Raw genomic sequence first — 144179 nt, forward strand, 5'->3', positions numbered from 1 at the left:
ATTTGCTGTTGGGCTTTGAGTTTTGGGGGGCTGCTTTTTAACTGGGATTGCTGTAAGTAATAGAACCTCTCACTGACTTTGCTGGAGAAGTTGTCACAGTAATGTGTCTATCTATCACGCTCTTTCTTAAACTTGTTGAACTAAAGCCGTTACTGGGTGATGGGATGCTGGCAGGTGCAGTTACTGCCCTGCAGGGCTGTCGTTCCAGACATCTCTTTGCCACCTCTGCCTTGGTTACATTCTGCTCATATTGCCAGTTTATTTTTTTCATAACTGTAAGTGCAAGAAACTTATGACTTTATTAAATGAAAGCTGAGATTTAAAAGCATGCTATTATACTACATAAGTGCATACTGGCTTTTTCCAATCCCCATGTACAGTCTAAAAGCACTTCATACTTATAATGTAAACCACACCTCCAACATCTGTTTTAGATGCCTTCAAACAGCTAGCTGTATTCTAATAATGTGTTACTAGGAAGCATCTTTTAATCATTAATAAAATTTTCATAAATGCATCCTGATATGATAAAACTTAGTTTCAGTGGTCCTGCTTCAAAATATTGAAGTATGTTACACAGTGTGGGGAAACCTTTGGATCAGCACTGCTATGTCCTCAGTGCTATTATGGAGCATCGCACACCAGAGATGGCTCTTACAGGGCCCCACTTGTTCAGAACTGTCTGAAAAATCCCTCACACAGCTTCACGTTTCAGTGAAGTTAAATGTGGAAAGGGCTGTCATTCCAACCAGCACACCAGAAACTGAAATGTGAGCTGTTAGAGAGGAAAACAGGGAGCTTTGCAAGGGTCTAGTTCAAGATTTAATCTGTCATTTAGAACTAACCCTGGGTTCAGGGTTGATCCATATTTTATCCCAGTGATGTTGGGGCATCAATATAAGTTAATTAAGGGCAGACAGCTGAATCAATAACTGCCTCCAGTTAGTTTTTCACTTGGTGCCTTCTCAGAAGTTCTGGAATTGCACATGAAGCTGATCCTTAACCACTGCAGTTTGTAGCCTGACATATTAAACTGGTGCTAGTTTGGGGTTACCTTGATAAAGGAGCTGTAAACCCCTGGAGCTGTTTTATGTGGAGCTAAGCTGTCTCACAGGCTTTGAGAGAGGCAGGACCAATAGCTGGGGTCAGCAAGCACTTTAGCCTGTGTGTTTAATGACTCAGTAACAGAATGTGCTTATTCCTGCACCTAGGAACTTGAGTTTTCTAACACAAGCTTTCTTTTCTTTTTTCTTTTCTTTTCTTTTCTTTTCTTTTCTTTTCTTTTCTTTTCTTTTCTTTTCTTTTCTTTTCTTTTCTTTTCTTTTCTTTTCTTTTCTTTTCTTTTCTTTTCTTTTCTTTTCTTTTCTTTTCTTTTCTTTTCTTTTCTTTTCTTTTCTTTTCTTTTCTTTTCTTCTTTCTCTGAAATGAGTCTGACAGAAAAAGATTTGTACTCTACTGAGGCAAGCACACAAATCACTAGAAATGGGGGTATAAAGAAGATACAGATTTGGTATTCTGAGAGTCCTTGGCCAGGTGCCTGAGTGAAAACCTGTGCTTTTTTTGAATATGTTATGTCATGTCCTTTTAAAAACAGACTGAAACCCTGTTTTGAAAGCTTCATCCCTCTGGTTCAGTAGTCTCTCTGACTGCTTTACCATTCTGCAAGTAGCTCAGCTGGACTTAGCTCCTAAAACCTGAATTACCAGGCTGTCTTTGCACAGGGGTATATAGGGGCTCATTTGTCTAGGATTTGTGTAAAGTACCTGAGAAATAGATTTCACACTTATGACTAATCTATAGAAAATGAGGAAACAAGTTGACCTTCTTGTACACAGTAAATGGGCAGGAGAGAAAGAGAAAAGTCAAAAGATGTTGCTGAGATGATGTAAATTCCCACTGCTACTGTGAGGAAGCAGGAAATGGAGCCACATAGGAGGCCTAGAGCCTCATTGAAGTAGTACCTCGTGCATGTATGGTCTTGAAACCAGCATTACAATGTAATTTACAGTTGTAATTTTTCTTTTACTAGCATAGTTATAGTAATATAATACAGCCCAGAGAGTGAACGCAGTTATGTATGTATAGAAGTAATATTTCCTGGGACAAGTTATTCCTCTTTCCATAACAGAATGTGCTATACAAATATAAATAGCCCCATAGCTTTATAAAGCTGAGCCAGACTAGGATGAGATTGCATTTTTTTAATTTACACCCGTATGGTAGAAATTCTCCATACAGATGAAATCGTAGTCTCTCTTGAAATGCTTAGTTCTCTTCAAAGCAGTCTTGAAGTACTCTCTTTGATAGGAAACATCTTGCAAAAGACGCAGATGCTGTACTACACAAGCACCTGAGGTTTTGGCTCCTGTCTCCCCAGCTCATTCTGTTCACTTTCAGACAACTAAACCATTCAGAGCTTAAGCATCCTTTGGTAAAAGGTTTATTTCAGTTTCTCCACAGAGGTTCTTCAAGGTAAAAAGTCTATTCCCCTCAGAGACAGTTATACCTTTATATGCTTCAGCAAACTGGCTCAGAAAAACTCTTCATACAGCTGTTTTTTCCTCTCCATTCTCAGCCATCACTAGGTCTGTGGAAAGAACATGCAATTGGGCAAGAATATGAGAAGTTGGTGTGAGATGAGGACTGGATGCTGGGCTAGGGTCCTGAAAAAGGTCTGGCTACAGCAGCCGTTTCCTGTTGTGTGAAGTAAGATTCTATGTATGGGTATCATGGTCCTTTACTTATGTCCTGAGGCAGTAGAACTACAATTAAAACACTACTCATAAAACATAACTTTAAAGAAAATTCATGCTACAAGATGTTGAAAAATGAAGTGCTCACATATTGCTGGTAGACTGGCTTTATTTTACTGAGATCTACAGTCCCCTCCGTGCTTCACAGCTAATTGTGTTGTGGCATGTTTGCAAAATTGATGGGCTGTATCTGTTGAAATCATAGCAAAATTTCTGTTTGTTTTTTTCAGCATTTCAGGTGCAAAAAATTCAGCTCAGCATAGGATTTGGGGAGTGGGTAAGAAGCTTGTATGGTGGCAATTATTTGCCCCTTCTACTCAGAGTGTGAAGGGAAACTGAAAACTGATCAGGGATGTTGCCAGGCTAAGGAATTTCAAGTGGGGCAATCCAAAGAGCCAGTATAGACAACAAAAATAGATAACACAAAAATCAGTGAAAGGTTTATCACCTCCCATGGCAGTTTATGTTTGTCTCAGTGGTAAATGGGATCCACTGGTTGATTTTCATTTGTTTCAATTTAATGTAACAAATATTTCAAATTCTGCTAGTCATGGATTGTGTCGTGCTTGGAAAATTACCGTATACTTGGTTCCTTTGGCCTTGCAAACTCTTTCTTAAGGATTTGATCTCCATCCAACCAGGAATGAGGCAGGATTATGGTTGACATCCCAAACCCAAAGTTATTTTCAGGAGATCTGTACAGACACACTGTGCAATTAGAAAAGGGAAGAGATAACCTTATGGTATGTGAAGTTTTGTGAAACTTACTAATGATATTTTGGACTTTTGCAATCAGTTCAAGTTTTTTCCTGTCACACTAATTTGCTGTTTTGAAAGGAAATGTTCTGGCTACAAGTGATCTGCTCTTTCTGTTAGAATTAAATGAGGTTTCAGGCTTATTGCAAAGCCAGGACGCCCACTAATGACCTGCACTGAATGACAAGAAGTGTTCAGATGAGGACATTCATGTCTATTTTAGCCATGTGATGCTGCTATCATCATGCCTTACTTTGGCACTGTGACACTGCTAAGGGGATCAATATATAGGCTTCTCGATGTGGTATTTTCTAGTTCCAAAGCTAGCTCTTCCTACTTACAGGTCTGCTGCTTTTCACTTTCCTATGCTGCAAATAAAAGCTTCAAAAAATTAAGACACTTGAGATGTAAATAATGTGTGTGTACTGAAAAGATGAATCAGGGCAGCATTTTGAGCTTCCTGAATGAGTGCATTTTGTATCTCTTATTTAGGGTCTTTGTCACACAACATCTCACAGCTGGGTCTTTGCAAGCAGAGAGGAGAGTAAACAACTTGCAAGAGGCAGCAGAAAGACTTGTCTTCTATCTGCTGTTCATATTTAAGGTAAATATCATTATCTTGTCAATGTGACCAAACTATCTCACCTGCACTCCTTTCATTCTCTTGTAATGCTGTGAATATAGTTGATAGGTTGTAAAGCTGAGAAAATACTAATTATCAAAGTCAGAACAGGTTCAGAATCCAGAAGAGATTCACCAAATATAAGAAGTAATGTTATCAAGGCCGTTGCACTCTCTTCATGGTTACCTATCCCATGCTACTCTTCACTGATAACAGTTGCTTTCTTACAGTGTTCAGATATCAACAAGGGATGGCAGTTGCCAAATCCTTTTTATTTCATGCCTTTAGATGCAAAAATAAGTAGGTGCTGAGTGTTTTGATAGCTGTCATTGCCTATTTCTTTAGGCAAAAAGGACCCCAAAGAAATGGCTGATTGTTTAGAGATGAATGTTTTGATGGCTATGTAAAATGTGCAAAGAGAGCAAATAGTAATCCCCCTCAAAACAGAGACTTTTTACAGAGTGACTGATTCTGTGTCATCTCTAATGATAAGGGACTTCAGGAGAAAAATCTAAAGCCAAGAAACTGCAAAGTTTCTGTGCAGTCTGGATGAAAATAGAGTTGAATGGGGTCTTTTAAAAGGCTACTCCTGGGGACTTGGCAAACATTCCATGTTGGGAATTACTGGCAGCAGCTCAGCGTGTTTAGCCCTTTGGGATGTGTGTGAGAATGTGTTTCTCTTTCTCTTTTGCAAACACAAATTACCTGTTGTGTTAATTTTTCTCCTGTAATGTGCCTTTTTTCCTCCCTGGAAATGATCTGAAAACATCCTGAGAATTTATTTTCTCCCTTTAAATATTTTATTTTTGATCATCACAGTTTCCCTAAAATGAGGTTTTCCAGCTTCACATTAGCATGAACTTAATAGGTTCTGCTCATCTTTATGTGTGTCACACAAAACAATTTAGACAAAGCCTTGGTTTAGCTCTCCAGACAGCCTGAATTAGACATTCACAGGTTCATAGCAGGTTACCAACAGAGCTGCTTTGCACACTGCCAGTAGGGCCAGTCAGAGTGAGGATTATGTTTTGGCTTGTGTAGATGTTTGTAGGATTTTCCTATACCGGATGAAAAATCAAACCTTCTCAGGAGTGTGCTCATGTCTCTCTTTGGTGTCTGCTTCACTTGAAGGCTCTGCTCAAGGGCTGAAGCCAACTGCTTTGACAATCCAGGAACTCGAGCTCCCACCTCATGTGGGGCCATATGACTTTTGAGGTCCCTAAATCCTATACCACAGCCCTTCTACAGAGGTGCTCTCAGAGGCAGTCCCTGTGCTGCTGCTCCCACCCAGCCAGTGTGGCTGCCCATTGACAAGGAGATGCTTCAGCTGGGGGCTGCCAGCCTGGCTCAAGGCAAGAAGCCAAACCACAGCTCTGCAGTTCAAGGCTGTCACAGGATCTGTAAACAGCTGACCCTGCTTTACTGTGTCTTAGAAGCAGCACGACCCCATGCACAGGCATAATCAACTCATGCACCAGGCCCTGGGGTTGGAAAACATGTGATGTAGTCCAAATAAAACACCATTCTTTAAAATGGAAGTTTTTAGCTGCTTGGTCAGGAAGGAAAAATAATACCTAAATGCTTGGTAGAGGTCTGTTTGTCTCTGCAGGCACACTGGAGCAGTGAGGAGTAAGAAGTGATCCTGTCTTGCTGGAGGGTGGGGAAGGGGCTGTTAGGGGCAAACATATATTGCAACAAGCCCTACACTGTATAGCATGCATTTCCCTGCCCCCATGATGGGATGGAAGTGCAAATCACCCATCACCAGCTGGGAGATGCTCACACAGGGATGTCTAGAGCAGAAAAGAAAACATAACCTATTTCAGTGCAATTTTCACTAACAACCCAACTTGCCAATTGAGAAACAACGCTAGCCTTCGGGCATGTTGCTCTCTTGTGAAAGGTCAGTGGTATAACATGCCCTCCCATCAGCTCTCCTACCCTTAAGGCTGTGTGTTGATGATACACAGGTGAGTTACATGCTGTTACTGTATTAGACGTTGCTTCAAATGCTGTCCCCAGAATTTTCCCGGTTGCAACACTGGAATCTGTGAGGGCTTTTTAGAACTCTCGGACCCTTTTCCCTACTGAATTCTAGCTTTGGCAGAAGAACCATGGAAGGTAGCAGAGCATCTGCCTTCCCTCATAGCTGCTACCTGTAAGGATTTGAAACACTCCTGCACGTAATGGGTGAGAGTTGTAGCCAGACTAGCATGGCCTCCAGTGCAGAGCACCAAAACGTACAGTCACCTATCTTTTCTGATATGCTCTATAGTTTGTTTGCTGTTAGCACTCAAGCTATCTAGTATAATTACAGCTTGTCATTGTCTATAAACTGTATTCACTGCACTGTGTACAGTGCAGACAGACCCTGGCTGAGATCCTGGCAATATTTAATGAGCAGGATTAATCCGTTTCAGAAACTGCAGGTCTTTCCAGCTCCTGCTCTACATGTGTGAGAGAACCCCAGAGGTTGTAAATGAAAAGCTGAAAGAGTCAGTAAGAAGGTGGCTGAAGTTAAATCTGAGAGAGTGAATTTATCTGCATTTTAGAGAGACTTCAGAAGTAGGGATTATGGGTCTGGACATAGCACCCTTCAGAACTGGAGGAATTCATGTTGCAACATTCTAATAGCTAAAAGTAGCTATCGGTCATGAAAAGGGGGATATAAATCCCCAAATCTCCCCAATTTCTTTTCCTCCTGAAAAATGAGATTCCTCTGGTACAGTTAGGGGATTTGCTTGTATGTTGCACCTCTCTGTGTAGTGCTTGGGCTATGTGTGAACCTCATGTCACACTCTTGGATCACTGTCCATACCTTCCATGTGTTTCCAGCCAGAGCAGCATCTTCTTCCTGTGCCACAACCACAAGCCAGGTGCAGCCAGAGAACCTGGGGCATGGGTTTATAGTGTGGGATTAAGCAGTTGGGGAATTGCAAGTGGCAGGGCCACATGCAGTGACAAAATACACAGTGTTCTGGTAAGGTCTTTTAGGAGGACAGAGAGCCACAAAGTGGTTGGTAAACAAGACATTGGTAAACAAGACATTTTTAAACAAGATTTGTAAGGGAAGGAGGGAGAGATTTGTGTGATCCCCTGTACCCAGCTACAAAGGCAGCTGATGTTTACATTCATGCAAAGCCTGAAACCCGTCCCAGCTCATGATGTTACATATTGTGCATGTATGTCTGTTGCGTGATGTTACACACCAGGGGGGAAGAGAGTTCAAAGGCTGCATTCAGACTTGAAGTTTTTTGGGACTCAAATTTGATTCCTGGCAACTAGACTAGCAGGAATAAACAGGCTATTTATTCAAATATTTTCAAATAATGCTTTCAAATGGAAAATATTCTGGCATTCGCCAAGTAATTTAGACACTGTAAACATAAACTTCAGAGAATTTGTCTTTATTTCATTATTCATTCTGTCATGTGTGTTCTTCCTGCAGTTTATTCTCATTTCCAGCAGATGTCTTAAGTGCCCTAGTAATGATTAGGAGAACTTTGATTTTATATTGTTTATCCACCAAAGTAAAAGGGAAAAGACAAGGCTCTCTGTTTGCTTAATACTCAGGGTAAATTGTCATGCACCCCCAGTTTCTATACTGGGCATGATGTGGTGCGGTATGGAATACCTCTTTGGTCAGTTTAGGTCAGGTGTCCTGTCTCTGCTTCCTCCTGGCTTCCCCTCCTCCCTGGCAGAGCATGAGGCTGTAAAGTCCTTGACTGGGGTAAACATTACTTAGCAACAATTAAAAACATCCCTGTTATCAGCGCTGTTTCCAGGCTGACAGTCAAAAACACAGCGCTGCACCAGCTACTAAGAAGGAGAAAAATGACTGCTACTGCTGAACCCAGGACAGTAAATCCACTCTACTGTACGGTCTTACACCAGTGTTACCCAGTAGAGGATCAGGTTCAGTCTGATTATACATTTTCTAGATGATGCATTATTGTAGGAAGAACAGTTGCAGATGGACATCCACCAGGTCAAATATTTTTGTACAATTGAGGTTTCAAAAAAAAATGGGAGATTATTTTTGTCCTGGCTTTGTCAATTTTGTGTCCTAAAATAATGCTATGGGCTCTGCCTGGATTAAATCAGCTTCATATAACATGTTTTCACAAGTTACATGGGCATTTGACTGATTAGATTGTCTGATTAATCTTTAAGATCTTTAAATCTCAGAAGTACATGTGTTTGATACCACCTTATTGCAGTCAGAGAATGAACAGGTTAGATTTGCCTGGCTTTGACGTTCACTGCCCATGTTCATGTTTGGTGCCTCTGCAGTCACAGGACAAATCTTGTTTGCAGCTGTCATACCCATTCCTGTAGTGCCAAGTTCCACACTGATGTGGAGGCTGGTTGCTAATGTGGACCTGCCAAGTCTTAGGCTTTACTTTGCTCCTTGCCCTGTAGTGCAGTGCTGGCAAGCTCAGGCTGTTTGCAGGCCTGTGCCATGGTTTCTGCCCTCTCACAACTGCTGAGCAGTCAAACAATGGAGAGAGCTCCTTTTTTTACGGCTTTATCAAGCCCTGTGTTCTCCCTTCCTCAACTGACTTGCATGTTTCTGAAGGCTCTCAGCCCACAGAAATGGGGAAGGGGAAGTTCTTGTGAGTTAAATCCTTGCCTAAAGCCAACACACTTTTGCCTGCAGAAGGCAAGCAGTCTTTGCTCTTTCTTTGATAACTAATGGCAAAACAGTCTGGGACCATCTCCCCATGCAGAGGAAAATTGATACCGGGTCACAAAAGCTGGACATACACAAGTGAGCCAGTAATACTTGTGCAGCAGTGGATCTGAGGTCAGCCTGCTGAGGTGGCATGACTGCTTCCCGATATGCGCTGTCAGGTTTGCACAGTGCCTCATGCTGTTAGAGAGACTTAACAGCATGGGTCTCCATTAGTTTGAGGAATTAGATGCTGCACACTGATTCTTGAGATAGCTGCTCTCCAGGTTGCAAGCAATGAATAGGCAGTCCCTTTGCAAGAGATCTGATATGACCAGGAAACAAAGCAGCTGTTTTAAAGAAAAGGTAGCAAATTCATCTGTCAGTGCAGAGCCTGTAAGGCAAGTGCTTGTTTTGCAGATCCAAGGTTATACAATCTGTCACTCAGTGCAGGAGTTTGGCTGGCCTTTGCATGCTTCCAGTGGCAGAGTCCCCTGCAGCATCAGAAGCAGCACAGCTGCAAATGCAGAGGAGTAGCTCTATGCTCTGTGCAAGGATTTCCCATTTTGTACTTCGTTTACTTGCTCCGGTAGCTCCGTAAAACCAGCATAACCCAATACTGAACCCTCAAGAAAGATAATTGGGTTTGGCAATGTATATAGTGCATCTTAACACTGAGAATTGAGTAAAGATGAAAAAAATAAGAATCCTGTGTGTTTTTCCCCACCAAATAAGCTACTGTGTGGATATAAATATTACCGCCTGAATTTTTAATACTGCAGCTAAGATTAGTTTCATTTAGAGGACCAATCAGTTTCATGTTATCCCTATCAAAGCCAGTGGTAAACATCCTGTGAGATTCCAGTCTGAGTTTTACCATCTTAATGGGAATAAGGAAGGAAGCTTGCAACAATTATCCTTTTATTATCCTGTTTTTCTTGATGATTAGCAAACAGAACACCATATAATATCTTCAGACATCTCTGACATGTTGAACAAAATGCAGATCAAAAATCTCATATGAATCATATTATGTATGCTTTATTAAATTAACCTACAATGCCAGGGAATGTGCTGCAAGAAAGTCAATACTGAAATGAGACTAACATGTAATACATGAACAGTGAGAATCGGTTACAGCAAGCATCTCACAGCACAGCCGATTGTGTCTCATATGCTTAGGTGTGCGGTTGCAGACATATCAGTCAAGTGAGACATTAAGAATAACTCCCTCTGCAAATCCTGTCACATGCCTGTTCTGAGTCCCTGAGTACTGCCTCTCTCTCGTGACACACTGCATGCACACACCACTGATGTACAGGTCCAACAACACTTGGCAATCAGACATTATTACGGCCTTTATTTTTACAGCCTAGTGCAAACCCTTTCCCATCTGATCCTCAGATGGAGCAATCCTACTTCCATCCATGAGGTGAGGATGAGCCAGAACATCTGGATCTGCAGTCTCATTTGAATCCTGGCACTGCTTGCTGGAAAAGGCTGGGTTTGGGGATCCAGGTTGCTCTTTTTCCTGTGATGCCCTATTTCCTGGGTTCAGCAGTAGCAGTCATTTTTCCCCTTCTTAGTAGCTGGTGTAGTGCTGTGTTTTGACTTTCAGCCTGGGAACAGCACTGAGGCAATTACTCAGATATGCATGGAGAGGGTAATCAAGAAAATGTAGAAAATGCTTATAATGGCCAAATACAATGTTGGTTCAGGCTCTGAGCTACCCCATCTGATGAGAAAGCAAGGAAAACTCCAGACTATTGTCTCTCAACTGCATGTATTTCTATGGGGCTTTGCTGACAGGGTCTCTGCTGAGGGCATTCAGCATAAGGTTCTGTGCATCTCGTTTGCTTTGGAGCAGATATGATTTGAGAGACAGAACTTCCAGCTCAGCTGCTAAGTTTAATCAGGATTCCTTCAGTAAGTGGAGAATTAAATGCTAGGGAACTGTTAGTCCTTAAACCAATTGGCAGTATTATGGCAAGTCACTCAATTTCATTTTTCCTGTCTGCAATAAAAATGGTCCAAGAACTCAAAGGGATGTGTTTATGCAACCAGTGAGATATTCTGCAAGTCACAGGAGACTTGGGGTTGTTGTTTGTTTGTTTTTTCTGGTTTTTTTTTGTTGCTCTTGTTGTTTTGTTTGTTGTTTTTTTTTTTACTATGGGAAAATAATCCTAATCTAAAATGCAGACACTAGAAGGGAAAAAACAGTAGCAGAGAAAGAGAGAAATTATCTGCCAAGGCTAACCAATTTAGAGAAGAAAAACACTTCACTTGTCATCATCTTTCTTCTGTGTTGGCAACAAAAGAAATGTTTCCTCCTAGAAGCCTTGGGAAAGCATCACTTACCTGACACATCCCCCAGGCCACATGATTCCTGTATCACACACAGCTAACTTCAGCCACCGGCCTTTACAAGTATTGTTTGGATGTTAGCTTATCACCTGGCCAGCCCAAGGGCTAGCTGTTCCAGGGAAAGTACAACAATCCTTATAAATAATGCATCTAACGTCTTTGCTGTCTCACTCTGTTCTTTTAGGTCAGCTAAGGTGCTGCATCATTTACTGCTGCACTATATAGTGAAACACATCTCCCCATGTGGGAAATGCATTTACAAAGATTACCCAGCAGAAGAGCACAAAATGATTTGTAGAGGAACCTGTGGCTTATCAGGAAAATGACGTTTGGCAGGGACACAGCTAATGTCTGGCAGAACGCAGCACGTTTCCAGTTCTGGCACATGGAGAGGCAGAGCTGCTTCCAGCAGGGCTGCAGGTAGCAGGAGGCTGATTGATGACAGCCAGGGCTTGGACCCAGGACCAGCAGAGAGCCCCTGTGCCTGGTGGGCATAGCAGCTTGCAGGAGCTGTGGGTATGGATGGCACAAATACGTCACAGCTGCAGCTGTAAGAGCAAACCTGCCCCCAGAGATGCACTCAACTCCTATTCCCCAGCCCCTCAGCAGAACAGGTTTTCCTTCGCTGTTTTTCCTAGGTCTTTTGTACTAATTGCAGTACTTCAGCACGGTCACTAAGCAAGAAAAGCTTTTCCGGACAGATCAAATCCCTCATAGTCTCAGAAGGAAAAACAAGCAGGCCCTCACCCCTGCAGCACACCCTCAGTCACAGACCTCATCCACCCAAACCACCACCCTCTTCCCCTTTGTGTAGCTGGCAGCTGCTGTTCCTAAACTTTGAATTTTGCCTATAAAAGTACACAAACACAATCTTTTTAATTCTTTGTGTTAATTTATTTTTAAAAAGTGCAAGTTATATTAATGATTTTGTATGGAACTGGCCTTAAGTGTCATATAGCTAGGCTCGTGCCCTGGTTTCGGCTGGGATGGAGTTCGTTTTCCTCCTAGTAGCTGGTGCAGTGCTGTGTTTTGGATTTAGCTTAAGAATGATGCTGATAACACACCAAAGTTTTACTTGTTGCTAAGTAATGCTTACCCTGATCAAGGACTTTTCAGTCTCTCATGCCTCGTCAGTGAGGAGGGGCACAAGAAGTCAGGAGGGAGCACAGCTGACCCAAACTAGCCAAAGGGGTATGCTATACCACAGCATGTCATGTCCTGTATAGAAACTGGGGGAAGTTGGCTGGGGCAGGGGTGGGGGGGATGATTACTGCTTGGGATTGGGTATTGATCAGTGAGTGTTGAGTAGTTGTACTGTGCATCACTTAGGTGATCTCTTTCCTATAATAATAAAAGGAGTTTGTTTCCTACAATAATATAGGAAAGGTATCTCTTTCCAATAATAATAATAGTAATAATAATAGTAATAATTATTATATTTTATTTTTATTTCAATTATTTAAGTTTTCTTATCTCAGGGTTTTTGCCTTTTTTTTCTGAGTCTCCTCCCCATCCCCCTGGAGAGGGGAATGAGCGAGTGGCTGTGTGGTACCTAGCTGCCAGCTGGGCTCAAGCTATGACAGGCTGTCACACAGGAGTGCAACAGACTGAGCAGCGAATAAACCCCAAACCACCCCACACCTTCCCCTTCAAGCGTAGAAATAAATCGACAGATAACATGCTGCAAATTCTACTCAGTTGTTACCCTTGGACAGAGATATGAATCATTTCTTTTCATACATTCATCCTCCAGCTCCTCATCATCTGTGCTGTTCTCACACCAGTTTCTAGTTCCTGCACAGCATACTGGTGGTGCAGCGCCCGACATGGCATTGTTACAAACAGCAAAGACTAAGGCAATGTATAGAAAACCATGCCATTTGCTGCTAGAGTATGTGACAGACATAGGCCAGATAAACATGAAAGGAATGGCTTAGTTAGGATCAATCGAGCATAATCAATCAGCTCAACAGCTCAGTCTGAGGCGATAAAGCTACATTTGCATTTATACTCTAACCTGTTCTCTCCAAGGAGAACATCAGGTTGTTTGCCTAGATGTTACAAATTACTTGGAAAAAAGGTACTTTGATTCAGGCAGCAATTATAGTGTGCTGATTGCTCTGGTTCTTTCTGCAGTGAAACAAAACACTAGCTCACACTAAGGGACTTGGGTGCTGCCAGGGGGATAAACTCCTGCATGGTTCTCTAGGAGATGGAGGTTTGAAGCATATTGTGTGCTGGCAATCATGGACATACTAGAAGAATCTTTCCTGACAAAAAACAGCTAAGATTAATCACTAAGCTCATAGAAAGTGAGAGGGGAAGCACTAAATGGAGGATGAGATGAGACTCGGGTTTACTTTCAATCCTAGGATGATTTTGTATTTTATCTGGTCAGATGACACAGAAAGGCATCCTTCAGCATCACTGCTTGCCCGGTAGCAGCCTCTGTGTGTGAGATGGTATGACAGTAGAGTGTAAATGGCCCAGTGGGAAAGCTGATAAAAAGCAAAGCTTTACTTGTAATCACAGAGAGTTTGCAAAAGGCTATGGCTATTTCCTTTCAGCCTTATCCTGACCTTGTGATTAGCAATGCACTGATCATTATTTAAGACTTGAAAACAAAGGGCAGAAATTTATTCTTCTCCTCTTCACAATCAGCCTAGTGTTCATATGAGCTTTTAGATTATAGAGCAGATGCTGTGACTACTGAAGTGACATTTTCCAGGGACATTGCAGGCTTTAGAACAAGTCCTGCTTAACTAGAATGAACCAAAACAAATATTTCCTCTTTGTTTAGATATTAAACTAAAGTGCCTTGAATAATTTCTTCCTTCGTGCAGGGAGACCTCTAAAGCCATGTACTCAAATACAGGCTTGAGATGAACTGTAAGGTTTGGTAGCTGTAAGCAGTTCTTTGACAGAAAAGGGGCAAGCCTCCTTGCATCCTTGAGCTAAGATCAAGGCCTAGGGAAAGTGGGATTTTATTCAGTCATGTCCTCCTGCTTTCTATTATTAGCTAATTTGATGGTGGCTGTTTTGGATGCTATTTTAAGATTATTCCCTTAAAGTGTCTTCATTTCTGCAAGGAACTGCCTCTCTGAGGGTAACTTGTGAGTCAACTCATCTCCCAGTACAATCTGAGTGCTCTAATTCTGGAAAACAGTTTCTATCTGTAAAAAGTGCACCTCTCTGAACACTTCATGAATGGTGCTTATACAATGTTTTCAATTTCTTAGACTGTAACATCCACCATTTTTTATCATTTTATATCGATAATGTTCTGCAAAGTAGCACACTTAGCCATTTTATTAACCTTGCTGTACTCTGTAACAAAAACAACTAAAAATGTGTATATTCCTCAATGACAAAAATGGAAAATAAGACCTCAAATTTTCCTCTCAACCAATTCCAAGTGAGCTCCCTAATGTGACCATAATATTAGAATAAAACACGTAAGACAAGGGTAATGCTATGCTCCATATTTTATTTATATTTTTATGTAAACATAATTTGCTTTGTAGGCACAATATAACAGAAGCTCTAAAGCAACAAATACAATTAAACAGTGTTTCAGTTCACTTCAATCAGGCTTAAGTTAAAGAAAAGCTTTCACAGTTCCTTTAAGGCAAATTGAGAAATAATTTGTTTCACTTCAAGAAATGATCCAATTGTCTCACGAGTTGTTGAAAAACACTGTCAGTAGTAAGCACAAACCTTCATTTGCTGTCTCAGTAACAAGTCTCAGCATCATCATTTTGGATAGTGTGCCCTCTATCACTTCAGATGCGATACTACTGTTTGTGGTATTCTAAAAGGTACTTAGGACTTGTGGGCCAAATTCTGCTAGCACAAATCCTACTTCTAGAACAGACACCTGGAAAATTTCCATTCATTTCAGTAGTAACCTTCACATATGCCATGTTTATACCAGTAAAAGACAGAGTAGAGTTTAGGTTGATGATGGTAGTGCTTATCTGTGTTGCACTTGGGTAGATCCAGAAGTATTCCTTTGTACTCACTGCAATTAACTGACATTCTACTGATCAGAAAATGGCCCTATCATTGGTATGGAACAGCATGAAGAGTATTCTTGCCTTGCTAACAAAACCAGAAAGAACTAGCAAAAATGATTTCACCTGACTGTTGTCTCTATGGTGTCTGTGGCCATGTCCAAGATCACCCATCTTAATTTCTCTCAAAGGGTAATGTAAGTGTAGAGCCAACTATAACACAGTTTACAACAGAAGAATGGATTTGCTATTCTGCTTGCCCTACTAATTTAAGGCCTTGAGAATGCCACTTTACTGCCAGCTCTAAGGTCACCAGCAATATTGCTCACTTTGGCGTCAAATCAAAATTTCTAGTTATGTTAAGGTTTGTTGCAGGACATAATTACACTAGCTGCAAAACAAAACTGGCCATGTTTCCTACCATTGTTATCTTATGAGTCGTGAAAACTTAATGGTCTTTCTTAAAAGCCCAACTGTCAAGCCCAACACATGGAAACTCTCACCGAATATGCATTTTTTTCTGTGAATGAAAGTCCTGTTTGGGCCTGATATTGCACTGGAAGTGCAAGCAAGTTCAAGTTGAAAAGAAATCAATTATAGTGAAGTTCTGTATCAACATCTAGAGAAAACTAAAGTTCTGGTTCAGTTAATGTTTCAAAAGCTCTTTTGGCATTTTTCTCCACAGTTATTTCTTCTCAATATTTCTGAGTTTAACCCAAGGGAAAATCCTTCTGGACGAACATTCTGCACAATTATCTGGTATTAGAACAGCAACTTTATGAGTACAGTGTAAGGAGATGGACATTAATACTCGAGAAGATGAAACAAACAGAAAAAACAAGACCCTTCTTTAAATCACACCTAAAAGTCATCCAGACCCACAGGTCTTATCACTTTAAGAAAAGCCTCAGGAGCCCTCCTGCTCCACTTTTCTGTATTAGTTTTTAACTTCTATCACTACAGGACACTTCTAGATTTAGGTGAACAACTAACCGTGCCTGGGAAAATACTTTCTTTTGAAAGAAGAAGAAAACAAATAATTCAAAGAAAGATACATGGCATTAAATAAGATCTCTGACATTCCTGTTTCTACCGTAGGTGACTGCAGTCATTTTAGAATTGCTTTAACAAAACAATTGAGGACCTAAGTAGCTGCTGCTTTGATAGGTGAAAGACATGGAAAAAAGATTCACTTTTGTCATGATATATAGTTTCCACTAGTGGGAGGTAGATAAGACTAGCTGGTCTTTGAATACTTGCTTGCAAATAATTACAAACATAACTTACATATGGAGCAGAGCTTCTGATGGAATTACTTATCTAGATAAGGTTATCCCTGTGCATAATTTCTGATGGGATTAAGGCCTAAAACTCATTTTTAACAGCTCCTAATTCTGTAGGAGCTCAGCTCCAGCTTGATAGTTAATCAACACATTAGCAATTTCAGAGCAGTTCTTTCCCCATACTGATGAGTAATCCTTACCAGTATGATTTAAAAATGAGATTTAAAATTGGTTTGTATTTTGGGCACAGAAGAGTCAGTGTGCCCTTGGCAAAAGATGTTGATCTGTCAATAACAATACCAATCGCTACAAGCAATTAAAGTTCTGGGTCTAAAAATAGTGGCTCGCTGTCCTTTTTCTTTGCCTGTAACGTACGGGGTGATGGCTCAGATCAACAGGAAAGCATGACAAGTTGGCACTCAGAATGAAGTATTTAATTACTAGTGCTGATGACTAACGTGATTATGCAATATGAATTAAAGTCTCTCAATTAATGGTTTCTTGCCCAATTTCAGATTCCACAATTCTAAATGAGATATTTTTGAAAATGAAGATAGGATTGCTTAAGACATGATAAAGCATGACTGAGGAAAATGAAACCTCTTCTTTGCAACTTTCATCTGTGGTTCATAAAAGGAAAACTATTTTAACACTGAAAATCCTCAAACATAAAATCCTCCCTCCAGTTACTATAATCTCCCAGACAGCAAGTGGGTAATTTCTTTTTGTTACTTTTTCCAACTTGCGGAAAAAAAGCCAAAACTTCCCAAATAACCTTACACAAAACATTGGAATTTGCATGAGAAGGATGCCCATCTAAAATTACACAGTAAGTTAATAAGACTTTTAAACCAGAACAGAAAAATCCATGGGACTCCTACAGGGAAATTGGTATTACACAGGAATGTCATAATACTGCACTGGATGAGAATGGCACTTGAGTTCAAAACAACAATGATCAACAGCTCATAGCTCAGCTGACTGCAGACAAATACAACACACACTGTACTACAGCATTTGTTCACTGATGCACAGAATAATTTCCCAGACTTGTTCCCTTCTACTTCCCCAATCTGTCTGCTTCCACCACCTCTGGCTGTTACTGGATGAATGGCATGCGCTCTTTGTTCTCATTATCCCCTTCATGGTCTTCTTCTTCTTCTCCAGCCTCACTTGTCTCTGTGCTGTCATTGGCCATCTGTAGGATGAAAGATGACAGACATCTGAGCACTTTTCACACTGGTTCATTCATTCTCATTTCAGTTTGATTCATTTGAAAGAGTGACTTTAAAAATGAAAGAAGCTATGGCTGCAACATGAAAATAAACATTCTGCTTGTGTAAAACTTTTGTTGGCCACTACACCACTTCCAGCTAAAATTGTAAGCTATTCCCCCACTGCTCACAGCTGAATTTATGTAACAGAAAGCTGCTCTGCAGGACAATTGCACAAGTAGATCTGCGCACTTGTACTTATATTGAGGGTCTGGCATAGGAAATACAACTGTGTAGGAAGTTCACAGAATGTGTCAGACCTCTGGTTTCAATGCCTGCATCCGCTCTTTCAGCAACACTGCTCCAGCTAATGGATGGGATCTAGCCCCACATGAAGGCACAGTGCCATGAAAACCCAGAGCAGTGGATCTGTAGATGCTGGCTCAATATACCCATGGCAGTGCAAATTTTGGATCGTATGGGAGTAGGTAGAAACTGCATGTCTGTGGTTTTATTGAAGATGCCTATACAGGTACTAAGCAGTTGCAGAAACTTGTAGTTCAGGACAGTATTTAAGGAGTGCGTTGTGTTTTTTCACATGTGATGAATATTTATTATAAGCTGTGTAAAGGTGCAAAACTCTCCTGTACTTCATGCTGTCTCTGGAGGCACAACCAGAGTGTAAACTGGACAGGTGGTAATGTTTAACAGCATAGATTAGTATGACTGAATTCTCTTATACACCAACATTACCTGTTTTAGGACACAATAAGATTCCTGTATTAGCTTATAACTGTTTCAAAACCAACTAAGCAAATGTCCCATTTACTTTTTAAAGAGAAATGCAGTGACATTGTATGTTTCCTGTTTGGTTACTAGTCTCTGCTGGAAATAAACACAACCTGATTTTAATGGAGAAAAGCAATGGTCTGAAGTTACCCACATTTTTGAATCAACACACTTGCATGAAAGTGCATCAAATTTGTTCTCACCTTTTAACCAACGGCTATTGTGAATATACAGTATCAAGAGAACAGGTGGAATAAATGTGTTAATGTTGCGTTACGGATTCTTGTTTACAGTTTCCGGATACAATTCAGCTGCAAAATAATGCCCAGTTTCCGCATGTGAGGTCCCAGAAGCTTTCTTTTCCCTTGCAATGATTTTGTACGATTTCTGGGGGCAGTTTCAGAGGAAGCACAACTAAAAGCTTAACTGTAATTCCAGGTTCTTTTCTGTTCCTTTGAAACAGAAGCTATCCCGAGTCTGAAAGCAAACTTCAGACATCAGTATTGATCTGAAGTCAGATTTTCATTATCTCCTTTACTGTTCTTCCCTACATCATCAGTGAACGTGTAGGCATGAGTCTGACTTCCTTTTACTACTGCTCTCTAATGTTTCAGTGCCATGTCAAGTGCTCCAAATGCAGTGGATCAGAGCTCCAGCACAACTATCTTCCTTCAGACCATTTCTAGAAGGGAGTATTTATATACTGTGCTTCTTCATATATTATAAAAAATTACAAGACATTTCTACCAAAACTATACTCTGAGTTATGTGAGGGAATCAGCACTTCTGCGTTTGTATACTGCAGTAATACTGACTGTGTCTTTTTTCTGTTCAATTCACTTATCAATACAGGAATTTTGCACTACGTGAAATGTCTATTTGTTTCCTATCACAGGGACAGAAATAGATGTAGCGGTTTCATCCTGATCTAACACTTGACATGTTTCACAGAGGCAGATAGCCATTCAGTACAGAAAAGTGACTTATGGGACTCTAGGAATGACAGTTGCATTTCACTTTGTGTTAAGTACATAAATTATTAATATTGGTTGTATTTAGGTGCTGTGGATTTAGAAGAAAACAGTATACAACCAAAATCATATGGGACATGTCTCCAAAAGTCCCCACCATGTTTTAACCTCTGTGACTGTACACCATGTACATAGTGCTTTGCTCTCACCAGAGGAGTGGGTGTTTTCTCCACATCCAGAATTAGTTTCCCTATGTTTCCTCGGTCATGGATTCTCTGCATGGCTTCCTTCACCTGAAAGACAGATAAGCTATTGATAATTTTCAGGTACAGACTAAGAGAATCCTGAACTCCTTCCTTCCAAAACCAGCAATATTTAAGGCATGTTATGTGCAAGGTCATTCAAACAGCTGCTTGAAACAAAATTAATAGTTACACATTTTTCAGACAATTTGTAAGGCCTGATTTTTGCATTGTATCTGTCAAAATGGGATATGAGTCTTGACGACAGTTTCTGAATAGCATGATACATATATAATGTTAATGGAGTACAAAAGTAATGATTAGCTGAGGTGAAGAGAGAAATACAGGCTCAGGGAGTTAATCCTTAGAGGTTGCTCATTAGATTTTCTCCTTGCACAGTATTTATCCACAAACACTACTTTCACTGAAAGTATGAAATGTTTCTCTAATTGACCTTTGATAATTTCCCATTCATTACTTTTTCATTCCTATAGAGGGAATGTCATACCCAGGCAGTGGCTGTGATTAATGCAATGCAATGGTGCATTTCTTTCCTTCTTTTTTCCACCTTTTTGTTTCATTTTAAATAAGTAGTGTCCTACAGATACCGCTAAGACTAGACATTTAACAGCTGGCTGCAATTAGCACATGCAAGAAAGGAACAAAAACTTCTTACTAGTGCAGTGGAGAGGAGTTTATTTTGATGTATGACATTTCAAAACTCATGAGAGCTCAGTGTTGATGAATTGAAATAGTGTGTGCATTGCAATGAACGTTCAGGGCGCAGCATGCAGACCAGCATTAAATCACTGAAAACTGGAAGATGTCAAGACTTCCCTCACTTTCATGGTGGGAAACTTCAGGAACTGAAAAAGTACTGTCTCAGATCACTAATTTTTGCTGGCATAACAGGGTTTGTTGAGACAAGAAACAGTTTTATGTTAACAGGATCTACCATCTGTGACATAGTTCTATTGAATATTTTAAGAATAATGGTACAGAAGTTTGAAACTATATGCTGACTTGGGAACAAGTGGGTCCCACAATATATTTAAAAGCCTGAATTGGGGTCCAGACACCTAAGACAATTACTGAATGTCTAACACAGAAGGAGGTATGAGATTTTTAAAGATACTAAGTAAACACAGATTTCAACTTCCAATTAAATTTAATGGATGCTGTGCACAAAATGTCTTTACCATCTGTTAGCCTTATTTTGAAAGCCGACTGCAGTGAACTCAGTATTACAACCTTAATTTTGCAAAGTGGTTCCTTCAATTAGTAAACACCAGACTTGACTTAAAAAAACGTTAGAACAGAAGAGAAAATGGATTGGAAACCACAGTGACTACCTAAGTTAGGGCATTACTGCAAATTAACCTCAGAAAACACAGTCTGACACTGGATAGAATGTTGACCTCTAATTTATGAATTTCCCTTACAGTATAAACAATACCTAGCTATTCTGTAAGACTTGTTCTGCACAATGCACAATATTCTTTTAAGAATATCCAAAAAAGACCCTGAAGAAGCAGCAGCTCTATTACTTTTTATTACTCTTATTAGCCAAAATCAAGGTTTTAGGAGTCTAGAGCACAGCATAAATAACCAACCTGTATGTGGCATAATTGGAGAAATCAGCGAACACACTTGCCTGTCCACTGAAAGTTATTACCAGAACTTCATGTGGAAAGCAGCGGATACAACTTTCATTTTAATTTGCATCATATCACATTAAGCAACGCGAATTTGAGAAAATGTGCTTTCCCTGCATTTTACATGCACAGTATCAAATGTAAGACTCTGGAGAAAGGTTCAGGAGGTGTTTCCAGGACACTTGTAAGTAGCTTGTAAATGCAAACAGCAGGCAGAGGCAAAGGGAACAATAAAACTTGCAACAATAATAGTGGCTATGGAATCCAGAAGGAGCTATTAAAATATATTAAAATTCTGAAAAAAGGTTTGAAGAGCTGATATAACATCTTGTCACAGTTTAAGCCCAGCTGGTAACTCAGAACAACGCAGCTGCTCGCTCACTTCCCCAACCCCTTCCTTCTCCCCCTCCCAGAGGATGGGGAGGAGAATGGAAAGAATGTAACTCCCACAGGCTGAGGTAAGAACAGTCCAGTAACTAAGGTATAACACAAATCACTGCTGCTACCACCAATAATAATAATGATAAGGGAAATAACAAGGGGAGAGAATAAAACCGCTCACCACCGACTGACTGATACTCAGCGAAACTCGAGCAGTGATCTAGGCCTTCCGGGTAACTGCCCCCAGTTTCTATACTGGGCATGACGTGCATGGAATACCTCTTTGGTTAGTTTGGGTCAGGTGTCCTGTCTCTGCTTCCTCCCAGCTTCCCCACCTCCCTGGCAGAGCATGAGACTCAGAAAGTCCTTGGTCAGACTAAACATTACTGAGCAACAACTAAAAACACTGGTGTTATCAGCACTGTTCCCAGGCTGACAGTCAAAACCACAGCACTGAACCAGCTACTAAGAAGGAGAAAAATGACTGCTGCTGCTGAACCCAGGACAGTATCCACCCCCCTTTTTCCATACCATTCATGTCATGCTCAGATCACACATTTTTCAATATGCCATCACTCTCATCTCATATATATATATGTACATCCACACACTCACAAAGAGAGATATCATTCCTTAGTGCATGGACTAATCCCTATAAAGCTGCTGAGTTCATTCGGTCCATGATATCAGGCTCCATCTCTTGTAACAGTCTTTCAGAGCAGGAGAGGCTGTGTGCAGTGTTGGATTGGTGCCTGCCGCTGACCCCACGGAATTTGTCAGGTCACTGCTGAGCTTGTCTGGTTTCGTCATTCTCTGTTGGGATGATAGTCAGAGGGAAGTCAGGGCCAGGCGCTGGTGGCCTGATGACATCTACCTGCTGGGCTATAAAAGTGCTACACAGCAGGCAACAGCATATAATTGAGTTCATTGGCTGTTTTCCCCCAAAATCAAATCCCCTTGAAGTACACATCGGACTTCCCCATCTTCCCACATTACCCAAGTATATCCAGGTCCCTGAGCAAAAGCAATCCCACGAGTGGGTTTGCCTTTACCTGAAGCAGGAATAACCCAGACTGTCTTCCCCAGCAAATTCTTTATGTGCACCACAGGAACTTTGTCCCCCTCTACAGTATGTAAAAGTTCTGACTGGGCTGGGCCGGCCCTGTTGGCAGATCCTCTGGTGTTGACCAACCAGGTGGCCTTTGGTAAGTGTGTATCCCGATGTCTGAAAGTCCCGTCACCCATTGCTCTCAGTGTAGATTTTCCCAGAGGCTGGTGCATGGTAGGGGATGTGATATACCCACTCAATGCCATGCTCCTTGGCCCAAGCGTCTATAAGGTTGCTCTGGAAATGAGTCCCATTGTCTGACTCAGTTCTCTCTAGGGTGCCGCATCACCACAAGATTTGTTTCTGAAGGCCCAGGATAGTGTTCCGGGCAGTGGCGTGGGGCACCGCGTACGTTTCCAGCCATCTGGTGGTCAAAATCATTCTTCTTCTGGGTCACATGATAGAGAGGGCTTACAACTGAACTGTAATTTGGGATGTGCATTCTCCAGAACCCCACAGCACCCAAGAAAGCTTGTGTTTCTTTCTTATTGGTTGGTGGAGACATTGCTGTTATCTTGTTGATCACATCCGTGGAGATCTGGCAACATTCATCTTGCCATTTCGTTCCCCAAAATTGAATCTCCTGTGCAGGTCCCTTGACCTTACTCCGTTTTATGGCAAAACCGGCTTTCAGCAGGACTTGGATTATTTTCCTCCCTTTCTCAAAGACTTCTTCCGCTGTATCACCCCACACCATAATGTCATTAATGTATTGCAGGTGTTCTGGAGCTTGCCCCTGTTCTAGTGCAGTCCCCTACCATGGCAGATGGGAGGGCTGTGTTTCCACCCTGGGGCAGTGGATTCCAAGTGTACTGGACGCCCCTCCAAGTAAAAGCAAACTGTGGCCTGCACTCTGCTGCCAAAGGAATTGAGAAAAATGCATTGGCAATATCAGTCGTGGCATACCACTTGGCTGCCTTTGACTCTAGTTCATACTGAAGTTCTAGCATGTCCGGTACGGCAGCACTCAATGGTGGTGTGACTTCATTCAGGCCACGATAGTCTACTGTTAGTCTCCATTCTCCATTAGACTTTCACACTGGCCATATGGGGCTATTAAAGGGCGAGCGGGTCCTGCTGATGACTCCTTGGATCTCCAGTCTACGGATCAGCTGATGGATGGGAATCAGGGAGTCTTGGTTGGTGCGATATTGCCACCGGTGCACTGTTGTGGTCGCAATTGGCACTTGTTGTTCTTCAACTTTCAGCAACCCCACAGCAGAGGGATCTTCTGAGAGACCAGGCAAGGTGGACAGCTGCTCAATTTCCTCAGTCTCCAAAGCAGCAATACCAAAAGCCCACCAGTACCCTTTTGGGTCTTTGAAGTACCCTCTCTTGAGGTAGTCTATGCCAAGAATGCATGGAGCCTCTGGACCAGTCACAATAGGGTGCTTTTGCCATTCCCTCCCAGTCAGGCTGATTTCAGCCTCCAGCACAGTCAACTCTTGGGATCCTCCTGTCACTCCAGAAATATAGACGGGTTCCACACCTTGACAGCTTGATGGCATCAGGGTACACTGTGCACCGGTATCTGCTAGAGCCTTATACTTCTGTGGGACTGATATGTCAGGCCATCTTATTCACACAGCCCAGTATATTCAGTTGTCCCCTACCTCCATCTGGCTGGAGGCAGGGCCCCTCTAATAGTCACCACAATATTGGTCACTTACATCTTGTAGACAGGGATTAGCCTTCTTTTATCACAGGAGCTGGAGTAAAATCAGCTCTTCCACTCCATCTGGGAACCTGCTCAGCAGAGACTGAAGCCACAGCTTTCATGGAATGATCAGACTTGACCTTTGTTCTCCAATTCATGCACCTGTTCCTCCAGAGCTGAGGCAGGTTTTCCATCCCATTTCATCATGTGTTCTCCATGATCCCACAGGTAAAACCACAGGGTGGCCCGTGGCATATACCTCGTATATCTTCTCTGTCGAGCAGTAGGATGCCTTTTGTTAATAGCTGAGATGTGTGTTGCTACACATGAGAAGCTGGACAGATTGGATAGATCATCTCTCAATTGTCTGAACTCCTGAGAAAGTTTTCCACAGCTGAAATGATGAAAGGGGTGAGACTGTCTGTGAACTCTTGGAGTTTATGAATCATTTCATCCACTGTTGGTGGTGCTATGTCATTACAGGTTATTGCTGCCAATGAGCGGGCATACGATAATGGTGCACTCCGTGTAAATATCCACCACATGGGTCGTGTGCATTTGACTTCATCTGGATCTATGGGTGCATTTCCAGCATCTGGCCTGCAATAGATCATCTCTACAATGGCTGATTCCCCCAGAGACTGGATGCCTTTTTCTAGAGTAGTCCACTTGGCCGAACAACTCATAACATTGTCCTTGTATGGAAACCTTTCTTTCACAGCTGCCAAGAGCCATCTCCAAAGGCTGAGGGACCATTTCTCTTTTGCAATTGCTTTGTCAATTCCCCCTTCGCTAGCAAGTGATCCCAGCTGCTTGGCTTCCCTACCTTCTAGATTGTGACCGTAAGCTGCTTGGCCGAGCATCGAAGCAACCAGGTGATGATGTGCTCCCCTGGTTGACAGGTAAAATCTTTTCACATATTAGCTTGGTTGAGGCCCGGGGTCAAGAATTCACCTCTTCTTCTTCTTCTTCTTCTTCCTCTGATTCATATAATAATAACTCCTGATCAGATGCTGTCCCGTATAGTAAGCGCATCCTTCTTCACTGCACAAGTTGCTTTTTGTGCCTCTTTTTGCTTTTCTCCTTGCGTACAGGAGCAACCGACAAGTGGCACAAATTGGTCCTTTGGTTTAGCTGCAGTGATTATCACTGTGGTTGGAGTGCCTGCAGCATCTGTTGTCAGGGTTGGTGCAGCTGCTGCGCTTGGGGGTTGAGTAGCACCAGCAGCTGCGCTGTCTGTTGCGATCAGAGTTTGAGTAGCTGCTGTACTTGTCCCTGGGGTTGGTGTAGTTGGTGTACTTGAAGTAGCTGTGCTGTCTGTTGCTCAGATCCAGAGACATTTTTTTCCTTTTGAAGGTGCTGGATAGTGTTGAACAGGGCTCTGTAAGCATAGGACAAGCCCCAGCACATTGCCATGATTTGCCCCTCTCTGGTAAGACCAGAATGACAACAAACCTCATTTAAGTGTCTTACTAATTTTTCTGAATTTTGCACTTGCTTAGTGGTGAAGTTCCAAAGCACTGGAGGGGCCCACTGGCCTAGATACTTGCCTATACTATCCCACACACGCTGCCACTCATGACTGTCCAGCCTCGGGGAAAATCTCTTGGTCCTCCTATATCATCGTCTAACCCTAGACAAGACCCAAACCCAACTCTGCTTAACTTTCGAGATCAAATAAAATGGGCATTGCTAAAACACACTCTGTGTGTGCTACAACATGGTGATCCCCATCACAATCAACAGGCAGCTCTCAAGGGTACCCAAAGGTCATTCAAAACCCTCAGAACTCTCAAATGATGCTGTAAATAGTCTGGTGGGGGAGCTAGGAACGTAAGGGAATGTCTTCGTCATAGGTTGACCACCTGAGGAGAAAACAAAAGATCATAGAATCATGAAATAGTTAGGGTTGGAAAGGACCTTAAGATGATCTACTTCCATTCTAGTGAGAGGGACACCTCTCACTAAACCATGTCATCAAAGGCTCTATCCAATCGAACCTTGAACACCGCCAGGGATGGAGCATTCAAAACCTCCCTGGGCAACCCATTCCAGTGCCTCACCACCCTTACAGGAAAGAATTTCTTCCAATCTAAACTTCCCCTGTATAAGTTTGAACCCGTTACCCCTTGTCCTACCACTACAGTCTCTAATGAAGAGTCCCTCTCCAGCATCCTTATAAGCCCCCTTCAGATACTGGAAGGCTGCTATGACACCTCCATGCAGCCTTCTCTTCTCCACGCTGAACAGATCCAACTTTCTCAGCCTGTCTTCACATGGGATGTGCTCCAGTCCCCTGATCATCCTCGTGGCCTCCTCTGGACTTGTTCCAACAGTTCCATGTCCTTTTTATGTTGAGGACACCAGAACTGCACACAATACTCCAGGTGAGGGCTCACAAGAGCAGAGTAGAGGGGCAGGATCACCTCCTTCGACCTGCTGGTCAGGCTCCTTTGGATGCAGCCCAGGATACGGTTGCTTTCTGGGCTGTGAGCGCACACTGAAGCTGGCTCATGTTCATTTTCTCATCAACCAACACCCCCAAGTCCTTCTCCGCAGGGCTGCTCTGAATCTCTTCCCTGCCCAACCTGTAGCTGGGCCTGGGATTGCTCTGACCCAGGTGTAGGACCTCGCACCTGGCATGGTTAAACTTCATGAGGTTGGCATCAGCCCACCTCACAAGCATGTCAAGGTCCCTCTGGATGGCATTCCTTCCCTCCAGCCTATCAACCGAACCACACAGCTCGGTGTCATCGGCAAACTTGCTGAGGGCGCACTCAATCCCACTGTCCATGTCACGGACAAAGATGTTGAACAAGACCGGTCCCAACCCCGATCCCTGAGGGACACCACTCGTTACTGATCTCCAGCTGGACATTGAGCCATTGACCACAACTCTTTGTGTGTGGCCATCCAGCCAGTTCTTTATCCACCGAGTGGTCCATCCATCAAATTGATGTCTCTCCAATTCAGAGACAAGGATGTCATGTGGTATGGTGTTGAACGCTTTGCACAAGTCCAGGTAGATGACATCAACTGCTCTACCCCTGTCCATCAGTTCTGTAGCCCCATCATAGAAGGCCACCAAATGGGTCAGGCAGGATTTCCCCTTAGTGAAGCCATGCTGGCTGTCACCAAGCACCTTGTTGTTTTTCATGTGCCTTTGCATGCCTTCCAGGAGAATCTGCTCCAAGATTTTGCCAGGCACAGAGGTGAGACTGACTGGTCTGTAATTCCCCGGGTCATCCATTTTCCTCTTCTTGAAAATGGGGGTTATATTTCCCTTTTTCCAGTCGTTGGGATCTTCACCTGACTGCCATGATTTTTCAAATTTGATGGCCAGCGGCTTAGCAACTTCATTCGCCAGCTCCTTCAGGACCCGTGGATGGATTTCATCAGGTCCCATGGACTTGTGCACATTCAGGTTCTTAAGACAGTCTTGAACCAGATCCTCTCCTACAGTGGGCGCAAGGTCTTCATTCTCACAGTCCCTGCGTCTGCCTTCCAAGACTTGGGTGGTGTGGTCAGAGCCTTTGCCAGTGAAAACTGAGGCAAAGAAGTCATTAAGAACCTCAGCCTTCTCCAAGTCCAGGGTAGCCAGTTCTCCTGATAGCTTCCGGAGAGGGCCCACGTTGTCCATAGTCTGTCTTTTAAAAGATGTGTAAGTGCTAAACACTTCTATTAGATACCTTCCAAAGTACAGAGGTGATGACCACACTGGGAACGCAAGCCAGTTTCATGATCAATGAGTCTATTGTATTACACATCACTACCAGGAAGTACAGTGAAACAAGAACCTTAGCCCAAGGCAACTAGCCAATAAACACTATCACAGCAAATACCAACTGTAAGTGAGGTACAACATCCTGAAACTCTGAGGTCAAGAGCAACAACTTTGAGAGCCAATAAATCAGCATTGTGACAAGTGACTATTAATCTGAAACAATGAATGCTTATCACAAATATGATTAGACACACTCTGGTCATATCTGTCATTATCTCAACCCTTTGTGCCCCATGTTGGGCACCACAAACAACTGTCGTGGTTTAAGCCCAGCCAGTAACTCAGAACCACACAGTCGCTTGCTCACTCCCCTAAACCCTTTCCTTCTCCCCCTCCCAGAGGGATGGAGAGAACGGAAAGAATGTAACTCCCACAGGCTGAGATAAAAACAGTCCAGTAACTAAGGTATAACACAAAATCACTGCTGCTACCACCAATAATAATAATGATAAGGGAAATAATAAGGGAAGAGAATACAACCGCTCACCACCTGCCGATTGATATGGAGCCTGACCCCAGCAGTGACCTAGCCCTTCCGGGTAACTGCCCCCAGTTTATATACGGGGCATGATGTGCTGTGGTATGGAATACCTCTTTGGCTAGTTTGGGTCAGGTGTCCTGTCTCTGCTTCCTCCCAGCTTCCCCCACTCCCTGGCAAAGCATGAGACTCAGAAAGTCCTTGGTCAGAGTAAACATTACTGAGCAACAACTAAAAACATCAGTGTTATCAGCGCTGTTCCCAGGCTGACAGTCAAAACCACAGCACTGCACCAGCTACTAAGAAGGAGAAAAATGACTGCTACTGCTAAACCCAGGACACATCTGTATATTTTAGTGTTATTTGCCAGTTAGTCAAATTCTGTACTAGTGCAATGCCATTCTGAGTTAAGAGACCATTTCATAAATGAGTAATTTTTATGTTTATGGCTGCTAACAGTCCACTTATTCAACCAAGACTGCAACTACTTGTTTCCCAAGGCGCCTGAATATTAAAACCATTTCCTCTTATGCTATAGAGAGCAGAGAGCACTAAAAACCTTCTTTGCTATGCAAGTATGGTTAAGGTTTAAGTTGTCCTATGCAGACTACATAAAATTATTTCCTTTTCATGCAAACATTTAAGTGCTGCATATATTCTGCTCTCAGTGAGCGTTGTATGGAGCTTCTGCTGAGTCTCTGCCCAAGCGTTTGCACGTTATGAATGAAGACAGTGAATCACTGTGCAGTTGGTTAAAATCAGAACCAGGCTTAACTGGTAGTACAGTGAGATTTGAGGCTTCTCAGAATCGGTTGAAGTTTGATTCAAAATAAATATCCCTTCCAGTAGCAAGGATCAAAAGGGTTTCCCTCCTATTACAGAATAGTACTTTTCCCCAATTATTCTATATTGGTTGCTTTTTTGCATTTCTCAGCTCAAATCCAAGAAAATGGACCCAATGTACTTTTGTTTATATGAACGAGTTAACTGAACTTCATATTCTGGAGTATCATCAGCAGAAAGCTCTTGCACTGTAAATAGTGCGAAGTATGTTTACTAATACAGTTTCCACTGGAATAAAGGACAAAAAAATTTGTTGGCTTTTGCTTGCTTTCAGTATAGCTCAGCCCTTAGAGGGCTTCTGTCTAAATTAACACTGAACTACAGATTTTAGCTTGAGAGGCACAGAATTGGCACAATTACGTATCACAGAGCCCTGTAGTGGATTCAGATTTTTATACGTCAGTGGACAATTGGAAAATTCTTCCACTTTCCGTGTTATTTATGCAAGGAAAGTTGGCAGACCAGTTACGGAAAAACAAGACCAACCCAGAAAGCTGTACAGCCATGCACTGCCTCATGAATCCATCATAGGTACTTCTAGGCAGCAGTGGAGGAAAACAATCGATAGCAAAGGAGAAAGAAAAGGAATCCCAAGTTTGCCCTTTCCCTCAAGCCCACTTACATTAATTCGTATTTTAGTGTGACATACTGCTTTTAATCGTACTCTAGAGCAGAATCATCTATCTGCTCAGCCTAGTGGAAAATGGTAACAAACACAGGCAAAGGACCTTTCTAATTCAGTTTGAAAGAATCTGTGTTTGCTCTAGGGAATATGCTTTTATAACTGAAGATTTTGAACAAGTGTATTTCTCCCATCCCTTTCAGCTCTGCAAACTGTACAGTCAAGGATATTTTATCACATATCCTCATTCAAATGTTTTTCAGCAACAATAGTGAATCTGGAAATTAAGATGGCCTATGCAATAATGAGGTCATCTGTAAAACAAAACCATATGATCTTAGAAAGAAAGAAGCAATGAACCTCTAGGTCCTTTACAAGTCATGTTTACCCTGTCAGAAATAGTCAAATACTTATTTTTCATCATAATTCCCCAAGTACTGAGCCTTCAATGAGCTCTTTCCTCACACCACTCTGCTGGACCCAGGCAGAGAGGCAAGGAACATAAAATATATACAGCTCATTTGGGAATGAATAGAACCATCACACTGTGTTAGTATTATGAGCAAAATTTAGCAGCTTTAGCATTACTAGGAAAATTTTAGTCTATTAACACACATTTGAACTTTTAGAAAGTTGTTATGCTACCAATGCTACCAACAGAATTCTTTGCAGAAGCCTTGATACAAACACAGGATTAAAAAAAAAATCACAAAGCTGGCCTGTTGCAAAAAGACCTATCTAAGTGTATTTTCCTAAGGGGATGTTACAGTTGGGATTTTGGAGCTTCCCTTGGATCCAAGCCATTTCTGTCCATCTGTATTGTGCATCACGCTGGGAAGAGCAACAATTAGTGTCAACAGACCTTGGAAGGACAGCAAGGGCAGAAATGCCTCCATGTTACCAGTCACAGAATGTTCTAAAAGAGGTTTCACAACAGCTGTGTTCTCTGAACGTATAAATTTTGATAGCTGTACTGAATCTTCTCCAACACTGCCATAGTGTCTCTCTTGAGGCACTCCTCAAAAGTATCAGGAAGTTTGGCTATTTTACCCTCTTTTAAGATTCATTAAGCAAGTGCAAGCTTGTATAAAAGAAAAAAGAGAGAAGCAAAAATTATTTTATTTTCTTACTAGTATTTCTACAATAGTAAAGAACCAATAATAGCAAAGTACTATTATTAATGTACTAATACTGCAACTAAGGAATTACATTATATTATATTAAATTACTTAATAAATTTAACAAAGTGCTCTGTCAGCACTCCTGACTAATTTGCAATATATTTCTAGATGAGAAAACTATGTAAAAAGGCACAAAATTAAGCATGCTATTACCTTTAACCACTCAGACTGGGAAAAATATTTTCATACTGAAATTAAAAATTGCAGCCACAACACATTATTTTTACTCAAATGGTTTCTGCAAATCTAAAATCATGAAAGCCAGCTATATTCCAAATACAGCAAGTAACATATGCTATCAGATTATACCATTATATTTGAATTATCTGTAGCTAGTTTATGATTACATTGGTTTTCCACAGCTTTTGATGGAAGTGTGTAAAACCAGTCCATTTTAAATTGACTAAAAGACTTTGGTTTTTTTTTCCCCTGAAATGCACCTTGTACGCCTGCCTTAGTACTAGAGTTTTTCCTATGTTCTTGGATTTTTCTTGTTTGTTTTTAGCCCTGTGTTTTCCCCAGGTGAAATGAGTAACTGGGACAGATTTGTTGTCTGGCTTTTCATCTGAAGTCATTCATTTCAGGTCCCCACCTCTAGTGTCTTGCTAGCACTGGCACGGATCCTTCAATTTGCTGTAGCCTGCAACTGAAGTGAGACAAAGGAGGAGAACAGTGCCTTAAAGAAGATACCTTATGATTTAACCTTGGATCGCCATTACAGAACAAGATGAGCTCCTAAACAGGAACAAGGGAAGCCTCTGAACGGAGATGTTTTCCTGGACATAAGTCTGACCCTTTATAAATAATGTATGCCTGAAACAATTACACTCCAACTTTGTATTGCTATAGTCAAGCCTCCAACTGTTTCCTCATTTTACTTCAAACTAATTTGTTGGCTGTTCTGCATTTGAAACTAAGAGCCAAGAGTAATCTCTACTGAGGCATTCATAAATGCTTGCTGACATTCAGTTGTCTCTGGAAGTTCATTCTGTTGTTAGAATATAGCAAAAGTAGTCTACTGCTTTATAAATACAGTAAAATTCAAATGCAAAATTATCTGTTGCACCATTCCACAGTGTGAAAGATAAATGCAGCCTGCCTAAGAAATGGATGCTATTTTCAAGCCTTTGGATATTATTTTAAACATAATGATCCATTTCTGTACTTGGCTCTTACAAGGAGCCCACCTCAGGAGGAAAATAAAGAGACTGTGCAGCTGGAACACTAAACTGCTTGCTAAGCCAATATAACACATTAGGGGCTTTAGGCCCATGTTAGTAATATGAATGTTTAGTAGAGAGAAACAATGAAGGCAACATGCCATGGAAAAACATCCTAGTAGAAATGTCAAAACCTAATGCTTTCATCATCAGACATGAAGCTGTTCAGCTCAGTATTTTATCTTTTGTTTCATCTTTCAGCTCAGAATTTTATCTTTTTAGTAAAATCTTACATTTATTTCAGAAAAAAAAAGACACTGGTGCACTAGAAGAGTAGCTGTTAATTTCATGAGGTTGAATGCAGTTTATTGCACAAAGTGTCATCTACAGAGTAGAGTTCCATTTTTGTAGATGACTTCTTTATTCCCCACTGTCAGCTAAGACAGGTTTATTGGACAGTGGCTGAGGACTTGTACTTTCTTTTCTTGGGTCCCTCTGGTGATAATGAGGTTTATCTTAATTTCCCTGAGGTATACGAAAAGTTTTGTCTTTACAATAAAGGTATCTCATTCATCTGTCTGGTGAATTAGTCTGTAGTATGAGAGGCTGAAGAATCTTATGACAAGTTACAAATTTAATCCAAGCCAGTAGCAAAATTAGTTCAATTATATCAGTGTAATATGTCAAACTCACCCATTGTTCTAATGATGTATCATCATGTGCTGTCAAAAAGGTGATCAGTACCCAAATAAAGCAGACGTTCCTCACCTCCAGATGGTCACAGTGGAACAGAGCATCAATTTACTTTTTGATCTACAACTGTAATTCCCCCCCCATTAGTTCTACACTTTTAAGTTCAATATTACTGTTTATTTTCACACATCATCTCAAAGAATCCCCTTTTGTCCCATTTACACACAGAAAATATCCAAGACTGCCAACATGTCAAGACTGTTCCCCTCTAGTCATGAAATGATCCCCTCATCCATCATAATCTGCACTGTAAAGATCACCCCAAAGTCTTCCTTTTACAGCTATGTCCCTCCTAGCATGTGCTAGAACTTAAAGTTAGAAGCCTTGGTTCACAAATAGGTTGGAAATGAAAAAAAGAGTAAATCAGATTATCTCATGGGATCTAACAGCATCATCTTTTGCTTGTGCTGTGCAAAACAGCTCCAAAATCTATGTCATAGTGCTATTGTGAGGTTCAGTAGAGGCTGGAAAGGAAAGCACACAGTATGACAGCTACTCTTTGAGGAGAATCTGAAATATTCTGTGTATATGAACAAATGTCACTCTCTGTTCTACTGCTGTAACTTCCCTGACATCACTAAGTTGCATGTGAATGACAGGTACTGGGAGAGGATAAAAATCTCAGTTGATAAAGGAATAATGGTAGTGTTCAACAGGCTTCAATTACTTGAACATATGTTCTGTAATGGAATATTATTCTTCAAACATGGTTTTCAGGCAGGTCAGCACTTTGAGTACTCCTCCAGTCTTGGCAGAGCATGAATTTTCCATTAGGAGGACTCAGTATTTTACTTCTGAAAGCTGAGAGAGCTTCCTCCTATTACCCCGGCACTAGTCCTCTATGCTCAGCTATAGTAAGAACTTCAGCTTCTGCATTACTTCCATGCAGGCTCTCTCTAACATAAGAGCTATCTGTAAAAGAATTCCTTACCAGTAATTAATTCTTCTCTTTCTCACTGTCGTGTGTCTGAGAAGCCTGCAACTGCATCATGTCTGCAAAATCACATGGACAGGATCTCCATGGTGATAGTGTCATGCGGTATGTGAACATCAGCTGGCAAGTCAAGGTTACTTTGGCAACCCAAGTGCCACAGGTAATGATCCAGATCTTGTTCAGGTTTGTGAAAGAATACTCTGATTGAAAAACTTGACCATTTCTCATTGTAGGGCTGGTTCTGTTCTGTTGCTGTTCATACCAGACACTATTTCAGTGAGCCCAAAGCCATCCCTATTAGGATTACAAACACTAATATAAATCATATTTAAGCATCATTTTTATGCCATAATGAAGAAAAAGATGCATACTGCAGTCTATTCTAGCTGACATACTGCATAAGCAATGCTTTAATACTAAAGCTGTCATTAGTAATAAAAGGCAACATGATTTTCACTATCAGACTCACTGCTGTGGTCTATTACAAAGCTATGTAATAGGACTTGTGAGCTGCATTGTAATTCTCAGACCACGAGAAGAGTTTTCTTTCATGTCATTGGCATATACAGCCAAGAAACTGAACACAGAACCCCATACAAAGGAAAATCACGTAGTGTGTCTTCTGGATTATGTCTGTTTAGCTTTGGTCCGTGGAAGGGAGGAAACTCAAGAAACCAAGGATAACAGTTTCTTAACTTGCTGGCAGTTCTAGGGGAAGTTGTCTGGGGAACTATTCTGTGCAGATTTTGCCAGGGCTTTAGGGCATGAGAAGTACAGAGTATGTAGCAGGCCTGGCTATGATCAGAAGCATAAGGGGTCATGGAGTCCCCTTGCTGGGAAGCTAACATGTCAGGTCATCCTGCTCGTACCCATCTGAAATCAAAACCAATTTAATTTGAGTCACCTGTTAATGCTCTGTTATACAACTTTTGCACCAAGTGTTTTGCCTGCGTACCTGTAAATATAAAGTACTTTTAAATCCCTTTCATTCCTCCAGGGCTATTCACAGCTGCAAACATCAGCTCTGGCCTCTATTCCTTTTTGCTGCCTGTCAGTGAAGAGAGACCTTTTCTCTGGAATACCTTTTAGCCTCACTGTATGTTGCCATAGCAGCAAGACTAAAACCAGACCCTGGATAAGAAAAATGTCAAAGGAATAAAATCTGACGCCAAAAGCGAATTCTGACTCTGAGTCCCCCCTCGACTACTGAAGATATCTATTAAGTTATACATCTTCTAGATGGAGAGCTACAGCTGCAGCACTGTGCTGTTTTCACTCTTTCCTTATTCCTATAAGCTCCTGCTGACGTCAATGTGTACTTGTTTTGCCTCAATAAATTCAAAGAAAAAAAGAGATTTAAAGCCTTGTAATTACAAAATAACTGAGCCAAATCTTGGCAGCTTTTACTTGCGGAGTCAACATGGGTAAAGCAGAAAAAAGGCAGAACCAACATCAAATTAAATATTTAGGAGTACTAAACAGTAGTGCCTCGATTACCAGTTTGGTGGGAGCTTTCCTACGCAGTAAAAGAGAAGGGGCCTTCAAAACTGATCCATCAATACAGGGAATTTCAGCAAGTTAGGACAGCTCAGGGAGATTCAGTACTTTCACAGTTAAAGACTAGTGTTTTGGGTGCAAAGAAGTGCTATAGAAAGAACATCTCTATAAAGACTATGTGTATTATCTCAGAAAAAACTTCACAGAGTGAGAGGCAAAGCTATTTTTGATCTTCACTGGCACAGCACAGCTTTTTCCATTATCATTTGTTATTAACATAAGCTTAAAGAAAAAGGGGAATTTTCTTCTTCTGTATTAAAGCCACGAGTAGAAGAGGTCAGAACATTCATAGCACTTTTCTCCATTCTAAGCAATAATGCATCTTATAGTGAGTTGCAGCCCACTGTGCACACAGGGATATCCAAACACTCCAGAACCTTAGGGTATTTAAAAGTGTAGTGGTTCAGATCCCACCCTAGTAAGCCTGGTTTCATCCAGACCATCAGTCCTTAGACTGGGCAAAATTCCTTTGGCTGCAAAGGAGTTTTGGCAGTCACAGGCAAAAGAAACAGGCCCTCTGTATTTGGTTAGGATGCAGCAATCTCCTGCCTAAATTGAATTCATATATAATGTTCAGTTTGGTGTATTCCTGTATTCCATCATAATCTGTTGTTAACAATTTATGTCAGGAAATAAAGTTTATTACATTCAACACTATGCAATTAAAAAGAAAAAAGACATTTTATGTTGTTACTGACTATCGAGCTCCATGACATCAATTTTTTAAACTCTTGCCTCAGCAATGTTGCCTTGTGATCTCCTTGAAAAAAACATTTGGAGAAAAACTGCAATAACCCACAAGTATGTCTCATCTGTTCTCTTTCATATGAGCATGCTCTAAAAGTTTAGGGTCATTAAACTTTCCCCCTCTTACACCCCAGAACATAGAATCATAGAATAATTAGGGTTGGAAAGGACCTTTAGATCATCTAGTTCCAACCCCCCTGCCGTGGGCAGGGACACCTAAACCATATCACCCAAGGCCTCATCCAACCTAACCTTGAACACTGACAGGGATGGAGCATTCACAACCTCCCTGGGCAACCCATTCCAGTGCCTCACCACCCTAACAGGAAAGAATTTCCTCCTTATATCCAATCTAAACTTCCCCTGTTTAAGTTTTAACCCATTACCCCTTGTTCTGTCACTACACTCCCTAATGAAGAGTCCCTCTCCAGCATTCCTATAGGTCCCCTTCAGATACTGGAAGGCTGCTATGACACCTCCATGCAGCCTTCTCTTCTCCACGCTGAACAGATCCAACTTTCTCAGCCTGTCTTCACACGGGAGGTTCTCCAGTCCCCTGATCATCCTCGTGGCCTCCTCTGGACTTGTTCCAACAGTTCCATGTCCTTTTTATGTTGAGGACACCAGAACTGCACACAGTGCTCCAAGTGAGGTCTCACGAGAGCAGAGCAGAGGGGCAGGATCACCTCCTTCGACCTGCTGGTCACGCTCCTTTTGATGCAGCCCAGGATACGGTTGCTTTCTGGGCTGCGAGCGCACACTGAAGCCGGCTCATGTTCATTTTCTCATCAACCAACACCCCCAAGTCCTTCTCCGCAGGGCTGCTCTGAATCTCTTCTCTGCCCAACCTGTAGCTGGGCCTGGGATTGCTCTGACCCAGGTGTAGGACCTTGCACTTGTTGTGGTTAAACTTCATGAGGCTGGCATCAGCCCACCTCACAAGCGTGTCAAGGTCCCTCTGGATGGCATTCCTTCCCTCCAGGGTATCAACCGAACCACACAGCTTGGTGTCATCGGCAAACTTGCTGAGGGCGCACTCAATCCCATGTCCATGTCAGGGACAAAGATGTTGAACAAGACCGGTCCCAACACCGATCCCTGAGGGACACCACTCGTTACTGATCTCCAGCTGGACATTGAGCCATTGACCACAGCTCTTTGCGTGCGGCCATCCAGCCAGTTCTTTAACCACCGAGTGGTCCATCCATCAAATTGATGTCTCTCCAATTTAGAGACAAGGATGTCGTGTGGGACAGTGTCGAACGCTTTGCACAAGTCCAGGCAGATGACATCAACTGCTCTACCCTGTCCATCAGTTCTGTAGCCCCATCATAGAAGGCCACCAAATTGGGTCAGGCAGGATTTAATTATAAGCATAATTATAAGCATTTAATTATACTGCTTCGTATAGTGTTGTGTTGTTGCCTTTCAAATTACAATGCCTAGGCTGTAGAAGGTGAATGCTGCAGATCTCCTCTGCAGCAGCAGTCCTGTCTGGTTACTCCTCTGGAGAAATCTGGCAAACAGAGATCCCTCTTCACACACAAGTGAAAGATCAGACAGCCCTTCTGGAACTATGCTGTTTCACAGCCACACAAGACCTCAAATCTGAAATACTTCCAGGACCATGGCTTTTCATACAGACTGTCTAGACACTTGCAGGACACTACTTAAATACACAAGAATTTCTGCTTTGACACCATTTTCGGAATTGCCTCTGAACTAACTAGCCTCAAGGTGCTCCAAGTCAAGTCAATCCATGTCTTAGCTCCACCTATGGGCAAATGGCACAAACACTGTCACTTGGGGGGTCAGGGGGAACCCAGCAAACCATCTTGCAAAATGTTAGGGGATTGCTGAACCTGCATTTATCAAGAACCAATGCCAACTCTACCACATTTTGTACATGTGTGCAGTTACACCAGAATATAAATGGAATACCAAAGACTCTGCTCTTTTCTGCAGGGACTCTGCTTCATCTGTGCGACATTTGGGACTATAGGGTCCTGACTGCTGAGGTTCCAGGCAGAGCAGATTTGACATTAATAACAGTGTTGAACCTCTGCACTGATAGCACCTGTGGATATTACTTGTGGATTTAACACTGCTCCACTGTATAGCTGTGTGAAAAACATCTGGATTACATACTTTGGTTTCTTTGTCTTTATGACAACATGTAATACTTACATAGTTAAACTGCAGTATTTCTCACCAACACTTTTAAACCTAGACTTAAAGCATTGCAACCTGCATGACAGTGGTTTCCTTCCCCCTCACCTCCATCTCTAATCAGTAAGCCAATTATGTAAATTTTTGAAACTCATCAAGGTAAATCCCAAAGGTCTGTAAAGATCCGAATGAGAAAATATTTCTCGTTTGATTTCTGGTATATTTTGTTTTGTTTGTTTCAGAAAGTGGTCCCATGAGGATTGCAAATCTAATTATTCGTAAGTCATCATTGTGTTTTTAGATTATTCCAAAAGCTCTCTAAGTCAGAGTCTACCACTGGGTGCCACTCCATAACTTCATTAAAGCCATATTTAAACAAAACCAAAATCCACTGATATATTAAATTGTAATACAATTATAATGTTACAGAGGATTCATGCTTATCCTCAGTTTGACCTACATGAGTTTACATCAGTAGGATTGAAATCATTTATCTAGGTGAGAGGAAAGATATCTGAATTTATCTTGTTAGCCAGTTGACATTTTTACAATATATTTTGCAGTCTATTTGCTTTATTACTTAGTATTTCTCCTGGCACTGTTAAAAAATGTCTCATTCTAAGCCTATATTAAATATCTTAACTCCACATAAATATTGTACGAACGTGATTGCTATAAAAATTGGTTGAGTTTACAAGAAGTTTAATGCTCATATATGAATTCTCATTCATCTCAGCATTACACTGTATCGACTGAAATCAAATTGCTCTGTAATTGGTAGCAGGGAGCCAAAGCAGAAGTGTTCATGTGGTAGAATGTCACCACATGACAGTTTCTAATCTAATTCAATTAAACTTGCATGTGTAGATGTACCAAAAATAAAGGAAACCGCACATATACTAGCTACAATAATTCAGGAAAATAGGCAAGAACTTTAATAACACATTTTGCTAGTTCTATGTTAATGCAGACTTAACTAGAGGGACTCCTAGAACTATGCTGGATGTTTCTCTTAAATTGAAGGAAAAAATACAGCATTGTGTTATTCCTGCTAAATAATTCAAACCTTTTTCCTCAGGAAGGTTTAAGATCTTGAAGGTTTTTTACCCAGGACCTAACCACAGCATACAATAGAAAAGAACTTAGGTTATTCTCAAGGTTGTTGGTATTTGGTGGTGGTAAGGAATTCACTTTTACACAACCTTTATTCTACTAAACTGAACACATATTTGGAGCTGTCTGATGTGTGAGGCTTTATTTCTTAGAGATACTGTCCACATTTTCAGATGTGTGCATTTCAATACCACATTCAAAGCCTGAACTTTGAAATTCAAACTAGCACAGTCAGTAAAATCAAAATACTGAAAAATCAGTTGCTCACTTGAAAATCTTAAAATTTATGTTGCTTCCTTTTGGTATAGTTTTCTCTAAATCAGTGATCATAACAAAAAATTGCCCTACAAAATATCTTCATGTTCAATCATTCACAGCAGGCTAGTACATGTAAGAACCTTTTAGTGTTGACGATTTATCTGCTCTGCTGCCCTGGTGTTAATTTATATTATCTGCAATGAGTAATACTATTATTATTAAACTGCAATACTACCTAAAATTCCATTATCACATTAAATTTGGATTACATGATGCTAAGAGAGGTCTTTATGCCCAAGAGTAATTTTGCTTTTAAAACTCATCTGTGTTTAAAATGATTGGAAAGAATATATGAGCCATTTTCATTAGGTGAGAACATTTACCTTGATTGATGATTGTTATGCACTAAGACAAACTGTAATTTCGGATACAATCACTCCATTTTGTTCAGGGTAAAATTATATAAGCCCTTGCTTCCAACTAAAGTTCCCCACTATAGTTAGAACAGGAAAATTTAAACATAGTACATCAATGTTATAAAATGTCACAAAATCTTAAAGCTTTAAGACTTCAAAAATCACGTGACAGGGAATTCTGCATAATAATAATTAAAAAAAAAAAACAAATCAGAGCAGTCTAATAACTAGATGGCATTAGAACTGTATATAGTGTGTGCTGCTGCTACTACTGCTGAGTAAGTGCCCATGACCAACTTTCACAGCTTTTGGGGAACCTGCTTAAGGCTCCTGGTGAACCCCAAGGGTGGGCTGAAAGCACAACCTGGAAGACGCCTGTTTACACTGACTGGGATATTTATTCTCTTGCTCTCTAGGGCATAATGAATCAGTCTATTCATGATGAACCTCTAGGTGTGTAAGGATTCAAGCACTGGAATACACAGACTTATTAAGTTTAATATTAACTGTCTTTCCTAATTACAATAAATATCAGCAATGGATCACATGGTTAATATGTAGAAGATTATCTACATATTACATGCACAAAATTATCTTCTCAACAAATCTTGCAGGTAAGACAGTAATAAGTCCTTTTTTGGGGGATATCGGCAAAACTGGTTGAAATAGAACACAAAATGTGTGCCTTCTTTACAATAGAGAGAATCTAGTAACATAATCAGACTATCACTATGAAAATGAAAAGAAAAATTATGAAAACAACAACCCAGGAGATAAATTTTGTGCTACTGCTCATGAGATTTCAAAAATTGTATTAGTCTGCCAAAACTAGCCATCAACACAATTAGTTACTGAGACACAAACTCGGTTTTGCTGCCAGAACTAATAATTCACTTTTTCTTTGGCTACTGTTACACAGATACACTGATAAGCACATCCCAGGAGAAGAACTAGAATGTCCACTCTAAAAAGGCATTTCTAAAACCAAAAAGACCCAATTAATTTCATTTACCAGAGTTTTCTGTCAGATGTTACTTATCACTAACAACTAAACATGTTTCTAATACAGCTAAAAGCTTATGTCAACTTTATTTCTTTATAGACCAAGAACATAAAATCCCCAGAAGCAGAAAACTGTGATCTAGAATACAGAGCAGAAATGCTCAAGGCAAAACATCTACTGATATTTCTCACTTTTCAGTCTCTGAAAAAAGCATCTCATTCCCTTCTGCTCTATGAACCTCTCCGGTCACTGTCAGTCATGGAAGACAACCACAGGTACCAATGTTGCCAATGAAGCATCATTTAGACAAAATAGACTTACCACACTTAAATAGGGAGAGATATTTTCCTTATTCTCATCTCCCACTCTTTTTTGATTCTTTTCACTTACATGGCTTTCTAGGCATTCATTTATTAATGAACTCATAAATTATACCCAGCCAAAATAACTAGTCAGATTTTTTTGCAAATCAGAGACCAAAATGTCATCCCAAATCATTAGGGATCTCTTCCCAGTCTGAAAATAAGAAGGTTTCAAAGACAGGATGAAGCAATTATTTGCATTCTGTATTGTTCCACACATATAAGGATGACATATCAGCTCTCACAACATCACCAGGAAGACTTCATTAATTCTGTCTCAGGTATTTTTTAGATGTTTAGCACCTGGAAAAATAGGTCTTTTTAAATGGGAACTGAGACTAAAAGGTTTCTGAGAAAATGAAAATCCCTAGGAAGTGTTTTAACACAAACCTCAGAATTCTCCTTCATGATATCCTGGGAGAAAAGCTGAATTTGTCACATTTGCAGCCCCTGCCAGTTCAACTTGAACAATTGAAAGTTTTCTTTCCAAGCCAGTCAACTAATTAACAAAGAAGCGTGAGTGGAATTTTCTGACAGAGAGGAAAATCCTAGGCTCCATTAACAGGCTCTGTGACTTGAAGCACACGCACTAACAGCACGCGGGACAACAATCAAATAGCATCTAAACGTGTCTTTGAAAAACTTTACTTCTAATGTTTTTCCTTTAGTACCTGCTATGTATCTAGTTGTTTTCATTTATGGCATTCAATAATTACTTCTCTGAGTGACAGAAAACACTCACTGTTCCAAATCTTAAAAGAGCTCCTTGCCAGTCAGTGGTACTAACAACTCTGTGAAACAGGAGATAGAAGTAATCTTTCTGCTAGAATCCATTTAAAATTATTTCTGCTGCTTGATGTAGTGTATTGGCATATATTTAATCAACCTGCATGCAAGACTGGGAGAAGAAAAGGCAGATGTTTGATGGCATTAGCAGGTAGAAATAAAAAGGAACAGATTGACAAGTTTGGATCTAGAGTATAAAAGCATATATAAAAGTATCTTTTGTTCTCTAATACTTCATGAAGAATTTGTAAATTGTTTTTGAATGGGCAAATGACTCCCTGCAATCCTGTTTTCCTGACTCTCGAGAACAGCTTAAATTCTATGAGACAAACTGTGAAAATGAAGTGTAATGCAAATGTGTTGAGTCAAACATTCAAGATAAACATAGAACAAATATACTCCTGGAGTTATGCATACACATTGGTGTTTCTAAAGGTGTCCTTGAAGTCGAAAGTATATCCCTTCTGTTTTGGCAAAGCTTTCCCTAACTGGTTATTTTCTTGCATGGATACCGTATCACCATATCGGTTTAATATATAAGGAATGTGTGTCAATCCATTACTTTAAACCTAACTAATATATTTCAGTAAGCAGACTACTCCTGTAAAATACGGCTTCTTCACAGTCATTAATAACCAGCTCGTTCCATATAATAGCTTTGTTCTTATTTTTTCTAATAAGTGACAAACCAGTTTTTCCCATATCCAATCTCTTGTCCTTAATTTAATTAACTGGAAGCAGTGACTAGCTTATCTTTAATAGTGCACGTTTGAGTGGAATCTACCAATGCTTCCTGTATTATTTTTCTGCCTACTTTTCCCCTGCCCTCATCATCCGGAACCAAGCCTACATGTTATTTTCCTTTGGCCTGCAGTTACAGAAAGCTATTATCTCTGTGGCACGGAAGGGCAAACAGAAATGACAGTGTGTCCTGACCCAGAAACATGTATCATGACTCACCACTGCACTTTCAACTTCCAGTGTCTCATGTCTTCTAAAAAAGTATTTTCTGCCTGTGTATCTCCATAATTAATTAATTCTTAGCAGAGTGCTTACTAAGTAGATCAGAAAAGTGCTGTAGCTGCGGGCTGCATTTATGTTAATTGAGAGGTTAAGTTTCACACTAGTCAGCTTCTAACCTTTGTAACAGCAACATTTGAACAGAGAATCAATGTTCATCACATATATTGCCAAAATACTTTCCCATGTCTGATACTTGATTTGAAAACATTAAGATACCATTCCCCTAAAAAGAAACAGCTTATTGAAATTTGATAGAACACATACCATTCTGAGATTAGAGCTCCTAGTAAATGGACTGAGTCACAAAAGCTCACAGAGATGTTGAGATACAGCCCAGGGGCTTGGCTGTTAGAGGCCAGAACTCAAAATTAGAGGTTTTTAGGCTGAACCACCATCTTTTCACTAAGATGCTGTATGGCACTGAGCGAGTGAAGATATCCGCTGTCTCCTTTGTTATTCATCTATTAAATGACTGTTGTAGCATGAATATTCTCAGCATGCACAAAGGAACATTCTGAAGACTCTAGATGGCAAAACTGTTTAAGCACATACTCAACTGGCAGGCTAGACAAAACATGCTACATTTCAGAAGCTGTAAAGAAAATAAAAGAAAGCACAGAGCTGAAATAAATTACTTGTTTAATTAAATTCTATTTGTGTAGCTTGAATTTCATGCAGTGTCAATGAATAATATATAGCAATGGAAAATAATTGAGTTTTGCTCACATACTAAGCAGACTTCACAAATGAAGTCTGAGTTCCCTAAAAAAAGACAACTGGGTTACACCATCACTTGCTTATACAGGTAGGAAGGGTAGAATGAATTATGAAGTAATATGAAGTCATGTTAAGCAGCCTTAAATGGAGAAGAAATGTAAATGAAACTACATAGGCATTTGGTAGTAAATTAATTCATATAAGAGCAGGGAGGATCACATAATCAGGTATACACAAGTTTTAGAGAGAAAAAAATTGCAATACTTGATTAATCTTTTGTACTTTCAAGGTATGTTTTATTCCTCTAAGCACATAGCATTGAAATAATTTGGAGTTTTAATTCATATTTACTTCAGCTAAGCATCTTGGGAAAACACTACTGAAAAGTCTTTATTTAAAGTCTCCTAACTCATGCCTCAGTTTTCATCCATTTAGAACTTGAATTCATTATATCTAATGTGAGTGAAGTAGAATGGAAGTGGAATAGCTTCCCCCTTATTTTCCCCAAGTTTTGATAGATATTTTGGCCTTCAACTCTTATAATCTGACCGTGAATGCAGAAGCAAGCTACCCTGAGTTACATGGGTTTTGCTTCTCAGTCTGCTTTCTCTGTATCTCTGTTTTGAAACCTGTTACCTCAGTAAGCCATAGCTCTTTGCATTTTTATATGCTTTGATATCTGCATGAATCTTGTATTAAAGTTGTGTTAGGATTGTTTGTATGCAAAGAAACAAGAGTGAGGAACAGATAAAACATTTAAATTTACTTTGTATAAAGTAAGCACTGTAGTTCAAAGGCAACAGAATCTCACACACAGGAAGAGCAAAGAGTTCTAAGGCAGTATCACAGTTCAGTATGTATGCATAGCTAAGACCTGTGAATAAGGAAAGCAGTTTATGAACAACTGCAAATGAAGTACTGTCAGAGAAACATTCACAGCATCAAAACAAGCAAGCTCTGCACCATAGTGCTGTATGAGCAACCATAGCAAAGGAAACACCAATATGTCGTGGGAGCTTTCAGAGAATGAGTTGTATTTCTCTCTTTATACAATATAATGCTGTAAATTGTTTTATGCTAATGTGAATAAAGTAATTATCTTCTGTTTTTCAGGGTGGGTTATTACTTTGGTAATAAATGAACTTCCACTTTTACCATTTTACTCTAGATAATTCTGCATACCTTGAAGAACTACAGATGCTACAAAATGCTACAAAAGTCCTTGACTTCAAAAAATAGGTGTAGTTTGCTCAGCTGAAGAATCTGTTTTCATCAAGCAGCAAAGACAAAAACCTGCACGTCATTATTATATAATCAGCAAAAAAAAAAAAAAAACAACCCCAAAACACCCAGACAAGCATGAGATGGCATTTAGTATTCATAAGAAGGTACCAGCCTGATCTGATATTATTAGATTGCCCTCTTACTATGTTAAAAGTAACTAATGGGTCAATTTTCTGTGTGTCTCACTACAGTGATACATGAAAGGCCTTTTGCCCTAAAGCTAAAATCAGTGATGGGCATAAACAGCTTCTGAAGAAATTGAACCCCCTCTGCTTTAGGGGGTTCACTTATAATTCTGCTATCATGAGTTTGAGATTTCCCATCTCCCCTGTCCTGAATAATGTTCCTATCATTGATATCTAAAAGCATGCATTGAGATGGTAATTTATACGAGAGGATGCGTTTGATGGTTTATAGTACCTGCACCCTTTGCAGTCACAAAGCAGTGCTAAAATCAGGCACATTATGATGGCTTTGCTCTCCCCAAAGCATGGTACAAATTCTGTATGGAGGGTCTTCTTTTGTCCAGTTCTCATCACTGAACTTCTGTTTGATAAGGCTGTGATCTTATGTTTCTACCGTTTTCCTTCGTAACTGTTAACACTGAAAGCTAAGGCAGAGATCAGAAAGTTTGGGAGAACAGCAACATAGGAGAAAATGTTTCTTTTAAAGGACATTACTGTGTCAGCAGGTATTCTATAATGTTACTGTAATGTGATCAGTTGCGCTACACTCCTTTATACTAAGGTTCTTGGGTTTTCCTCAGCAATTTACTATGGAGAAAGGCTCTGGCTTCAAGCCAAGGAAACCTCATATACAAAAATTGTACTTACAACTACACCTGCAGCATCTCTCAAAATTATTCAGAAAAAAAAAAAGAAAAAAGAGTAACTGATAGTTAACAAACCAAATAAAGGTGCATGGCTCTTTCCAGTCAGAAATATTCTATGCACTGCCCATGACATACAATTGTTGAGTCCTCTGATACTCATATCAAGATCCACAGGGCTTGATTCATAAGTGCATTTAATGTCTTGATTCCAGTGATTTCAATCACAGCCGAGTGCCACCGTATATTCCTGGATCTGGGCTACATACAGTTGTTGCATTACTATTTCCTACGTAAGGAGTTACTAAAGACATTATTGCATTATCACCACAAAACAATGACATGGGGTGACATTCAGTGCCTGCTATAAGGTCTGATCTTTTAATGTTATGGGATTACCCTTTCACTTTTTAAGAGTTAAGCAGCAATTCTATTCCACAGGTTTCAGTATCTTCATCATTCTTACTGGCCCTAGGGCAGTACAGGTCTTTAATACCATCTACTATCTAACAGTGCACTCCTTTAAATCATTTGAGAGACAAGAATGCAACGAATCTCTTGGTACACAACACAGATCTGTAGTCAGGATGTTTTTTCCCTAATCTCACTGATCACACATACGGACCAACACAGCCCAAATCTGAAAACTTTGACACACTGAGATGTTAAAGCCATGGCTTTGGAACAGGTAGAGCCTGAGTGAAAAGGGCCTACAGATAGTTTAATGATGTGACCATATTTTGCACTGTCATTTTACTGACTGGCAATTCATGGACAAGAATTTCCGAGTTTTGGTTTACACGCCATCAATGCTACTTTCAACTGCTGTAAATCACCAAAGAAGGTGCATATGATTTCTGTGTCCTTCCTACCTGGAGTGTGCATTTTCTTCTGCAATTATAATAAGCTTAAGAAAGCAGAATTTTCACTGAAAAGTGCAACATGTACATTTTTATTCAACACACTATCTTCTGAGAACCTTCAGTTTTCATCCTGCTTAATAATCTAGAATTGTCTACTATGTAAAGCCAAAGTTTCACAGACCCTCAGGAGAATGCTAATGCATAAATGCACACTGCAAATTAATCAGAATGAAGAAGAGTGAGTAACTGCAAATTAAGGATTAAACAAGTAGTAACAAAGAAACAACCAGAAAGCTCAACAAATATTCACTGAATAATAATTCTCTATCATTTGTAATGAAATGCCATCTTACCAATCAGCTTTTTACTACAGAAGAGATTTTTAAGCATGCACCACCTACAAATTATCTCGTCTTCTAAACACTTGAATGCATAAACAAATAGCTGCAAAAAAGTGAGACATCTCAACAGCAGCTAATTTATTGTATGACTTCACTCATCTCATGATGAGTAATTTCTCAGTTAGAGTTCCACTTTAAAGGATCTATGGATTTTGTTAGTCTCAGTTAATCTTTCTTACATTAATATCATAAAATGGCTCTAATGGCCTACTTGAGAACACTTTTGACTTTACTAGGATTTATGGAGGTAAATTTGAGATAAAAACTACCCTTTCCAAGCCAACACCAACAGATAATACAGCAATGCAAGCAGTTTTGGTCCATAGCAGTAATCAATACTCTAGATCCTGATCTCCCTTATGTCAGCAATAATTCAATGCACTGAAGTAACTTCTAAGTTTCCATCCAGGTAATACACTCAGGCATTTAACACTGAACATCTGTCCCATGGTTTAAGGCTCCTCCAATATTTTTCCTTATATTATTTTCATCTTGAATGTAACTTACTAAAGTCATGCTCAACTGTATAGCAGAATAACTAGTCAGAGGACAGATTCTCCCACGAGCCTCTGGAGAGGGTGATATTCTTCCATAGAAACCTATTCAATCATCCATTTTCAAATGCTATGCACAGAGTCAACCTTTCTGACACCATCTAGTTGTAACATTCACAGTTAAAACACGCTGTTATGGGTCAGAAAATATCCTCCTCAAGAAACATATGGGGTATAAACTGGTCATAATTGTTCTATTCTTTCATGAAGACTACTGAGAATGGTGAAATGAAAATGGACCTTGGCAGAAAAATCAAGCTTAAAAGGAAGTGAAAAGAAATAAAAAGTCATACTCTGAAGGGGGAAGACGTTAGAGCTATGGAGTTAAAAAAAGAAACCTCCCAAAACAGAACAAAACCACATAGCAACCTTTCTTCAGTATGGTTCCATTTAGTCCTCAGCTGTGACACATTTTTCTGTGTATCATATTAACTTGAGAGTCAGCCATAAGTTATTTTTATATGCACAAAAATATGTCTCAAAAATAATATGAATAATATTTCAGTAATACTTTGCAATCAACTAAGGACACCTCTAGCACTACAACATCCTTGAAAATACTAGCCAGACATTTCCTTTGTAAATTAGCAGATCGCTGGTGGAAAGTGAGCAGGCGTGATAAATGAGCTGTAGTTTTCTAGATCGTGCTTTGTAACAGATGTATTTACACATTTCACAATCTACCGGTAGGGATGGTGTGTGTGACTGCCAAATGTTAGATGAAATGTTATCAAACAGAAGTCTTCCAACAAATTCCCATCATGTTGACTATTACAATCCTGCCACGTGTAATTTTTCATGTTCTCGATGAAGATTTTTTAAGCTATCGTTACTATTTTAATCCCTCTCTTACTCACCAATATATGAGAAGTACATGAACACAGAAATTACAGAATGCATAAACACTTGTGCCACTTACATTTTTTAAATACTTCATAGGCTTATTTAGTAATTAAACTAAAAACCTACATCAAAGACCAGAATCTCATCCCACTTCTATTTTACACTTGTCTTCAAAGGGCTCTCTTTCCCTTGCAGACAATAGCAGAGGATTTTGTCTTGCCTGAGCCAGCAGCTCTTTATCACAACATCTGATTTTCCTTAATCAGTTCCATGGTGAGAATCAGCCACTCCCATGCTGTTAACCCCCACTGCTACTGAGGGTCAGTGTGGCACAAGGCAGACATTTTAGAGAAACAGGAAAACATTCCTGGGGAAGCTGCCATTCCTCTCTGTTTTGCTGGAGAGGACCAGAGCCCATATCCTGCTGGACCATTTGCATCTCCTGTACCACAAAAGTGGCATATTGGTGTACATGGGGGCAGATGTAGTGATGGCATGAAGAGACATACAGTTCCCACATTAGCACAACCTGAAGGCAGTACATGCCTTGCCATATAACCTGGCTCCAGCACATACCAGCCGCAGCAAGCATTCAGTGCATCCTGCTCAAAGAACTGAAATAGGCAGGACACAACTCAAGGTATCTTACCTGTGTCCATGACAATGGTGGTGCTGTAATGCCACTGGAATAATGAACAACACGCTGGATCGAAACCCTGCCCATAGGGCACTCAAAATCTTAGTAAGATACAACAGTATTTATTTATTAAGTCTCATGGTTACTATTCTCTCATGGACGCATGGTAATATCAGCTGATAGGTCCAGACACAGAGTTTTGTGGTAGCACCTTCCGAACAGCAACCACGCAGACACAACCACAACCAACATTCAGCAGAACTCTTACAGATCATGCATCTTAAGTGATATGCCAGGCTCAGTGGCTTCACAAACATATAAACCACAAATACTAATGTGGCAGTACTACTATAATCATGCTCTTTCTTTATATGTTAAAGTGTGTGCACACCTCCAAAAGTACTTATGCTCATTTATCAGCATCTTAAGTATACAGGTCTCAGAAACAGTGTTTATAGTCAAGCAGATTATAATTGAGCAGGCTATGATCAGATTAGTTTCCTTACGTGTCTTTAAGGGGAGCTGAGCAGTTAGAAGGAAAAAAAGAACCAAAACCCTCACACCCCACAGATGAGTCTTACATTAAAAATGATTTCTCATTTGACTGCTTGTGATACATTTTCAGTATTTTTCTGAAAACTTCCAAGCTTCCATTTGCTAGCAAACATGTAACACTGAAACCAAAGTTTATATGTTAGATCTTTTCCTCAGAATAGATTTAGGAGATTTAAGTTGGTTTTAATTATGTTTGCATTTGACATCAGACTTGTTAGCTTCATGCTTCATGCACTTAGAAGACAATTTTCTGAGAGTGTAAAACCACATTTCTTCATAGTCTCTTCAACTTTCCCCAGAGAATTTGAAACTGAAGACACATTTATTATAGAAATGCGTGGACAACTCTGGATCATGAAGTTCTGAATAAGGGGGGCTTTGGAGACAACTTGCACACAAACTAAAATAGCAGAATACATTAATAACTAGAAAACACATTTAAAATTCATTTTACATCTAAAAATGCATATATTTCAAAAATACCAAAATGAGGAAATAAATTTTGCTCCTACCTCTTCCAAAGCCCATAATGAATCAACCACAGGCTTGATCTTCTTCCTGTTATACAGATCTAGGAGTTTGTCCATCACACCCTTGATGAGACCACTTCGATTCTGTTTGAAAAGCAGATTCAACAGGGAAAATCCAGCAATGACTTTGTTCTCCTCATACAGCTTGATAGGATTTACTTTCTCAACCTGCCACCACTGGAAAGCAATAAACAACAGCAGGGTTAGAAAAACAGTTTCCAAGAAATGCACAGGGAAGTTCACAAGAAATCTGTCTGGGCAGATGTGATACGCGACTCATCCCTCAGATCTGAAGTAGCAGCCAAGAGAAGCCAGAAGGATTTTATTTAAGGAAAAGGCACAAAAGCTGACTGACAAGGAGGAAATAAAACAGACTTGTGTGGCACGAGATTAGGGTGTTTGAACAGTGAACAGATCTGGCTTTAGGAAGTGGATCTAAAAGTAAGGAATCTGGACCTCCCTTACTACTTCTGCTACCCTTCTGTTATCTCAAGAGAGCCATGCCAGCTTCCTAAATGTTTGCAAGCATCTCTTGACTACTACTCTTCTCTCAAATAGAGGAAACTATGCACTGCTTATCAGCCTTCATTTACTTGTCACCCATTATTATGTTCGTGATATTTGAGCAAGCATAACAACTCACGTCATTTAGCACAAGAGCATCCTTGAGACTGAGATCCCACTTCTTAGCAAGTTTTATCTGAATGAGTCAATATCGGATTAAAATTTTCAGATCACTTTGATGAGTTAATTTTGCAGTATAATTACAAGAAGCTAGTTACATTTTCATATAGAATTTGATATGGTTTTTATTAACTTATTTTATTCATATTTATCCAGTCAATAAATACCAATATTATCTGGAAAACATTTCAGTTGAAATTGATTTCATTGGGCCAACCTACCCTACAAATTCTATGCAACTGCAGATGTTTTATTAACAGTAAAAAAGGCTGCATAGTAAAGATTATCTTGTTTAGTTTATAATCGTATGACAGAAATAAAGATCATGCCACTGCATCCATTTAAAAAACGCAGGAGGCAAGGAAAAGCTATGGTCTTTGAGTTATCTTGTTTTTAACTACATTAAGACTTTTGAAGCCAGTTTCTCCTGGCAAGGGGTTGTTACTGGAAGCTGTAAATCAGCTCTTGGCAGAAATAACATACAATAGATCTTCAGTCAAGATTTCTCCTTCTGTTTTTCTTGTCTCAAGAAATCACTCTCAGTCCAGGTTAACTCATTTCTCACTAGCAGTTTATTTGATACATTTGTCCCTTCTCCAACCTCAGCGATTTCTGAGCAGATTTTTGTTGTTGTAGTAAGATGAAGAAAAACATTTAACATCTGAATTTTGGATTTGTTGGCATCATTAATAAGGAAACAAATGCAACATCTCTCTGATGTCACTTGACACTAACATGGAGAACTGCATTTCTGTATGGAAACTTGTGAAAAGCTGGAAATGACTGGACACTTAAGTCCCATCTTAAAAGATACATCTCCTTCGGCACCTCCTTTAATTCACTGCACTGTCCTGACAGTGTTTTCAAGTATGAGGAACCTATAGGGTACACTTATCCGCAACCATGGATATGATATTTTGCCTGAACCGAATAAATAATGAAGTGGAACTTCTTCATCACATAAGAGATATATGTCTGATAGTTAACAATTTAAATATGCATTGTACACAGATCCAGTTCCTGTCCAGGTGTCTCATCAGAAGAAAACATGTCAGATCACACCACAGACAGCAGTCTTTTTAGCAACATCAGATGTAGCAACTTAGTAGAGGTTAATGAGAATTATAAAGATGAAAATGCTACAGAAAACACTAAAGTTAGAGTAAAAAGAATCGCAGCACTGGCACACTTACTGATTTTGCAAAACTGAAGAAGCTTTTGGTCTCCCCAGTAACCATGTTAGATGAACCTGTAAAAGATAAGTACATTCATACACAACTTACTACATGCTGACAAGAAGACCATTTATGTAAAATCATTTCCATGGTTCACATATAAGTAAAAAAAAAAAACAAACATTTTCCCAGGCTTAAAAGGGATTAGTAGACATCATTATACTTTGGCATAAATAACAAAGAGGCCAAGGTGACTGAACCCTACAAGTTTGCAGGTATTCTGAGATGACAAAAATAATCTATCATCCAAAACCAGGAACAAGTTAAATGTGACTAAGTCTCTTGACACCAAAGCTCTTCTATGTCTACTTCTCTGCAGCTAAATGCCATTTGTCTCTGGCAGACTATTATTTAGCAGCAATCATCATGCACTTGTCCTTTCTCTGTATCTACAGATACATTTATCTGACCACTACATGTGTGAACATACACATGTTGTACACTACAACATGTCAGCAAATGTAATGACAATTCACTGGCAGGGACTTCATTACGAAAACACTAACGGGTTGGCTTGTACAGCCCAAGCAGATACCCGAGTGGCAATGGGTTTGTTATTGCCACCCTGCCAGCTAGATGAAAGCCCAAGGAAGTAGTCATGCTCATTCATAATGCCACTGCACCTTCCACTTCCATACAGATATATTTTTCATTTCAAAAGTTTAGCAATCCCTTCAGCTGTCCTCCTACAAAAGCTTGGCCTGTTTTATCAACACATAACATGGCAACCTGGCAGAACTGCAGGGAAGACACATTTGCTTGGTATGTAGAGCAGTCCATGGACATAGATGGATATTTGTGAACAGAAGCCTAAGCTTCAATTGCTCAGTGATGTCAAGTAAATCTGACAGCATTCCTCCTGAAATCTTCCTCCAGTCATCCCTCCCACAAGAACAATATTACAGTTTCCTTGGCCACACTATGACTCCTATGGTGTGCAGAATGAGAGATCCAAGCTTTCTCCTACACTTCTCCTGTATTACCCAATGGTGTTTAACGATCTGAAACACATATTCAGTTTTATTTTGGATTTTTTATTAATTTAAAAGTTTCTCTGTATTACCTATTTTTTCTGAATAATTTAGTCCACACTCAACTTCACCAAATTCCTTGATCGGAAATGGTCAAATTGAGAAAGCATAACATGGTGGCCTCAGTTCTGGAAGGAGTGGCATGGATGATTTTAAGGGATTTTAAGCTTTGCAAAGCTTTAGGTTTGAAATACATACTTGGCTTTTTCCACTCACCATATAAAATGTAAGTCCCAAGCGGTTTGAGAAGACTGAGGCCTTTCCCAGTGTTTTCTCCACAAAGACAGTCCAAAACAATATCTACTCCATCAGCCGAGATTCTAGAAAGCACGGAAGAAATCTCAGTTGGCAATTAGATCCACAGGACTGGTCAGCCAGGATGACACAGGCTGATTGTTAAGATAATACTAACATTTTCAAGGTACTTTAGAAAGAACTCTATGGCTGAGGCTTTGACTACATGAAAACTGTCTTGTCGTCAAAAGATAAATTAATTCAGTGCCGGAATGAAGTGAGTTTGTTGGACTAGCCAACCCACACCTTTCAGGCTTCGAAAAGTGGAAAACCATCTTATTTCCCCTTTTTGAGGGCTTTCAGTAAAATTATGTATCAAAACATAGGTGATAGATGTAAAGTTCTCAAGTGAATGTAAATGTCAGAAAATGTCTCCTTTTTTTTTAGTCAATGAATATCATAAAGAAAAAAGACATTTCTTTTATTCACATCTTATACTCTTTTTCTGAATTCATAACAAAACAGATCTTCTTATCTTAGTTCTTCTCTGATAAAATGAGGTCCTTGTATAATTATCTAAAAAGCCTTCTGCTTCCAACTTTGCATCAACTAGACATCAGAAAAGAGTTAAATCAAACATAAAGAGAAGTCACCAAGAACCAGAAACCCAGCCCTAAGGATGCAATCACGTCATAGTAGAGAAAGAAGAAAGTATTTACACTATTTCAGTAGCTTGCACATTTAAAATTTTCCAGTAAATAGCTTTGTGAATGCTTTCTGCTGCAGTATAACTGAATTAGAAGTCACAAAGAGAGAAAGCTTTATGGCTTGTAATCTTTCCATTTCCTCACAAAACAAAGGTGATGCTCAGGCATCCACTGGTTACAAACATGAACAAAATCAGACAACCTCACTTTTTGGTACTGCTGCCACATATGGGGTTATAAATTGCTTATATTTAGGCCACTGGATGAGCTTTCACTGTAAATAAATAATGACTTTGCAACCAAACAGCTTTCAGTGGCTTCTATGGTTGAACTGATTCCACATTGGCTGTGAATGTGGAAATGTTCCTATCACCTCTGGGTGGTTTTTTTTTTGTTTGTTCATTTTGTTTCGAGTTTTGGGGAGGGGACTGCTCTGCTGCCTCACCAGGGGTTAGGACTAAGGTTGGTGCTGAAAGCTGATTAATTTTGTCAAGCATTCTTTGTTGCTGAGTTAATGCTTCAAAGCAGGGGTTGCCATAATTCAGTCTTCATCTCACTACAGCAATTTTCCAGGGGCAGGAAAACACTTATTTATGTACACTTCCCCAAGAGAAAGGCTATCGAAGGGCTGAAGAAATGTGCTGCAATTGTGAGCTGTAAAGAAGCGGTAGGGGTGTCATCTGCTAGACGAGTTCTATCTTTTTTTTTGGTGAAACTTCCCATATGGAAAAAAATTTCTTTTGATATAAAACATCTTTTGTTATGGACCATTTCAAATGTTTTCATAAGCCCTTGGGAGTGGTCCAGAAACAGTTGCAAGACGTCCTTCTTCCTCCAACACCAGTCTGGATTGCCAACAGCCCAGGCAAAAGTCTGCTATGCACTGAAGGCTCTCTAAGGGCTAGTGACCCTCATGCTTCTGAGACTTCTGAGACCTGAGACTCTGCACGTCACTCTGAGGAATGTGTAAGTTTGACAGGAAGCCTGTCAACTGTACTATGTTGGCATGCCCCTTTGAGAAATTTCTTGCTTTATGCCCAGCTACATAATCTAGTATTTTGACAGATACAAGATGAAGAGAAAACATTACTCTTATCTGACAAGTAAAATAAAAAAGACATTTCTTACTAAGATTTTTTTATAAATTCTAAATTTTTGCCACCTGTATCAACATCCATATCCAAAAACAGCTAGAAAAATTGTAAAAAAAAAGCATTTGAAAGCATACAAACAGAAACACGTAATGACTTCAACAGAAACACATGATGGCTTCAATAGAAACACATGATGGCTTCAAAAGGCAACAGGATGATTCTAATCTGAATGCAAACAAACAAAATCTAAGGATTTGAAGTTAAAACAGGCATCATGTGCTCTGATATCAATCCCTGGCAGAGGATAAAAGCCTGGACAGATAGAAACACACCAGAGAACTCCAAAACCTGGATAACTTACAGATCCACTGAAAATATCTTACTCTGTGCATTACAGTGGGCTACCACATACGCAGATAACTGTAAAGTACTTCCTTAAGACCTTTATTCTTTTTCACTTAATTTACTTTGCTTTCAACAGCTGTGCAAGAATGAACATGGACTAACAAAGCTTACATTGTTTATAAAAACATAGGGAGATGCTTACTTTCTTGGCCCTTAGAGTGGACAGAAGGAATATATGGAATATATTCCCAAACTCACAAATGTAATCTTTTCCCATAAGTACGACCAGCCTCGTGTCCCTCACAGTACTATACAACCCTTACTCAGAAAAAGAGGAGGTTACCTTTTTACTTCTTGAACATAATCCGCATTTCTGTCAAACAGGTGAGTTACTGAGTCTTTGATTGCTTCATGTTTGAAAGATGAAGCTGTTCCGAAAACAGTGACATTGGGAACAGTTGAACATAGCTGAGCAACAGCTTGACCCTGCAAACATATCCTTATGTTAATTCACTGACATGGAAACTGGTTGACAGACTTCGTAGCAGCGATGCACTTATGACACAGCAAAATCCAAGACATGTGCAAGGACTTCCCAAACCAATTTTGTGAAAGTGCAATGCAGTTCAGCCACAAGAAAAATACATTTTTAAACCAAAAGGTTATGCTGAAGACAAAGCAACTGCCGGGATAAAAGTAATTGAATGTATCAAAAAATGGAGTGGAGAAGAGTTCTTGATCTTTTAACAAAGGCAGGGTAATTTAAGCAAAATGGCATTAATCTACAAGGACAACCAAAAATTACTTACAGAGTGCTAGAGAAATGTTTCTCATTTGCTGTTTGTACCCTATGTGCATCTCCCCCTGAGTCCCTTAGGTAATGTCTGCTCTGGGGTAAATGAATACAGAATGCAAGCAGCAAATGAGTCAAAATGGCCTAGAGCATTTATAGGAAAATCATTTTCTTAGTGCATCCCTCCCGCATGTGGGCAGAAATCCTGTGAAGTCAATCAGATGCTATGTCAGTGTTTAGGCAGGACTTGGAGCATTAGAGAATTTGTGCCTTCAAATGTCTGTACTTCTACTTTCCGGTATCAATCCCTGGCAAAGGATAAAAGCCCAGAGGGGTTTACTTTCTGGCTTTAGGTCCCAGAAGGCTTTAACTTCTCTAAGTTTTAACCTCTAATTTCATGAGGCTGAGAGAAGAAGAGAAGCACTGCATAAATATTGAGCCACCCAGATTTCAAAAAAATCCTAACAGGTCGTCCTTTTACAACCCTGGGTTTTGTTCTACTCTTAACACACTAAGAACTGGAAGACAGGCATTTGGTAGTCACATTCTGCCTCCTGTTCTAACCACATTATTCCACTGGAGCTAGCACAGTTACATGGATATGCCCAGAAGCCAGATATGGCACTATCATTCTAAAAATGCCTGACATTCAGCAGATTCTTACTTACATTTACAGCCAAAAGATTGTCATTTGTAAACTGTATGCCTGACCAGTATGATCATCCATGAATAGACACATTTCTGTTCATGTCAACCAGAAATCCTTATTATCAGCATGTAAATACCAGCAATAAGTGCTTGGGTTTTATTTACATAATAATTACATAACCCTGCATACCCTGGGGGCTTTGGCATCCTCACATGTAATGCTGAATATAATTGGGAGTGACAATCCTCTGAGCTGAACATGGCAAGAGAGGACATTATTATTTATATACGGTGGCATCCAGGAGTGTCAGATTGGTTTCCTACTGGATTAGTCAGCAAACAACTACACAGCAAGTATGGGATCCTTTGGACAGGTATCAACAGACGTGGAAAGGACAGCAGGAGAAGGGATGCATTCTCATTCTTACTTTACAGATGAGGAATGGACTAGTACAGCAAATTGAACAACCTGGCCAACAGCTCAGAGAAACTTATAACAGGACCCAGGTATGCAACCTGATTCATAGCATGGTAATACAATACCAAACACAAGTGACCTTTTCTGTTTAAAATACTCCAACATTTTCTTGCGTTGGCATCCCTAATCTCTTAGAATTCACAGGAAACTCTATTCCTGAGGGGCCTCATCTCCCAAGATGTAATGTCTTCAGTGAGCAGCAAGCATTTCACTCTTCTCATACTTCATTTCTCTGTTACTTACCGTCTCATTCTGAAGTCCAGGTTTTAGCCTCCACAAATATTGTGACATAAAATCACAATAAAAAAAAAGTAATCTGGATTTTGTATCTCTCCTTTTCTCAGTCATTTTCACTAACAATCCTCTTTTCTCACTTTCTATGTCTCCCAGAAAGCCATCACCATCACCAACAGTGATATAGGTAAGTCAGGATGTTATAATGTATGCTAGTGGAATTCTGACATTATTGATCTATTCTCTAATTAGTTTTCTGCATTTTCAATCTAACTTGGGAAGATGAGAATGGGAACACTGAATATTTAAAAGGTCAAATATTGGAGTAGAAAACACTTTGATTTTTATCCTGCAGAAGACGATTAACATTTAATAAACTGACAGTCAGGTGAATAGGAGAAATGCACAAAAACCCCAGGATGCACCTAACCTATTTTCCTCCTAACTTGAACTTGTTAGTACACCCCTTGCTCCCACCACAGAGATAAGATTATCTAAAATCCCAGATTAGAATACTTTCCAGCTTTCTGTAGATATTTAAAGCCTAAAACTGACTCATATGACCAGTACTTTTATAATTGGATGAAAAACATCGCTGAAGTATTTCGAGGCTATTCCACAAAACATTCTTCAACAGCTTTCTGAAGATCTTAATTTGACATTGATTCGTACTTATTTTTGTGCAAAGTATTCTTAGGATTTGTATCTCAGAAATCTAGGCATAAAGGCTGATATTGGACATTTCATGCTTTCCGCATTAAAATAGGGGAACTGAACTCAACCTATGAACCCAACCATTTCACTAATTTCTGTGGAATTCGGCTAAGCTTCAAAAGAGTACTGTGGCTACACAAGTCACACTTAAATCTCTTTTCTAATCCCTCAAATCATTTAGCTATCTCTGGATTAGCAGCTACTGTTTAGAGGGCTATACATTCTAATTGCAAGTATGTGAGGCCCCAGTGTTCAGATTGGCCATAGTTCACAAATGAAGTATGCACAAAGAGGGTTGCAGCTAGAAGGAAGAATGTCCTTTTTCCAAGGGTGGTGGAGGGGCAGGCAAGGTATCCATGCCGGTTCCTGTCCCCAGCACACTCACTCATCAGCCAGCACCCTTTGGTCACAGGGGCACACAAGCCTTGTCCTGTCTTTTGGTTTCCAAAGCCCTTCCCCTCCTAAAATCTGCTTTGTGGCAGACACAGAAAAGAGGGCTTTTGCCTTCTCCCTGCCCAGAGAAAACCATATCATCTCTGCTACCAGCTTTCACTGTGGAGACCACACAGATATAGAAGCAAGCACCATGTTATCAGAAATAGCATCTGAACTCTGAAATCAGAAAGTGTAGGAACTCTGAAAGCATTCTTCATGCTTTGAAAAATGAATACTCTTCTCCCATCCAATTTTCATGTAGGATGCAAATTTCTACATGTACATACTGACTGCATTCTTGCTTTGTGAACCTCAGAAAATAAGTAAGTGGCAAAAAATAATTCTCACTTGGACAATTAATTTTACCTTTAGAAGCATTTAGCAGTCTTTGAAAAAAATTATTAATTGCTTCACTGAAGGAACAGATATGGTTACAAAATATTCCCTTAAAATTGAATTAATTTCTTTTAAAATATGCATAATTTATAAACTACTTGTAATGCAGAACTCTACATGGTGAGTCTTCAAAGAAATGAACAACTTGGATTTAAGTGTTGTGCGGAAATGAAGCACATCTCCTAATACTGGATTTGGCATAGAAGCTTGTGTCTCTTCAGCTTCAAAGTCTGTTTGATGGATTCCTTTTCAAGGTGTCCTGGCAATTTATAAAACCAGTGTGACGAACCTAATCTACACATATTATTATTACAGAATTTATTATAAATGGATACCCTTACGTTAGTTTTAGATCCAGTAAAAAGATTGAGATTCCTTTACAGTCCTTTGCTTTAAAACCAAACTTTAAACCTGCAGGACTGGAAACTTCTCCTACTGAGATAATCACATAAAAGAACAAAAAGGTAGATTCTTAAGAAGTAAAAATGTAATAGCTGTTCTGTCCATTTAAATAATTTCAAAATATTAAAAGAATGTCATTGACATTTAAAAGTCAACGTAGAAAGCACGAAAAGAAGAAAACTTCCTAATCTAATTAGCTTAATAATACTGAATTAATGCTGGATGAAACAGAAATAAAGGAGTGGATCTCTGAAAGGTACCTGACCTAATGGCACCAGCCAGACCTCAGCCTGATGTGCAAACTGTGCACTGAATTACAGTAGTTAAACATCCGTATACTTTCAGTAAAGTATCGTTTGTGCTGTTATATAAACTGAGGCCAGCTTTATAGCAAGAGAGAACAAACCATCTAAAAGACACCACCCTGCAGAAATACATCTATTAGAACCAGCCAGAAATTATCACTTCTATGATATATTTTGCAGCCCAAAAAATGTTACAGCATTTAAAAAAAAAAAAATTATTCAGACTTAATCTTGTGCAAGAAACTGGTCTGGAACTGAGCATGAGGAGAATTTACATTTCCAGAATGCTTGGATGCAACATAACCATATCTGAGGGTGGTACAAAATACACAAGTATAGTAAGAAAATCGCAAGAGAAGACATCTACTGATCTCCTGGCATCAAGGAAAACTTTAATCTGGTGTCAGAAGTCAGATTTACAACATTCCATCTCCTGAAGGTGTCTTTTTTCCAATTACAGCCAAGGAAATTGGAAACCAAACGCTAAGGCGAACACTGCAGAGTGAATAAACTGAAACGTGACTCTTGAACAAGCCTAAGGCAGCACTTGCTACACTCAGTGCACCACAATTAAGTTTTGGAGTAGAAGGAGGGGAAAGAGAGTCATCATCAGATAATGACCCCTTTTACCCTCAGAATCTCTTATGTTCTACAACAATTAGCAGGGTCTGGGTTTCTTCCTACTCCCTTATACAAAACCATGCAGCTGAGGTGCATCCCAAACCCAGTGCTGAACCTCCACTGGGTGTAAATCCGCTTCAGTTTAGTGGAGATACAACACATCCCAGCCATGATCCTTGTTCAGAAGGTATAAAGTCTGTCTGAAAAGGTTAAACAGACAAGGAAGAGTTAAGCACTGCCTGTCTGTGACCTGACCCAGCCAGTGATTCAGAGAAAGGACACATGTCCTCTGGGGAACACAGGTCTTCAGAGGCAACAAGAAAGGCCTTCAGAGCCTGCAGCCTGCTTTGGTCAGGGAAATTGGTTTTTGTGTATGACTGGCAGGCTTTTGAGTTTGATTAACACATCATGCTCTGAGGTAGTGTCTGGAAATAGACTCAGGCATGGCACCGGGACTCTCCTGAGCTGCTGAGAGAGCACATCCATTGCTTCAGAGGCATTCAGCGGTGCAGGGAGCCTCAGTGTTGAGATACCCTGTCTGGCTTTAGGTGAGATAGCTTGGTTACTTAAAGCAGCCTAGACATGGTTACACAGAGCTCTGTGTGAGCTGATTTATTCCCTTCCTTGCAGCTGGAGATGAAGTAAGAGGAAAGCACTTCATCAAATGCTATGAACTGCAAATATGAAAATAGCAGGTGAACTCCTGAGAGGTACTGGGTAAAGACTGCAGCAAAGCAGAAAGCACTAATGCCAGTGTACAGTGTGCTGGCTAGTGTCATCAGAAGAGAGGACTAAATTCTAACTATTCACATTCAAGAAGGACTGACTCAAATACCAGAGTGCTATTTAATGTGCTCCTACCTGCTAGGTGCAGACAGACCTAATACAATCTGCTCATACAATGTTTAAAAGCATCAGGGATGCTGTGATTCCTGTATGAAAAGGCTCTGGCTTTCATGCTAGCTTACTTCTGTTTTACTCCCAACCACGTATCTGCCTGAACCAGTGTCTGTAGGATGACCAAGGAAACAGACATCTGACCTTTCAAAAGAAGAGTATGAACAAACAAATTTACTTTCAGCCTGAAAAATACAGGCTAATAAAAGAGATTTGATTCTGAGCTTGTTCTAGCCATAAACACATATACAGCCTTACCAGAAACGCTTGAAAGAAGCGCCGCAAGAGCAAAGTATAGCTGATTTTAACTAATAGCACCATAAAGACACATTAACTGCCCACAAATAAAGTCTGGACATTGAGAAAGAGTTCTCACTGAGCAAGAAAGAGCAGAGAGGATCTGAAGGGATAAACATATGGGGTTTTTTTTAAGGAGAAACTTGATAATTCTCTTGAAAGGGTTCCTGTATGCTGCCTATGACAGCGGGTGACTAGATTTATTAAGAAGTGCCAGATTTTTGTCAGATAAAATATCACCACTTCAGAGATTCAGTTTGTAACACGTCCTCAAATATTTGCAATTTATGCAGGGGAAACACAATAAAAAAGAATGTTCCTGCCAAGCAGTAACCAGTCCTGCCAGGATGACCTAAATCTGTTGCCAAGTCAGATTTACCCTTCAAATTCACACCTGAGAACTGCATCTGTAACTTACTCTGCTTGCACTTCCTTGGCTGCTAAGCCCGAAAAGGAAGGTCAAATCACAGCTTCAGCAGAGTAATTGATGCTTCTGCATTAAAGCAGCTTAATTTTAGCATCTGTGAGATCAAAATGTTAAAGAACTGGCAAATAATTCTGCCTTGCATCAGAGGGATTATGTGAGGAAATTGAAGCATTTACACAACCTTGGTAAATGACCAAAGTTTTGTGCTCTAAATATTCAGAATAGGAAGTACATAAAGAGAAAACAAATAAGCAAATGAGCATAATGGCTGTCTTTCACAAATCAAAATCCCTGAAAGAATTAATTTTCCAGGTAGATATCAGAGATAGAGACTGGATTTGTTAAATCCAGAAAAGAAGAGCCTAAGGATTCTTTCTGCTTTGTTTTTTTTTTTTGTTGTTGTTTGGGGTTTTGGGTCTTTTGGTTGTTTGGGGTTTTTTTGATACCACAATCCTGTATTTATACTAATTCAATAACTAATCCAGGATACAGTTTACAAGTTTACATTAAAAACTTTAAGAACAACTTTATAATCTCATACAAGCCTCTGCTGTGACCTTCACTGAATGTACTGATTTAAAACATTTTAAATAACTAACTGCTTCATAGAGCAGATCAGTGCCAGCGGGGTGCACGTTACTGCTCAGTCTTCTCAGTGTATTTTCTTCAGTTGACACTTTGCTTCATTTGAAAAGAAAGACCTAGGAGTATATTGTGAAGGGAGTTACTCCACAATTTACAGTCATTTCAAATACTAATTGCAGGGTTTCACAGTGAAGATAGGCCAATGTATGTGCTACAGTAAGTCATATGTTTTTGCAAAAATCGTATTTCTAAGCATTAATTTCTATGTATGTATAATAGGAAGTGTCTGAAGTTCAGCATTAGCTGACTTTCTCCATATTTTAGGTATCAGTTCAGAAGAACATTTCTGTACCGTTAAGTATTTAAACTCTATCTGTATTACATAATTATATCTTTTGTTAATTATCAAACTGCCCTGCATCTCCATGTAATGGATTAAAGAGATCTGTTAAGCACTCTGCCAAGTAGAAGGCTGAAAGGAGTGCATGACAACTACCATCCTTGTACAATCCTGGTCAGTAGCAGCTCAAGAAATAACAACAGAATGCTTTGCAAGGTATTAACGTCTTGTCAAAATCTGACCGAACCATGCAATGCAACTGTGAGCCTGCACCTTGCTTTCCTAGAAGGCCCCTAGAATTTCTCCAGCCTACTTCACAAGTCAGTCTTTATTAACTGCCCCTGTCTCAAGAGGGAAAGAGAGACATGAAAACCAAACAGACCTCCAAAGCAGCCCCCTTTCCAAACAATCCAAATCAACAAGGAAGCCCTAACAAACAAAAGCAAATACAATCTCTCTTTTCAAACCCCCTTCTAAGCACTGAAGCTAGTCCTCCTCTTCAGATGGAAGGCTACAATATACCAACAGTGCCAGAAAGAAGAGTCTATGAGCATCCACCTCCTGGTTCAGAGAGACAAGGCGCTTCCCTACAGCCAGCCACATTTCCTACCATGAAGAGGGAAGACTACATGATGCCCTGACCTTCCAGCTGAGTGGTTCTCATTTGGTTTACAGAGCCGGATTCAAGTTTCTGTAAGAGAGACAGATACGTAAAACTTTTATCAAGATAAGTTATTTTGGTACATTTCCTTTCTCTATGTCATTTTCTGATGTCCCCTGGAACTTCTCTGTAAGTAAGCAAACTGACTTATCTAAAGCATCCTGTCAGACATTAAGGATTACCATCACATGCTAACCATACCCCAGGCACAGATGGGAAGACAACTGTTACTTCAGTACTAAAAATACTTAAAACAAAAAATAAAGCCAGAAAAATAAACCGAGGCAAGACATAAGTAGAGAATTTTCCCTGACCTAGTGAAAAAGCTGCAGGATCTTCCTGAAGAGGAGAATGAGCCAGGACAAAGAACCTCACAAACATTTTTGAAGCAACAAGTTCTTTTTCATAAACTGCCTGAAGCAGCTAAAATACTGATCTTGCATAATGAGAAAGGAACAATTACAAACTTCTATTCCTTCTAAGGAATATTCTTCTAAGCCTATTGTTTCTTTAAAGTGTTCTGGAATTTCTATGACATTTAGAAACAAACTGGACAGGTTTCCCACTTGCTGAAAGTAGGAATGGGCCTTCAATCTACTAAAAGCAATAGCACAAAAACTACCTCTTCCCATAGAAATTTCAGTGCCAGTTTTCTGTTTTATTAACTAAGAACTTTGTGAGAGTGAATTGTTCAGCTGAGGCTGTTAGATTTTTCAAAGGATTAGCAGACAGATTATTAGACAGGTTTAAAGAGCAACACAGACCCCTCTGAAATCTTTATGTCTCGTTAGCAGAAAGGAAAGCATTCCATGCATCTCCAGAGTGATATTTTACATGTTAGACCTGTCAAGCAATGGGCAAAGTTTTTCCTTCCCAATTCTAGCTATACATGCTTTTCCCTTAAAAGGAACAACAGCCTGCATGAGGCACTCTCCACCATGGCATCCTGAGGCGAGCCAGCCCTGTCTCCCTTTGATGGATCGTACACAGACCTTTATCAGATATTGGCCAACTTGGCTGTTCTTCCTGTACTTTTCCCTTGGAAACTCTGTTTTATTTAGCTATTTAGCATGTGATGGATCTGGTTTCTCCTTGTTCTCCTGGCAGCCACGCAAGACCCATCCTTCATCCTTCTGCATCTTCTTCTGGAGAATATCCACAAGCAGTCACAGCAGAGGACCAGTCAAAAACTGTTCATTAAGCATCTGTGATAGAAGAGAGGAAGCCAGCTGCTCCTTACAGACACAGCCCAGCACAGAGGCTGAGCACTAGCGAAGACACCTACATGAGAGTTGGCAGAGCATTAACAGCGCTCAGGGAAGAGAAGGAAGAAATAACAGAGGTGGCTATGTTAGAAGGAGGAAGAGAGAAAGAAATAAAGACGTTTAGCAAGGACACTTTATCTCAATAAGGAGGAGTTCATTTTCTGTAGATACATGCATATATATATCTACAAAACAGCCAAAAGCAAGGATTGTGTGGCCTCTTGTTTCAACAGTCCTAAATTCCACATAAGAAGATTTAATATTAAAGAACGATAGTCAGCCATAATGCTCTAGGTTGTACTGTGCCAAAGCATAATACGATTATAAATTCCATCCATTTACAGAAGTATTCCAAGAGGACCATTTACTGCAAGTAGGATTACTGTTAGCTAAAAATACTTTGTACAGGGAACTCATGAATTTATTCCTTTGATTACAGCCTTCTTTTACATGAGAACCTGAAAAAGGTCTAAGGGCATACAAGTAGGGATACGGTGTTTGGGCTGCTCACCAGACCTCAACAGACAACAGAATATTAATGTAGCGTAAATAAGGCATAACAGGAAAAGAGGAGAGGTATTGCAGTTTGGAAGGCTGAGATCTGATAGTGTTCTCAGGTTGTGAAAGCTGCTTTATGGAAAAGCACTGCATAATTTCAAACAAACTCCCCTGACAGTATCTTGATAGTCTGCACAAGCTTAAGTACTTTTCAAAGGAGAGAGATTTTAGTAAAAGATAGTTCAACGAACTGGTAACACAAAATGCTGACTTCTTATTTCATTGCATGGCCAGGCATTCCACCAAACTCATCCTACTATTGCTTTGCCCATGTAACACAGCAATCCCTTACTAATGATCCAAACTATGACATGTAGCAGCCACCACTGATGAGATTCAGCGTCTGTATATTGATTGCCACAATACTGCTTCTCACTGCTTTCCATCCTTCTACAACAAAGGGGAAGAACTTCACACAAAAAGCATCTCTCTCACACACACAGCATTTGCAGGAGTATTCCAAGAGGGTCATTTACTGCAAGGAGGATAATGGTTACCTACAAATACTGTGTTCAGGGCATTGATTTATTTATTCCTTTCATTATTGCATTCATTACTTCTTCATTCCTTTCAGCCTTCTTTTACACAGAAGTACAAGGTGCTTCATAAAGGTTCAGGAATGAGATGTTTGGGACAGCACTTGCTCCCTGATCTCTGACAACCAGTCAGGGGGTTTGGGAGGGGTTTTGGGGTAAAATTTACTGTCATAACACTTTTATTTCACCCAAAGCTCCTGCCAACCATTTGCATCAGTGTTTTGAAGGGAAAACGGATGTAGTTTCACTGCAATCCCTCCCACACGGAAGTCTGATCTCGAATCAAACTATAGGGCCTGGCTCATTTCAGAAATTGAGATGCATCAGACTTCCCAGTTACTTGGTGACAGAAAAGTAAGAAAAGTTCCAACTTACCACTCCACCCCCTGCAGAGTGGACCAGCACAGACATGCCTTCTCTTAGGTTAGCAACTTCAAAGAGCATCATGTAGGCAGTTACAAAGTTCATGGGAAACGCAGCAGCTTCAGAAAAGCTCATGTCATCTGGGATCTTGTAGACAAATTCGACTGGGGTACAAACTACTTCAGCCCATGCACTGTAGTTTATGAAAGCCATGACTCGGTCTCCAATCTACAAAAAAGGAAGAAAAGGTTGAGCATATGGCTGCGAGTGAGACTGTAGAGAGCAGCTTGTGAGATCTGCAACTCTCCTGCTCAAGCTGTGGGTCACTGACTGTGAAGTTAATAGTGCTCCCCATCTTTGCAAAACAGCAGTTAAGCTCAGCTCTGGGTTTTTACCAAGTTTTAATTGTATTTATTTAAAAGTCTGGATTTAACAAAAATATCCAAATAAAGCCACCTCTTCTTTTCCCACACTGCTTCTATGAGCAGACTTTCATCATCACAAACACAGATTATCTTTTTTCTAGCAGAGACCCTAAATAACAAATGGGGCTGTAAATAATGAAAAGAGCATTCTTACTAATAACCAGGAAATTTGCTTACAGATAAAAGACCCCCAAAACCAGGAAAAAAAAGGTTATATATTACCTATTAAACACATGGAATAAACAAAAGTACACCACAGATATTTTTCACTTTGCTTTCTCAGTCTTCACAGTAATTTAGACCTACTTTTGCTCTCCGTGGATCGAGAAGGGGAGGCCTTGCACTCAGGTACATGAAAGGGTTCAGACACCACTCAGAAGATAACACCATCTGTAGCTACTCTCTACTTTTATTACCTTAATAACTGATTCTAGCAATACATTTCCATGACTATAATTTCTCCAGTCACGTCAGACCAGAATTTGATCCTGCAACTTCAAATAAGCCATCTTAAATGTCAAAAAATATACCTCTGGATTCCAAGGCACTACTAAGCCTACAAAATTAATTTGACAGGATTTAAAGGAGCAATGAAATACTTCCTTTGAAACATTACTCAGTTTCTTTGGAAAATATATAGTAGTGAAAGGGTATTTCACTATGGAGAAATAAAGATTTTATGTTAATATTAGATATGGTTGGTTGCTCCTAGGAACCTCTCAGAACCTCCAGGCACATCAAATCTATACGTCTGTATAATGGCCTTCATTGCAGCACCAGGTTTTTAAACTGCAGATAGTGACTCCCCACAGATGGGCAAGAATAATAACAAAGCAATTGGAGCTGTGAGGCTCCTGCAGAGGCACAATCAGACTTGGAAAGCAACTCATGTAAAAGCAGAAATTGGTCTGCTGGCACTACTAGGGAGAGCCACAGTGCGTAAACCTTCACAGGCAAAGCTCTCAATAACTGCTTGTCACTAGCAGCCCCTGCACACCTTTTACCTTATTTTAGACTTCTTTGCCTTTCTGTAACACACCAACAAAAATAGCATCCTTAACCATGAAAGGAGCTCTTCACTGGGGCCACAGTGTAAGTGATAACGCAGGAATAGCATCACACATAGCAGTATTTAATGTTTTAAGTAAAACTAACAGCAGCTGTCCCTCTAAAATACCTTATCTGCCTGATATTCTGCATCTTACATTCTACTAATACCCACTAATGTTTTAGAAATACTATAGGTTGTTCTTGGACTACTTCAGCTATATTCCACAGCAATGGATTAAAGCTCAACACTTTTACCTTCAGGGACACATTTATAGCACAAGCTCATTTTAGTCTCCCAGGTACTTGTCATCAGTTTGCGTTATTGCAGGTTTGCTGAAAACTAAGGTGCTGCTGATTTGAAAGGTTCAGAGTGAGGATGCCGAAACAGAAATGACATTCCAGTTTTAACCAAAATGCCTCCTCCTTTTGAAAAAGACATTCAAATTAGTAGTGCCTCACTGGTAACCACTCTGTGGTTGCCTTTTGCTCTTAGAGAAGCACCTAAAATCTAAAGTCTGCTAGGATTTATTAGTGAAGATGTTAATACATCCTATATCCTTGGAAACAAATATGAATGGTTACCAAAAAGAATGTAGAGAAGTCCCTCTTGGTGATTCCTGAGGGATTTCTTAGTAACATTAAATACTTTATTTTACCACAAACACTATACAGAGCTTAGTCATCATCTGAGATTAGGCCTTAGCTCCTGAGAATTGTCCCCACAACTAGAGATACAAGGCCTGATACAGTTGAGCTCAGCAGAAATCAGCTTTTCCTTTTAATGGGAGAAGGAATAGGCATTACACCATTATTCCACAAAAAAAGGCTTTATTTCATTGTAAGGTATGTTTTCACTGTCAAAATGGACTGCCATTCAATGATGACATTTCTCATACAATTACACAATCACAGCAAACGAAGACAAGAAATGGCTGGCAACCTCTTAGGTAATATCTCAGGTATTACAGGCTATTTCAGGTAATACAAGCTAAGGGCCTGTAAGGCACATTTTTCCAGAGCATGAAATGCCCACTTCAATGCGGCTTCAACTGAAAGAGATCTTCAAAGGGAAAGGAAGTCAGGAGACGTAGGGCACAATCTTTGTCATTCCTGTCACTGCTCTTGACAGTGAAAACAGCTTATGTCAAGGAGACAACAAGCATTGGGTGTGCTCCTATTCCATGCAATAAATCCGTAAAGAAACTGACAGAACATTTTTGCATCTTCTTCGTGGCACTTCCTCCTGCTTATAGGCTTATATCACTGCAGAATTATTCTAAGTGTTGATCCTTCCTCTAGGTCACTCAAACACTACCATGGGGTATGCAGGTTACATGCAAAAAAATTAAATCCCACTCTTGTTTCAGTTTCAGGGAGTACTCCATAGCACAAATGCATTCTGCAGTCAGAACAAAGACCTAACTTGAAAAGAGATCCACTATATTCAGTCAGGTGCAATGTTATTCATAAAAGCACCATATGCTATAGCCTCACAATGCCCTTTAAAAATAGATGGGACTTTTAAACTGAGACTGCTGATCTAGAGAAGAGACTGTGCTCCTTTCATAGAAAATTCTTTGATATGGAGTGTAACTATGAAGCACAGATACTAGAGTGGAACAACTGAAGCAGTAGAGTTTCTAAAGCAGCAAAGTTTCTGTTCAGTTATTGTTTGTCACAAAAAACATTGGAAGATTATGACTTGTTTTGAGGCGGAGATGAGGCAAGAGGGGGAAGGCAGAGAAATGTCTCATCACTGAGATCCTACCAGAAACTAAACTGGCCATTATCTTCACTCAACTGAGAAACGTCACATCTTTTCCAGAAGAGCAAAAATGTTACCTTTAAATAAAAATATTTTAAGCAACTGCCTTACTTAAGATGCAGTAAGAACTAAGAAAATGCAACTGCTCAATGACATGACTAAAATAATCCAGATTCCTGGATTTGGAGAAGGCTGAGGTTCTTAATGACTTCTTTCCCTCAGTCTTCACTGGCAAATGCTCTGACCACACCACCCAAGTCTTGGAAGGCAGATGCAGGGACTGTGAGAATGAAGACCCTAAGCCAACTGTAGGAGAGGATTTGGTTCAAGACCATTTTAAGAACCTGAATGCGCACAAGTCCATGGGACCTGATGAAATCCATCCACGGGTCCTGAAGGAGCTGGCGAATGAAGTTGCTAAGCCGCTGGCCATCATATTTGAGAAATCATGGCAGTCAGGTGAAGTTCCCGACGACTGGAAAAAGGGAAATATAACCCCCATTTTCAAGAAGGGGAAAATGGATGACCTGGGGAATTACAGACCAGTCAGTCTCACCTCTGTGCCTGGCAAAACCTTGGAGCAGATTCTCCTGGAAGGCATGCAAAGGCACATGAAAATCAACAAGGTGCTTGGTGACAGCCAGCATGGCTTCACTAAGGGGAAATCCTGCCTGACCAACTTGGTGGCCTTCTATGATGGGGCTACGGAACTGATGGACAGGGGTAGAGCAGTTGATGTCATCTACCTGGACCTGTGCAAAGCGTTCGACACTGTCCCACACGACATCCTTGTCTCTAAATTGGAGAGACATCAATTTGATGGATGGACCCCTTGGTGGACAAAGAACTGGCTGGATGGCCACACACAAAGAGTTGTGGTCAATGGCTCAATGCTCAGCTGGAGATCAGTAACGAGTGGTGTCCCTCAGGGATCGGGGTTGGGACTGGTCTTGTTCAACATCTTTGTCGGTGACATGGACAGGGGGATTGAGTGCGCCCGCAGCAAGTTTGCCGATGACACCAAGCTGTGTGGTTCGGTTGATACCCTGGAGGGAAGGAATGCCATCCAGAGGGACCTTGACATGCTTGTGAGGTGGGCTGATGACAACCTCATAGAGTTTAACCATGACAAGAGCAAGGTCCTACACCTGGGTCTGAGCAATCCCAGGCACAGCTACAGGTTGGGCAGAGAAGAGATTCAGAGCAGCCCTGCGGAGAAGGACCTGGGGGTGTTGGTTGATGAGAAAATGAACATGAGCCGGCTTCAGTGTGCGCTCACAGCCCAGAAAGCCAACCGTATCCTGGGCTGCATCCAAAGAAGCGTGACCAGCAGGTCGAAGGAGGTGATCCTGCCCCTCTGCTCTGCTCTCGTGAGACCTCACCTGGAGTATTGTGCGCAGTTCTGGTGTCCTCAACATAAAAAGGACATGGAACTGTTGGAACAAGTCCAGAGGAGGCCATGAGGATGATCGGGGGACTGGAGCACCTCCCGTATGAAGATAGGCTGAGAAAGTTGGGTCTGTTCAGCCTGGAGAAGAGAAGGCTGCGTGGAGACCTCATAGCAGCCTTCCAGTATCTGAAGGGGGCCTATAGGGATGCTGTGGAGGGACTCTTCATTAGGGACTGTAGTGACAGGACAAGCGCAACGGGTTAAAACTTAAACAGGGGAAGTTTAGATTGGATATAAGGAGGAAGTTCTTTAATGTGAGGGTGGTGAGGCACTGGAATGGGTTGCCCAGAGAAGTTGTGAATGCTCCATCCCTGGTGGTGTTCAAGGCCAGGTTGGACGAGGCCTTGGGTCACATGGTTTAGTGTGAGGTGTCCCTGCCCATGGCAGGGGGATTGGAACTGGATGATCTTAAGGTGCTTTCCAACCCTAACTATTCTATGATTCTATAAATAAGATTGGATTGACATGCAGTTTCTATTTCACTATTTTTCTATCTACTTAGGAAATAAAATGCTAGACTGGGGGGAAATAGGGATGTTTAACATCAATGATGGAAGAGCAGATAGGACAGAATACTGTTTATATGTAGTAAGAGATACAAAAGAGTACATAATGCCAACCGGTTATGAAAGGTTTATTATATAAATTAACTCTTTGTCATTTATTGCTATTCTGCTAGGTGAAACAGACCCTTTTGCTTTGTAAGTCATACACCCAGAATCAGAGTCCCAGTGCTACCTGTGTTTCATGAATGCACATGGTTGTAAGAACCCATGCTTATTTTAAACTGTGGTCTTGTTAACTCGAGATCAAAAGCTGGAACTACAATCAGCAGCACACGGGCTTTGAGGGACAGAGCAATAGTGACAGCAAACATGGCCGAGAAAACAAGTTAACTCAATTTCTTTTACTTTCGTGAAGCATTTAAGTCATGCTTTCCCATTCCATCAAGATATACACATGGCACAAGTGATTTTTCAGGAACTGTTTGATGGAAATGACAGTGGTAGCTTTAGAAACTAAATCAAGAGGCAATTCTCATGCTTGGGAAGCAGCAAGGAAAAATTGCCCTTTCAAATCTCAACAGGGTGGTGAAGGCTGCTGTCGCTGGTAGACCAGAAGGGATTAGGGACAACATACACAGTGAACCAGTGATTATTCAGTCTCCTTGCTCTGAAATGAAAGAAATTATTACCTCAAATCCTTTCACGCTATCTCCAAGAGCTTCTACAATTCCAGAACATTCAAACCCAGGAATAAGTGGCGTCTTTGGAGGGTTGTCAATATTGCCCTGTCTCACCATCAAATCAATAAAGTTCAAACCACTGTAAAATACAAGAAAAAACAAAATCAGCACTATTATTATAGATAATATAAGGAGGAAAACTTGACCTGAGTGATGGGAAAGACAGAAGACTTAAGCCCATCATTAAAAAGCTGGGCTCCACCGCATAAGAGGGACTCAGCAGACATTCACATTCTTCATGTGTGGAACAGTCTGACTTTACACTGTGCTGTACAGGCCTTGGAAAGAAAAACACACATACGTTAGCTCCAAAGCTTACAAGACTGTTTAGAAGTCACCTGAAGAGATTCACAAAGGGCATTTCAAAAGTCAATACAGTGAAACATTATGATTTCTATGAATGCATTACTACTTGGCAAGTAAACACAGTGCAATTTAAGAAAACCCCAAACATCAAGCATTATAGATGTTTTGAGCCAAGAGCAACCTGATGCAACTCCTCTAACCTCTGGTATGACTCCAGGAATGAATTTTGTGCTCATTCCAGGCAGGAGCCCACACTTTGACATGAACTTACTAAGTATTAGATAGGCTGTTGTTTAAAACATTTTCCTCCTGGATCACTTTTACACAGTTTTGCAAAGGTTATTTAGGTCTTTGGAGCCTCAGAGTTCCTGCTCAGAAAAAAAAAAGGTCTTTCCCTGTAGCCTCCGTTTTGCAAAAATCTTGAAGCATCTTTGCTCTGTCTTATGCATACCATCCAACTTTATTATGTAAAATTGTGTTGTTCTCTAGGAAGCCACAAAAAAACACAACCAAAAAAGGTACCATTATCTACTCTCTATATACATATATATGCACTGATTACTGGCACAAATGCCATACGTAGCTAAAACTCCTCAAACTCCTAACTAGCCAATGCTTCAGCATGAATCCATTGTTGCAAAACACAGCCCTGTATTTATTGTTAGCCAAAATTGCCGCATACTAACTCCCCCGACTCTCTAAAGCTATGCACACAGCTAGTCCTACTCATGCATATGATACCGGCAACTGCTTGGATGCATGAAATTACTGATGTGCACAGAGCTTTAGTCAGATACTAATGAAGCAAACAGATTGAACAGACTCAACAAACAAAAAGACAGAGTACGGAGGTAAGCCCAGAGACAAGACAGCATTCATAACATGTAGGTCACTGAGGGGGGAAGGAAATTCCACCAAATGTAAATATTTGTAATTGTGGTGGAGGGTTTAAGAGCAACCTGAGCTCACAACTCTAAGCTCTGTAAAAGCAAGATTATGGATTATATTTGAAAAAGATGATTTTCGCAGTCTAGCTTGACAAACTCAGTCAAAAAAGGAAAAATAAAACGAACAAAAAAAAAAAACCAAGCCCAACATGCTCATACACAGAGCTCATAACATTAACCACATGAGAGGTTAGGAGGTCTTTGGCACAATTAAGGTGGGAATTCTGGAATGATTTTAGGAAGGTCACTTCTTATCCAGTGGCTAAGACCACCTCCTACATTACCACTGTAATGTTCATAATAAAAGAGAAATCCCAAATAACAAAATGCCTGCTAGGCAGTCATCATTTGGGAAGAGAAAAAAAATGAAAACACAGCACAAAACCAAAAACCCCACACCATACAGGGTGCAACCGCTACCTGTGTACATTAATTTCAGTGATGACCTTTTTAATACGTCTTTTCACAGCGCACACATTTTACAGTTAACTTTTCGTACACTCCTGCAAGAAAGGGCAGCCAAAGGCAGAACCGTGATATGAAAACCTGTGTAGGAACACAAACCATGACGTTGTAACAAGCAGAAAACAAGCAGACAGATGGATATGGAAAAGACTATAGCCATTTGATAATGACATTTGATTACAAATACATTACTGATGCTCTTCCTAGAAATATTCATTCTTGCAAAATAACTTGTCAGACAATTTTTGAAAGGGCACATACTCAGTTTTGCACCTCACGACATAATACTAGCAATTCTGCTCTATTCTAGTTCCATTTCTCTTTCATCTGTCTTTATCCTCAATAAAAGGCAGCAGTGTTAAACAAAATAGAGAGCTCATCTCTATTAGAATGAACTTACAAGACTAGATACTAGAACAGGTGTGATAAGGGAAGAAAAGACACTGCACAAGGTATGTACCTAATCACATCTTTTTATCATTTTAATTACCAGCTGGAACATAGAGTGTTGATCAGCATTTCAAATCATTTCTAGCAACTTTTCTGTGAGTTTCTTCCTCATTTGATTCATCTTTTATCTCCTATATGTTTACATGTTGTCATATACCTATTTCTCTCATACATGTATTTATTTCCATTCTTTTCCCCTTTCAAATAAAGAGAGAAATAAGTTGTTTTATTTTACCTTCCAAATTTGAACAAGCCTTATCAACACCAATAGACCTGAAAGCACAATTACATTGCATAGTAAAACCAGCATTTTATTTTTTTTCCCTTTGAATAATCTGGAGGTTATTCAAAGATGGATGGCTACTTTAGTAATTATCTCCAAGACACCTAACCTTACCCAGTCACCCACTGAGATTTAACCTGCAGCTGACACAGGAAAAGGGAAGTCTAGATGGACAGAACATCACAAGAAAATGCACCTCATGAAGAGTGATGGTTTCAGAGAATAAGCACAATTTATTTCTTGTATCAGTACAAAACAGAGTACCCTGTTCTGATGGATAGCCAGAAAAACTGGCTGAACTTTAAGTAAGGGTATATGTAGGAGTGTAAATGCAAAGAGATCCAGTGACAAAAAGTGCACAATTTCTTGCAGTTGTGTTTTTAATCTGAAATAAAGAGCTAGATACAAATGAAGATACGGAAGCATGCGAATTATCACGATTAATACACTGACACAGGGGTTCTGCAAAAACCCGTCTGTGAAAGAGCACAAATGTTAGTGCGAACTGCACAGACTGAATTATCTGCGCATCTCTGGAGGCAGAGTTTATCAAACATGGAAGTATCTTTACATCTGACTGTCAAAATCTGCAATGTTCCACCCTAACACCAATTTTGAGGATCTTGAGTATCATTTTTCTGTATTTGTGGTTTAGCTTTGTCGTATTTTTATTTTCTTTAAATGTGAAAAGTTCTGTGGATAGAAAGCTGTATTCTAGGCTTGTTTCGTCATCAGACCAGCAACAGTCAGCTTGGTCCAACTTGCTCTGTCCACACACTCAAGGATGCCCAGTATCTTCCACTGCAAACTACCATATCAGGCAGACCATTCTCTACATTTTGCTTTGGAAAGGTGCTGCTTTTGATCAGTCTCTTCTATTTCACCACAAGAGTCCAATGAAATGAGTTACTGAAGTTAATGAAATACAACAGAGCAAGTAAGAGGACCACTGAGTTTTACATTCTTATAATCCTTCCTCTTACCCCTGGCCAGCAAATTGCCCACCAATCTTTTGATTGATTGATAGATAGATAGATAGATAGATAGATAGATAGATAGATAGATAGATAGATAGATAAATGGAAAAGTTTAAAATTATCAGATCCCATGCTTTTAATCCAGAAACACTAACAGTATATGAACAAGATTGCTTTTAAGAACAAAATCGATACACTATCTGTCCACTACTCTAGTATACCTAGGATTTCTTTTATTTACTACCAGTTTTTTAAAGTGCTGTATCTCACAGCCAGCAGGGTCACTTCTGCCTCATTCCTCATGACGTACACATACAGTATCACAAGTAAGAAACTATCAGAACAGTGAAAATAAATTATAGGGAGTTAATTACAGGACACCATTCCTTACTCACAGGACACCAGTCCTTACTCACACACCCTACCTGAAATATACTGTGGTTTGTTCTAGCTACTTGTTTAATATTTTAAACTATGCACAGTGTTCTGCAGATTGCAAATTACCACACAAACAAATACAGCAATTTTGACTACTTCATCATTATCAATCAAAAATTATTTCAGGAGATATGCAGAAGCTGTGACTCAGCTTGGACATTGATGGCTGTTCCATTTCTTAGTCACTGAATGAGGCTAACACATGACTCATCTCAGCTGACACATTTTCAGTTGGATCATTGATATTCCAGACCTTCAAAAGAATTATTCATTGCATGTCTTAGCGTGAATAGCAACAAGGCCTCCCTCTCCTCCATCTACAGTACCACACTACAAAATGTATACATATGATTCAACTGGTTTCACCCTCCAGTGGATGCAGAGACCACACAGAACTTGGGCTTTAGTCATTTATATATACTATTTATCACAGATGAACATATTTTACTTAGGATTATTCTTCCCCACAAGTTAATGGAGAAAAATAATCATTATCTATAATGACTGTCAACTACACAGCTGATTCAACTAAAACATTATTTGTCATCAAAATGGCTTAGCAGAGCCCAGCTCTGCATGTTCAGCACGTGCATACATATGAACTACATGTGTACTGCATACTACACTGGGAAGAGACAACAGCCATTTTTCTCGCTCAGTCTCCCAGACCAGACTGCAAGTCCATCATCATCCTGGTCAATCTTCTGTATTTACAGACTCACGTCAAGAAGATCGGCAAATTGATTTTGCCTTATTTGGAAGCACGCTTTGGTGACCTGATCACATTTCAGCCCTATGGCTGTTTCCAGCCCAGACTGCCAAGCAGATAGAATGGCAAACAGATGCTATACAGCCCACGGGCTCTTCTGGCATGAAGGGGAGCTTCCAAAACACACATGCACACATGGCATCTTGCAACCTGGCAGTAACTATGAAGCAGTCAAGCAGGTCTGCTGGCATTAAACAACAAGTGCGCAACTTGCACAGCTCACTAGTGATAATGCAACCTGGGAAAGCAATATATTTGTACCAGAGCTAACTGCTCCTATTTTACAGCCAAGTGTTCTTTTGCAGGTAACTTGCCATTTGTGGTACAAACATTATCTACTGCTTTGATGAAACTGTAATTCATACTGGTACTGGAGAGCCATACTGGTACTAGGCAGTGCTGTGAAACCCCCACGTGTTTAAAGGAATATGTCCATGTGCTCAGAACATTTTAATTTTGCATATTAATTCAATAGCTAGGGAAAAAAAATCATTGAAAACAACATAGCCTATTCTCAAACAGAATTACAGCCCTGTCTGAAAGAAAAACGAGCTACCCAGCAGCTACTGTGTTACCATTATTGCTTATACTCACTTAGCATGGAATTTCTTGCATTTCCCATTCAGACTTAGTAAAGAAAAAAATAATCAAATGAGAATGCAAAACACCTCAGCTCTATTAGTCCTCATTTAGAGTCATGGATATCACCATTTTTTATAGACAACACCTCAGGGTGGGGGGGAAATACTTGCACAGGTCATTTGTGACTTGTGTAAGTATTATGATTCCTGTTAAGTACAGGATGGAAAGTGCAGTGCCTGAACAGGCCAAGATATTTGGCTGCATTAACCTACCAGGATGTTCCAAGATGCACTAGATACGCACCTCAAAACAAGTTCACTGCCCCATACCAGTATCGTTTTTAACTAAAGTTACTTCCAAAATAAACAACTTGGCCTTCACCTTGAAATTTGTCTTTCAGAAGCACCACGTTTTCACGTAGCATAAAAGGACAACAAAAGGCAAATCCCTGCCTAGGCTAAATTAATTTGGGTTTTGGTACATACCGAGTTGTGAAAACAACCCCATTTTCATGAGAAACAAGTGCAGTGAGAACCAGCTATCGAGGAAGCACAGTCTGCTCCAATTGTCTGGGGAAAACAAAAATAAGCGTTCTAGGAAAGCTTATTGCAAGATGCTACCAGATCGCTAACCACTTGTCAACCAGACACAGACATCCAACACTGGAGAGTTACCCCCAGCTCCACTGCTCCACCACACCAGCGCTGAAGAAAAATTATGATAAGTAAAGTGAGTGATCCCCAGGAGAAAAATAACAGCCTGTATGAGAAGGGGAAGGGACGGGTGCTGAGTACCACATGCAAGCTGGCTCCCACATTTCTCAGAGAGAAAATAACAAACCCCGAAGCGCAGTTAAACAGGTTTTCCCCATTTACCCCTATTGGTACCGTGCACATCAATTACATTTCTTTCCCTCCCCAGCCGCTACTGACAGCACCCAAACCCCGGCTTCACCCCATGCCCAAGCGGCTCGGAGCCCATCGCTGAGCATCAGTCGCTGCCCGGGCATCAGCCGGTACCCGGGCGCTTGGCGGCCCGGGGCAGGAGCCGCGGCGGCAGCTCGGAGCGGGGCTCCCCGCCGAGAGGAAGCCACGAGTGAGGGAAGTTGGTGCTGGAGCAGCAGCCGCCCGCCCGCGATCACCCCGCACCCGGCCCCTCCGAACCCCAGCACAGGGAGAGAAGCCCCCGGCCCCGCCCGTCCCTAGCGCCAAGGAGAGGGCAAGGGGTGATACTGGACCAGGCTTTGACGCGGATCTTCAGCTCCCCGTCCTGCGGCTCCGGCATGGCTTTCTTGGACACGCGGAGCTTGTTGAGCCCCCCGAAGGCGGACAGCACTACGGCTCTCATCTCCTTAGTGTCCGCAGCCCGCAGGCTGCCGGCGGCGCTGCCTTCGCCCGCTTCCTTGCCGCCTTCCTTCTCGATCATCTGCTCCGTCTCCTCCGCACGCTGCGCTCCCTCCTTGGCCATGGCGAGCTGCGCCGCTGACTCCCGCCGCCGCTCCGGTGCGAGGCGCGGTGTGCAATGGCCGCAGGCGCGGAGCGGTACAGCGCTCCCCTGCCGCCACCGCCGCAATGCACCGACTAGCTGCGCAGCACCATCCGCCGCGGCCGCACCGGCACCGCGCCGCCCCTCGCGGAGGGAGCCACGGGGGCCACGGCTGTGCTGAAACCTTCCCCAGGGCCGGGGCACAGCCGGACAATCCTCACGCACTGTCACCATAGGCACAGCCCGAAGCCCTCGAGGAGCTGGTGTGCACTCTGGAACGCCTGAAAGGCTGTCACGTTGGGCTGGCCTCCCTCACACACCCTGGTCCCCTCCATGCCCCACACCTGATGGCATCGCGACTTAAATCGTCACATTAAGGTGCCATCAGGGCTTGATCATTCCTGGTCCTGAAGCTGTTCTTAGGGCCAACTAAGTGAATGCTTTCAGCATCAGGATGACCACAGTGGGAATGAGTTGTGAGCAAGAGACCCGAGTTTGAAACTGCTGTAACGCACACCTAAGGCTTTATACAATAGCTCTCTTCATGGTGATAGGAGCCAGGCAGCTGAACATGGATTTTGGGGGATCGCTGGTTGTGGTTCTATGGGTGTTTAAACTTTTATCTGTTGACTTGAGCATTAGGTGCCTGCATCGGTTTGTTGATGGCCCCTTGGTCTAAATAAATCCCCTTCCTGCAAGCCTATGCACCTATATATGGAGTTTCAAAACTTGTTGCAGGATTTCATGCACCTAGTGAGCACTCCTGAAGACCTCTTTGTGAATGCAGTTCCTCCACCAACCCCCCCTGCATCAGGTTAAGAAGTTCCAGGACCTTTCTGACTTATGGTAGAGATTATCACCACCACCTCCTTGGGCTGTGGATTTGTTGCGGTCTAAGTCCATTGATAGTCCTTAATCTCACAATATGCATTTATTTCATCTACAATATGTGTTTATTTCATATTGGGCTATGTATTCAGTGCATTGTATTTAGAGGAAGCAAAAAACCTTGGAAATGTCTTAGCTATGATAAGTAATGGGGTAGAACATTTTCGTTCACACTAACAAAGCGAGATAGAGGACTGGGTAGAGCTTTCCTATTTCTTTGTACTTTGTATGTAATACTTTGGGGGATTTTCTGTCTAGGCTGTAAGACGTGCAGACAAAGTATTTTCTAAAGCCTGTTTCTGAGAATTTTTCATCTAAGCCCATCATAAATGAAGCAGTGAACAAACACAGGTTAGGAGTAGAGGAGGAGTACTAGACATAGGGAAGCTCCACTAGCTTCATCATCTCCAGAAGTTCAAACTGATTTTATCAGAAGTGAAGTCTGATGCCTCTTACATTGCTCTTAAAGTATGTTTTGGACACAGATTCAAAACCATCTCTTAAGCACCACTGAGAATTTTCTGTGCGATGTGTTAAAGTGATGCCATCCACTTCATTCTATGTAACAGCTTGCGGAGCTATCTAACTGTTTTAAAGGTCAGGAAACTTTTTTCTTCCCTTGCTCCCCTGGTAATACTACAAATATTCTCTTCCCTGTTCCCTGTCCTTGGCTAATTCAGTGCTGCAATGGGGAATACAAAGTTCTGTCGCTTTAGATGTGGCCATTTGAATGCAGGACCAGGCAGGCAGCAGCTGAATAAAGAGTAACATGCGTTTGACTCCAAATGATTCACTCAACTAGCATCTTATTATAGTTCTAACTCAAATGACTGGTAAAGTGTGGAGGGGAGGGGAAAGTGAAGCTGACAGAGTGTGTCACCTGTGTGACATCCAGAGTAATGAAGAAGCTGGGGGGCAGCTCACTCCATCGCTCCAGCAGACTGGAGAACCCAAAGAAGTGAATTCGGATCGCTATGCTGCATTGATTTTGTGTTGGTTTGTCTGCTACTGTCATGCTGGTTTATGCTAATGCCTTGGGAGACTTGTGATTGACCCTACCTGTAAAGATTTAAAGCTGTCTCTAATCCTCCTGAACCAGAAACAATTTATCCCAAGTGATTCAACCATGTACTGTTGGCAAGTCAAAATGACTGAAGGATGGCCATTTTGTAGGAACATAATGTCTTGCTTATGGCAGAGCCAGTACTTACATACATCTGTTGTGGCAGCTGGAGTAACATGTAGCAGGTATTTTTGCATAATCCTGATTCCATTATTTTGATTCAATTCATAACCACTTCTCTAAGAATATTAGATGATGCAGTACAGAAGCTTACACTAAGATGTAAAAGCAGGATTTATTCTAACAGTTGGCTGCAAATTTAACTACTCTAGCAATAGGCTGTGGGCTGGCCATTCATATAACTTAAGACTACAGTAAAAAACATCTTAGTGTTGGCTTTCCACTGACTTCCATGCTAGTGGATTAGATTGCAAAAGTGAAGGGCTAGGACTCAAGTAGATGGGTGTAGTTGAGTACCGATAATATTAAAGAACATGCTGTGAGAACCTGAACAAAAGGGAATGAAGAGTTCTTTGGTCACCATCTTTATCTGAGGGTCAAGTAGGTGGCAGCTGTTCTTTGCAACAGCAATTTTTAAAAATGCTATGTAGAAAAGAAGGTAAATGGAACAATGTGCTCGTGGATAAATGCTGGCACTTACAGAAAATCTCTCTCCCTGATTCAGATCCTTTATTTTCAGAACATAATAATTTGTTCAGCAAAAGAACCTATCTATGACTACATCAGGGACAAAACAGTCATCTTTCACAGATACTGTTTTGAGGGTTCATGCCTGAACTTCATGGAGGGAGCAGCCATTCAAGGTAAATCTAATTGTAGCATTGCCATTCTTTTGGAGTACGATAGCTGAAGAAATTGAAGTTGTTACTGGAAACAGGGACCTTGGGCAAGGTCAATCAAAACCTAAAGTAGATGAGTTAAATGCAAAGTTTTAACCTATGCAAGGGTGAAAAAAAAACCCAAACCAAACCAGCTTGGGACCCTCGTGGAAAAGAACTATCCTTCCTTAGATACTTATTATGTACTCTGTACCAGAAGGGTTTGGAAGAAGAAAAATGAGGTTTGTGTTCAAGAAGGACTTATTGTATCATCAGTTTTCCTTCTTAGCAGGAACAACATTTGAGACCCTGAATAATGGTAAATCACTCTGCTCAAAGGAAGTGACATGTAAATGACAAACCAAGCCCTTAGAATGGAGAATTTTGCCTTTTTTTTTTTTTTTTTCTTAATCTCTGGGGCATAAATCACATTTTGCCTTAGAGAATAAAGTATTAAAAATATTTTTAAGCTAAATGATGTATGTTTCTAATAGTTACAAATTATGTTAGTAACATCACAGGATATATGTTCTTTCTGTTTTAACGCATAAACGGAACAGCTTTTAATACATTCAGCTCCAAAATGTTGCTTTCTTTACAGTCTACTATTATGAAATTCAGTTTAGTGCAGGGACAGAAAAATCCTCAGGACTCTCTTAACTTTTCAATCTTATTCAACATCTTCCCCCTACAGATTTGTGTGCTATAAAACATCCCTATTGCTTGACAGAAGATGCATTTTATGTATTACGTTTTGAGATCATGTTCAGAATTCCCATTTCAGACTCTGTTATAACCTATAGTCCACAACGTCTCTTAACAATAGGAAAATGATTTTAGTGACTTTCCCCTTTTGTACCCATGTGTAGAATGTATTAACAAAGAAAGACATTTCCAAAGGAATCTCTGAGAGAATAGGATGCTAGATATATTTGGGCTTTTCAAAAAACAAAGGAGACCTCTATTTCCTAAGGTTAATTCACATTGAGATAATTGTTTTGTTTTATTTTATTTTATTTTATTTTAGCCAGGGGCTTTCTCCTACTAGGGGAGCTACATAAGAATTACAGCAGCAGTGAAGCAATTCTCTATTTATTGTCACACTGAAAAGAACTGTACATTTCCCTTCAGTAGACAGAAGCAGTTTAAAGCTCCTCAGAATCATCAGGAGTAATGAAAATGTGTTGCGTTTTAAACTAAAGGGGAAAAGAAATCAAAGCATTCACAGAGGATTTAGCTAAGCCAATAGATGCCAATATGAGTTATCCTACTGACTGCCCATTTACTGTGTTACTTCATTACTTTACTGTTTGTCTTGCATGGAAATTGTGCTCAGATAATTTAGTGATGGTTACAATAGGAATGGATCACATTGTTGTTGGATAGGAATAAATGGATCACATTGTTGTTGATCAAGAAATAATACAATTCAGGAGAATTTAAATGGATTTGAAATCTTTACATCATGCTGATGATAGTCATCAATAAAAATGGGCAGACCAAAATAAGTCCCCTTAACAAAGCTTCATTTATATATTTATTTTTAGAGCCTTACTATCCATTTGTTCTGCTAACAATATAATTAAAAAAAAGAATTCTGTTCAGCATCTTTAGCTGCTCTCTGCACATTCTAACACTTATCATGTGTTTTCTGAAAGCTCTAGGTATTTTTTACATTGAAAAAAAAACACTTTTATATCATTTTTGATCGTAAAATTGAAGCTGTATGGTCTTTCTGGACTCAATTCTGAGAAATGAAGAAAAAGAAGGCCAGAAAATGATTACAGAGATAGATAGTAAATCACAATGAGCAGTTACAGGAGATGAGCATATTACTTAAGAGTGCACTTATAGTACTGTGCAAGCGCAAAGTACCCTTAGACTTTTTTAGGATATTAAAATGCCATCCCTGAATTCCAACAGGTTCAAGATATTATTCTTACCTTGTTCTTTAAGGCAATTCATGCAATTCATGCAACATGCAGAAAACTATTGCACATGTTAAATCTCCTGTTGAAAGTACTGTGGTCCATAACTAGACTGTTATATATCTGGGGATACCCATGATGCTTTATGTACTTACTCACTCTGTGTGACTCCAGGCATTGAGAAAGAGTAATCCCACTTGGCATTTTGACTCAATTTGGTCTCAGTAATTACAGATCCAGAGTAACTTGTTAGAAGCTTGTGAAAAAAATGTCTCTGAACTTTACAGCAGAGCTGGTGTACAGCAGAATTCAATGAATTAAATACTGAGAATAAGTTTGAAAAGCATAGCCAGTTGTTATACTGGATATATCCAGTAGTTATGCTGGTTATCTCCAGCTGTTATCCACTGCTGCTATACAGCACACAGTATTATCAGGAACATTTGTCTGTGAATGTTATATTCCAGACTAATTACATCAAATAATGCATTTGTGGCCTTGAACAAAGTTGTCTTATACTAATTACAAACTATTTTACCTTTTTGTGACTCTTTTTTTCTCATTAAGTATTTATATGCATAATATAGGTAGCTTCTGAATCTGCTCAAGAAAACAAAAGTGAGCTTTTAGGTTTACTAAGCTGAGCTCTGTTTTGCATATTTCTGAAGCTGCAGTCCAAGAGCATGCAACATCAAGGTTGTGTTCTGTAAGCAGCGATGCTTCCAGCTTGAATTTAAATTTAAAGGCATGATATTAATTTGCAGCTCTTGAAGAGCTCTGTCACAGCACAGAATTTCTGTAGGGCTTACAATACAAAGAGGTCTCTTTTTCCCCCACAACCTTGGTGCAGCGTTCAGTACCACTCTGGCTGTGCCCTCTGTGATGGGCCTTTTGAAGAAAGGAACAGAATGCCCTTTAGCATAATTGCATTTCCTATGGGGTGCTTTATCATTGGCTATTAATGGTCTCTTCTTGTCAGTTCCATAGCTAGTTACTGTGTTCTAACTCATTGATTTTAATAAACCGAGTGTGCTGCTGTATTCTCTTCTACTTTCCTTCTGGAGAAAAAATATGCCCATAACAAAAACTACTAATGCCAGTTTATTAGGAGATTGTTTTTCTCTGAGCGCTCCTAAGATGCTAATGGAACTGTTCATTACAAAGCTGCTAGGTTGGATCTCACCTGGGGTAGCAGAAACATGGATTTTCTCTGAATAAAAACATATGAGTTTGCAGGCAAGGTTTAGAACTTGTATTCGTTTTTGCTGGAATTGAGGTAATTTTCTTCACAGCAGCTGTGTTTTGGATTTGTGACCACAACAGTGGTGATGACACACAGGTGGTTTAGCTGTTGTGGAGCAGTGCTTACACAGCCTCAAGGCCTCCTATGTTTCCCATGCTGACCCAGCAGCAAGTAGGCTTGGGGGGGGGGGGGGGCATAAGAACCGGGGAGGGGACATAGGTGGGGAAGCTGCCCCCAGCTAATGGAAGGGGTATCCTATTCTGTATGACAGTGCTGAGCAATAAAAGTAGGGGGAAAGGAGAGAAGGGCTACATCCAGGGTTACGGATGAGGCCCTGCTTTACCAGAAATAGCTAAACATCTGCCTGCCTGGGAGCCAGTGGATGAATTCCTTATTTTGCTTTGCTTGCATTCAAAGCTTTGCTTCACTTATAAAAATGTCTTTATCTCAAACCTTGAGTTCTCTGTTTTGACCCTCAGATTCCCACCCCTGCCACACAGCAGGGGAGAGATTGAGCAGCTGTATGCAGCTTATCTGCCTGTTGGAGTTAACACACAACACAATCAAAAAGACAGCTCTCTTCTTTTCATAGTCATTTTAGCAGGTCAGCTGGTAAATTAGGAAACAGACCTGAAAAATCTTAATGCTTTTTCCACCTAGGAAGTAGTTCCTTAGACTACAGTTAAGCATACTAGTGAAGTACTTTAGGTAAGCTTGTAATAGTGATAAGAGCCCTGTACACCATATTTACAATAGCACTAGACAAAGTGTTCTAGTTTTATGACTTATTATGTCTGCAGCTGCATTTCATTGTACTGGAAGATAACTGAAAAACAAGTGTTGTAGTCTGAAATGGGACTATTTTCTGACACCCGTGTTACTACAGAAGAGGACTCACTGTGCCATTCTGTTTCTTAGGGCTTTGAAGAAGTATTGGCTTAATTTTGAATGTGTTTTTCAATAGTAATCATCTAAATGTTAGGCAAAAGTGATTTCTGGAGACTAAATTAATGTAAATCTTGCATAGCAAACCTTCATAGCAACTGAGATAAATGATTCATCAGTGCTTCAGTCCTCTGAGAAATCAGATATGGTCCAACAGACTCCATGTTTTTTAAATGCATTTGGAACCTTTTTGGGGAAGGAAAGATGAGGAGCAGAGTGCTCATAGAGCTTTCTCACACTTCTTACACTGTCACTAGGTCTGTGCAATAATAGACACACTTAGTATCAGGGTGGGATGTGGTTGTAGACTCAAGGCAGACAACATATCTTGTTGCATAAGGGAAACAACATATTGTTGCTCCCTCTAGAAATATTGTTCTCCCTCTAGAAGCTGTGCAGATGGATTCTAATTTTGATAACTTGGTATCAGTATTCAGAGAAAGTATTGAAAACGTGAATTGTAGGACTTGGCCACAGTGGATCTTAGACTTTGAAGTCCCAACATGGTGTGATTGTGATCACTCTCCATTTCAAATATTTCTGTCTTCTTGAGACATTGTTAAAGGGCTTCAAAGTCCTGACAAAATGGTTTTGCATGTGGAAGCTTTAAATCATACCGGCTGTCTTCCTGTATGAGCTAACACAGTTAGATATCCAAGTAAACAACCATTTGCTTGATCTTTTGTTTAGGCTAATAAAAAAAAGCACGAAATTTTGTGCACTCTGGATAAATATTTTTCTTTCATGGTAAAATGGAAGGACCACAACTAACTCCTGAATGTGCAGTTTGATTCCCCCTCACTCTGAGATGACTATCTAAAGTCTTGTTGGTCAGTATGTCAGATGATTTAAATTAAAATTGGAAACCATTTTAGGCAGGAGTTTGGAAAGCAGCTTAGAGTCCCTCTGTGAAATCACAGCACAAGGTGAACTACAAAAGTACTGGCATTTACCTTACTCTTTAAAGAAATAATTCAAAATGCAGCCTACATCTTCAGTTCAAAATAAAAATCAGGAAGGGCTAACATGGAGGATGAAGTCAGGAGAAAAAAAAAATTGAGATTTCTAGGGAAATGTGTATTTTGTACTGTGCAAATGTAAAAGCACTTTTTTTTTTTCCTTGTTGCGTATGAAAAATAATCAGAAACTTTTCTGTTTGATATTTTAACCACGAGCTAAGCAATGTACTTTCATGGTAAGCAACCAGCCAGAATCTGTCTTTAATGCGGAGATGCTGACTAGTATCTGGAATCTCAGGTAGAGGAGAAGGGAGATTGTGTTACTAAATCAGATCCAAATACCAATACTATCATAGTTAAGCTGCAGCATCAGAATTATTTCTCCTGAATGTCACCCAAATTTTCCCTGGACCTTGGATTTGGCTTGTCAGGCATGTGCAGTCACCAAAAACTATGAAAAAAAGAATTTTTCCAATAAGAGACCTGACCTCTTGTTACCTTGAAGTCACCTCCTTATTAGTAAGATGGAAGAGGCCTAAACTTCTTTCAGGTCTTTAACTAAAGGGTTTAATTTCTCCATTTTAGAAAAAAATAAAGCTATGGTTGAATTAATCAAGTTGAAAGAGGAGCAAGAACCTATCTACAATTATTAGCTAGGTTCAGAAAAGATGAACAGTGCTCCAGAAAGTAAACATTGTAGGATTTTCCTCTTATAACAATATACTTAACAAGGTGGTGGTGGGGTGGGTGTTGAACTTTCTGTATTTTGAGAGAAGCCTGGGTAAGAACATGAAGGAATGAAGAGAGAAGGCAGCGCCCTACAGATACACCTAAGTTAATGAGTCTGGTATCATTTCATGGGAAGCAAGGACATCAAAAGAGAAATCCATATGAACCTGTTGAAAAACAGTTCATGGGTGACTTTTGAAAATGCACACCCTATCCTTTTAGATAGGCAAGAAATATTTTATGTAGCAGGAGGGGTGTTCAGTGGTCTGAGCAGTGGTACTTCAGGGAGGACCGTCAGGCACACGGAACAATACTTCTTTTAGTGATGCTCCTGCTCCACCGCTACCAAGACTGACCTCTGCAGGAGACTTACAGAAGTTGTACAGAACCAATTGCACAGAAGGTCTACCAGCAAGCTTCCTGGGTCACCAGGCAGCTCTGGGGTTTGTGACCAAAGCCGTACTCATATGAAAATACAGAGCTAGGTTTTGTCAAGTTTTGGAAGGAAGCGCCAAGAATTTTAGCAAAGATTCTGATGGACAGTTACAAGGATCACAACCCATGCTGCTGGTGGGCAACATCAGAAATTGAATGACTGCATTTAAAAGGAAAGATATCACTTTAATCATTAAAACAAGAAGAAATTAAGAGGCTTTTGACTGGGAAACTGTGACATAGACATGTCAATGTCAAAAACAGTGACAGTACATTAGCTATATGTTATAGTATTGTTGTGCAGGAAATAGAATAGCCTGGGGGCATAGGCTCCTGCCAGGCTCGAGCACCTCATCCAGGACCTGGGTTTACTTTCCTAGGATGGAGAGCAGGAGGTTCCTTCATCAGGAAAAAGCCATTCTTAGAGGGTTGGTCCAGCCTAATAGCAGCATATCCTTACCCTGAACGTATCTGCTCCTTGGCAGAATGACAGGATATGCTTAATGACACATTCTGATAGTAACTCCCCTTTACCATTGCTCTTGTTGTTTGAATTATGCCATCTAAGGAGAAAGTGTTTGTGCTGTATATCTTGTAATACACTATCCAGTGTTTTCATGATGCCTGTATGTGTATGCTGCTGACCAGTGACAGTGTTTAAAACAACCCCTAAGTCACAACTTCCAGTCCTTCTCTTACTGATTTATCCCTGTGACTGATACCATGCCTTGCTGAGTTCCTTCCTACCATCTGAGCTGCTGTAATGGATTTTGCACATCCACAGATCACCCAAACTGTGAGGTACTCTTTTTCAACCAGCCTAACACACTGAACCTCATAGCTGGGTAGGAAAAGAGCACATTATTAGTCCAGAAAGAGTGGATTTGTTTGCAAGAAAAAGTGCAAGAACAACTTAGAAGAACAATTTCCATACTTTTTCACTCAATGGTCTCTTACCCAGACCTTTTCATTTCCTATATGATACCACAGACCATCTTCCATAAAGCATCACCTTATGTGCCAAACTGAGGACAAGCGAAGGTACAGGATTCTTTGCTGTTAAATACTTTCCCTCTCCCTGCAGTTACAAAGATACTCTTCAGCCAGGACTGGGCCTGATGCTGCGGCTCTTCCTCTACCTTCCAGACAGTTGTCCATCTATCAATACAGAGATTTCAAACTCAAGGAAACAGGCTTCAGTAAGGAGCATTCCCGAAGACAAGGATACTCTAAAGTTGAAAATCACCACTGTGACTTGTGCCACTTTGCTTAACAAAAGGAGCATCCCCCTGAGCACCCCTTTTTGCATGCTCTCTAGCTCTGGACTCTAACTGAAGATGTGCCAGTTGTGCCAAGGAATGTGGATTTCTAGCTGTGAATACCTGGCAGATTGTTCTAGGAAAAGGAAAATGCTTTGTTCAGTGGTAAGCGTTATCACAATGAATCCCAGCTCCCTGTAAATGAAACAATATTCAATTCATGTGAAAAAATGATAGATTTTATTTCTTGACTCAGATTTAAACTGCTCTATCTTCCCTTCAGGTTACAGTGTATTCAACATTGAACAGTCAGTCATCAACATTATATACTCAGAGGCTCTTCTGAGCATCATCATTCTCTTATGATTCTTTATTGGCTTATTTTGTAGGTTCTGAACATTCTGTTTTTTTTCATATTTTATGGGTTACAGGATGAAATACCAACTCTTCTGGATGGGCCAGAAGACTGCTTCCAGCCTGAAGCTGAACTCACTAAAATTAAGCTGTGGTGACCTCCTATTAAGTAAGTAATTATTAAGTAAGTAGTTGTTTGCGTTTTTTTTGCCGTTAAACCTACATTTTTAGAAACTAGTTCTAAGTAGACTGAATAGAGTTTGCCAATTTTGTTGGAGAGTGTAATAGTTTGTGTAGAGCCATCAGGTGCCAGTGACACTGTAGCAGTTTAGACGAAGTAGTTGTCATGACAACTCAACTAAATAAACATATCTGTGTGAAGCAGAGTCATCTTTACCCCAGCACAAAGCTTTCAAAGTATATGTGCAAATGCAGGTGTCCCCAGCCCTTTGGCTCTCCTCCTCCCCTTCCAGCTAGCCAATGATGAATGTGGGGTACCACACAGTACTGCTCACTTCTGAGCACCTCACCCAGCACCATTACAGGAGTGTAGCTGCTTCTGACAGTGCAGAAATCCAAGTCAAGTCACTGTCATCTCCCCCTTCCTCTCACTCCTACCCATTCTCACCTTGAGGCTGGCTGATGAGGGCAACTTTCCAGAACTGGGTTCAAGTTCTACTATAATTAAAGCAAAAAGGGATTGGATAATGTGCAGTGAATTACCTGCTTGCTGATAAAATCTGTTTTCACACAAAGAACTAGGGCAATCAAATATAACAGCCAGACTGATGTTGTCTTTGAATCAGGAGGTTTTGATAATGAATGCTCCTTTAGAAATACATAGTATAGGAACTTAGATTACTTGGATAGCTCCACTCACCAAAGATCTATGAGCTCTGGAATAATTGACATTATCTAAGTGAATTCTCAGGTCACAACTAAGTTTTAATTACCTTCACTACAAAAGGCATGTAATGTTGCTTCCTAAATAAACAACTATTCCAAAACCTCCCTCAAAAAGCAAAGCACAAAGGAAAAGAACAGATAGAAAAGAAGGGTTCCATATTATAAAGTTGTTGAGGTTACTGAATGTTGAGGTCCAAAGTGCAATGTAAAGAATAGATAACATGCACCTGCAAACACCTAGCACCAATGTTGTTTTTTTTTCATGTTGGAAAGAACCTATTTTCATGTTTCCTCTTTTACCTACTGCATATTTTATCTGTCAGAAAATATTGTGAGGCACTTACAGCAATAAATAGAGCCCAGGTAAGGAAGGCATAAACCAGAAGGAAGATGGATGACAACAAGCTAAAGCACAAGGTACAATCCATAGTCTTATCAGAGCATCTTACAGACTTTAGCTGTTAGCACCATTATCCTTATTTTCACCCCTGTCCCATCATAGTGCCAGACTGATTTCTGATCCTGAAAGAAGCATCATATTTATGACAAAGTCTCTTTTAGCCCAGGGAAATGTTCATTGAATAGTCACATTTGAATTTTAAGAAGATACTTAAGTGGACATTTTCTGGTTTGCATTATTCTGTGCAAAGCAGTTTACACTGGGGTGAGTTTCATCCAATACTGAGTGTGATAGGAATTCTGAATAATGTAATATAGGATTTCATTCAGGAAAGCATTTAAGCCACTTACTTTTGTCCTTCTTGGCCTTGGTGTTTTTTTCTAATGGAATACAAGTTCATGCTTAAAATTAAACACTATTTTTTTTTTAATGGAGATTTTTTTTCTCTCAAGTCATCTTTGATTGAACCAGGACATGTTTGAACGGTCTAGCTCTCTGAGTTTTACATGGCATTGCTTTAAAAAATTGTTTTAAAGACATTTAAAAAGGAAATAATTCTACCTTCAATATTTCTCCTGCTTTAAAAATACGTAGAGAGTAAATGCCAACTCCTTCCTCAAAACCCCAGCAACAATCATCCCCAAAACCTCAAATAAGGTTTCAATAGTGTATTCTCAAAAGATAACATTTCAGTATCTTATTTCTGGGCTGTCAGATTCAAGCAGAGAATGATGGATGAACTAAGCATTTAGTTAAGATACAACCCTCACTTTAAGAGATTAGACATATGTTATGACTGTTTTCAAAGTGCATCATCCCATTGTACTACTGTGAAAGCTTGAAGCCTAAGGATTCAGCCTGTTGTTCTCAGGCATGTACACCTGAGAGTCAATACAAAGTGCTAAAGTAAAGGAATTCAGCCCAGAGGAGGTTTTATTACACAGAGGAGAAATAAAAGATCAGTGATTATTTTGAAGAATTTCAGAAACATTACAAGAGAAATTGTGAGAAGTTTTAGTTTTGCTGCACAGGATGGTGTGAAAGAATTGGGTGCTCATCTGCTTTGTCTGCCTTTGCAAGGTAGTGCATGACTCCAAGTCCCTGATGGCTGAAAGACACTGAATTCTGTGTAAGTGTAAAAGGCCTCATGCTGACAGGCACCCTGGAGAAAATTCAGATTACCAACTCAGCAAGAGCTCTGGTCCTGTTTATCTGATCAGTCTCACTGAACACAAGGAAAACTTCTTCAAGCTTTTGAACAAAGCCCATTTTCTGTATTGAATAAGGTTAGAATTCACCATGCCTGCTTTTCTAATGGACAGCTCCATGCTGCAGACGAATCACAGGATCTCTGGAACTGCACTAATTTCCACCAGCTGCAGATCTGACTCACAGTGCCTAAATGCAACTGAAATGTCTTTATACCCTGAGCTCCACAATACATCTCCAGGAACCATATGACTGCCCACCACACCAAATTGTGAACCATCTGTCTGTCCTGCTTAATAAGCCTTCATTTTTAATAAGTAAATGAAATATTTAATATTTACAGAAATCAGGCTGCAGGCAGCACAGTTGCCAAGTGCAAAGTGGCCAACAAAATGTACACAGCTGCATCTCTGCCTCTGTGGATGTAGCCGAGGTTGTCCTCTGATGCCAGATACTTTCTGAACTTAACATTTCTTAATAGAATCATAGAATAATTAGGGTTGGAAAGGACCTCAAGATCATCAAGCTCCAAATCCCCTGCCCATGTGCAGGGACACCTCACACTAAACCATGTCACCCAAGGCTCTGTCCAACCTGGCTTTCAACACTGCCAGGGATGGAGCATTCACAACTTCCCTGGGCAACCCATTCCAGTGCCTCACCACACTTACAGTAAAGAATTTCCTCCTTATATCCAATCTAAACTTCCCCTGTTTAAGTTTTAACCTGTTACCCCTTGTCCTATCGCTACAGTCCCTAATGAAGAGTCCCTCCTCAGCATCCTTATAGGCCCCCTTCAGATACTGCAAATAAACAAACCTCAAGAGCAGGAAGTTTCCCTATGATTTTATTCAGCAGAAGGATGCTTGTGTCTTCAGCAAGGCTTCTGGACACAAATGTAGGTATTAATAAATAGTAACAGTAGTTCAAGCAACTAAGAAACTTTTCTCCCACTTTGTTCCCATTCACTATCCTCCATCTTTCCCTGCTTGTCTCTTTGAATTCTAAATGCACTTCTTTTTCTTAATGTTACACTCATAAGCTAGTAAAAATGCTCACCTAAAACCTTTCAGCTTGGACATCTGTGAATAACCAGTTCAGATATAAAAGACACAACTTGGACAGTAAAAATCCTCTATACTGACAGTTAAGATGAAGGATGTATCAAAATGTGGCAGATCAGCAAAATTAGATACAAGCCCCCATCTGGGCTATCTGGGAAGAATCTAACCAACGGCACTACTCAGTACTAAGTTTTATTGGAGCATTCATGTTGACTGATGCTCTTAAATTCAGAGCAATTTTTTATGTAGTACCTAAATTATCGTGCTAATTAGTTATCTTTAGTCGAAGTTAGAGTAAACTCCACTGCAAATTCTAATAACTAAATCAGTATTACAGTTTTAAATAACAGGAATGTGTTTGGAAGACAGTTCTCAAAACAAAGAGATTTTTTCCTTCTACCTGAGATATTTTTCCTAGCACAGCACTATTTCTTGCTCATTTCTAGGGCTTAAGAAAACCAATTATCCATTTGTATGACTTCACTAATCAGCCATATACTGGACTGGCAAGACAGAGTAAACCAGGCAGGCTAGAGATATTTGAGATCTGCTGTTCATTTGCTCTTGAAAAGAAGCATGAATCCAGGCTTACGGTGTTTTCTATGTTGCTCAGCCATCAATGTATAGTCAGACTGAATGAAGAATACTGTTATTTCTAGCACTTTAGATAAAGTTCCAGGAGAATTATTTGGTAAGCCCTTCATTCCAGATGCCATAATGTGAGCAAACCAGAAAGCTGTAAGTGGTCAGTTTTGTGGTGCTGAGGAGACACTCGAATATGCTCTCATTCTAAAGAGCCATAAATCATGCTGTTTGGGTAGCCCGTATTCAGCAGCCCCACAAAACACAGCAGCCAGTGTAAGGCTTGCCCTGGAGCACCTGGTAGTGCCCTTCTCCTGCAGTGCTCTGCTGAGCTGCAGGCTGCTCAGCCCTTCTTTTCACCAGACACACATCCCTTCCCTGACATTAGGCACGTTTCTAATCCTTTGGTCTTTTCACCTTCTTGGAAGGGACATATAACCATAGCCTCTGCTATTTCCCCTCACCAGATGATAGATTCTGTTCCTTAATCACAGAACTGTTATGCTCTTACATCCAAATAATCAATCTAATTTTTTTTTTTTCTCAATCTTTTTTTTCAGCCTTCTAGAGCTCTGTCCAGGTTAACAGGCTCTCACAGATACAAAGGTCCCAATCAGATCAGCTGTCTTTCAACCCTTTTCAGCCTGATGATTGCAGAGAATGTGCTCTATCCATTGCACACACCTTTTCTTCAAGTAAGGAACAATTTCATGCCAGGTGTATAACATCAGCTTCATTTCTTTTAACAGTATTCCCAGTTTTCCAAGCATTGGCGGACCTTCATTTACATCTGTTATTAATTCGTTACTGCATTTTTAATCAACAGTGAATAGCTGAAATCTGCAAATAATGCATTCTGTATGACTTCCATTTTCAGCCATGAAACATGGCAATGAACTATAGCACTCCCATTTTAGTCAGTTTGTTTCACATAAATATCTGCAAGTCAATACTGTAGATGATCTAAAAAGATGTTGCTTTTAAATTCAGAATTACACCCTAATATTTTAAGAACAACTAACAAATATTCTAAACGAACTTAGGCTTCATTAAAAGTACTGATTTATTAAGCAGAACCACTGATTGCACCTGAATGCAAATGTTAAGAAATGAATAATGAATTGGAGATGCAAGATAAAATGTAGTTGAGATAATTTACATTATCAGTTAAAGTAGGTGTGCAGTGTAAACTGAAGCCTCAGAGCTTGTCCTTTGGCACAACTGTTCTAAGGTCAGTGAAATTACTGTAATTTATGCCAACTACAGATTTGCAGCAATTAAACTATTAGAAAAATAAAATAGTTTAATTAATTATCTCCAAAAGAGAGAATGAAATAAACACTATTTAAATGTCCCATTTGTCAACCTGTTTTCTACTGGTGTTTCTATATACAAATCCATCTGGATACAGATTTACATAACTATGTCCTTAATCCTTCAAACCTTCTTTTGCCTGGAATTGTTCACTTTCAACAACTGGATAACTGACTCTTACTGGTGCTCTGGAGGGGCATTATGACCACAGGGCTCCAAGACAAATTCAGCTTTCCTCTAAGGAATAGTTCGTTTGCTGCTAGTAGCTCTGGACTTTACTATAGGCATAAAAGGGGATGCCAGCACTTCATTAAGAACAGATATGCACATATTTTAAAACAGCTGTGCTAGCAGTCAAGCACTGCAGGAGCTGCAGGATGAATTACAGAGGTATATCTTTAATACAATGTATGTCTAAACATACTTTATAATAGATGGAGATCAAGACAGACATAGGTCAATAAATGGTCATGACTGGACAGTCTAAAGGATTACAGAATTCAGTATAAGAAGAGTTAAATGTGCTCAAGATAATAAATCTGTTGCTAGACAGTGAACAATCTTTACCCTGAGGCAGATTTGAACAAACAGTATGATTATTCTACATTAATGGTTCATTATTACTTGGATGTTTTTCTTCCTAGCACTTTTAATTTTGAAAACCAAACCAAACCTACCTTAAACATGAAGGACTAAGTAACAGGCAACCAAACAGTACAGTAAATTTAATTTACATTATAAAGCATAAAGAAATTTATGCTGAAACTCAGAAACCCATCCACAAAGTGAGCATTCTGACTGCAGAAATGTACCTTCTGCAAGGGATCACAAACAGGTGCATTTCCTTTTTCTGTCTCCCTTATTTCTTATATTACATTTGGTGAAGATAGAAGGTTTGAGGGACAGCGGGTTTATCTAATAATCCTTTTTACTATAACTATTTTTTATTTAACTGGAGATGGTTTAACATGTACTGTTGTGAAAACCACATTGCTATGGCAACCTACTAAAAAAATAGAATCACTGTAGGTACATCACATACGTATTGACATGTTAGCACTCATGTGAGGGTTTTCTTCAATGACAAAAACATCTCCAGATTTTCTATTTCATATATGTGATTTAGGCACAGGCTGAATATAAATAATTCCTTTCTTGAATATTTACATTCTCATCTAACTATAACTGCCTTAACCCTGCAGAAACTCTAGCTACGAGAAAGTGACATTCAATTTAACTGAGCAGTACATGCTGACCTTCTGCAAATGAAGTGAGCATTTTATGTTTTCCCTCACACAGCATTGCTGTAAACAAGTATAGATACCATACCCTTTTTGAAGTAGTTTTAATTATTTTTTTTGTATGGTTATAATTGTTAAATATCAATTTATGCATCAAAAATATATAAATGTTAAATGTTCACATAAATGTTAAATACCAAAAGTCTGATTATTTGAGCATTCAAAAATGTAGAAATGTTAAATGCTGAATCACTGCACATGAACTAAAAGAATGACTAACAACTCACACTAAACTGTATGCCACTTTAGTTGATTTTATATCATTTCAGTAATGCTCATGTTCTCATACAAGCCTTGGAACTCCGGCTTTCATGCTAACATTACATATTCCATAGCTAGAGAATGTAATTTGGAATATATTTTTCATACCTTTTTACAACTGAGCAATGGCTTTGGTTTCTAAGAAAAAGTGCAAAGCATAAATATATAAATATATATGTATGAAACACCTTTTCAGACTGGAAGCTATAATAAAATACCATGCTTAAAAATTCCCAAGGCATAAATGCATTCGCTATCTTTAATTCAAAGTAAAGGAGTTCTTTACAATTACTACATTCAAAACAAAAGTAGATACAAATCCGTTTTAATAGTATTCGGGTATTACACAGGACCAGTCAGAGAGACCACTGGGACACCCAGATCTTGATGAGTGCTTTGTTACATGGCTTTAAAGACAGATCTGGAAGGGGCTGAGACTGTGAATATGACATGGATCAGTTAGGAGGGCTGCCAAGGTTGGAGGGACTAATGTTGTACTTTCTGCATCAAAAAATGTGGAAGAATTTTATCCGAAGATAGCCCAAGGAAACAATTTCTCAGTAGTAAATGTGGGACTGGCAGAACTGCAGTTTTAGTAACAAGCAGTTAAATTTTCTTCTATGCTCAAAGGAGCTCTTCAGGCTCTCAAATCCCAGATGGATAACTAAATAAAGAATGAGTCTTTTGCGGTAAGAAACTACTTCCTGAATTTCAAAACAAATGTCAGTAAAATTTTGTAGGATGCTTAATTTGAATCATGAAGCCCCAGTGGGTTTACTGCAAATCACTCAAGGATTTTTGGTTATACTTCTTTTGTTATTCAACTAGCTCAACTGGCTGATTCGAATCAAAAATCAAAAAAATTTGCATTTGCTAAAAGGAGCAACAGCTGTAAGTGCTGTTGCTGTCCTTGCAGTTCCACACAATGATGTTTAAAACAAGAGAAATAAAAACAAACTAAGGTTTGGATTTGTACAATTTGTACAATTTCTGTGCCAGATCTGGCTGAGAGATGAAGGAGAAAATAGTCTGCTGGGAACAGAAGACGATGGTAACTTAGTAATTATGTCTCTTGGTACCTGTTTTGTTTACTAATCAAAGGTCTAATTGCTATGCTTTATTTTAATTAACAATGTACTCATTTTAATTAGTTACTTTTCTTGCATACATTAGCATTGAGAGAAGCCACTGAGGATACGCATAATATGATGAAGAGTTTAAAGTTAAGCTTTTAACAATTTCGTAAGTGTTTAATAATGAAAAACAAAGCTGTTCTTCATCAGTGTGGCTACTACTTCTCCAAGGATTTCATCTCAGCGAAAAAAATCAAAAAAAGTCTTTTTTTCTTTTAACTTAAAAAGTCAACATATACCAAATACAATTAACACAGGCACCAAAAGAGCTAATGTGAGAAAATGACAGGTTTGATAGCAGTCAGATATGCTAAAATGTTCAAACTGGGTGCATCTTTGAAACGTCCCAATGTGACAGCCACTCTCTTAAGAACTGATCTCAATGTTATTAGCAATTGTGTTTGAAACTCAGAACTGTATCTTCTTCCCTAACAGAGGCTGGGAAAAGGCAAACAGTGTCCTGTGAAAGAACTGAAAAACCACTAATTCCTGTAAGGTATCCGGAGAAGTAACCTTTATGTAAGTGCTTTCATTAACAAGGACATGTGCAGCAACTGTTCGTCTTTTTTCTATGAACTGGTTTTGACGACTGTATTTACTCACTCTGTGGCCCAGGTAACAGGCGTGGTGTATAGGGGAGAAGTAGAAATCCTCATGTTTTGGATACAGCCCTGCCCAATGTTCCTGTGTGCAACCTAAGAAGGGCTGGTCTACATAGAACTAATATTAGTATGTTATGCAACTGGTTAGAAAACTACATAGTAGTTCATTGTCAAAATGGCAAGTTATCAATTGGGATTCTGCAGAGGCCTGTTCTGGGTGAGCTTACTCTAAGTTGTAAATGAAACAGAAAATATATTCATTAAACGTGAGGATAACAGCAAAATGGAAATGTCTGAAAAACAGCAGTAGATCATTACAATTTTATTTCTCTTTTTTTTTTTTTTAATCAGGATGTAATTCAATCATGACAAACGCAAAATGCTACATTTGGTAGGAATAATCAGTTGTTCAAATAAAGAATGCAATAAATATAGGAACAATTGGCAGCGTTTTCAGAAAAGGGTAAGGCAGCTTTAATGGAAGAAGTAGAATATGAGTCAATACTATTATGCTGCTTCACAAAGAGCAATAACAATGGGTTATGCAAAAAGGAGCTCTGGAGTAATCCTGTCCTATCCAACGCAAACAAATGCTTACTAGAAAACTATGACCAGGCTTGGTTTAGTTATCACATACTTGTTGGGGTTTTGGGTGGAATTGGAGGAGGAAGGTTCACTGCAGATTTTGGAAAGCAACTAAAATGACAAGATGCGTATGGAAAATGTGACTGACGTAAAAAAACCTGATCATGAAGTCTAAAAATGCCTGAGGAAGGCACAGTGATGTAGTTTCCAGAAGCGCAGAAAGTAACAGGAAAAACAGCTGCTCCCCCTTTTGCTGTGTACAGAAGGAGATGTAAGTGATCCTTGCCACAACTCTAAAGCATGGCTAAAGGACTACAACAGATTGCCCAGGGAAACTTAAGGAAAAAAACTTGTACTTATCAGACTATCATGTACCTGGTTCCATCTTTAGGTGGCAAGACATTAGGCTAACTTTTGAGGGTTTTTCCAACTTAGTATTCTGATTGCCAATCCTGTACTTTCTAGAATCATCACAGAATGATGATTTGGGTTGGAAGGGAGCTTAAAGCTCATCCAGTTCCAACCCCCTGCCATGGACAGGGACACCTTCCACTAGAGCAGGTTGCTCCAAGCTCTGTCCAGCCTGGCCTTGGACACCGGCAGGGATGGGGCAGCCTCAGCTTTTCTGGGCAACCTGTGCCAGTGCCTCAGCACTTTCACAGGGAAGAACTTCTTCTGCCTAATGTCTAAGCTAAATCTCCCCTCTGTCAGCTTAAAGCCATTCCTCCTTGTCCTGTCCCTGCAGGCTCCAACAGGTCCCTACCTTTCTTATGCTGGGGGTGCCAGATCTGGGTGCAGGACTGGAGGGGCAGGGTCTCATAAAAGCACAGTAGAGGGGGAAAATTCCCTACTTCAACCTGCTGCTCATGCTGCTGGGGATGCAGCCCATGACACAGGGGGTTCCTGGGCTGCAAGGGCACACTGCTGGGTCATGTTGAGTTTCCCATTAACAAATACCCCCAAATACTTCTCCTCAGGCCTGCTCTCAGTCCAATCTCCGCCCAGTCTATATTTGTGCTTGGGATTTCCCTGACCCAGATGTAGGACCTTGCACTTAGCCTTGTTGAAATTCTTGAGGTTTGCACTGGCCAACCCCTCCAAGCTTGTCAAGGTCTCTTACCTCCTCCATCTTGACTGCACCACACAGCTCGGTATTGCTGACAAACTTGCTGAGGGTACACTCAATCCTATTGCAGATGTTGCCACAGCATGAAGAGCATTTCAGGCAAAATACCTACCACTGAATTACCTCTGGGAGGAGACAAATAGTAAGTATCACACAGTTGTAGCAGGGAGAGGAGGCAAAGTGAAATTCAGTCCTTACAAGTTCTGCATTGATTTTAGTCTCAATTTGGTTTGGTCCCCTTCTGTCAGCTGAGTGCAACTCCAGCATCTTTTCTTCAGTAAAAGGTTATGCTGCAGTTACCACCAAACACAAGCTGGTATTTCAGTGCCTAAATGCTACTCCAGCACAGCAGCCAAATAATGTTATGGATGTAATTATGAGAAGCTAAAATAAAAAACTAATAATTGGGTTTTCTAGAAAATCATAATTAGCTATTCAGGCCATACTTGGGAAACACTTGTTTGTAAAAAGGATGAATTTTCTGAAGTCACGGCCAATTTCAAGCATATTACAGAAGCTGTTTAATGTAAAAATCTGACTGCTGCTCAATTACAGCACAGTTCATGGCAATTGCCAGCAACTTTTTTATCACACTTGCATCTGTTAGTGAATGGGGGGGAAGCACAAACTGCAAACACCCAAAAGAACAACTGAGTGGGGTATTTTTTTTCACCTGATTCAATACTAACACTAGAGCATGTGATCCTGAGGGACATCAAATACTTTCAGCTCATACATGCTACTCAGAGAAGACCAACTATTTAAGGACCAGTAACTTATTTAATTCCAAACTACACCTCAAATCCAGCCAGTTTTGCTTTTAAAAACTTAACCATTTGGCAATGAGATCATGACCACTGTGAATAAGCTTCTAGTTCACCAGCAATGTGGAAGCAAGGATTCACAGCACAAAGAACCCCATGTATCTTACATTGCCACGGTGACTTCTAAACGCTCAGCTACAGAGAAGCATTTTAGTCCTTATGAACAGTCAACTCCACATTTCTTTCCTTAAGATTACTTCCTCTAGGAGCTGGGTGGGTGATGCTAACAAGGTGCTGAGGAGCAAATTCAGTACTGTTACCTGTACACTGTCTTCCATAGCCTACAGAATCTCCTTGTGAGGAATGTTAAATTGAGCAAAGCTAACAAAACCCCATTAAATCTTCCTCTTCCCTCCATGATCCCAACCAAAACAAAATAAGATTGTGAAAGCATGTGCCACCTTTTAGATTTTTATTGTGTTTTGTAAGTGCTTAAAGATACCACACAAGACTGTGCATTGTTGTCGTATGTAGTATGCCACACATAAACCTCCAAAAGTCCTCATATTCTAATTCAAACACACAAAAAATAGATAGAATAGTATTATCTCATTATACAGAAGGCAAACCACAGAAAGTGTCTTAGGTCCCATAAAACAAAGGCAGAAAGTGAAACACATCTTCCAAAACTGTATATTAAGTCCATCAAAAAAAAACATGTGTTTTTGGCAGCTCTAAACGAAATCAACAGTTGTATTAATCTAGCTAGGGATTGTCAACTTGTTATTTAAAAATAATTTTTAATCAGTTCCTAATTCAGAGGAAATTCAAACTAAGAACTGGTATAAAGGGAATAAACAAAACCTTTTTTCCTCCTTTAATGTAAATTAATTGCCAGACTAATTTGTTATATATTACTCTTCTTTCTTTCATACACAGATGCATATAAATTCATGAAGTAATTCTCAGAGGATGAAGTTAAGTTGTCCAGATCATAATCAATTTCAAAGGTAGGTCTCCTTCTAAAAATTACAAGAGCAAGAAATACAGCAAAGTGGGCAGTAAGTCCCCATATCCTGAATGACATTTTATGTTCCGGGTCATCATATGTAAAGGAGTGCATCCGACCGTGGTAACCAGATGAGGTTTTATAAGGCACAGTCTGGTAATTTAAGGGCTTGATAAAGTATTCCAATGGTATGACAAAAACATTGCTCACTTCATCAGGATTAGGAGAGGGCTGGAATGTATCCTCTATAAATCCTACGACTGGTGTTACCAAGTAATTCATCTAAAAGGAAAAACAAAAAAATAACAAAAAAAAAAAGCCAAACACTGAGTTTGTAACAAGTAAAAGAATGTTCTTTATTTTAAAAACATTTCAGAATTATAAAATGAGTGTAAGAAACCTAAGAAATATGCAGTTAAACATAAAGAAACTCCATGCATTCTCTCTCATGAGTCTTCCTTACTTTGGTGATTTCTGATTTTAATTCAGATTTTCTAATTCATCTATGCTTTATCATATCTGTGTCTATTTTCCCAATATATGTGGCTATATAAGTAAACTTTTTCTAACAGCTCATTTATAGACATTTTTATTTTAAATACAATCCCTTTTTCCACAGGGAGGCAAAATCTATTGATCTATTGCACAAAGAGGGCATCAACAGTTTTAACATACATTCCTAGTTCTGCTTATTCTTACCAAAAAAGCATCACTGTTAAATAAAAAGCAGTAACACTCAGCATTTGGGCTATTTGATGCAAGTCTGGACACACTACACCCAAGTCAGAATCACCTGGAATGTATGTACAGAGAAGAAAGTAAAATCTACAGGTAAAATTTCTGTGGTCCAAAACCACACAATTTTTTCTATTAATTGAGGCAATTTGCTGGAAAACACTGAAGAGAGTTATAAAAACTAAACTGATTCTTTTTACATATAGCCTCTGAACTATGTGGCTTTAATGTTATCTCTACAGAAATTATAATTGAAGGATTAAATAAAGCATATGCAGTACAAGTTTAAAACTATTTTCTTTTGTTTTTTAATGGGGGCGGATGATGTAGCTACGACATACCAAACCAAGCCTTAGGCATATTAACAAAGAGAAACTGTTACCTGAAAAATAAAGTCTTCTGAAACAGTAACCTCTCTGTGCCATGGGAGAACTGACCCCATGAAATATTGTTACTGAAACTGGCAGCCAGCCAATTTAGTTACTTACACTCCAAAGACACCTCCAGAAGAGAAGTCTCCTTGCTAGAGTTCCATACAGAATCACAGTCCACATAACCTCCAGAAGTCCCTTTTCACCTGAATTAACCCTGCCTTTAGCAGGATATTGAACGAGAAGACTTTTGAGGTTACATCAGGCTGCTGAGGGTCTTGTCTGGTTGAATTCTGCAAATCTCCAAGGACAGAGATTATACAGCCTGACAGGAAAATCAGTTCCAGTGTTAAGCTAACCTTATGGTGAAGACACTTTTTCTTGCATCTCATCAAAATTTCATTTGTTGTTGTCTGTGTCCACCGTCTCAAGAAGAGTCTGGTATTATCCTCTCTAAAACCACCAGGAGGTACTTGAAGTGAGCAACTAGATCCCCTGCTGGCTTTCTCATCTTCAGGCTGGGCAAACACACTTCTCTCAGTCTCTCCTCATATTCCACATGCTCCAACCTCCCTTACTTATCTCTGTGGCTCTCAGCTACACTGTCACCAGCTTGGCACTCTTTCTGTGCTCTAGAGTGTCCGTAACTGCACATAATACACCAAACATGCTTTCATAAATACTAAATACAGAACAAGAATTTCCTCCCTTCTCTGCTGGCAATGTGGGCTGTACACTTTAAGAAGCAGTAGTTATTTACAGTTACAGGTTTTAAGAGGTCATTATCAACCCCACAAAAAATAACCCAAGCTTATTTTCTAACCATATGCTGACTTACTCAGTTTATTCCTTACTTTATCAATTCCAGGGACAAGCCTACAGATGACTTCCACCTTCTCTGGCTGGAGTCCCACTTCTTCCTTAGCTTCTCGAAGAGCAGTATCGATTTCATCTTTATCAGTTGCATCACTTTTACCTCCTGGAAAACACACTTCCCCTGGTGATCTTCTCAGCTAGAATTTAAAGGAGTACTACTGTTAAATATAAGAGATTTACATTTCTTCTTGGATACACATAAATGCTTGATCTTACTGCAGATTCACTTTACATTTATCAGTCAAAGAAGCTGGGAGTGGTTGTGAAGAGGTTTCTGCAACCTGAAGAAGTGTGCCTTATCAAGAGCTACACAAGAGAAAGCTGGGCTTATACCCAACTAATCCATAAACCCTCACTATCAGGATTACATATATCACTTGTGCGGTACTGTGTAATTCCTACTATACATTCTAAATCTAGACTTTTCATCATCCTGCTAGCATGAGAGATTGACAGATTAATCTAGGCAGACAACCTGAATACTGAGATCAAAGTACTTAAGGTGAGAGAGAGAGAGAACTTATAAAACACACAATTAAATCACAGAATAGTCTAGGTTGGAAAGGACCTTAAGATCATCCAGTTCCAACCCCCCAGCCACAGGCAATGATGCTTCACACTAGACCATGCTGCCCAAGACTCTGTCCAAACTGTGCTTGAACACTGCCAAGCATGGAGCATTTACTGCTTCTTTGGACAACCTGTGCCAGTGCCTCACCACCCTTACAGTAAAGAACTTCTTCCTTATATCTATCCTGAACTTCCCTGTTCAAGTTTGAACTCATTACCTCTTGTCCTATCCCTTTAAATATATCATAGTAATAGGCCTGCATATGAAACATCAGTAAAAAGACCCTTTACAATCAATTTATCAGCTAAGTGACTGCAATTATTACGGTCTTAAAATTTCTAAGACCCCAAAAACATCCACTTTTAAGCCACAGAAAAACAGGCAAGTAAATAGCCCCTGGATAGAGGTAACTGATCAGGGAGGGGGTGGGGAAAACACTGGCAGAAATCTTCTGGGGACTTAGGTTGTTGCCTTTCACACATGAATAGGAGAGAAGAGTAACAGCAAATGCAGACTGAAAGTCACATTAATAAAAACTGGACTGCACTGTGTTTAAGTCATAGGAAACAATACCCATTTCCTTTTCTGATCCAGAAGTCATCTTTTACTGTCATACTCTTCTTGGTATCCAGCATTTTTGTGGCATCTAAATACCAGAATCATCAGCATAGAACCACAGAATAGTTAGGGTTGGAAAGGACCTTAAGATCATCTAGTTCTAACCCTCCTGCCCATGGGCAGAGACACCTTGCAACTAAACCATGTCACCCAAAGCTCTGTCCAACCTGGCCTTCAACACTGCAGGGATGGAGCATTCACAACTTCCTTGGGCAACCCATTCCAGTGCCTCACCACCCTCACATTAAAGAACTTCCTCCTTATATCCAATCTAAACTTCCCCTGTTTAAGTTTTAACCCGTTACCCCCTGTCCTATCACTACAGTCCCTGTACACTACAGCACAGGAATATCTGATTGTAACCTCAGGCACACTGCCTGGCATTAGAGAAGCAGACACCGCGGGAGGCAGCACACAGGGAGCGAGACTCCGGCAGCCATGTCACTCCCCGGCACCGGCCCACCTACCTGCATGGACCGCACCGTGAGCAGCAGGTGCAGCTTCCCCGCCCTCACCATCAGCGGAAGGAGAACAGCGGCTCTGGCCAGCGGCAAGTGGGAGAACCTATCCCGCACATCGAACTCCCTCAAGCGCAACCTGGCCTTCTCTTTGATACTGTTTCTAGGAGCAAAGAGAAAGGACCGCCATGACACAGGGCCGGTGTCTGTCAGCCGCGCTGAACCCAACAGCCGCAGTGCCTAGGCCGCTAACACACAGCTCACAGCCCTTCCTCTACCCGGACCTGCTTCTGGCGTACCCGGGCAGGGCTTGTAGCCGGCGGCAGCCCGGCCCGGCCGGCAGCGGAGGAAAGCCGTGGATGTGCGGTACCTTTCCAGCTCCCCATCCTGCTCCTCAGCCGCCATCTTTGTCACCCCCGACCCGAACGGAGACCTCCCCTTCAGCCCCGCTTCCCGCCCACCCGCCGTGACTGACGGCAGGTTCCGCCAATCAACTAGCGGGGGTCCTTGACAGACGGCCGAGCGCAGCGGTTCCGCTCCGGGGCCGCGCGTTGAGGGGATCTTCGGGCGAGCGCGGCTTGGTGGGAGTCACCCGGTCCCGGTCACAGCCGTCCCGGGCTGCATGTACCCGGAGAAGGGCGGCAGCAGCAGCCCGCAGGCCTCGCTACAGCTGCGAAAAGCAGGAACCGCGGAGCAGTTTGGGATCGCGGTCCTCCCGCAGGGGATGTAGGTCGGTGGGCTCCGGTGTGAGCCGGTCCCGTGCCTTAGGTAAGGGGTCTGGTCGTACAGGGAGCCGCGTGCTCGCTCTCACCTGCTTTAAGGGATGGATGAAGTGAGAGGTTGCAGCCTGCAGCTGCCGGGGGACAACGGGAAGAGCCATGGCACACGTCTGGGAGCCCGACCACCTGCAGCCTGTAAGAGCTACAGGGCATCAAAAGACCCTCTCGGCTCAGTGCTCTTAATTTGCAGTGGAATAAAACCAAAACAAACCAAGGTCTTCGAGCTTATTTTAATCATTCAGTGCAAGTAGGAAACAGTGTCAGAGACTGCCTCCAGCTTGGTGCAGTTTCTGGGCAGTAAAATCGAGCTTCCAATTCTTGTTACAGATGCACAAGTAGCAGGAGTAGTTTCCTGCTGCATTGGTTTATCATCTAGTTTTAACTGCTGGTAATCGGTGTTACCTGCATTTAAAGGGCCACCACCATAGTACAATCAACATCGCATCCTGCAAAACCCAAGGCACAACACCCCAGTTACATGGAATGTACAAGAACTAATCTCAGTCTAGCTACCTTAGTGTTTATATTTTAGAATTTTTTTCTATGTTTACTCTTTTATTGCGTTAAGGTAAAGAGCCAACTGTGTTTTCCACTAGGTATGCACTTTGTACAGTTGACTTAATCTCAGGTCCTTAAATGCGTAATCGGCCTATTTGTTACAGAAAGAAATGTGTATATATTTACACACACAAGCTCACATTTAAAAATAAGTGCAGTTTATATACAGTATGCCTAATGTGTTACATCACGTAGTAAGTTAAAACCCAAACATAATGGCATACACATGTACATGTCCTGGCCGTGTCCCAATCTGCTGTGATTCCAGCAGACTATAACACCCATTTTATGGCTCTTGCTCTGTCGAGGTTTCACTGGAACTCGGACAAAACTGTTTCACTTTTAAACTGTTCTACATAATTATTATAAGAGAAAATATGTGGAATAATATCTTAAGAAAATGTAGTTCTTCAGTGAAAAGAGTGCAATTAGTAGATTACTTATTATTCAGACATTTTAGTGTTCCAGAAGACTGGTGTTATCAGATCTTATACTTCTCTTTGGCTTTCTCTTTCAGAATGCAGATGTGCTAAAAAAAATAAAAATAAAAATAATTTGAAAAAAGTAAAACTTTAGTCAATCTTTACCTTCAAAGGAAATGCAAGGATGTCTTTCAGTTGTATTTGTAGCATTGTAAGCAAAACACAGAATAGTAACCTTTGAGAGGTTGGTTGCAATTTACCACTTGCAGTAAAATGGAGGTGTTTAAATTACAGATGAGCTTGGAAGCAATACTTAGATTTGTATATTCTGAAGAGGTCAGGTCTGTTCAGTTATTGTATTCTTCATATCACTTTGCAATAGCGTCGATCCAATATGTGTCTTATTAAAAAGACTTTCAAGTGAAGAGCTTTTGCACTTAACCAGATGTAAGAAGGTACTTTTGAAAACTAAGGAGGAAAAAAAGATCAGCTATTTTTGTCAGTTATGGTCCTTCCAAGTCTGCTACTCAGTGCAGCTTAAGGAGAATGTAATGGAACAAAGGAAATAAAGATATTAATGGACATCTTACATATGATAGGAAAACCTTCATGCACAGTTCACACACAGCCATCTTAAAGAGCTGGCTAGAAAAGAGCAACACAGGATTTCAGTAAGACAGACAAACATCAGTATAAAGCCAAATTACAGGTTACTTTCTTTCCAGGTAGGGCTAGCAGATTGCATGCTGCCAGCCATCCTGGAGGACTCAGAACACTGTACAGCAGGGCTGGGCCACAAGACTTGTAGAGTAGATACAACCCTAACTATTCTATGATTCTATGATACATGGAAAGGTAAGGCATAACAAGTTCTGCATTTACGTTGAACTATCAGCTTGGCATGTTAGTAATGTTTTGCCCCTTTAGTGGAACTTTTTAATGAGATTTGAAGTTTTGGTAATGGTTGAGAAGTTCTGAGTGTAAGCTAATATTCTTGCTTGTTACCTGAGGTAACAGACATATGTAACAGTTGAGGCACACATGTATGTACTCACGTTTAGATCTCTGAAGTATTCATTGTAATCAAGTGCATATCCAACCACAAATTTATCTGGAATTTCAAAGCCTATGTCTGAAAGAAAATAGAATTATTTTTATACTGGGGTGGTGTAAATTGCTTTTAAGCACACAGTTTGTATTCAGCTCATGCTCTAGGTGCTTAATACCTAACAAATATCTTTCTGTCTAGGTACATTCATTTAAAATCAGAGCTGTAATTTGATGTCAAAAGTTAGAATCTGTACCATCCTCATCACTTAGTAATGCAATTAAAATGCTAAGAGAATGTGTTTTAAGAACAAAATAATTATTTAAAACCTACTTATGAAGTAGTCTTGGGAAAGGCAGACAAGGAGTGAGTAAAAGTAGTTGCCCTGAGAGTCTTCAGTTTGAAAACAAGGCAAGTTTAATGTAGAGTCAAAACAAATTCCTTGTAGGATCCAAGACAAACAATACAAATATAGTGGTTGGTTCTGTTTATGGTACCTGGTAACAAACAGCCAAACCCGTGCTCAGACCAATGGGGATAAAAAAAGGTGGTGGCCATGAAGTTTCAGCATGGGATAGCTGGTCATCCGTTTGGAAATTGTATGTATTTTCTCCCCATTTCTTTTGGCCTTCCTGAAATTTATATGCCAATTGTCAGACTTCCTACATGAAGTGAGATTATGAGACTGTATTTTGGACAACCAGAAAAACGCAATGCTTACAGTCTGGTCTGTAACCTGGATTTCTGTGTGTCCTTTTAATGAGCAGGCTGTAAGGCAAAGCCGAGAAGGTTATGTTTTTTAAAATATGTCTTGCTTTAAGAGGTATGCTTCACTTCTACCTCCCATCCCTATAAACTTCTATAATCATGCAGTTAAATTAAAACAATGAGACTGCAACAGGAAGAAGCAGTGTTCAGCCTTGTAACTGAGGAAGAAGTTAAGGCACTGGTCTAGGTTCAGTCTGAAGGTCCAAATTACTCCGTTGTTTTCTATTTAATTATGTTCCATTCTGTATCCAAAATCATGTAGCCATGTATCAGCAAACTAGACTAGCACAGGCAGGTAAGCATGTTCAAGTGGCATTTAGATTTTAGCAGGGAGGGAGGGAGAAGAGGACAAGCTATGGATTTCTTCCACAAAGTCATATCCATACTTGCTTTTCCTAAGCACTTCTGAACAAACTGAGGATCTCCTGGAGAGTCATTAGGAGAATCATAAATGGTACATCAAACAAGAAGTGTATTTTCAAAGTACTGTGATTACTTGACAGACAGGTCTATTCCCCAAGAATTCCTTCTAGAGACCATCTAAAAGCAGATCTAGAGTGCCACTTGAAGTAATCTTGCAAGTGCTGACAAACTCTTAGATTCTGAAAACCAGTATGACTGAGGATATTAAGGAAAATTCTGAGTGTTGTCATTCTAGTACTGAGGCAACTGAAGTGTTAGGAAACCTATGGAAAGAGCTGATTTTTTCAGACATAAGGAGGTAAGAAATGGAATCTATCACACTTTATGGACTATGCAAAAAGAGCCAGGAAACCATTTTTTATTCATTTTGAGAATGAAGGTGGTAGTAAATTTCCCGGTTTAATATATACTTAGTTTTTAGCTGCATAAAGATTGCCTTCTGCTTTTACTTCCCCCAAACTTCAGACTAAACAAAACCAAGCAAATACCCACCAGCATACACTGATTATTCACCTAAATGATTTTGCTCTATCTTACGTTACAATACATTATTAAGTGTCCATAACAATTATACCTTACAACTTTTACCATCTTTGGTTCATTGTCTTTTAGTTTTGAAAGTAGAGCTTTCATTGTTCTACCAGTCTCAATAATGTCCTGAAAGAGAGACAAAAACAAATTGCCCTCTGAGACTGAAAGAAAAACCCGGCTGTGAGTGGATTAATTTAAAGCCCCAAAACCAGTCAGCCACCCTGGCAGCAGAGTAACATAATAAATTGTTTGTTTATATGCAAAAGGTATTAACTTGCAAAACATGGGGGAAATGTGTTTTTCCCCACCATCCCTTCCTTCCCTCCTTCTCCCCCCCTTCCCTCCTTCTCCCCCCCTTCCCTCCTTCTCCCCCCCCCCTCACCCCAAGTCTTACCTCTACTACTAAAACATTCTGGAAATGATCATGTAGAGAGAGAAAAAAAAAAGAAAAAAGGTATTTACATGGCAAGTGAATTACAGAGTCAGCAGAAATTTGCACTACAAACCTCAGTTAACAGAGTTTTCAAAGGAGCTTGTCACTTTAACTACTTTGGTTATTTTAGTGCCTTCCAAATAGTCTTTCAGTTGGTATTTATGGAAGCATAAAATATCTTAAGAAAGCTGCCTATGTCAGGTTTTACATATTATTCTATGTATAGCAATAGCATTCTAGAACCATACTGCAAGAGTCAGTTTTAAGATGGTTCATTTCTAGGAGCTGTGGGATAAAATGGGGAATAGAAGCATTCAGTATTGATCATGTTAAGTTTGCACTGAGACCAGTGGGAATTACTCACTGTTTGAAAGGATGGCAATTTAAACCAGTGTTAAGTGGCTGCAAGTAACTAGTGTCAAATTTTAATAAAGATGGACTTACTGGAAGATACACAATAACTGTTCTTTCCCTTGTAAAAGCTGAATATGCTAATCATACCTTCCCATTTAGTGTACACAGTTCCTCGCCTACAATACTGATTTTTTCTGTAGGTGAATCATTCTAGAAGGAGAAAGAGCAGAGGGAAGACACATAAAACATTCTCAGAAGTGTTATTTTTTTATGTGTATGAATGGTATGTTGCTCTTGCATTTTGCCCATCAAATGACACTTGCAAATTTACACAGCACTCCTTCAAGTAAAACAGCTTTCAAGCATCTGAGAGCAAGCACAGATTTGTTTTATAATTCCATGAAGAATTTCTGGGATATTGTAAACTGTTATATTTAGCAAAGGATAACTTTTGATCAGTGCACAGAGTTGAAGTCTTCAAAAAAGGGAGAAGATAAAACAGAAAAAAATGGCATAAGTCATTGCTTTACAGTAGTTGGCTCAGGCCAACTACAGTTGGTTCAGGTAAAAGATACCTGTTCTCCACACACAGATTATGGAAACAAGGCTCCAATATTATCCATAGGAATAAAAAGTAATGCTGAGAGAGACAATAAGCAAGTCTGTGATGCTAAACTCTCCATACTCCCTCCCACCAAAGGGTGCCATGGTACAGACAGAGCAGAATCTGTGTGGAAACTGTTGGCTGGAGAGGAGGATGTTGGAAACTTGACCCTGGCTTTGTCATATTAAGTGTTCTACTATGTGTTCACTCCAGTGACTATACAATATTCATCTGGTCGTCGGGGCAGATCAGTAAATCAGCATGTAATAAATTGAGTTGCTTTGAACAGGATATATACATAAAGTCATTTTGAGGTGTACTTTTCATGTAAACTACCAGTATTCAGAATGTAAGTCTATAGGGAGTCTATTTCCAAAGAAAATAAAGTTGCTTACACAGTAGCTTTTTATTCTAACAAAATCCACAGTAATAGGCACAGATTTATCACCATTTTGATTTAGTGCTTTTATATGGTCCAGCAAATCAGCAAAGAATTTATAGCCTCCTTTAAGGACACAGAGTGCAACAATATGGTGGCTTCCCATATCTTGCATTATATCTCTAGCCAAGCGTTCTGTTCTGGAAGGGAAAAAAAAAAAAGAAAACAAAACAACGACCCCTCCTAAGTTTTATAAGACCTGTAAAGTGTTTTATATATCATGTTAGTTTGTCCATATGTTAAACAATGTCCATATTAAAATGTTGATCATGCAAATTGTGGCCATGCTAAGACATGGAAAAGCTAGTTACGTACTTCCAGTTCACAAGATGGTGCCTACCTATTCCACTTGTCATACTGCTGATTTAATCTATTTATCTAAAAAATGCAGAATATGAAAGCTTAAAGATATTTGAGATAAAATGGAAACTTAACTGGGATTGTAGAGGAATCCTCTAGAATGCCCTTTGTATTAAACTCCAGAATACAAGTAGTATAGCTGCAGGGTTTCCATGTTTCTCAGGACTATACAGGGTAGGACCTCAGTCTTATCATTTGGATGGAAATGAGTCACTGTCATTGCTATCACTATTTTTTGTTGTTTACCCTCATACCTGTCCAGGATGAGTCCATGAGGAATGAAGACTCTTTCTAAATCTTCTTCATAATGCTTAGGAATGCAAAATAGATTTTTGTTATAGCCACTTTCTTCATCTTTTATCTGCAAGTGAAAGGGAAATAGTTCTTAAAAGTAACAACTGAACCATACAGGAAAAAGCCTTTCAGTCTCTGATAATGATAAAAGACTCCTGTCCCCACACACCCCAATAATGTGTCAAAAGTGTATCTGAGAGCTTTTGAACTTTCTGATAGAACAGTTCACAATCTGTCTGATAATTCAGGAGCTAGTGTGCTTGTCTGAGATTTGAACAGCTACATAACTATTTTACCGCAGTCATAGTAAGAGAAATTCTCAACCATCATAAACTAATAAAAATGACCCCCAAAACCAAACCACCCTCTTGTATTCTCTTTTTCCCCTTCTGTGGAGCACAGCAGCTTGCTTGTGTGCTAGACAAGCAAAAATTAAAATTATGGCTCAAAGCTTCACTAGTGTGAAATAGGTGAGCTACACACTAGTTGCATTCAACAGAACTCAATACAGTGGCTCGTTAACAGCACAGAGCTGTGGACTTGGTAGTAATAGCTTAAAGTATTGCTAGCAAACAACACCTGCAAACTCTTTAGACAGATGACTTGGTTTTAGTTCTTTTTTTGGCATGTGGGAGATGAGCACATAGGTAGAAAGGAAAAATGAATGTAGGGAACAGGAATAGGTTATCACTTGCAAAACTTACAGCAGCCACAAAAATGAGATAACCAGTTACTGCCATTCATTTTTAACTTGGCCACAAATAGCTTACTTAATTTAAAGATAAATCTAAAGAGGCAGATGTTAACAAGAGTTGCAAAGAACAGATAATTGTAATACAAGGCAGTGTATATAGAATCTCATCCTGGCTGAGCTAGGGGTAATCTGCAAGTATTCAAAATTGATAGGCCTTGGTGTTCCAAGTTAAAATTACAGAGCAACCTTGCAGTTGAGCACTGTTTAGAATGTCAGCAACACTATTTTGCCTGGTTTAGTTACTATTCATGGTTGAAGTCAGCGAAGTGAAAGCTTAGTTGATTGATTATTTTAAATTAAGCCTGTGCTTTATTCAGCTTGGAAAAGATATGGGCAGTTACACTGGTGTCAGCTGTAGATCAGGCTAGACAGTAGCATCTATGAACAGGCTTTTATACAGTGCAGAGCTGGTTATTATTGTTGGAGTATTGGCCAGTTTGAAATGGGCTAATTTCTGCCTGTGTGAGGTTGCTAGTGGTGACAGACAGAAAACACATACAGGATATGGGGTTCTGTCAACATGAAGCTGTGACAGTGGGACATAATTAGAAGCATTGGTCAAAGTGACAAGATGGCGCTTATTTGTTTATTTGGAACATAAAAGCATAATTTTCATTTGGAGTACAGAAAAAGCACATTTAAGGATAGTCACTGACATGATAAACAGTTTAAAAAGTGCTGTAAGGTGAGTTGTTTATTTTGTCATTTTGTTGTTCTGGTTTTGTTTTTTTTTGTTTGTTTTTTTTTTTTGTGTGTGTGTGTGTTTTGTTTTGTTTTTTTTTAACAAGAGTCCCCATCTCTACTGCATTCTGCATAACTGCAGCTGAAATATAATGACTGTGCCACCTGTGAATTGAGCAGTTTTTCTTTCGCCAAGTCATGATACTGATTGCCATATTTAATGGGTATCAGCTTTACAATTTGCTTTTGCAGCTATGAATTGGTCTTTCATCTGCACAGCGAGGTAAAGTTCAGCCTTGTTGATGAATTTCACTTCCTGCTGCATTTGATGAGAGGCAATACAACTGGCTCAGCTCGAGTGAGTGATGAGCTTTGTCCATGTTAATGTAACTATTGAACAAAGCTGATCTTGATGCATATAGGTGTGTGTAGTGATTACTGCTTTTAGGTACTCTGACAATGCAGTTTAGTACCTTCTGCTTGGCTAACAACTATGCTCATTGAGATTATTTTGCACAATGTCTGCCACATTAATATCTTGTTTGTTGCTATGTGTGAAACATTTTTAAGTTCTGCTGAAAGGTTCATGAACAGAACCTAAAGGATTGCATCAATTTGAGCTCCACATCACCATAGCAACATCCTGCATATGCCTTATAGGCTCATAAAAGCATTTGTATTGTGGCACATGCTAAATAATACAGCAGAACTGCATTATAATAGAGCAATCTACTAAACTATTACACAAAGCCGTTAAATTTTTAAATCATGAGCTTATAAGGTGAAGAATCAATTGTTTAATTTAGATTCGGTCTCATCTGTTGTTCATTTACTGATGTAGTTTTCTGAGTTTAAGGAGGAAAAAAAACCAACCCAACAGCAATTTTGTACACTAAAGAGACTCATAAATAAGTATTGTTTCATCAGCACTGAAGGAAAGAATATGAGTATAGGTATATTAATGTCAAATTAATAGTATCATGAGTTTGTAAAAAAATGTAGTCTATTAATATGCCTCTGTTCTGAAAGCCATTTTTTCTCGTGATTAGATATAAGAAACAAGGCCTTTCATTAGTCAGTATTTCTAATGTTCTAGTATTTTGCTGAAGCTAATTTCTTACCTCATGCCCAAAGCTCCCTTCAATTAAGTAGGCAAATACGAGTGCAATATGTTGTCTTACCTGCAGTCCACAAGCCATAATCTTTCTTTGAACTATGGTACTGGAGAATGAGTTGGTACTGTCACTGCAGTTTATCTTGCTCTATTTTCATCTTGGAGTCAAATCATGACCTGCTTCTCAAAGGTCAAAACTGCCATCCTTCCTACATGAAGCATTACTTCTTTCTGCTAATGCACTGACATCACAATCCTAGGTTCTTACTTAATCAGATTAATCAGAGATAAAATAGGCATGAGCCCTGCTATGACCAATCACAGAAAAGGTATGGGGAACAAGAGAGATGCAAAAGGGAAGCTCATGAATCAAATTAGTAGGAAGGGCTAGGTAGGGTAGGGTTTTTCTAATTGAAAACACAAACTGGATAATGAGTTATAGCAGACGGTAATTACGTGGTATATGTGCACAAGGTAATTTTACATATCAGTTTCTTTATTATATCTGCACATCCATTGTTGTGATAAAGCCCACAGCTTTTTAAACCTAAGATGTGCTAAGTTGCTGAAAAAAAACAAAATCAGTATTTGAATAAACAAAGCCATGCTTTTAAAGATGACCTGAAGCAGGGAAGTCTGGAGCTGTTGAGACATTCTGAACCCTGTCTGACATTCTTCCAGGCCATCGTTTCATAAGATGAAGGGGTGATAGTTTGAGTAACATGCTTCACATCATTTAAAATCAAATCTCACTGACATACACTGTAATCTGATTAGGGTACCAAACTGTACTATTATCTGGGATTAACATGAAGGTTTTAGATTTCTAAAAATTAATCCTACTAACAAAATGAGCTAAAGCCAGCTTGCATGCAACGTTACAGAATGTTCTTACCAGGTTGGGTACATTTTATTAATTCATCAAGTATTGTGTTTTCTTGGGGAGAGGGCATATTTATGAAGGAAGATTTTTCTTTTTTCTTTGTAGTCTTATGGATGCTCTTCAAATTGTGTTTGATAACACTTGGTAACACAGATATGCTCTTCCAGGTGGATTAATGGGCATATCCACAACTTTCAGTGATACATTAAATAGTGGTACTATTTGGAAACTACTAATGCCTTGAGGCTACTTGGCTTCTGTTTCATGCAGTTAGCAACACTTTCCTTCTACAAATTCCCACTGTATTCCCTACCTTACACGTGTGAGCTCCCTATCCTGTGAAAAGCCTTGCTTTTCTAATTCCTAGTGTAACACAGTCCTTTCTAGCTGGGAGTAAATTGTGTTCAAAAACCTGGAGAATTTCCTCAACAAAATCCTGCTTTGAAAGGAAACATTAACAAAACCCATACATGTAAAGAGCAATGGCTTGAGCAGATACTCTCCATTATTCTCAGAAGCCAAAATGAAGGCGAACAACAGCACTGCTGGGGAACTCATGCAAACATGCATTGCCTTTGTAAGTGTTTGTGGAGAAAAGTAAGAGAAAAGGGGGGAATCTCAGACTAGTTTGTGTGTTTTCTCTCTCCTGAGCTTTTCAACCCAGAGTAATTTAAATTTAGCTATGCTGAAAGGATGTTGGAGCTCTAGAGAGCCCTGAATGGATGATGCCATGGTAGAATACTAAGTGTAGCAGTATTGCTCATACAGATTGCCCATATATCACACCTACAACTTTAGATTACTAGTTCTAGGATTTGAACTTTTTTTTTCCCAATTACAGGCAAAAAAGACATATCTAGATTTCATATTTGTTGATTCTCCTGTAATTTTCCACATTTAAACAGAATTTAGTGTAGTTTTGCTAAGATCAATAGTATGTGTGAGATTAGTTGTTTAAACCTCTTTTTAATGAAGGGGCTAATTATTGGTACTATCTCAGTTTGCAGTTTCCAACAGCCTAACTGAGCTGAGTTACTGAAATTAGAGTGAAGAAATAAATATTGTGTGCATATCTGATATGATCTGTAGCACCCAATTTAGCTCTGCCCTTTTGTTAAATGCTCTGTTCTCTATATTATGATTTTTTTTGTGCACTTGATCTCTGTATAGCAAAACCTTGACTGAAGATCATACATCCTAGGCAGCCTTAAAATATTCTCCAGTGTAATATGGTTATTAGACCACCTCTTTTGTGTAAATTACTTTTATAAATCTTTGAAGTCTTTACTGCAGGGAAGTTTGATTTTACATTACTCATATTTTTATATACACTGGACCTTGCAAAGCTTTGTCTCCTTTAGGCACTGTAGTGTTTGATCTCATTTGAACTGTGTCCAGTTCTAAAGTCCCGTTTAACTCTGTTTCAGAAAAAGGTTGCAGAAAATCCCTCCCACTGACTTTATTTCTGAGTTTTTGCTGCACTGGGAGTATTGTCTGAGCTACAAATAAGTGCCAACTTTTTTACTAGAATCCATGTTTAGAAAGAGCAGAAGAATTTCATTTATAAGTGGTACATGCATATATATGCATGTATTATATAATTATAGTATTATTACGTTTTCTTAGCAAGTACTGATTTCTCTTTAGAGAAACTGACAACAAAAGAAACTGTTGTGATATTGCTTTGTGATGTGGGCGTCTGTTCAGCTGGAATGAGATTCCTGTAATTGAACTGGGAAAATAAGTGTATTCTACTAAAATCCCCATAGACGTAAAGTGTCAGACAGGCCACCATGTAGCCTCCAAAACTTTATGAAAGGATTCATGAGAAAAAGTCAACAGCCCACCAGGGAGAAAAAAGAGCAGATTTTAGAACTCTGGGAGACTTGGAATAGAAAAGTTTAGTGTTGGGAAGAATATATGCTTTCATTAAACTTTAAGCTCCTTCAAGAAGCCTCTGCTTACTCTATCTAAAACTCAGAAAACTACTTCCCAAATAATATTTGATTTAGGATTCTCAGTAAATTCCACAGAACTATAATAGTAGCCACATACCACTATCAGCTGGCAAGTACTTGAAAATCCAGTAAATGTGTTAGTGGTCTCAATTAGTGGGCTGAGATTTGCATTATGAAAGTTACTGCTACAGTGACTATTTTTATTGTCCCATTCTGAAGGAAGAACAATTCACAGGTGAAAAGTTCATGCTAAGAGAGCCCTTTGTCATTGCTGAATAATGGAAATAGAATGTAGCCTGTTGGCGTCCTTATGTGGTGTCTCAGTTATAGATCATGTGATCATACACCCATAGGAGAGAACAAAAAAGTGCATGTGCATATGTATTTGTTCCATATAGGAGTCCCAAGTGCATCTTCTTTAAAGTAAAATGTTTTGAGTAAACCATCGAGTGAATCTGCTGTCGATCTACTGCCCTCCTCTAAATAGCACAGTACTGAGAGAGCCAGTAAGGTAGCCTGTACAAACAGACTGGAGATTAATTAGATCAGCACTGATAGCTTGATAAAACATCATCTGGTCAATACAGAACAACACTGCTCTTGTCCTTGCATCTATTCTCTGAACTACTGAATCAATAATTACTTTTTTCAGGACATGATTTTGCTGTTTACATACCTAAGTTTATTACAGTTTGAAGTAACTGTTCTTGAGACTAATGTAATAATTTCAAAGGTCCCCAAGAAACATTGTATAATCACTAATTAAGTCCTGCCATTTTCTTGTAGTTACTTTGAATTGGAAAGCAAATTGGTAGTATCATACAAATGTTCCATTAGATTACTAAAACCTTACAAATAAAACATCAGAGGAAAATGTCCACTAGAGGGAAGTCTCTACCGTGGAAGACAGTACTTGCCAAAGGGGAAGAAAAGCCTACATTTTATGAAGGAGACTTTCCAGACTAAGAAACTCTGTGTTCAATTAATAACTGCACAGATATCTCAAAGAAATGCAAATACAATCAGGTAATTTAAAACAGGCTTCTTAAATATTTAGACCAGATCTGAACTTGTATAATTGTGGATTAAAGGAAAACTGCTCTGATTTCCATCACTGGAGACTTGACCCATGGTCTCCATGTTCCAAGTGGCTAATAAAACCTTAAATTAAAGCTTGTAGTTTGTATTCAGTGACTGATGTGTTATTAGGAAACCTAATTAATACACTTTGAAATGGCTCAACTTTAGTAATTTGGAGCCCATCCTAAATCTGTTTTTCGTTTGGCACTTTTAAGACTAAGATAAGACCAACTGCTTAATTGGTTTTTGTTTGGAAAAATCACACTGCACATGCCCTGGTAAACAGTGCAAGTTTATGATTAGAAATTAGAAACACTTTTGCTATTTTAGTCTTTATCACATGTACTCTTTTTATTATATGACTCTTATGTAAAAAATCTCATAGGTAAGAACCTTCATACTTTACTTGGCTCTTTTCTGTCTGGTCTGAATATGAGATTATTCTTATTTTACTGAAGCAAAAAGGTGGTAGACATCTTGACAAATATTGGATATTTATAAATGTTGTGCTCGAAAATGTCTGCTTTTACAACTCTTCCAATACCCCCAACATCTAGACATCAAGCAAACACAGACCGATTGATGGCAGAGCTTGAAGGAAACGCTCCTGTAAAAGGTGACTCGGATTTAAGTTTGCATAATTCTTGAAAATACACTAACACCAATTCCCAAATAGACAAGTTACAAATTCTGTAGACTTAGGCATTCTGGTTGTTGACCTGGAGGAAATGTACAATATTTATTAGCAATGTCTTTCCATCCATAGCATCAATGGTGGAGTAACTGTGTGAAGGAAACCTTTATATAGCTTTTGCTACATTTGTTTGGTAGGTAGGAAAAATGTTTCAGTCTCCTGTATTGTCTATGTTAGGAAGTCATTTTGAGAGAGGTTCTGGTTAGGACTGGGGCAATAGGGCAGAGAGAAAAGGAATCAGGACTTCTGGATTTTATTCACAGCTCTGACATACCGTTTATTTGCTGTACGACCGTGGCCAATTTATTTTCCTGACTGCTCCTGTTGTACCTCTGACCTTCCCATGTGCCTGCTTTTCCCCTGGTGCCTCCTGTAATCAGCTGACCTTAGTTTTCTGAGACTCCTCTCCTGTGGACTACATAGGTCATGGTTATTTTTGGGAAGGTGCCATTTAAGAAACACTGTTGCGGTCATTAGCTAGTGGTCAAATTAATGCTTTGAAAAAAAGACTGTGGTCTATTTATTTGAATGTTAAAATACAGTTTTTATAGTTCAGTGTGTCAGTGGACAGGCGTGAGCTGCTCCATAACTGCCATAGTGTCCAGTGTGCCTGATCAAGTTCCCCCCACCCCCCACCAGCTGGTTGAATTGTTTTACCTAGGGAGCAATGGGTGGTCCAGGAAGCAGCCTGCTCTGCTCTTGGGGAGCTGGACTCATCTTCACTGCAGAGATGTTTAATAAAAATATTTGTTAAACAATGGCTTTATCTGAGTGTGTGATCACAGCTGTTTTATTTTAGCAATGTAACAGCAATAACAATTAAATCCATATTCCTCCTTGGATATTTATTTTCCTGAACTCATTCTTAACGTGGTGAAAGAATTTGGTGTGAATTGCTCTTTTAAAATAGAACTGCATGTAGTGGATTTCAGATTACTTGTATTACCTTTGTATGATTTTTCTATTACTTGAGACCTTGAAACGGTATAAAAATACATACCACAGAGAGGCCACATTTAAAAATACTCTAAAATTCTTCCCTCTAGTTTTTTCTAATCACTATTTTTAATTGTTAGCAATGTTCTGTTCTGCAAAGCCATGCCTGACTATTAGAAAAGCTAAGTCCTATCTTCCCATAACAGCATGTAAGAAAAATACGGATTATGCATTTTGATAAAATAAAAAAAAAGCTCTTTTAAGATACCATGCAATTAGTGCATTCAAATAAAGATAGCTCATCTCTAAACCTCAGTTTTATAAAACCAAATATTTCAGTGTTGCCAGTGCCTTTTGTTGAGATGTTGAATAATGAAGATAATGCTTTTGTATGAGCTTACTTAGAAAGATTTTACTGCTGCTACTCTCGTTTACTTATTCCAGTGGTTGGCAGCTTGCAGTGAAAACCACAGCTAGTGGCAGTTAGCCTTGCCCACAATCAAAAGGAAATTTAGTGCTGGTCAGTACAGTTTCTTAAGACAATGAAGGGAAGAAAATGGAAACTGCTTTTACTGATTCTGAAGGGTTCAATTATTTGCTCAGATCTCATTTGCTCAGAATCTACTGACATAGATGACTCTTTGGAATCTGTTTATCTGGTTAAGCCTCTCAATTCCATTGAGGGCCCATGCCATTGTGAAGTCAATAAATCGCAGTAAAGATTTTCAAAGAATCCTAAAACAGCCCAAGTTGTAAGGGACCTTGAATGACCATGTGATCCAACCTTTCATGGGAAGGGGAGCCTAGATGAGATTTTCTAGCACCCCATCTAATTGCACCTCAAAATCTCCAGTGATGGGAACTCTGCCACATCCCTGGGGAGGTTGTTCAATTTCTGATATCAAGATGAAACCTCTCCCAGTGCAACTTGTATCCATTGCCTTTTATCTTCTCCATATGGCACCTTGTGAAGAGTAAACCTCTATCCTCTTAATGGCTACCTTTTAAGTACTGGAATACTGTGATGAGGTCCTCTCTGGGTCTTTTCTTCTCCAGGGAGGAAGGGAAGAAGACCTTAACTCCTTAAAAAGACCATAGCTCCTTAAGTCTGTCCTTATCTAGTAAGTTCTCCAGACCTTTGATCATCTTTGTGGCCCTCCTGTGGACCCTCTCCAGGATGTTATAATATACCTTTCTCATATGCTGAAAACTGTATTTTTCCACTTCCACCACTCAAGTTTCATGCCTTCACTCTCCTTGCAAGTTTCCTCTTATTCTAGTAATGACAGAAGAATGTACCTTGTCCTAATATCTTGTTATCCTATTCACTAAACTCATTTCCACCTGGTTTTGGCATCTCACAAGTAGTATTAGAGCTTTTCATTGTGAAATTATAATTTAATTCTCGTTATTATCTGCCTTCTTTCCATTCTCCTATCAGACATCACTTATAATTTCTCTCTATTCACTGAGTTACCTTCGCGGAAAATGTTCGGGCTCTCATTTCCTAATTCTGCATCATGGCAGCTTTTGACCTGGTTAATGTTTTCCTCCTTGAATGCTTGTCCCTGTTTTGCTTCTAATTTCATTGTCTCCTTCCACTGAACAATTTTTGATCTCTTCTAACATATTTTATTTTCTCACAGATATTTTTTTTATCAAAGAAAGCTGTAGCACAAATGTAAGCAAAGTCTGCTTTTATAATAATTCACTTTTATCCTCATTAGAGATGGGGAGACAACTCAGAGTTAAAAGCTTGCATGCCATCAATAGGATCCTCCTGTTAATAAAGAAGAGCTACGCAAGTTTTTATGACACAGTGGACACAGCAGTTGTTTTTCAACCATTCATGAGAGTATGTCATAATGAAGATAAAAACCATGGCTGAATATTAATGAAGGGAAACAGCATACATTTTTCTTCCCTTAACTAGTCTTCTCCATATTTAATTTGAGTCTATGCCAAAACTGACATCAAACTAATAACTAGGAGGGAGCCGTTATGTTATGTAACGTTGTGTGATGCCCTCATATGACATAGCAGCTTACTTTTCATTTTGTTTTGTTGCTGTTAACATGCATTTCAAAAATCCAGCACTGACAGAAAAGAGAGGATGACTTTGTAGAAGATATAATGCAGTGGTAATCAAGAAAAAACAGAATATAAGACTGTGGGCTCAGATTCTGGCTGAAGTTCACTCAGTCTAGCCACAAATCTGAAAATACACCACTGTATGGTGAAGCTGGAAAATCTCTAATGTCTTGGCTTTTACTGAGAGAAAAGAAGAAAGTTAAACTCATGGAAGACAGCTGCGATAACTTTGGTCATTTCCAGACATGTTAAGTTTTCATTATAGAAATTACTTTTTTAATTATCTTCTCAAACAGCTTCCATTTTAAAACATCATCCACCATGACTGGCTTTTCAAAAATTCATTTTAATCAGTAGGGGTCCAGTTTAGGAAAGCGCACAAGTCTGCATCAAGGGCTATCTCTATTGAAGGCAATAGTTAAAACCATTCTTAATGTCAGGCCTGTACTAAGGTTTCAGTCACGGACTGAAGTCACTGGCTTCAGTCATGGAACTAAAGAAGTTTGAGTGATTCAGGCATAGAGTAAACTGGAACTGAAAAGTCCCATTTGCAGCTTTGCAGCCCCTCTCTTCTCAGAGGTTGTCTGATGGCTGCACTATGGAATTGCAGAAGGAAGGGCTGTCCAGGTGTCGTGGGTATAAACTGAGACATCTTCACATTTTCAGTTCACAGAATTCCTCAAGGACACTGTCAGTGAGAGGCTGTAACAACAACGTTTTTGAATGGCCAATATGGTATGTATAGTGAGTCTACCCAGGAAAAACAAGGCAAACTATTAAAAGAAAAATAAGTCTTGGACAGCTAGGGTGTATAATAGTACTCTCACACAGCTGTGTCAATGGGCTCAAAGCAAAAGCTTCTGTGTTGAGTTAAAACACGCAGTATGCTGTTATGCTTAAGTGTACTTTTTTAAAAATCCATCATCTCAAGCTGTGCTTCGTATCTGGAAGCTAGAAAAGGTTGAGGAATAGGCTGCCAGGGAGCAGCAATGGAAAACTGCTGCCTAAAGGGCAAGGAGTCAAGCATGGTGACACAGCAGGCAGAGCAGGGGACTCACCAGCCAAGTACCTGACTGAGGTGAGCAAGACAGACCTGGGGATGGGACTGGAGTCAGCCAGGAGTCCGGATCACCAGAAAAGGTTGTGGTGATGCAGCAGGTCCAAGGGCAAGCTGGGAAGTAAATCCGCAGGTCAGGCACAGTGATCATCACACAAGTCCACAGCAGCAAAACAGATCTGACTGAGCTGGCAACAGCTATGCATATGATACAGCTCTGACAAGGACTAACAACCCAGTCCTGAGCTTAAATGGAGTCTCTGGGCCCATGAACAGGGGTGTTGGTGGAGGCCCCAGGTGAGATTAGCCATGGCAAGTATTTGTCTTGCCTATTTGTGCACACAGGGCCCTGACACAGGCCACATGTCATGAGAACCCAAACTACAGGGGATTTTCTCTTTAAAGAAGCCCAGAAAAATCATGCTTAGAGTTAACCAGAAGAGAAAATCACAATTAAGACCCGCTTTTGATAGTTTTATACATAATAACTGTGCATGGTTGATATACATACCTGAAAGACTGGAAAAGAACAGCAAAAAGAAGTTTTATTTACTCTAACCAAAGAGTTTTGAGATCACACAAAATCTGTTCAAACCGTACAGGAAACAGTAATATCCAAAATCTCTCATATTACAGTAAGCATTCAGGTTTAGCACTGAGGCTTTGAATTGGTTAACAATTCAATTCAAGAAGCTAATCTCTTTCCATCAAATGCTTCCACAGCTGTGCATCTTCAGAGGAAGTGAGAAGATAAATGGCATGATGTAGAACGGGGCAGCTGGTTTGGATCCTTGTCTCCACATAGGCTGAAAGAGCATTAAAACTATTATTCTTACTGTAGGCATGTTCAGACAGCCCATCATCATAAAGTTAACAGAAAGCATATATAACTCTGAGGTATCTAGTGAACTGCATACCTCTCAAGCATTGTCAGAGATGTTATTTATATTCCTATCCCAATTCCTTTACTTTTATCGTTATTCATGAAGAATGTGAAAAAGGCCAGTTTAATCTTTCATTAACATAGACGTTTCCCTGATGTAGACAGGGAACTTGGGATACAACAGAATCTTACGTGGATTTTTGCATCCTGCATCTGTGTATAGCAACCTTTAAGAAGAATCTGGGGGAAATTACTTGTTTTTCCATGTTTATTTGTGTGAGGGAGTAATCTGTCATATATGTGCAGTCAGGTGTATTAGTCAGGATAACAGGGAACTGGGATAGGTCATGTAATGGAAAACAGACGTCAAGCAGGTATCAAGCAAGATGTGGAATCTCCATGCAGAGATTTCCCAGGAGCTTATCTCTGTGCAGTTAGTTCAGTTTTGGTGCAGCTTAGCAGTGACCCTGTTAGAAATAGGCTGTATGCAACCTCTTGGGGAGTCTCCACACTGTGTATCCTCACTTCTGAGAGTTCTTACTAGCTTTGATCCACAGTAGAGAAACGTACAAAAAATCCTTTTCCGTTTGTTCTATTGCCAGCCCAGAGACACAGCCATATAAGAAAAATGTCTAATCACAGAAATCATTTCAGCTGGGAGGTAGGCAGGTTGTCAGAACAATGCAAACTTCAAAACTGAAATAGTCCTAAAAAGGAACTTTGCATAGTGCCTTCTGAGAAATGTGAGATAATACATAGAAAAGAGAATTAAACTCCTGGTATCTAAGGAGCAGGAATAAAAAAGAATATCCAACAAATAATTTATATGGTGACCAGTTTTTCATTCAGTTCTGAAATGTAGCTTGTCACATTGTATGACATTAATTTTTTATTCCCTTTCCACGGCTTTCTTCAGTGCTGATTTGAAGGTAATGAAAGGTTTTTCTTTCTTTTTGAATTGTATGTCTGATTGTCAGGTTTTGCGCATAGATATTAATTTGAACGTTTTATTGTACATACCTGGATAAATTGCCTTATTGCTATGCAAACGGAAGACTCTGAGTGTTACAGGTGGTTTCTGACAAACCCATAGTGTAATACAGGGTCTGTCGTAATCCCTCTTAGTCATGGTTCATGGTAACTGTGGACCACATACTAATATCTTTATTTAACTGGCATTGCAGGTGGCTACAGATTTGTTAATATGTCTGCTCCTTGAACAAGGAGTTAGTCTGCCTGTGTACCAATGTACAGATGTGGACTCAGTACCTGGTCTTATAAAACAGATTGAAAATCCTGTCTGAGGAGCAATCTCTGACTGTACTATGAAGACTTTACTGTGTTAGATACGTGCCAAAGGCAGATCAGGTTCTTCTCTTGTTGCAACAACAAAAGGAAGCTAGTATTTTTTTATCATCTTTTGAATGTTGGCTTTTCCCCAAGCGCCCACCTACCTCAGCTTTTCAGCATACAGTGAAATTTCTATTCCTTTCCCAGTTTGTTCTGTTCCTTCTCTATGCCTGCACTGCACCCACTGTATTGCTCAAGGTGCAAAGATGAATTTAAAACCAACTTCATACTGTCAGGCAGGAAGTCAATGTCTTTCTTTCCTCTTGCACTGCTTCAGAAAGGCCAGCAACAAGCTAACAAAATGGAATCAAAATAAATAAATGCCAGCTTGCTAATACCCAATATAAAGAGATAGTGACTAAATCTAGGGAGATCAGGCTGATGTCTTTTGGGTCAACTGATATGATAGTGACATTTCTAAATCTGTCTTCTCATGTACTGTGGAAGTTGGGCTTACTAATTCAAGGTTAAGTTCTTAAATATATGTGTGTGTGCCAGGCTCATTGATTTCCTGTAATTACCTCTGAAAACTTTTTCTTTAGTTGTTCTATAGGAAGCCTCTTCCCTCCTCACAGATGACAGTGAACTTCTTAGCTGGCGAGTAGATGATCATAATGTAAGGTGATCCTACGTCATAATGCAAATAAGTAATGGCAAAAATACTGCTCTGGATGCTACTCAAAAGCAGGAAACTAACTGTCAATGTATCAGGAAAAAGTATGGAAGTTCCTTTGTGCATATACTAATTTTTTCTTGTTTGCAATCCTTAGAAAAGAAAATTGAGCAATATAAATTAAGCAGTATTTTATAGTAGCATAGCTGTGAATGCAGTTAATTAGCATTGAGAAAAAATGATCCTAAAAATAATGTTGGAAATAAAGTCTGGTTAAAAAGATGATAATGCTTTTGCTGGCTCTGTGACAAGCCCCAGTACAAGATGTCTAGTCTGTAGATTTTACCACTGAGTACCTCATTGCCATACTTCATGTGAAAGAATACAATTTTATCATTCCTCCGATAAAATTAACTACAAACTGAGCTTGTAGTGCAGCATTTATTCTGGCCTCTATGCCCCAAAGGTCATTGTATTGTCTGCATAAAATGTTTGAGTCATATTTGAAAGAAGAGTAATAGGATAAAAATGTCTTTGTTGGAAGTGTTTGCTTCCCTGGAGTGTAGGAGCTATTGAGTACTTAACCATAGTTCCATGCACGTGGTGAGCGGCCAAGCCACTATAATGGGATGAGAATCTCTAATGTCAACATTGGCTTCAGGGATGAAAAAGACCCAAAGGTCTTCCTTTCATCTGCAATGTAGCAGTAAGTCTTAAGCTGCATTTTAACTAAATGGTTTTGTTTCCTACAGCAACTAAAGTGTCTGTGTTAGGATAATAAGAGCTACCATAATTAATTCCTTTTATGCATAAAAATCTGGTTCTGCTGATTAGTGGTAAGACTACTTGATTTCAGTGGAATTGAGGCTTCACCAGTCCATTTAAATGTCAAATCACAATAGCAGGCGTTTGTGCTTTGAGCAGCATCAATAATATTCTGGATATGATAGTGGTTTTAAACTAAAAGAGGGAAAATTCAGGCTGGATGTTAGGAAAAAATTCTTTACAATGAGGGTGGTAAAATAGTGGCACAGGTTGCCCAGAGAGGTGATGGGTGCACCATCTCTGGAGACATTCAAGGCCAGGCTGGATGTGTTTCTGGACAACCTGATCTAGTTGAAGATGTCCTGCTCATTGCAGAGGGGTTGGACGAAATGAGCTTTGAAGGACGAAATGAGCTTTGAAACTACCCTATGATTCTATATTCATCTAGTCTATGATTCTATATTCATAGATAGAATCATAGAATTCTATATTCATAGATAGAATCATAGAATAGAATCATAGAATAGTTAGGGTTGGAAAGGACCTTAAGATTATCAAGTTCCAACCCCCCTGCAGGGGACAACTCACACTAAACCAAGCCTGTTTCTAGCCCGACCTTGAACACTGCCAGGGATGGAGCATTCACAACTTCCCTGGGCAACCCATTCCAGTGCCTCACCACCCTCACAGTAAAGAAATTCTTCCTTATATCCAATCTAAACTTCCCCTAAGTTTTAACCCATTACCCCTTGTCCTGTCACTACAGTCCCTAATGAAGAGTCCTTCCCCAGCATCCTTATAGGCCCCCTTCAGATACTGGAAGGCTGCTATGAGGTCTCCACGCAGCCTTCTCTTCTCCAGGCTGAACAGCCCCACTTCCTCAGCCTGTCTTCATACGGGAGGTGCTCCAGTCCCCTGATCATCCTCATGGCCTCCTCTGGACTTGTTCCAACAGTTCCATGTCCTTTTTATGTTGAGGACACCAGAACTGCGCACAATGCTCCAAGTGAGGTCTCACAAGAGCAGAGGGGCAGGATCACCTCCTTCGACCTGCTGGTCACACTCCTTTTGATGCAGCCCAGGATATGGTTGGCTTTCTGGGCTGCGAGCACACACTGCCAGCTCATGTTCATCTTCTTGTCGACCAACACTCCCCAGTCTTTCTCCGCAGGGCTGCTCTGAATCTCTTTTCTGCCCAACCTGTATCTGTGCCTGGGATTGCTCCAACCCAGGTGCAGGACCTTGCACTTGGCATGGCTAAACTTCATGAGGTTGGCATCAGTCCACCTCACAAGTGTGTCAAGGTCCCTCTGGATGGCATTCCTTCCCTCCAGGGTATCAACCGAACCACACAGCTTGGTGTCATCGGCAAACTTGCTGAGGGCGCACTCAATCCCACTGTCCATGTCAGCGACAAAGATGTTGAACAAGACCGGTCCCCACACCGATCCCTGAGGGACACCACTTGTTACTGATCTCCAGCCGGACATTGAGCCATTGACCACAACTCTTTGTGTGCGGCCATCCAGCCAGTTCTTTATCCACCGAGTGGTCCATCCATCAAATTGATGTCTCTCCAATTTAGAGACAAGGATGTCGTGTGGGACAGTGTCGAACGCTTTGCACAAGTCCAGGTAGATGTCATCAACAGCGTATTAGCATCAAAATTAGATGTCATTGTAAATGACAGTATATCAGCATTCACTATATTATCCTTGTGCCTAATGACTCATTTTGGAAGCGGGTCATAGCAGTTCTATGAGACAAATCATTCTTAAGCCTTAATCTATGTGGGCAGTATGGGAACAGAATTATTTTTCTCCAGAATAAACAATGCTAGAGGAGTTGAGCTCATGCTGAGTCTTCATTCTACCATTTAAAGAAGAAACACAAAGTGGAATTCATGCAAAAATATTGCAAAAGTGTAGGAAGACTCAATTGCAAGCTGGTCTTGCTCCCTGCCAACCCAAATAGGGAGCACTGTAGTCACTTCCATGCAGAGCTCACTCTTAGCTTGCTGAGTAAGCTGAGAGCAGTGTCCCCTCTAGCAGTAGTCCCTGCACACTGGGACTATCACTGTTAGAGCAGTGTACATTGTGTGGAAGTGTTTTCTGAACACTAGCTCTGCAGATAACAGAATTTACCTGCTATCCAGTTTAAACGGGACATGTGGTATATGTAACTCAGTCCTCCCCTTGGGAAAATACTTTGTTTTGCTCTACTATTTTACTCTTTGCCTATCAGCTGGGGTTGCTGTTTTCAGACTATGATGAAATGCATTATTCTGGTTTTGCAGCAGAAATACCTATATTCCCAAATCCTATCACACACACACACACACACACAGACACTTTGACTGCTGCCTCTTTAATTAAAGCTGGGCATTGAAGCATTCTAACATCAGTATGCTCATAACAACCAAAAAAGTTACGATCAGTACTCAGAAGATAATTCTGTCTGCGCAAAAGCTTTTTAGTGTGTTAACCAACAAAATCACATTTTACCTTAGTTTCTGAGGTGATGGGAAAAGGAATTATGCTTGATGTGTGAAATCTGAAATGGTTTTACTCTGAACCAGCTGGGAGTCACAGAACTGGAATGACAGGATCGGTAGAGCAGAGACCATTCTGGTTTGGCATGAAAGAGGAGACAGAAACAGATGAGGGACATGGAAAACATCAAAATGTCTGAATAAACAAAAGGGCTAGACCTCAGCTGGAGTAAATCTGAGAAGATGCAATGCATTCAGTAAAACCTACTCTGGTTTACTCTAAGCCCACAGACTTTCCAGGGTTTGGCTGATCTAAATCATATAGTCATTCTTTCAAAGTTTATTGCAGCACTAATTATTTGGTGTATCTAAGGGCCCGACATTCATTTTGTGAGGCTTTTTAAGACCTGGTTTTACCAAGAAACCACAGGATTCAGGGTAACATTTTTTAGACTGCTTGGTGTCAGTGGTGGTTTTTTTCTTCGAGGTTTGCTTGATTCCACAGCTGTGGTTTTATTAAGAAAAGCTTCATGTAGCATCTGGTTTTTCATTGCCTATTCCTGGTGATGTTTGCTGGAAAAGAACATAACATTTCCAAGTTGCAAGTGAAAAGTGTGTGCACTGTCTGGATCCTCCCCCCAGACTTGTTAGAGAGCAGGTATGCTACCCAAATCCAACTCAGAGCTCTGATATTATAAATAGTGGCTGAAGTACAAAAGGCAAAACCTAAACAAACCTGAACATAAGTCTAAAAGCTCTAAACCCAAACAGTCCATAAATCAAATGATAAGATTCCACAAGACAAAGAATTCATGAATAAAAAACATATAAGTTTGCTTGGTAGCAAGTTGGAAACATGCCACCTCCAGCAACTGGTAATCAGATCCACCTGAACTAGTGGTTTATGGCCTAAATAATGTGAAATATTTTCCATCTACTGTATTAGAATCTAGATTAGAGAAATCAAAAAGAAAAGTTTAACTACTCTAAAGAAGAGAAAGTTGTGTTTTCACAGACATTTCGTTCATAATAAATCAATGTTCGCCTCCTTTTGGTGTCCTCTTCGCTTACGGGGGAGGAAGTTACCTTTCATTTATCAGAGGCAGCAAGATATTTCTGCTCTTGGAAATGTTGCTGTGAACTAGATGTGTCTCAAATGGAGTCTAATTTCTTATTACCTTTCTAACCTTTCAGCCTTTGCTGATTCCCAAAGTGAGGAATTTTTAAATGTAAGCTCAGAAGCAAACTGCATCTTTTCAACAGCCCTCTCTATTTAGTCAGATAAGGACATCTGTGCAGTTTTAACAGAAACCTTCCAAAGTGTTAGTGATCCACTGATTTTTTATTTCAGTTAGCAATTGACGTAAATAAACCCAGATCTGGACCCAAATGCGTATTTTTTTGAAACTTAATTTTTTTCTTTTTTGAGTTTCTACATTTGGTCTTGTTGGTGAGAGATAAAAACATGTCTATAGATGAGCACCTTTTATGGCTTAACTTGATCATCATGTGAAACTAGATAAAGTGCACCTAACAGGATGTAGATGAGATGCTGAGCACAACTCATTCATAAAAATTGCAAGTCTCCAAAAGAAGCTGCAGTGTTATTCATAAAATTCATTGATTTTTCAAGTGTATTAATTAGTGCTGTGAATGAATGCAGTTGTTGGCACAGTGTATTTATTTTTTTGTTGAATTCAAGAACAGAATTGAAGCCATATTAAAATCTCCCATCATGATAACAAAATTTAAGGAGCTCATGCTGTGAGCTGCAAACCACATCAACCTCCAGAACTGGAAACAGCCAGTAATTGTCTTAGATAATCATAAGAAAACATGTGGTATCATGCATATCACTGTATGGTAACGATTGTTGCTGATTTTTTTTGCATGTAACTAGCACGTTCTACTTAGCTACTTATGCAAATAGTTTGATTTAAGTAAGTTGTTTAATTAGATTCAAATCTGAATTAGGTTTAGTTGCCTCACATTTTTCCAGATGTTAGTCTTCCAGTGAAATGAATAAAAATTTTAAATGGTGTGCCTTGTATAAGGTAGAGGCATAGGACGGAAGCTTGCTCAGGATCCTTCAAAATAGCTGCACTTTTATGTAGTGATAGGAGAAAGCATTATTCCCAATGTATAAAGAACTGACTACGAAGTGTACTCTTCTGAAAATCTGAGGAGAGTAATAAAAAAAATTCCTTCTTGAAAATCTTCCAAATAAGAAAAATTAGCAACATGCCACAGGCTGTTCTAGATGTTGTTGGTTGGTGTTTTGTTAGACCTCTTGAAAGATTCACTAAGGTGAGATGAAAAAGGGCAAGTTGCCTGAAAAGAGTAGCTCTAAATCTGAAGTAGTGTTTAAATGGAGCAAAGATCTGTAACATGTAGCCTATTTTAGCATTATATGGATCAGTGACAATCAGCTGTCTTTGGCCAACTGAAATAAAGAACAACGTAATGCAAAGTAAATTTGTAAGTTACTTTCTAGTGAAGAAACTCTATATCAAAGCCAACCTCATAGCAATGAAAATTAGTATAATCTTTGCCATGCCAAATAGTCAATCCAAACCCAAACTATTGTTTCACTTTGTTGGGTTCTGGAAAAATATTTCCCAACCATTAATTTATTTCATGAAGTACTGAATACCGTGTAAAAACAGTATACAGACTTGTACTATTTAAGAGATGATATCACTTTCCCCTGCAATATTTATTTTAATTCTATGGCTTTTTCATGGTTTCCTAGTAAAGTGCTGCAAAACACTAGGGGAATTATCAGAGAATTGGCATAAATCGAGACTGTCCCTATATTCCTTTAATTCCAGGTTTTTAAAGAAAAATAAATAATAATAATAAGAAAAGCAAGCTCCTTATTTGTGTGGTGGTGTGGTGGGCTCAGATCAGGTCAAGTCAAAAGCCCACTAGGCTTCATTTGCTCTTGCTCTCTATAGGGCTAAATGTATTGCATTTACATCTTTATATATAGAAGCCCAAACCTATTGACTCAGTTTCTAAACGGTTGTGCTGGGAGGGGGTCAGCCAGATAGCATCTCTTCCCAAGCCTGCACTCCATCTCAGTGAACTTAAAACACTATCAGCACTCTGGCACAGGTTGCCCAGAGAAGCTGTGGCTGCCCCATCCCTGGCAGTGTTCAAGGCCAGGTTGGATGGGGTTTGGAGCAACCTGCTCTAGTGGAAAGTGTCCCTGCCCATAATAGGGGGTTGGAACTGAATGAGCTTTAAGGTCCCTTCCAACTCAAACCATTCTATTCTATGATCTTCAGGTGCTACAGACCAAGAAATATCTTGACTTGAGCACACCTGTCAGCTCTTCTCTTGGCCAAGCCCTTAAATAGCTATTGTGTGCTTTTAGCCTCCTTAGTTTCCAAAAGAATGTGGGTTTTTTTTCTTCTCACAAAGCTTCTTCAGCTTATTGTGAAATGATCACAGGTATAAACACAGTTTTCATTTCTAAATGTTTTTAACTCATCGTTTGGAAGAAAACCAGCAAAAACTGAAAGATGACAGCATCTATAGATAATTAAGAATAGAAAAACCATGGTGATACATTCCCAAAATAATCAACTGCCAAAATTATTTTGTATTCAGGGACTTTCTGAGCTAGAGGATAATCTTTGTGTTTAAAAGCCTTTATTAGATGTTTCTTCAACAAATTTGTTCAATCCCCTTCAAGCCTTTGCAATCTTCCAGCATCCACAACATCCTGTGGAAAGAAATTCCATGAGGCAGTCTGTTAGGCTGATGATTGTGCTGCTATTGTGTTTCTACAATGAGTGGAAATTAATGGTTCTGTTATATTTTCCTGCCCATTATCTTAACACAGGAAGTCGCTCAGAGCACTAAGCTAGGTTCTTGACTGATACAAATTGAAATCATGGAACTAGGATAATTGATAAAATATTATGTTGTTATTGCTGTGCAAGAGCAGTCTTGAGTTTCAGATGAGGTCACATTTTTCCATCTATCCACACAATTTACCTACAAACATTCTTATTAGTTTGGCTTTGTGAGCAACCTGCTGGTACTCCCAGGAGGAAGTAATTGGGTGAGTCCTGTACTGTGGGGAGTGCTGACCTGCTGTCAGGACTGTACTTTGCGTGGTGATCTAATCTATCCTGTCTGACTTTGCAGTGCTTTCAATGGCAAATATGCAGGACATAAGGTGACACAAAGTCTTTCTTAAAAAAGTCCCAGAATTTTTCACCCTAATAACATATGACATCTGCAGAAATTCTACATTCTGGTTGCTTGGCAGTGGGAAAAAGAACATGTGGAACTGTGTCCTGTAAGGATTTCAATCTGCAGTATTCTTGGTATCCCTCAGATCTTACAGGTAAGTATAGTTCCATTGCATAGAACTCCTCCTTTCTACTCTTGTTTCTTTAGGATGGAACTTTCTTTTCATCCTCATTAGTAAGAATGCAACTTTATGTGCAGGGATCTTGAAGCCTTGAGAGACTTTGTCAGGCCAGATTCTGTGAGAAGCTTCTCAAGGGACCTTACTCATGAAACCAGTGCAGACAGCCTTTCTAAGTGGAGTTAGGAGTGTGAAGAGTATATCAGATTGGGCATCTTTTGAACATCCAATACTTAGAGGATTTCATGCATAATTTACGATACCTCAGTGCCAGCAGTACATTGGCTGCAGAAGCAATGTGCTTAATGCTGGCTAACTGCCCAAAGATGTAGACTTTCTGGGCAAATTTTGCAGCCTGCGATCATATCTTGAAGCAGGTATTGACCTGGATTGAAAGCTTACCTCAGCAAGTACCTTTTATCCTGCAAATTCTGCCTTCTATATTCCATAAACTCAGCATGTGTCCCACCTGTCTTGCTTCCTCCCAGTTTTAATTGCTTTTAATTCTGAGTATCAGATAATCTTTTCCCCTTATTTTCCCAGAAGACAGTTATTCATGGAAAAATTGTTCCTGGTGTCTGGCTGTGGGATGGATCATATTCCAAATACAAAGGGTGACCTAGTTTCGGTATGTGGTGTGGCAGTATTCCTCAACTCTGACTGTATTTCAGTAGCACTTAGCACCCTCACCTAACTCCTGCCCGCAGACTAAAGGAGTGTTCATTTTCAGTATAAAAATATCCCTAACAAAATGACAGATTACCCGCATTACTGCTTTTTAATGAAGCAGACTCTCTAATGTAAAACAATCAGTGTGGTTTTTGGTTTGGCTCAGAGGTGGCTTACAGTAAAACATTGAGTAGTAAAATGGTAGGTCAGAGTAATGCTAGAGTAATACCAAATTGTGCATGCCTATCACATTTTATTCCTGTACTTGAAAGGTTGCTCTGGTTTTACTTATATGAGGGCCTTTTTACCGCATTGGAAAATGTCCATTCCAGGTTCTATCTGCACTGACTTTCGGATGACTGAATTTATAGCCTGGCTTTCATTTGTGATCATAATTTTAGTTCAACATGAGCAGCTCCTATGTTCAAGTCCTTTGGACACCTTTGGTAATGCTTCCTGTGGCAGCAGGATGGAGACTTTCATGCCACTCTGGATGCCCTCCCTCACAGAGTGCTAAGTGACAGTTGTTTAATACAGTGTGTAAATGATGGAATACCAGTCATATGCTTACATGTGCATATGCGTGTCAGCTACATGGATTTCAGGGAGCTTATCTGTCTTGAACAATCTAGAACCCACCAAAATGCTGATGTAGGAGATGCAGTTACAGAGCTTGTTATATAGGCCCTCAAAGGTCCTAGTCAACTGTCTAAACTATTTCTGATTTGAAAACCTATTCTACTTCTTCAAAAGTGCTATGTCAGTAGTTTCATGTCCTGTTCTCAGAAGTACTGCTTCCAATTAGTATCTAGGTTCCCTTCTGTTCTCTGTCTGCATGCTAATGTGGTTCAAACTGCTTAGAAATATGCAAGAGCAAGTCTTAAATTTTTATCACCTCACCTCATCGATTAATATCTGATGGCAATGTCTTCAGTGTCAGTATACATCTTCTGAAAACAGCACCCGGTCTATGTACTTCTTAAGGTCTTCATGAACCCTCTGTTTTTATTGTGATTGCTACCACTGTTAGAAGCGTCACCCTTCTGGAGCAACAAGAAAGTGTGTCTCATTTCACAAAGCCATTAGGGGATCTCCTGTTGCTGCTAATGTTTTTAATTCTTCTAACTTCGCTGACCTGACCTAGATTAGGTAATGGCAATGAGAAGCATGTTTTGAAGATTACCATCCAGGTGGCAGAATGAATTTTTGTTTATTATGAGTTGATAATCAGCTATTATTTAATTTACACAACAGCTGCAAAAGTAATTACTTGAATATATTGAACAATTATGTCTATAAAGGTAGACTTATAATGACAGCTGCATTCTGAAGTTCTTACTTATAAAGCAATAACCAGAGTTTGGAAAATTTAGGACAAATTCAGAGGAAACACCTTGTCAAGGTTGTCTTAAAGAGTAAATTCTGTTCAAAGTCATTTAGTGCGACGCATCTAAATTTTTGCTGCTTCTTCAGAAATATATGCATTATTAAGTGATGGAAGGGCAAAAACTAGGTTAAATTATTGTCCATGTGAAGACTAATGTATTACGTACATTGCTGAATGATGTAAATACAAGAAAAAATAGCACGATTTTATTTATTCAGATGGGGAGAAAGCATAATAGTTGGAGGAAAGTATTTGCATGGTAACAAAGGATCTAAAATATGGCTACTTGGTGATTTGCAGAACACTTCTTGGGTTGTCAAAATATATGGGGCATGGCCTTAAACGTTCATAGGCATTTTGTGTCTTTGCTCCATGTCGGAAGATATACAAGCTGTCTTGTTAATTCTTTCGCTGATCTTCAGTAAGATTATATCACAGTAAAATATAAGTGTTGTACCTTGCTGAGAATCACACAGGTGGAAAGGATGGCTGAATAGAACACTGTGTACATTCTGAACTCAGTTCCTGGAAGGATGATAAGAGTATCAAGGGGGCAGAAAAGAATTGGGTCAGGGAAGCTGTCTTGGGAATTAGGATAAGAAAATATCTCTGGCAAGTGGAGGAAGGAAAGATGAATGAGGACTTGAGCTGTAAATGGACTAGACCATTTGGGTAAAGTTGGAAAGGAGTTAATAAAAAGTAAAAGGACTTACTTGGGTAGATCCAGTTTACATTTTGTTGGAATCTCTGAGGCCTTTCATCTCTTGCAGATCTTTCTTTTGCTATAAATAAATAGCTCATAGACTCCAAAACACTGCACACTTTTTACCTGCACTTCATACTTGTAAAATCTTTTGGTTGACTTCTGTGGAAGTGGAAGTATCTGTGCATCTTTAGTCTATAAGCACTGCAGAACTATGATGATTTAAATTGTTTTATGTCCAGGATGGGTGGCATTGAGCCATTTTCTCATGTTCTGTGTTCATTGTACACGTACGAGTCCAGAGTGACTAGACTCTCTGCTTTTCAGAATTTCATTGAAACTGTCTTACAATGGAATGCATGTATTTTTCCTTTAAAACATGATCTTCTGCATTCCGCCTTATGGCATTTTTATGTTTGAGACCTCCTCACTTTTTAACAATTTATGATAAATGTGATTCTGTCACTTCATAAAAATTATGGCTTCATATGATGTAGCATAATGTCTTAAATAGCACTTATATCAGCACTGATGCAGACTCCTAGCTGCTCTGATTGTCAGCATCATTCTTCATAGAGATGCCAAAGTAGATAGTTTTTGTGCAACTTATAGTGGCTCAGCAGTGCATCACACAAAGAATTAGAGAAGAAGCAGTGTTTTCCAGTCTCCATGCTTTAGGGCAAACCCAGACTGAAACTGAGATTTGGGCTGTAAGTCTGATAATTCCTATCAAAGATGGAGAACAGTAATTGTTCATTGCTGTCAGTTTTGACAATATGCTTTCTTTTAATTGCATTAATTTGAGCCAAAACTTTTTTAAAGTCCAAGTTTCATAAGAAATGTTTTCACAGGCACATGACAGCAAATGTCAGGTTGACCTACAGTTCTACTTTTCTGAGTGTCTTCAGTGCTGCTTTTTGCTCAGTAAGGAGCACAGCTGCATAGTAACAAACTACTTTTTCATTCCATGGAATGTGGAACAACCTGAAGTGGAACTGGGATAAGTTTTACAAAGGACTGCACAAATAGAGCACAAAACAACAAGCAGTAATCCTTACCTCAGTTCCAGTCTCTGGTTTTTATGAGGGATGAGTTGGAAGGCTGTGCAGTTTGATAGATAGGACACTGAGCTAGGTTACCAAGATTTACATTCTTGTTTCAGCTCAACCCTTGACTGTCTATATGACTTCAGCCAGGATTTTTTATTCTGGTTCTTTAAGGTCCTTTAGGACTTAAAGTTGTAGAAAAAAGCAAGAGCACAATTTTTCTCGTCTCAAGCACCTATCTTCCTGTCTTTTTCGTAGGGAACTTAACATAATTCATCATTAATGATAATGCACTACCTTAGATGGGATTTACCTAAACAGCTTTAAATGCCAGAAAATTCACTGGGGAAGTGTTGACTTCAAACTCTTTTATGTAAGCTTGTGAATGTTAAGCACCTAGGTCTTAACTAGACACAGTAACTAGTGCCTATTAACAGGAGGGACTGCTGTGGTACCGTGATTTTAAAAGGATTCAAGTGCAAACTTTGGTATTTAACTTTTAGACATAGAAATGTAATAGAAATCTAAACTTTTTTCTGTGTGTCTTTTACTATACTCCTGAACATTGTTTGTTGCCATCCTTGCCAACAGCTACAGTTTTAGCTGCTTGTATAATGGTATATGCTTGCGGTGTTTCTTACACTCCCCTCAGTTGGGGGCCCTAAATGGTCCTGTACTAATTGTTAAGAAGGCTTCATTTCTGTATATGTTTCTGACATGAATGATCCACTTGAGCATCAGGCAGCTCTGCTAAAACTTCAGGCATCCCAAATGTGAATGGCCTTAGTCAGCTGTCACATTTGCCATCTCTATGATGATTTATTTCCTCTTCATTCTCTAAAACCTGAGAGATAGCGTCTTGTCTCTCCCTGATGTCAGTTTATTGATTGTGACAATTACATCCATAGCTGTTTTGCACTGATCATTCAGACAGTTAACCTGGGTATGTAATACTGCAGGTCTTGTGATTTTGTTACACATGGCATATTAGATGGCTACTTTTCTTTCACACGAGGTAAAAATACATTCCCTCTATTAATGTTCATATTTGCAAAGATGATCAGTTTAAAGGTAAAGATAGTAGGTTTTGGTTGACTGTGTTGGTGCATGTTTGATCTAAATGCTGATAAAGCACTGTAAGCCGTGATGTAAGCCATGATTGCTGCAGTGTACTCTCTCTGTGTATAATTTTTAAAGACAGCATATTTCAAAAAGCTATTAAAATATTTTATTTGTAACTTGAAGGATATATACTATGAGCTCATTAAAATCTCTTACATCATTGTACTCATTAAACTGTCTGTAAAGGTCAGGGCCTGTTATCTTGATACAGTGACATCAATGACAGCGTTATATGGTTGAGCAAGCAACATTCGACTCTAAATCATCCCAACTAATAGGGTAGATAGGTGTAAGAGCTGTTGAAAAAACCCTCCTAGGTTCATTACACTGTTAGTTCAAGCTTAGATTACTCGTCTTGAGCCTATGGTTACACAAAGTCCAATGAATTTAATGGAGAGGCTTCCAACTTGGTCCATTTTGCACTTCTGTATTCCAAACAATGGCAAGGAATTCAGGTGCTTAAGTGAGCTTTGAGTATGCAAAATGTATCCCTTGTAACCTGCATGCAGTTTTACTGCAGCACATTTCATGTAAGCATCTTTGCAATTTATAGACAGCAGATTCCTTTTCTTAGTCAAAAACTTTTAAGAAACTTCTGACTCCAAGTTCCTTTTCTTACAACACCAGAGTGTTTGCAGTGTGAAAAGGACTACAGTGCACATGTTTTGTGAGGTGAGTAGCGTATACTCAATGTGAATGATTATGCAGTTGTTCTGTAGAGGATATTTTCTGTGGGTTCAGCCTAATGAAACATATGCTTCCTATTATCTCAAATATATTTTTTACAATAACCATTTCAACATTATAAAAACGTTTAGATGTTTTCTCTATAATTTATATCCTTCTTCAAATCTCACCTCTTAAAACTCATAATCATTTTATGAAAAAATATTTCAGCTCTTTTAACAATTATTACATTCAGAAAACAAAGGAAAGCCAGTCATATGCATTCCATCCCAAACTGTGTTTGACCTCATTCAGAACTAATAGGATATTTTTTATAAGATTTAAAAAAATAATAACATTAATCTACCACTCAATTCCATTATTCTTCCTTAATTGTCTTCTTTAGTTGCTCTGTCTGTGTCTGCCCTTCCAGCTTTCTTTTCCTGTAAAATACTCTAGCAGCCTATTATGGAGGAGAGGAATGAAGCATGTGAAGACTGAAGTACACTCTGGCTTTCTTTTTTCTGTGCAGGGCTCTACCAGAGTGTTATGGAGGGCAGGAGTGAAACACATGATGAAGCAGTGTGTGGAGCCCTGGACTTCTTGATTTGTTTTCAGAAAGGACAGTGTAGTGGTAAAGTGTGCTTTAGAATCGTGAGTTTTTCTTTGCTGGAATGTGTCCTCTGGATTTCAAACAGATGGTCCATGAATACACATTTGGACTGGTCTATTTTCCCCCTTCCTGTATTCCTTTTGTCTTCTAGGGCTTAGTTCCCATTTTCCTCAAAGGTCAGTGGATCAGGACTTTACAATTTCCTATAAATTTGATTTTTGTATTCACTATAGTTGATTGCAAAACAGGTTTGAAGGGGGAGATTTTTTGATGAGTAAGTTTTAAATAAAATCAGCCATATTTTGTTAGTTATACTACCTTTTTCCCCGCTGTTTTGCCCTCTTTCTTTCTGTAACCTTAAAATGCTAAAATACGCACCCAACTGTAAATTGAGTATCTTTCATTTATTTTCTTACTATGTAACTACCAGTATGTACATGGACTTTGAAAAAGCCACACACTACTGGAATGAATTGCTGTACTGTGGGTGTGCATTGCCTCTGTAAGATGATGAGAAAAAACAGCAAGAAGCAGTCATGTTGTATATAACAGCTGGGACATACTTTCAGTGTTTTAGGGAGAGGAGAGGCACAAGATCTTTCTCTTGTTAAGCAATATGTTTCTTTACAAGCAAATTGATCGCAATGAATCTACTCATGCAGTTTGTTATTACTGCTTATGTCAAAGTCTAGTTCTAACATTGGAGGATTAAAAATTGTCTTTATACTTCTGGTTTCCTTGCAATCCTTCCGATTTCCTTGAGCTAGATTAACACATAAAATATGACTGAAAGTGAAGACGCAGGGCAGAGGGGATCTGTCGGCACACCATAAATTAAAACTCTCTTTGAGTTTTGTTTTGTGAGAAATCTCACCAATATAAATGAAGGTGCAATAGCTGTAGGCCTGTGGCAATACTAAACCAGTAAAGTGGGTAAAGAAATAGCTTAGTTTGCTAACAGATAATTCAGTAGGACTGTTTGCATATTGCAGACTGCTTACCTGAGCAAAGAGCTCAGGGTAAGGTACATTAATACTTCCTTTGCCAAAAAACAGAAGTAGGAAGTTGTCTGAAATGTACTTTAACAAGGTTCTTTCTTGCTGCCCAGGCTTCTCTATGCTTTTCTGTATTCAGCGGCTGCAACCATAATGCAGTTAGTGAGAGTACAGCATTAACACAGCTTCACGCCAAAAAATGCTGCTGCTTTATTGCTGGTGTCAGTTCTGCTTTTACTCTACCTTAACACCTTTGCCATGTATTTGTCCAGGTAGATGGGACTAGCATTTTCATTTAGACTAGGAGCCTATGTCCAAATAAGGACAGCTACAGACATTTTAAGGTGTAGATGGTAAAATTTTGTTGAATGTGCCTATGCTTAATTTTAGTTGCATGTTCAATCTGCTTACATGCATTTGGATATCACATTTGGTTTCCATGTGCCTCTCAAAGTGCCTAACCGCTGTTGAAAATTGTCTGCAGGACATATTTGAAAATGAGACATAGAATGTCTATGGATGTTCACAACCAATTTAGTTACCAAGATTTAATGAGTTTGTAAGCTGAAGTTTTACTTTACCACTGGGGATGACTAGGAATGCACATAGTCTGTGAAACTTAGTTGATGAGCAGGGGCTTACTCTGAGCATTTGCAATCATCAGTGCACACCACAAAAACGGTATTTCAGGCTCCTGTACATGCTGTGACAGAGCTATGTCTAAAAAACAACATTGTTTTCGCCGCTGCAATTGCAACCAAATGATGAAAAAATAGACACCTAACGCCCTTTCTGGTCTTCAACGCTTTAAAAAAAGAGCAAACCCCTGAATCATAAGCTCTAGTAGCTAGAAGATGCTATCACAGGAGTCAAGCCTCTTTCAGCTTGCTGTGCATGAAATTGTAGAATGGGATCCTACCCAGTTTTCACATTCATAAATACTGATTAACTAACAAAGAATTTTAATTTCCAGATACCTTATTATGATAACATTTGGAATATAATTACTTTAGTAATTTTCCTGCCTAAGGCAAATGTAAACCCTGACTGTCCTACACCTTTTCTAGATATGACATGTGATGCTGAGATGTATTCCATATTTTCATAGTGTTTGAGGACTGAAGCATAACAGAGACCATATATATATATATGCTTTCCTTTTCTGTTTCTGATTCCCAGACTTCAAGGCTCCTTTGAACTTTTTTTATTTACTTCACACAACCTGTGTTGCTGCTACCTTGCCACTTTGGTCCTAATGTGGGGACACTAATGTGCAAAGTGTAAGTGACGTGTGTTAGGGACATAGTGATATTTAGTGGCGTGGTGAGAACATAAATGCAGGAAGAGTGGCTCAAGGTCCTTGGCAGTAGTCTAAGCAGTGATCAAGTGTATGTTCTTCCCCAGGGTTTACAAAGTCAGCTGCCACTTCTGTATTCCTGCTAATCTGGTTAACAGCAAGGCTTTACTCGCTAACTGAAGGTAAATAACCATATATGGCACTGTTTTCTGTAAAGCTAGCAATGCTTTTTCTCATCAGTGATACAGAGCAAGTCTTAGGAAGATGACAAAAAAATCAAATTTTGTATGGACCTAGCTAATGAATTACAATATTGATTATCTCGTGTATGTGTGAGTGAGATACAGCTTTTGAAAGGTGCTTCCTAGTGCTTTCTGAACTAGGAAAATAGCTGATAAATGCTCCTGGATGGGAGACAGGAAAAGAATTCCAACTATTTCACCAAGTTACAGAGTGTGAGATAGAGCAGGAAAAAAAATAACAGATAAAAAAATGGTCCTCCTTTCCTCTTACTTTTGCTACAAATTGTTGTGACTAAAAGTAATTTAAAGATTCCGGATATTGCAAGAGTTCTGTGCATTTCTGTTTTCAACTGGGGTATT

The 144179-nt window shown here is 39.7% G+C and overlaps 3 protein-coding genes across 5 annotated transcripts; all 3 read right to left on the reverse strand.

Moving 5' to 3' along the window:
* Nucleotides 1-16729: 16729 nt before the first annotated feature.
* On the reverse strand, nucleotides 16730-79902 carry VAT1L (vesicle amine transport 1 like). The gene is made up of 9 exons (XM_057401167.1): nucleotides 79558-79902; nucleotides 73053-73182; nucleotides 67180-67395; nucleotides 56556-56698; nucleotides 54049-54152; nucleotides 52760-52815; nucleotides 50865-51059; nucleotides 19647-19730; nucleotides 16730-17661 (listed from the first exon to the last, which is right to left on the reverse strand). Exons 1-9 carry the CDS (start codon nucleotides 79785-79787, stop codon nucleotides 17563-17565), a joined length of 1257 nt encoding a protein of 418 aa, XP_057257150.1. The 5' UTR covers nucleotides 79788-79902; the 3' UTR covers nucleotides 16730-17562.
* Nucleotides 79903-102481: 22579 nt separating this feature from the next.
* NUDT7 (nudix hydrolase 7) lies at nucleotides 102482-106768 on the reverse strand. 3 transcript variants are annotated; one of them, XM_057401168.1, is made up of 4 exons: nucleotides 106703-106768; nucleotides 106342-106495; nucleotides 104664-104822; nucleotides 102482-102985 (listed from the first exon to the last, which is right to left on the reverse strand). In XM_057401168.1, exons 1-4 carry the CDS (start codon nucleotides 106735-106737, stop codon nucleotides 102602-102604), a joined length of 732 nt encoding a protein of 243 aa, XP_057257151.1. In that variant the 5' UTR covers nucleotides 106738-106768; the 3' UTR covers nucleotides 102482-102601. The 3 variants fall into 3 exon arrangements, with proteins under 3 accessions (XP_057257151.1, XP_057257152.1, XP_057257153.1); XM_057401169.1 differs by having other exon boundaries at nucleotides 106617-106742; XM_057401170.1 differs by lacking the exon at nucleotides 104664-104822.
* A 1318-nt stretch (nucleotides 106769-108086) lies between these two features.
* On the reverse strand, nucleotides 108087-116244 carry LOC130594911 (hypoxanthine-guanine phosphoribosyltransferase-like). Its single transcript, XM_057401171.1, has 9 exons — nucleotides 115962-116244; nucleotides 113306-113412; nucleotides 112648-112831; nucleotides 111796-111858; nucleotides 111256-111273; nucleotides 110905-110987; nucleotides 109861-109907; nucleotides 109147-109223; nucleotides 108087-108198 (listed from the first exon to the last, which is right to left on the reverse strand). Exons 1-9 carry the CDS (start codon nucleotides 115977-115979, stop codon nucleotides 108151-108153), a joined length of 645 nt encoding a protein of 214 aa, XP_057257154.1. The 5' UTR covers nucleotides 115980-116244; the 3' UTR covers nucleotides 108087-108150.
* Nucleotides 116245-144179: the final 27935 nt, after the last annotated feature.

Source organism: Pezoporus wallicus, unplaced genomic scaffold (assembly GCF_028554395.1).
Source record: "Pezoporus wallicus isolate ANWC-B61680 ecotype Strahan unplaced genomic scaffold, APGP_CSIRO_Pwel_v1 contig_420, whole genome shotgun sequence".
Lineage (NCBI taxonomy): Eukaryota > Metazoa > Chordata > Aves > Psittaciformes > Psittacidae > Pezoporus > Pezoporus wallicus.

Excerpts from the sequence above, each read along its gene's own strand:
- VAT1L (XM_057401167.1), bottom strand. The coding sequence starts at position 79,787 with ATGGCCAAGGAGGGAGCGCAGCGTGCGGAGGAGACGGAGCAGATGATC. Across the intron at positions 54,153-56,555 it reads TATGTTCAAGAAGTAAAAAG|AATCTCGGCTGATGGAGTAG; the intron begins GTAACCTCCTCT and ends CGTGCTTTCTAG. Across the intron at positions 51,060-52,759 it reads TCTTCAGTTTTGCAAAATCA|TGGTGGCAGGTTGAGAAAGT; the intron begins GTAAGTGTGCCA and ends ATTGCTTTCCAG.
- NUDT7 (XM_057401168.1), bottom strand. The coding sequence starts at position 106,737 with ATGGCGGCTGAGGAGCAGGATGGGGAGCTGGAAAG. Across the intron at positions 104,823-106,341 it reads TCACGGTGCGGTCCATGCAG|CTGAGAAGATCACCAGGGGA; the intron begins GTAGGTGGGCCG and ends TTTAAATTCTAG. Across the intron at positions 102,986-104,663 it reads TTGTCCCTGGAATTGATAAA|ATGAATTACTTGGTAACACC; the intron begins GTAAGGAATAAA and ends TTTTCCTTTTAG.
- LOC130594911 (XM_057401171.1), bottom strand. Across the intron at positions 112,832-113,305 it reads CATGGACTCATCCTGGACAG|AACAGAACGCTTGGCTAGAG; the intron begins GTATGAGGGTAA and ends TTTCCCTTCCAG. Across the intron at positions 109,224-109,860 it reads TCCAGGTTACAGACCAGACT|ACATAGGCTTTGAAATTCCA; the intron begins GTAAGCATTGCG and ends ATTTTCTTTCAG.